Raw genomic sequence first — 128,200 nt, forward strand, 5'->3', positions numbered from 1 at the left:
AAAACGGTGGCTATTAGGCTTGGTTGATCAAAAAAATGGTTCAAAACTCATTTCGGATGTAGGGGGCGCTGGTGGTTCGATTCGGAATTGAATTCCAAATTTTTCCGAAAAAGGTTTCGGAACTTTCAGAAATGTCCAAATCGCTTCATTAATGGTGGATGCAATTGCTCAATAGTGTCTTTTTAGGCAACACAGAGCAAACAAAGAAAAAAAAAGCACCAGCCCTGAGAGCTTTTGGGGCCCTATAAGCTGATTTCGCAAGTTAGGTAAGGGGAGACTTGAAAGTATGGGCTTTGTAGTGTCTTTTTAGGCAACACAGAGCAATCAAAGGAAATATCAAACAGCCAGCCCTGAGAGTTTTAAGGGCCTTGTAAACTGACTTCACAAATTAGGGAAGTATAGGCTTGAAAGTATGGGGTTTTAGTGTCTTCTTAGCCAACTCACAGCAAACAAATGAAATAACAAACAGCCAGCCCAGCCCTGAGAGCTTTTGGGGCCTTCTAAGCCGATTTCAAAAGTTAGGAAAGTATGGGCTTGAAAGTATGGGATTTGTAGTGTCTTCTTAGGCAACTCACAACAAACAAAGAAAATAACAAACAGCCCTGCCCTTTTTGCCTTGGAAGCTGATTTCACTACTTTAAGAAGGAGAGTTTGTGTTCAAAGAGTGGCTTGAATTGATGGGAGATCTAGTTCTTTTGAGGCAATGTGCAACACAAACTAAAAAAACTGAGGCCAGAGAGACCAGCTACCACATTGGCTTTTTAAAATGTTGGAGTGTTTTGGTTCCTCCATGTTGCTCCTTCCACCCATGCCATTCACCCACACACTACTCTCGCAGTGCCCCCACCCATCCCAAACCCCAACAGAAACAACACACAAGCAGCAAGGCAGGCTGCCCAGCCAGCAAGCCAGGCAGACAGGCAGGCAGGCAGGCACGACAGGCAACAGCCCTTCTCCCAGCCCTTCTTCTCTGCTTGCTTACTTGCTTGCCAGCTGTCATCTTCTTCCAACCTCCCTTCAACACAACCTCCCTTCAACACAAACTCCCTTTCCTTTGTCTTTGTCTTTGTCTTTACCTTCTCAACTCCAAATGAGTCTCTGAGCCATGTGCTCACCTTTATATACAGCAATGGCTGCCGGTGCTGAAACCCCTCCCCTCCCCAAAACTTATCCCCTGATTGACTGGGAAGCACAGAGCCTCCCGGCTTCCCGGCAGGCTAGGGGGCTGTAAATATGCTGAATCATTTCCGACTCACTTCCTGAGTCGTAACAAAAATGGCGGAAAAAGCTTCGGAAGGGCAAAGGGACCTCTGGTTTTAAAAAATACTTCAAAATCACTTCAAAAACATAATTTTAATGAAATTATTATGAGCAATGAGTTATCCAACATGGCTCTATCCATGCCTAGTGACTATCCATGCAAACAAGATGGGTTTGCAATGTCAGAACCTGTCTTTAGAGTCTCTTCCAATAATGTCCTTTGTCACAGCATGAATATGGAAGCCAGGCATCGCTCTTCTGTTGAGGTAACAGAGCACTGACCCCTTGAAACAGTAAGTCAGGGATATTTACCTTCAGCACATGAAGGTTTCCTTTTGCTTCCCTGCTCTTTTGCCAGGATAGGCCAGTAGGCCAGTAATTTACGACTCACCAAATTACTGTCTCCTATGATGCAGCTCTCACATGGAATGTTGTGAGGCATGCCATATTAACCAGCCTGGTTAATTTGGCATGCAAGGCCCTTATCAGCAAGCTCCTGGACTTTATCTCACTTTAGTTAATTAGACCCCAGAATTCTGCCCTTTTATTCAAAGGAAACTTTAAGGTATTCTTATTCTGTTCCATATTTACAGGGTATTTACATAACACACTGGATACTCATGATCCTGATCAATAGTGAAATGTTACAGTTGAGAAAGAGAAGTGACGAGAGAGCTCTTCAGTTGCTATTCACCAGCGACCACAAGTCTGGAGTAAGCATTTTTTCCCATGCACATGTTTAACCCATCTCTAGCCAATACACATCAATTCCTTAAAAAAAATTCACTTGGTAGATAATATGTTGTTATTGACATAGATAATTATCATACATTACATCTTGCTGCAATTTTTTAAAAAATAGATGTTCTCCTTCAGGCATTATGTTCTATTTTTGTGTGCTTTCAAAACATTTTTATTGTTGTTTTGAAATAGAAATAACCATAGCTGTAGGTCAAAATGTGAAAATGATGCTATTTTTCTCCAAAAAAAAAAGGCACACTGACAGTGATGGAAAACAAACATTTTTGTTCATGTGAATATGTGCTTTCTGAATTTTAGTGTTTTGTGGACCAGGGCCATAATTATAGAGTGGCAAGTTGAAGACATTGAGTCCCAAAGAAGAATTCTTCACATCCATCTCAATTGCCATTCTTAAATATCTCAGGACAAGAGGGGGCCACGTCACACCAGCAGTGCTCAAGCTGTTTGAAGCCAAGTCATTAGCCCAACTCTTGTATGGTGCTCAGCTGGGCCCCTTCCCCAGTTTGGTCCCATTAGAGGTGGTTCAGTCCAAGTTTCTGAGATCGGCCTTGCAGGTATCTAAATGCGTTTCTAATGCCACCCTGCGAATAGAGACGGGTTTTATGAGAGTGGAGGCCAGGGTGTGGGTGGCCATACTTAACCTCTGGCTCAGACTGTCCCGTGCACCCCTTGGCCTTGCCCCACTAACCATGGAGGATGACTTCCAATCCACATGGAAGCAGGCGGTAGCATCCAAAATCTCCTCGTTGGGATTTTCTCCAGGTCTACTATTAGCTATGGATTACAATCAAGCCAAAGCACTTATTAAACAACGTATCACAGACACAGAGCGCCAACTAGATCTGGCCTCGGCTCCAACCTTCCTTATCAGTGAAGACAGCAGATACCTTGCCTCCCCTATGGCATATTTAACATACTTAGAGGTTCCTATTCATCAAAGGGCTTTCACCCTGGCCCGATGCCACGCTCTCCCATCAGCTGTACTCGAAGGTCGCTACCGGAAGATCCCTTTCCCAGAGAGACTCTGCCCCTGTGACTCGGGTCATGTAGAAACAATAGAACATGTGCTCCTTCAGTGCCTGTTCTACAGGGATATCCGTGCCAGGCTTATCTTACCTCTGATAGACAAGCACCCAGGCCATTCAGGACAATTTTATACCTCCCTGCTACTTGCAGATACTAATTCAGCTACAACCTACAGTGTTGCAAAGTTCTGTGCAGCAGCATACAAAATCCGCCAGGGAATGACTAGTTCCAAAAGTCAACTGTGTGTCCAGTAATCGTCTTCCCTGAATCTACAATCTGGTGATGGATCTGGGCATTGTATGTTTTTACCCTGTTTCCCCTTCTGCTCCCTCACCCATATTGTGTTTTTAGTAGTTATATTTATATTTTTAATGTACCAAACATGCCAGGTTTGTATGGAAATGTGACACTATTTCCTGTGCTGGTCAATGACCGAAATAAATGTTTTGATTTGATTTGATCTTCACATCCATAAAAAAACTTTTTTCAGTTTTCAAATGTTATCATAACAGTAACTTAAAACAATCACTTTAGCATTTAGAAATACTGAGAAAAGGAGCAGGAGAAAGTTACTAAAGTTAGACAAACACAATAAATAGGAGGTTTCGTGTAAGTTATTTTCAATGTTTCATTCTTTGCAATGGTAGAAATGTGAGGATCAAAGGAAACTTTCATTTAGTGAGTTAAAAATTCTTATTTTGTTAATCTCCTACGAATATCCTTGATATTGCACTTATAAAAACTCTCAACACACTGTAGACATGAGTGTCATGGCTTGTGCTGAGGACAAAGATGAAAGGGAAGAGTTTATTTGCCCAACAACTGACTCAGGGGCAAACAGAGATCAGCAGCACAAGCAGTCTGACACTGAGTAACCCACCTCTGCAGAGCGGCAGACCCAAAGAGATAGGGATGCAGAATCAGGGCAGGATCGGGGGCTTCAGGAAACAAACTAGGAACTAAGTATTCCAGCTATGAAGAAGTAATGCCATTGAAGTGAGGAGATCCAGCTGGTGGGCTGAGAGGAGGGCTAACAGGTGGAATCACTTGGGAAAGTGGTATAAGTAGCTAGAGATTGCATCATCTAGGTGCTGAAAGCAACATTGGTGAAATTGCTACAGCCTGAATCTCTGCTGGTGAACCTTGACTGGGCCTTAACTTTGGTGTGTGGTTTACATTTCGGTTTGCAGCCTCATTGTTGGTGTGATTACTTGGCTTTAACAACTTGGAAAGGACTTTGGACTACTCTTGTGTCTCACCCTTATTTTGGCTGACTGTTGTGGATGACCTCGGACTGCTTTAGACTATGATACAGTGTGCAGCTGTTTAACAGAAATTTGGTAGACAGGACCCTGACAATGAAGCATTTTTATACCCTTCGGTACAGAGAAATTCTTGTGCAGTCAGAAAATACTTTCAAAATTGCTCAGTACAAGTTTTTATCTGCTTGCATGAAGCAACACTAAGTTCCCACACCTCCTCATACCATCTAGGAGCATTCATGACACATTATTTTTATGATGGTCCTGCAAACTCTGAACAAAGAAAGATTAAATAATTTATAGAAGCACTAAGGAGTTACCTCATGAAATAAAGATGAGCTATTCTTTCTATCGCAAAGGGGAAAATACAGTTAGCATTCAGATCCTTTCACACTTGCCTATTGACTCTTGAAGATTGCAAGGGCTTTATTTCTCCTACTACAAAACACTCTCAATTGAGAACAACAAGCTGGCTTGATCAGTTGCAATCCACAGCAGGAATCTTTGAAGAGATATTTTAAAAATGCTATAGTGACATACTAAGAAATCAGATTCAACTGGTGGGAAATCCAGGTGGCTCTAAGACTTCTATCATATGGAGCTAATAGACACGAACAGAGGATCCTACAAGAAAATATTAAGGATGCATTATTTTCTTGTTTAAGTTGTTCAGACACACGAAGAACGTCCAGTGTAAGCGGAGTGTTTATCTCCTTTTTCCTTTAAAGGTGGATTACTTCTTAGTAGCATGAGCAGCAGAATTGTTAGAAAACCCATATGGTATATTTGTTTCACGAGTTGGATCTGGACATGTAAACTTTAGCCCAGTAGTTTCCAATCATTGGTCCTCCAGGTGTTTTAGATTTCAGCTCCCAGAATTCCTGACAATTGGACAAACTGGTTGGGGCTTCTGGATATTGAAATCCCAAAGACCTGGAGGACAAAAAGTTAGGAGGCACTGCTCTAGTTGCTCCTCAGACAGAAAAACCTTCTCTTCTGTCTCACAGAGTTATGGAGATGAAGCAGATAAGAATAAAGGCCAGACATACACCTCAAGCTCATTGGAGGAAAGGCAGAATGAAAACATGACTAATGGATAGTAAAATAAACAGTAGAATTGAAGAAAACAAGCCACTAAGATAGTCTAGGTTTTACTTACTCCTAATTTTTTGATGCTGATTCCAGGAGTACCTTCATATTCCCATGTAATCAGTTCCTGCAGAAAGGACAAAAATCTTAGACCTCATTGCAGGGAACCATGATGCAATCAGGGCTTTCAGCTAACCATGTCTGTTGCACATTGTCGTATGGTGACCCTAAGGCTAATATAGCATGGGGTTTGCTTGGCCAGATTTGTTCATAAAGAAATTGCTTTTCTGTCCTCTGATGATGAGAGTGTGTGACTAAGATCACCCAATGAGTTGATTAAGGTCAAGCCAATAGCTGAGTGGGGATTTGGAATCTGGTCTCCATAGCCATATTCCAATGTTCAAACCACTGCACCACACTGGCTTTTTTACCTCTTATGTACATGACCTACATGGATGTGTTTTAGGCATTACACTCTCTATGCACAAACATACACAAACAGAAAATACATATATTTTCCAGGCTTGAGAATTCTGGTTTGTTTTTTGTTTTTTTTCCCCCTATAATCATTTTAATGCCATCTTTAAGTGATGTAAATCTTTTTTTGATTATTGCTCTTTTACTGTGTATGTTCTTGTTTGGTAAATTGTCTGTTTGGTTTTTTAAAAATAAGGGTTGTAAATACTGTCTAAAAATGAATGAATGAACTGATTTGTTATTTACATTTCTGTCACATCTTCTGTCAGTAGATGAAAGGCAACATACAGAACAAGGTACGTCAAGCCAGGTAGCACAGGTGGCTTCCATCTCAGTGGCATTGTGAATCTGTTCTGCATTTTCCTCTTAACTTCAAAAGAGCTATTTGAGGTGCTGAATCTGTTTGAATAATAGAGTTCAGCATCATGGAAAGCTAACTTTAAAGCTTTTACCTGATCTTCTAGCTTTGTAAGCCACCATGAATCTCACACTGGAAGCATGGTGCCATAGGAAATGAATGAATAAACACTCCAGCACTCTAACCACTACACCACAGCGAGTTTCTGAAAAATACATTTGAATTCAGAAACAACTCTCACACTTTTTAACAGTGGGATATGTAGATGATTAGGTTGTCTAAACTATTTTAATTAAATAGGAACAAATATTCATGTGAGAGGCAGGAAAAGATATCATTACAAAATTTAATTGCATGGTGTTACACTATTATAATTATCACCCAATCCTGTGGATCTTCTGTGCTAATTGCACCTTAAGATTTCATTCTACAAGATTTTAGCTGTAACACTGGAATCTTATTTTTTTTAAAAAAAATTAGGTGATATTACATACCAACCATGTTCCTAGTTTTGGAAACAGCAGCATCCTTCCATTGATCTTACATTACAGCTTTCTGCCACATCCTGATAGAGAATCACTATTATACTCAACAGCAAATTAGTCCGGAAAAAAGATTTGAAAGTCTTCATCATTGAAAAGTTTAAATCTTCCTTCTTTTAAGAGAATGAATATAACTGTAGGCGGATGTCATGCATAACTGAATTAACAAAACACAAGGACTCAGCAGTACTCTTCTGATCCATTTCATCACCTGAGTTCATAACAAGCATTCAGTAAAGCTCTCCTGAAGAAGTTCCACACTTTTAAAAGTGTATTTGAAAATTTAAAAATGTGAGTGATGATTTTCTGATTTCAAGGACAATTCCTGCAAAGGATTTTTCCCACTCTCCATTTAAAATGTTGGGGGAAGATGGATAAGCTTTCCAACGACTATTCAAAGAAAAAGTCAATGGTTTGCTTTTCAGTTGTTCTGAAAATGTTAACTGCCTCAGTTTTGCTCACTCTTTTTTGGTTGCAACTTTTCCTTGGGCATAATCATAGTTAAGCACATTAAGAAATGAGCAAGAATTTCCAACATTGCTGTCAAAAGTACCTGTGAAATCCCACCCACAGAATCACATACTTAGAAAATAGAATGAGGTAAAACAGAACATTTGCAAGTATATCATATGCAAATTAGGAGCTGTGAATGATCTTTTGCAAGAGGACAGCAGGAAGACTAAGGTTGTCTTCTAGATCATATTTATGGATTCTTCCACTATACATTCACAATTAGTCATACCTGTTATAATGGAAAGCACTTTTTGTATCAGGTTGCAGATCCACATGACTGATTTTCAGGCTTTAGAAGCTGGTCTAGTGAACCCGCCACTACTGAATCTATAACAGTGTCATCCACAACACATACATAACATTATAAATGTCATTCTTGCAAGTTTGAAAAAAGTTACAATTTATTTCCTTTCTGTGAGAAAGTCCTTGAAGGCTGTGCAGGTTTCAAAAACTATTCACAGTGTGGAATTTATCACAGTACCCCCCCCCCCAAAAAAAGGATACAACTGTACTGTGGAGAAACTGGCAAAATTGCATTTTCTACATAGAGCAAAACATTTCTTCGCAGAAAACAGCATTTTCTCTGCAGAAATGTGACTTTCAGGGTCGGCAGCTATGAAAGATCAATGGAGGAGTGGGTGATAGATGGGGGACAGCCTTAACAGGAATGGAAAGCAATCATAGAATCATAGTAGGCATTCAAATAAAGAAGCGACGTGCAGACTCGGAGCTTGAGGAATCAATTATTTGGGGTTCTTTAGACCAGAGTGTGAGAGATGACTGGTAATGATTTTGATGCACAATTTGGACCTTCTATCAAGTAAGACTTGACAGCTCTAATTTTTGGTATCAGTAGTAATGGTTGGTGTCACAATATGCTCCTGGTTTTGTTTTTTACTTGTATTTGATTTCTATATTGGCTGTCAGGTTGGGTTACTTGAAGAATGTAGTTTGTAATTAACAAATCACTGACTGCAAAACTGAAACACTGACTCTCCTGCTCTGGGCTTATTTCTAAATCCTATTTTTTTAAAAGCATTTATATTCCGCCCTTCTCACCCCGAAGGGGACTCAGGGTAGAGCACAACATATAAATGGCAAATATTCAGTGCCAAAACATATTAGACCATACACATACAAAAGCATTATAATCACATATCTCAACATTAAAATCCACTAGTTAAAACTGTCTCAACAACCATATCCAATTTGGTTGGCATACTAAGGGTTCCTATTGCTGCCTCATTGCACAGTCCCAAAGGCTCGGTCCCATAGCCATGTTTTTATCATCCTTCTAAAGGACAAGAGGGAGGGGGCTAACCTAATCTCATTAGGAAGGGAGTTCCATGGCCAGGGGGCAATTACTAAGAAGGCCCTGTCTCTCATCCCCGCCAAACGCGCCTGTGATGGTGATGGGACTGAGAGCAGGGCCTCCCCAGAAGATCTTAATCTCCACAGTAGTTCATAGGGGGAGATGCATTTGGGCAGGTAAATTGGGCCGGGGCAGTTTAGGGCTTTATAGGCCAAAGCCAGCACTTTGAATTGTGCCTGGTAGCAAACTGTCAGCCAGTGGAGCTGGCGTAACATGGGAGTTGTGTGTTTCCTGTACGCCGCTCCAATTATTAATCTGGCTACCTCTCGCTGGACTATTTGAAGCTTCTGAGCAGTGTTCAAAAGCAACCCCATGTCGAGGGCGTTGCAGTAATCTAACCTAGATGTGACGAGAGCATGGACCACCGTGGCTAAGTCTGACTTCCCAAGGTACAGCCGCAACTGGCACACAAGTTTTAATTGTGCAAAAGCCCCCCTAACCACTGCTGCAACTTGAGATTCCAGGCTCAGCGATGAGTCCAGGAAGACTCCCAAGCTGTGAACCTGTGCCTTCAAGGGGGGTGTAACCCCATCCAAATTTCCAACAACCTGATTATGCTCTGTTTCCTACATATGAATTCCAATCACCTATGATTAAAAAATTATGTTTTGACATGTGTTCTATTTTCTGCTAGACTCCAGCATAGAATCTTTCAATTCCTTCTTCCTCTGCCTCTGTAGCTGGAGAATAAACTTTGATTATGTTTATAGTGTTGAGTTTTCCCTGAAGTCTTCTTAATGTTATTCAGTCAGACTTTAGAATACATTCTTTCATAACTTTTGCTACATTTATCCTCACTATTAATGTCACCCCTTTTCATCTTAGATGTTCATTCCTGGGTGAAATATTGTGTAATGATCTGACTGCAAATGTCCCTTTCCTTTCCACTTTTACTTGACTGCCCCAAGTATTTCAATCTTTATAGATTCCATTTCTTAGTTTACCTTAACTCATGCTTTTCACCTTCAATGTCCCTATAATATGTCTTGTGAGGCTTTGGACTTTCCTTTCACTATTGAGTATATCAACAGCTTAATGTTATTTTGGCTTGAGTCCAGTCTTGTCATTAACCACAACACTACCGTACCTCAGAAGCTTAATGAGTGCCATCCAAGTTTCATATTTTGGCATTATCTCTGGTTTTACTTTTGACTACCTCACCATAGGATTTTTTTATAAAAGACATTCAAAGGTGGTTTACTGTGCTTCCTTCCAAGCATTACTAACAAATGTTAACTATGGTACCACTGCCACTGACTCTGGGAGATCTTCTTCCAAAGTCATGTACACACACACTACTACTGTTGCCAACATTAGTGCTTAACACATTGTGCCTTGATCCTTTGAAAAAGCATGTTTGACACAGGAAATCTACCAGCAGCACTGCTGCCATATGCATAGCTTGTTGCCTCACAGGAACATAAAATCCCACCACTGCAGAAAGATTGTGCTGTACTGAATTTATTCTACAGTTAGTCATGTTTGGATCCAACTTATAAAGGCTACTATATCTTCTATAACTACATACTAGGTGGCAGACCCTTAGCCAGGATTTTGATTCGGGGGGGGGGGGGGTGAGTCTGAGTGAAAGAGGGTCTACTCTAGCAAACCTTTTGTATTGTTACCCCAATACCCCCATGCATATGAGATATATTGAGCATGGTGATCAGATCATGATATGAATAAACATAGCAGTTTAAATAATGTACCAGTAAGGCCTTTTCGCAGAGCACCATGAGAATTTTTTTTTGGGGGGGGGGGGGCTACATGCCTGCTAGGTGGCATCACAAGGTTTTTCACTGCATGAGGCAGAAGGAAATTTACAGCAGATTTACAGCTGCTCCAGCCACTTTCTTAACTACTTTCTCACTCTACTTCTCTACTTTGTGGTGACTGACTGTCCTTCCCTGAGAATGAGGCATTGTGGAAAGGATGCCCTTGGAGATCACCTTTTGCAGCTGTGCATAAAATCATGAAGACACCAAGAGGTGCATTTGGTCCAACCCCCTCCAGCACAGGAATATGCAATTAAAGCACCCCATGGGTAGATGGCTATCCACTCCAGCCTGTTTGTATAAACCTTGAAAGGAGATTCTGCCAGACTCCAAGGCAGCAGTTATCCTATTATTGAACAGTTCTTCCTTTACCTGTAATTCTTGGTTTTAATATCATGCCTCAGAACCAGGGATATGATATTTGGGATCTGGTTGGCTATGTAGAGGGTGACTTTCCGAAGCCTAACCAGAGTGAAAGTGACAAATTTCCTAGTACTCTACCTATCTGAGGTAGCCGCCCCACTGCATGAAATAGCAGCCCTGAAGATAACATTTTATTGGATACTGTTAAAGTTGTTCTGCTTGTCATCAAACTCAAGCATAGTTCAGCTCTGCATTTTCTTGTTACTTCATTATCCAAATCTTGAATTAAAATAATTTATAGTGGTGATGATAGGAAACAATCAATGAAATACTCAAACCTGTATTTTATAATGCTTTATTATTATTGTTCTTTATACCTGGGACACAAAAATCTTTTTGGATAGTGAGAAAGTATTGATCTATCAAAAACAGAGAATACATGAAAATGTATAACACCAGCTGCAGAGCAAGTAAGAATATTTTGTTTACCCTGAAAAACTGTTCCATCAAAATTTATGATCTTATTTATGAACATACATTTATGAATTGCTATGAAGAGTTATGAATACAAATGAAAGAGGAAGAGAGAAACATGCCATTAAAATTAGCAATCTGCTAATAGACCGAAGAAACAAAATCTACTTTATGGAAAGCAGAGATCTTGTCATTTTCATATTCATACAGTCTCCTCACCATTTATCATACCCAGCTTGTTTAAGCCACTTTTATTTTCTGTTACACTCATTGCAATAACTTCAGCTTATCTAAATGGGTTCTAAAAATCAATTTTAAAAGTTGCATATCTTGATTTATGGCACCGGTGTCCAAGAAATAAGAAAGAATGCAGCCTTAAAGTAGCTTTAAAGTATACTAAACAAAAAGCTGGAATACAAAAATCACTTTGTAAGAGGATTCAAAGGAAGGAAAGATAATCATTCTCTGATGAAGCAGATGCCTTGATCTTGCTAATTATTAAGAAGAGTGCTTAATTTTAAACCAGGAGTGGATATTTTTTGAGTTGATCTATTTGTTGAGGTCTACACCTTACTCATTATCATCAGTGATAACTCATGTAGGATGGCCTTCCAAGCATAGGGTCTTGGTGGTGGATCCATAGGTGACTGCGGAAACCTGTTTTTGACCCGCATGTTCTTCCACATTGAGGACATTGGTTTCCAGATAGAAGGCGGTCCCGGTCAGGATTGACTTGACACATCTTCCTCTTGACACATTTCTCTCTTTCACCTTCCATTTGTCCCTCTTCGGATTCCACATACAGTATGTATTAAAATGGGGGAGTATAAAGAATTAGAAAGAAAATCCATTTGGAAATGGGGTTCTATAACCCCAGCCCAATTATCAAATATGGGAATGGGAATATGCTCAACATGCTGGCATTGTGGAGAAAATAAAGAGTTGTATGCCCACATGTGGTAATAATGCCCAAAGATAATTCTCTGAGGAAAAATAGTAAATAAAATGGAGAAATTATTTAAAACATCAATTCAAGTAAATATGGACTTTATGTTAATGGGAATACTTGGGAACAATAAGATTCAGCCAAAAAAAAAAACCCAAATTTATTTAGAACAATGTTTTTAGCAGGCAATGCGGTAATAGCATGGGGATGAAAGGATCGAATATTGGAATAATTTGTTTAAAAATCAGACAGTATAACATGTCTAACTCAAGATGATGTGCAGGAGAACAAGAGAGAAGAAATTAAAGAGAAATGGTTGAACTACATGGATTGGATAAAAATGGTGAAATCCAATGAAAATCTTGTACAAAGATTAAGAAAATTGTGTTCATGGTTAAAGCTAAAGATGTAGAAAAAATGTGGTATGACTATGATTTGCGGAAGGGAGAGGAAAAAAGTGAAAAGAATAATAACATTCTAAACAGATAAATAGATAATAATGAAATTCTCCATTATGTAAACTATGTATATGCAATAGCTGTCTATTACCTGTTTGCAGATTGTGCTATTATGTAGTTAATAAAAATGACCTTGAAAAAAGAGAGAGAGAGAGAGGAGAGATGTATACATCTATTTTCAGAATTCATGGTAAATTCTAAAATCCATCTGGTGCATCTACAAATGTTTCTTTTTGGATAGGAATCACAGGTGAAAGCTCCATTTGAAACAATTTCATTTAAAGATGTTTTGAAAACTGAAGATGAGTGTACCAATGACTCAAAAAATAAAGATGTGGTCCAAATTTCATATTTCTGACTATAATTATCAGATAGCATACTGAGTAGAATTCCCAATTGTGCGTATGGGCCAAAACAGGAATAGAAAGGATCACATTTGATCTTGTTGTTTAAAAAATAAAAGCCCTATCAGGAAAAAAAAGTTGAGAACACTAACAAGGTATCAGTTATTGGATGACTTTACTCTTTCATTCTTTTACTCTTTTTAACTACAACTCTGAGAATCCTGTATCCAGCATGGCCGTTGGCTACTTTAGCTTTGGTTCTGGTTTTGCATAAGTTGTTTTCAGGCATTATGAAATGTAAAGTATAGATGGCAGACAATGATGTACTTGCCAAGCTTTTCACCTCTAACACCTCCTCCCCATGTTAACAGAGAAAGTCTACAGTAGCCTTGTAGCTGTTTTTAGCTGAACACAGTTACAGTGTTAAGTCAAATCAGGAACTCTGTGTGTCCCCTCTCCAATCCCACACTTTGTTTTATAATGCCTGAAGAATACTATATATAAAAGATGAATTTCTCACACATCCCTTGTGAAAGCATAAGTTGCAAAGGCCAGATTTAGTTGCAGCTTTTATATCACACTAGCAGTCAAAAGATACTTTGCAACTATTTCCTCTATTTCTCATTAATAGATTGCCTCCTGGAATGAGGAAAGCAAAGATTAAGGAAAACATGGGGAAACAAGGGAGGGTTATGAGTGGAGATTGGTAACATTTATTTATCATATCAGGAACGAACCAAGGGTACAGTTGTAATGTATTTAAACAACAAACAAAGAAACCCACAAAGTTTGAAAACTTGGCATTATATTAAATGTCCTTTGACCAGAAGCTGGCTACTTGGAGTGCCTCTGGTGTTGCCATCAGAAGGTCCTCCATTGTGCTTGTGGCACAGCTCAAACTGCATTGTAGTAGGTGGTCTGTAGTTTGCCCTTCTCCACACTCGCATGTCGTGGATTGGTGACATAGAATTCAGTCAATAATGCCAGATATTGGCGTAAAAACAATCCTCTCCAAAACTGTATACAATCCAACACAGAGTGGGCAGGCAACTGAAACCAGTGAACATCAACCCGATTAATTCAGTGTAAAATTGCAGCCAAGATGTATTTTGTGATATTTTGCAGCAGGAAGATTTGTGTGATTTCATATTACAGTGTCACCTACTACTAAAAGCTTAGCCAAGAAAACCAATCAATAGTGTGCATGCTGTTAAAACAATGACAGTGTTTCAATTATTAAACAGAAAATACATTTTCTCCACATTAAATACAATCTTTTTCCATTTGAGCCTAAAGATGGAAATTATCTGAGAAAGACTGATACCACGAGGGTAATTGGTCAAAGAACATCTGCTTCCCTGTAACTAATCTTAGAAAGAAAGATTGCAACACATTTTGATCTCCCTTCTGGAGCCAATAAAATATGGATACTTGGCTAGTGATCAAAATTGTTTACAATGGATTTGGGCCAAGATGATAACATGAGAGAATGTTATAAACAATGTCTCCAATGTTAGTTCTGCAGATCAGAGAACTGATAATCTCACTCTTTTTTTATGATAAGAAGTTAAACGCGGGTTCTTGAAAAACTAAATATTTCTGTGTTTTTGTTCAGTCTGTGTTCTTCTGACATCCCACTAAAAAGGAGATACAGCTGTTTATATAATAGAGATGAAATTCTTAGCTAATTTCATTCTTGCTAATAAGTAATTTTAGACTTTTCTACCTGCTGTTAGAAAATCTTCAAAAAGACAGTTAGGGACTCCGTCTATGCAAAATTAATGTGATTTCTTGCTGAGAAAACTACTTTTGATTGATTGAATGATTTCTGATACTGTTTACTGGATATTTTTATGAACTTTGAACTGCCTTTCAGAATTGGACACCCCTCCCCACTCTACTCACCCTCACCTATGGGGGGGGGGGTTCATGTCAGGAGTGAATTGAGAAACTGCAAGTCACTTCTGGTGTGAGGGAATTGGCTGTCTGCAAGGACATTGCCCAGGGGACACCCGGATGTTTTGATGTTTTACCATCCTTGTGGGAACCTTCTCTCATGTCCCTGCATTGGGAGCTGGAGCTAACAGAGGGAACTCAACCCGCTCTCCCCAGATTTGGACCTCTGACCTGTCGGTTATCAGTCCTGCTGGCACAAGGGCTCCAGTTTCACCTATGGTAATGGAAGGGGAAAAAGAGAGAGGGCCAGGGTGAAGTGGTGGTCACATGAGGAGTTGCAGCCAATCAAGACTGAACATAGAAGGAGGAGGAATAACCCAAAGAAATTCAGCCTATTTTAATATTGGCCCCTTATTATCACCAAGTTGTGCAAGTCTGGTATAGGAGATGCCAGGGAGAAGTGAAGGTCTTGAATCTGGTGGAAACTGAGTCTCCCTACTCGTTGGGCATACTGCTTGGGGTAGTAGCTAAACTGCTCTGAAATTGGTATATTTCCTTGTTTGCCTTGTAATTCTCAGTTTAAAACATGTGGAAGGAACAGAAAGATTTTTAAAAGAAAAACTCACCTGCATGCTTCCAGAAGAAATTCAGAATTAATGATTCCTTGATCACTGATTCTTCTTCTCTCTGCCCTACTAGAATTGTTGTGTGAGAAAATGTGAGACCAGTTTGAACTAATGCAACTCATAATTTTGAAGAGTGGATGAAAACATACAATATTGATGAACCAGAGATTCACTGCTGTTCAACAGTGGAACTCTCTGCCCCAGAGTGTGGTTGAGGCTCCTTCTTAGGAGGCTTTTCAACAGAGGCTGGATGGCCATCTGCCAGGGGTGCTTTGAATGTGATTTTCCTGCTTTTTGGAAGAGGGTTGGACTGGACGGACCACAAGGTCTCTTCCAACTCAAGGATTCTATGATTCTATGATTCTATATTCATAAGTAATTTGCATGTATGAAAAGTACTTTGGTAGTAAAAATTACATAGTGAAAACATATCCAAGGTTAGCTATGTTGGCCATATGGCAAAATACAATGACATCCAAGATTCACAAAAGAACGATGCCAACAAAAATATGCACAAAATGCTTCATGAAAGTTTTCACAATTTCTTCTTCTTGCAAAGGAATTAAAATCATATAGGGGAAGGGTAAAAATGATGATACTAGAGTCACAGTCCTACGTTTTATTGATATGTTTGGTTTTTGGTATTTGGTTTTTGGGAGGGGGGTGTCAATTAAGATGGTCTGGAGGAATGCCAATGCAAGCAGAGGTCACTTTCTTCTTTGGTCGTGTGGGCTCTGGGAGACTAAAAGAGATAAAATCCAGGTTAAAAAAAAAAACTCCATTAGCAACAGAAGTGAATTATGTTATTTATATGTTTTTTGTTTGTGTCCTTTTTTGTACTGTATTATAACTGTAGATTTAAACAAAAGGAACCATTAAATCCATTTATTAAAATAAACTCTGATACACAAACAAAACCCAGGAAGTCAGGAAAACCCATTGTCTATGTTAAGTACCAAGACTTGTCACTCTTGTCATATATTAGCAATAGCTGGGTTCATTCTTATGGAATTTACCATTAACAAGGACACAAAAAGGTGCTTTCTGGAAGCCTTTGAACCCATTTTACATATCACAGGTGTCAGATTGTGTATGAACCTTGTTAGGTTCAAGCTGAGCACACTCTGCGCTTGGCTCAGCAGTCAGAAACTGAGACTGTGACAAGCATTTCTAGCCCTGTGTGCAGAGTGAGAGTGTCAAAAGAGAGAGAAAAAGGAATCTTGGGAAAAGGCTAATTTATTCTTAAAACCAGCAAATAGAGAAGGACCACAGGATTTGTCTGGAAATGTTAGCCAAGAGTTTTGGCCTCGAGGTGTCAAGAAGATGAAGAGGCAAAGGAGAAGGTCAAGCTTCATGCTACACTTTTGGCATTCCAATGGGCTAATGCTTTCATTTTAGCTGCATATATCAAATAAGGTTATTCCTCGATTTTATAAAACATGTCATATGTACACATTGCATACTGGTCTTAATGTAGTCTAAACAGCACCACATATGCTCAAAATCATCAACTTTGCCAAATTGTTTTTAATTGTTAGAAGAGGGTTAGAAGAATAGCCCAATGAGGGCAACACATACTCGTGGAGGGTATATCTGCACTGTATAATTAATATAGTTTGATACAACTGTCATGTAGTTTGATGAAACACCAGCAATCTTTGGCATAGCATACTAAAAACGTTGTAAAATTACTGCTTCCATGGCATTGAGACATGGCAGTTAAAGTGGTGTCAAAGGCATGAATTCTACAGTGTAGATAACCCCGAGCCTCTCTTCAATTGGGAATTAACTGAAATAGTAGGTGTAGGAAAGCAATCAATTGGAGCGCTGCCGGGAATCCTAACTGGAAAAATGGTTGGCAAGTATTATTTACGGTATAACTTCAGTATCCACTTGGGATAGGTTCCTGAACTTACTGTGGAAACGGAAAACCATTAATAGTACCATACCCCACTGAAATCAATGACTTCCAGTGAAAGCATACCATATAATTGTTAGGAGAGGATGCACAAATTCCTGAAGAGGACATATTTTGTTATATGTGGGTAGGGGAAACTATGGTCCTGGTCCTGAGAGTACAAACATCACACTGCCTCATTATTATTATTATTATTATTATTATTATTATTATTATTATTACTATTATTACTATTATTATTATTATTTGATACACAACAAGATTAGTACACAGCAAACAAGATCACCATGATGGCTTTCACATTCAATCACACGTCAGACACTTCCGAAATGTCTAAGACTGTGTGATTTATCAGCGAATAATGCATACAGATCTGAGGAGGGTAGCCTTTCGCAGTTGACAGATGATAATTTTGTCAGTGCCATTTGCTTTTAAGTGTAAGCCAAGGTCCCATCACCACTGGGACCACCTTTGCTGGCTTTGCAGTTTGTATCGTGTAAGCTTTTCCAGTTGCTTCTCGTCAATTCTGTTGTCACTGGGATTCCAACATCTACGATCTATACTTTATTTTATTCCACAATTGTGAGGTCAGGTGTATTGTGCTCCAAAACTCTTGTCAGTTTAAATTCGGAAGTCCCACAGCAATTTGACATGTTAATTTCCTTTAATTTTTTCAAGCTTATGATCCCACCAGTTTTTTTGTCACAGGCAGATGGCATTTGTGGCACAAGTTCCAGTGGATCATCTGAGCAACAGTATTATGTCTCTGCTTGTAGTCCATCTGCGCAATCTTCTTGCAGCACCTGATTATATGGTCTATCATTTTGCCTGCTTTCTTGCAGAGTCTACATTTTGAATCTGTCGTCGACTTTTCAAATCTGGCTTTAATGGTATTTGTTCTAACTGCTTGTTCTTGGGCTGCAAGAATCAGGCCCTCGGTCTCCTTTTTCAAAGTTTCATTTGTGAGCCACATCCATGTTTTTTCATTGTCAATTTTACTCTCCGTTTTTTCCAGGAACTGGGAATTGTTGTTGTTGTTATTTTAATTATTTATACCCCTCTTTATCTCTCCTGTATTTATTGTTGTTAGTCACCTTTTGCTTCAGCAACAAAATGGAATCTAAATTCAGATAAAAATAATAATGAAGAAAACCCTTGTATCTGACCCTGTTAGTCAGGGGTCCACAAACTTTTTAAAGAGAGGGCCAGGTCACAGTCCCTCAAACTGTTGGCGGGCCAGATTATAACTAAAAAAAAAACATGAATGAATTCCTATGCACACTGCAAATATCTTATTAGTAGTGCAAAAAATATTTGAAAACAATGCAATAATTAAAATTATGAACAATTTTAACAAATATAAACTTATTAGTATTTCAATGGAAACTGTGGGCCTGCTTTTGGCTGATGAGATAGGATTGTTGTTGTTATTGTGGGCTTTCAAGTAATTTCATACTTAAGTTGACCCAGAGTGAGGGCCGGGTAAATGACCTTGGACCTTAGTTTGAGGACCCCTGCTGTTAGTGTTAAACCAGAAAGGAGCTTTCAAATTATTTAGCTTTCTATAGCTTAGATACATGCAAAGTAGATAGGAGGAGAACAAAGCCATCATTTTCTGTTTGAAGGAATTATATTATGCCTAGTCTGAATGTCATCATAGAACGTGGCTGAGTCTTGAAACAGATACTTAACAAGATTTAAAACAAACTTTAAGGCAAAGCTGAAAATTCCTCAAAGCCTTCCCCTTGCTGTCCTTAGTGGTTAAGGGATATCTGCTTCTCTAGCACTATTCAAAATTCCAAATTACTGGGAAATAATTCAAGCAATGGAATTGTAAACATTGCATTAGTTAGAACTGGAGATTAATTTTGAGCATGCACAAGGTACAGTCAATAGCAGAGAAAATGAATGACATTAATACCTATAGCCCCATAACTCTGGAACTCCCTCCCCAAGGACATCAGGCAGGCCCCAACGTTGGCAGTTTTGAGAAAATGCTTGAAGACGTGGATGTTCCAGTGTGCCTTCCCAGAATAAGGAGTCCCAAGCAATATGTCCCAAATGCACTTTATGAGAGAGTTAGTACTGTCTGCACGCCCACCTATCTTTAAAATATCCAACCTATTTCCCTGGACATGCCCAGCATTTTAAAATTTTAATTCTTACATTTGGCCCTGCCACAGGTTTTTAATTGTGTCGTGTCATTATTGTATTGTTTTGCTTTGTTATGAGTTATTTATTGATGTGTTGTTATGTTTTATGATGTATTTGGGCTCGGCCTCTTGTAAGGTGCATCGAGTCCTGCGGGAGATGGGTGCGGGGTATAAATAAAGGATTATTATTATTATTATTATTATTATTATTATTATTATAGCCTGCTTGAGTGGGGGGGGGGGGAGAGATGGCATCAGAAAGCAAGTAAGGGGTCTGTTGTTGCTCTCTCTTTTTAAAAAAGATTAAGGCACATATTATTGTTTTTGTTGTTGTGTGCCTTCAAGTTATTTCCAACTCACAGCAACCCTAAGGCACGGTTTTCTGGGGCTGAGAGTATGGGATTTCCTGCAATTCCCAGCATTTTTCTCCATCAACTATGGTTTAGGTAGGTGTTCAGTCCAACAACACTTTGAAGATCTGAACATTTCCCATCATTGGTACATTGCTTTCACTGGGGGGGGGGGGGGGGGGGACAACTGAAAATGGTACCAAGTCCTATAATGATGGGTTTAGTGAATACTACACATTACCTTAAAATAGGAGCCACCATCTTTATAGATGAGCCAGAGAACTACAGAGCCAGAGAGCCAGAGAAATTTTCCAAGTGAAGTTCATGTCTTCAAAAAGCTTTTCTTGAATTGTGTATTGTAACCATGCTTCAGCTACATGAAAGTGAACGGTCTAAATCTGATTAATCTAGATCAGGGCTTCTTAAACTTTTTTCCACTTACAACCTCTTTCTGCCAAAGAAAATTTTATGTGACCCCAGGTCTTTAGGTATATAAAATTAGGGGGGGATTATGACAATAAATCAGCATTTGCAAGGCTTGCTAAATAGGCTGCTTTCCTTTTTGTTCAGAACAGCTGAAGCCCTTTCTATAGTTCACTGTAAACACTGCACATTGTTGCTAAGAGATTTATGCAACTGGGTTCAGAAACCTTTTACTGTTGCCACGTTTTTCATGACCGATTTACATACAAATTCCACTTAAGAACAAACCTACACAACCTATCTTGTCCATAACTTGGGGACTGCCTGTAATGCAGTTTCCAACTGCATTATACAGCAATGTAGATGGGTCCTTAAAGTTCCTTTGCTCAATAACTTTAGTATAGCAACTGTGTCTGGAACAGAATGACCTGATCATAGTTATCTGTGTTTTAGTAATCTCTGTAGCTTTCTGAGCTTCCTTTCCTAAATTTTCAGAAACCTCCACTGAATTAGAAAGTGGCAACTGGTGTGTTGATAGAGATTTACAGTAACAAATATCTTGACCTTTGCTGAATTTCATAGAGTTTTCTTAGGGAAAGCACACTCAAAGGTAGTTCTCCCAGTACTTCCCTCTAAAACATATTCTACAACAACTGCCATTTGTTGATAGGTTCCCATCCAAGTAGATCCTGCTTAGCTTCCAAGATAAAACAAGATTTGGTACCTTTAGGGTATTAGACGTTTTACCCCCAGTCTTTTACTTGGCATACATTAATATTTCCTCTTGATCTACTATGCCCTCAACAACCTGTATTTGAAAGACCACTTTTACCAATCTGACCTTGCCTTTCACCTTATCCTCAGCTGCATATGTTGAACAGGTCCCTGGTTACTTAGGACAGGACCTTCTCTTGTGACGTCATCAGATAGGACAAATTCATCTGCGTACACCAGTTCCTCTTCACTTTTGCAACGGAGTATGCCGGCTTCCATCCCACAACATACATCTACTTCCAGCAGGGCTCCATGGAGAAAGTGAAGAGGAACTGGTATATGCTGCCATGGTGGCAACATGGGAGGTGTCCCATGTTGCTTTGGCAACAATGCAGGGAAGACAAGAAGTGGACACTTCCCCCATGGCATTGGATAAGGGGGAAGGCAGGTGATGTGGGATGTGGGGTGACGGATTTATTTTTTATTTATTTAGAGCATTTGTATCCCATCCTTCTCAACCTCTGAAGGGGGGCTCAGGGCGGCTTACAATTGGTAGTCATTAGATGCTGACAAAAAAACAGTTAGAGCACAAAATTAACAATTAACCTAAAACAGGTTCCCCATGCCCCACACCAAGTCCCAATGAATTCTCCACGATCTGTGGTGAATCTGGCAGATAATATAATAAAGTCCTTGTTAGGATTGTTCCATTCCCAGGACATTCTACCCAGTTTGATATCATAATGTGTTTATACTTTGGCCTAATATCAGTTAGTCCTTTTTGATTATGTGAGTGACATACACTAGCATAATTGAGAGCCAAACCGTTGGGCAGGTCAATCCTACAGAATGTTCTCAGACTTGAGTGGGAGTTTGTGCTATTCTGTTTTCCAGTACATTTAACCAAATAGTTAATATCCATTTACAGCCAACAAAATAATTTGATTGGATTTTTGTTTGTCTCCAAGGCTCTTCTTAAGAATTGCCAAACTGAGAGAAACAGAAGAACAACAAATGGATATAAGGTAATCAGTTAAAGGCTGTAAAAATGAAAAGTCATTAATCTTAGCATTCAGCAGTCAGTTTTAAAAAGTGAATAATTTTCTTGGGAGAAAATACATCCTTCATCTGTACCTATTCCAGAATTTAATTCTAAACTACATGCTGATACCTGTGACTTACTCCTCCCTCTAGTTCACTGAAGCAATGTTTTAATATTAATGCCAGTGTAACCAATCAGTTGGAAAGTGTATTAATCTTTCCCTCAGTTTATGTGCTTTCTTAGTGCTGATTCACCAGACTTAGATCTCATAGTACCCTTAAACTTTTGTTTTTGTGCTCATTGATGTCAAAATACTGGCCAGACTGGACATGATATTCTTTATATCTTTAGACCTGCCAATATATAAAAGCACTTAAAAAAAGTTAATAATATTGGTTCTGTATTTGCTTCTTCAGATTACTGTATTTGCTTATTTGCTTATTCAGATTACCCCTGCTACTGCTGTTCTTAACAGAGAGCTCGATAACACTAGGAAAAGGGCACATGCCTTGGGGGGGGGGGGGGGAGTGCAGGATATAAATAAAGCTTATTATTATTACATGCCTGGATTTGCTCACTCATCTACTCATGAAAGTAGGAGAGGGGAAATGGATGGGATGAGAGGAAGGAGGGCACACGTGTTTACTCACTTATGCACTTGCAGAGGTAGAAAGGAGATATGGATGGGATGGAAGTAGGACACAAAACACATGTTTGCTCTCTTGCTCATTCTCATGGGTGGAGAGAAAGATATGGGACAGGAAGACAGCATGTGCATCACATGTGTGGGAAGGGCAAATACAGAAGGAGGACATATGTGTTCACTTAGTCATTCACAGACATGGGGGCTGGGGCCGGGTGGAGCTGGGCAGGTCAGGGCAGGAAGAACCACACTCACACTCCATCCCATTTCTCTTCCTGCTCATGAAAGTGAGTGAGTGAAGGAAGGTACATGCAGACCAGAGACCAGCCACTCCGCAAGTTAAAATTCTTTTGTGAGTTTGTGTTAAATATGGTTTGTGGAGGGGGAAACAATTTCAGCAGTACTCTCATGGAGTCCCATTCTCCAAGTGTCCATAAAAGTGGAGGGCCAAATGTACTTGTGTGGGGGAATGCAGGCCAAATCAGAGCTCATGGCATAGCAGTGGAAGTTGATGGTTCTAGTTTCAGCGGGATAATGAATCTGTTCCAAGGTTTAGTTTAAACTTTAGCTATTCAAGGCATTGAACCCTATTCTCTCTTCCACAAAAGGTCAGCTCCTTGAATTATTTCTTTGAATTTCAACTTACAATCAGAATAGGTTCACTACCATCAATAATTTTATTTTTACTTCCTTTTCTCCAAAATACATGTAGCATTGAGCCATGGCAACATGGTGTCAAAAATAAATAATTCCACAGTGATGCTAAGGAGAACCTATCACAGTGTTTTCTTGATAAAATGTATTAATAGGAGATTGCCATTGCCTTCCTCTGAAGTTGAGAGAGAGTGATTTGCTTAAGGTCACCCAATGAGTTTCCAGAGCTGAGCAGAAAGTGAGGCTTTGGTCTCCAGAGACATAATCCAGCACTACCAAACCAGTACACTATGCTGGGACCAGCAGCTGAAATTAAACTGTAGCTGTCTTACCTTCATGCATACATATTTTATTCAATTCTATTATATTATTTTCATCTTTTTAATGATTTTGTTGTGTATGTATGCCTCTTACTGATGTCAACAGAGACAGACATGTCTTGGTCCCTGTCTCATGCAAGGACCCTCATGCCATTTTATTTTTAAAAGTTATGCCTGCTAGAAAATAAGATTTTTATCTTTCACACTTTTTCTTCCTATGTTTTCCAACTTTATATCATTGTTATGAAACTTGTCCTACATGCTCCCTTCTCTTCTCCCCTTCTTTATTCCTTGTTGAACTTCAATACGTGTTATGTCCTTCTTTTACAAAGGTGAGTTAACTTTTGTAGTACATTCTTCATTAGTGCCTTGAGAGGGGCATTATTTTAACTAAAATTGGAGGAATCGGCGGGGACTGGGCATTTTGCAAATTCCTATAGCTTTCTTTCTTATAATGTGATCATAACATCAGGGTTGCTGTCCTCTTCTTGTTCTTGCATGGCATGCAAATGTTTTGTAGGTGATCCCATTAATGCAATGGAATACTCAAGGAGTCCTCTAGATGTTGCTAGATTGCATTTCTCACCATTGGCTATGCTGGCTATTTATGCTGGGTTTTATGGCTCAATAGCACCTGGAATGTTCAATGAGTCCTATCCCAATATTAGAGTTCATACTCCCATTCTCCAAAATTATGGGTTGGGTTCAAAAGCTCTGCGTTATGAATGCCAGCAGATGAACTGGAACAGGCCCATTCACTGAATAGGATTCTTGTATCAGTTCCAGTATCTATGCAGTTGCTTTATAAGTGAGCATTATGCATTTAAGACATTTACAGAACTGATTTCCAGGGTGTGCTGCTTTCAGAAGGCAGCAAGAACTATCCACCCTCTATGTCAGTATTGTTCTCTCTCGACCACACAAGTTCAGATCACATGCAGTTATTTCTCAGGTGGGATCTGAGATAAAAATTTGAGGTGGTAATGCTTACCCCATTTTCATTTCTGGCTTCCATGTACTGCTCTCCATCTTAACACCTAACTACTGTTCCAAGTACAACTGTCCCAGAAAATGAAGAATGACAACTCTTTGTTACTTGGGGTGCCTTATCTATCTCACCAGATTATGAAACCGGGGAAGGAGTATCAAGCACAGCTTTAAAAAAAACCTAATGAACACATAACTCAGGAACCAACACCACTTCAATCTGAAACTGAACCTAAAGAAAATGGCTTTCTTTTTTTAAATTTCCCTTTTTAAATAGACATGGAAACTATGCAAAACAGAGAAATGTGCATGCTCCAGCTTTTTTTTTTTTGAAAAGTATTAGATTTATGGTGAATATTATTGTTTTAGATTGCAATCATTTCCAAGTATAGAAGTTCTGAAAACAGCTATGTGAGGTGCCAGTTCAAATTAAATTAAAATTTAATAGCTTTCCACCTGCGCCAGCTGTGCAACTGGAGATTTCCAGTCCCCTGTACATACAGCAGTTGGTCTAGTCAGTATTCATTTGCAGAATAGCTTCCATCATAACCAGTAATGCTATAAGGACCCATATAGAAAATATCTTGACAGCTTACACAGAATGAACCACACCTTCCAAACCAATTCAGAGAGATCTATGTGGATTCAAAGCCATGGATATCCAGATATGTAAAAACAGAAATATTGTTCATCTCCTGTTTTATATTCATCTCTCACTCTAAAGGTTTGAATGTTAATGAAGTGAATTATAAACTTGTAGTTTAAGACAATAGAACAAGATATAGCCCATTTAGTTATTTCACTATCCAAATGGAAATAAGCCAATGATTGTCTGTGTTATCTCTATGTTTTCTTGAGATTTTTTTTTTGTTATCCCCTTTAAATGATATTGTGTTGTATTTGTGTACATAAAACCCTGAATTATCATGTCAGGGTTCAGACTGCTTATACAACCTGAAAAATGGAAATGGAAACAGGAGGAAATAATTAGTTACAGTAAATATATTAAAGATATAATGAGTGAAATGTCTTATCAGATGCCCTTAAAGTACTCTTGCAAATTATTATGCATGTCATGTTAGGTTTCATGTAATGGATTCTGTTTTAAAAAGGCTTGGTGTGGGGAATATTTAAGTGATTATTTCCCAATTAAATTGAAGAAATTATTTTATTTATTTCAGAGAGAAAGAGAGCCAGAGAGTAAGGTTTTTGTAAATTAAAAACAAAGCAACACTGGAGAGTGATCAAGATAAGAAAAGTTATTAATTAGAAAGAACTTAGCTATCCGAATATGTCTCCCCTTATGAACCTTCCAGGAATTTCAGATCATCTGGGGAAGCCCCTCTCGATCCCGCCTGCCTCACAGGCGCACTTGGCGGGGACGAGAGACAGGGCCTTCTCAGTGGTGGCCCTTCGGCTGTGGGACTCCCTCCCTGGGGATATTAGATCGGCCCCCTCCCTCCTGACCTTCAGGAAAAGAGTTAAAACCTGGCTCTTCGAGCAAGCCTTTGGAACCTCATTGTAATCAGACAAACTCAGTACTGTGAACGAATTTGGAACAGCTTAACGATACAAATGGATATGAATTTAAACACAGATGTCATTGATTTTTATAGTTTTAAATTGTTTTTATATGAATTTTATTATGTGATTTGACCTGTTTTAAACAATGTATTTATGTGTGTTTGGCATCTAATTGTTGCCAGTCTGTACGCTGCCCTGAGTCTCCTTTGGGCTGAAAAGGGTGGGATAAAAGTGTGGTAAATAAATAATGTACAAGCAATGAAAGGCTGCAGCAGTTTACTTTTGCCTGAGCCTGCTGGGAAGGATAGGATTCCACAATTCTTCTATTCTTCCCCTTGCTGTGTTAGTGTGCAAACTAGATTTGCATTTTGAACTCTATTTATACCAACCAGATTAAACTGAAGATAAAGGGGCAATTGAAGGAGTAAAACAATGACAGTTTAAATCATTGTTCTCATTTCTCCCTTTTTTAATTACTGTGATAGTTTTAAAGCTGATTTTAACTCATGATGTGAGATTACTTTGCGTCCATATGCGTTGGAGTATGAAATCAGGAGCGTGGCAGCTCGCTGGAGCTGGCAGAAGTCTTGCTGCCTTAAAGAATGCTTTCTCTAAACCCCGTGCTACTCCTGGCAGGGCTTGTGCTATAAAATGATTAATATGTTGTGATGTTGGCTCTTCATTCCTATGTCTCTCTCTCTCTCTCTCTCTCATGATACAATTATAGCAGTGTGATACCACTTTCACTGCCATGACTGCATCGTATGGCATTCTGGCATATGGAGACAGGTCTCGAAAATGCTCTTATCTGAAAACCTACATTTTTCATATAGGAATCCCAGCTGAATCCAGGAAATTACTGGTGTTTTCTTAAGCTCTCTTCTGTGGAAAGTGATGAAACTCATTATTATAGACAAAAGTGTCAAGAATATGGAAGAGAAAGGCTTGCAAGGGGAAAAAAATCAATATTGCTTCTGCAGAGGTAAGTCAAACTATTAGAGTTCTTTGAAAGTGTCAATAGATATGTTGATAGAGGCAATCCAGCAAGCATTATTTACTTGTCACAAAGTCTTTTGATAAAGTCCATCACCAAAAGCTCTTGAGCAAACTTAGTAAACACAGGATGAGAAGAAAAGTCCTCTTATGGATCAAAAACTGCCCTGATGTCGTAGCCCAATTTCTCTTTAGTGAGGGCCTCTGTATTCCAGCTCAGCTAAGATAGGAATGGACCAGAGATGGGCATGCCTTTTTAAAAACATTTTCCCCCAGTTCCAACTCTGCCCTCTCAGAGGTAAGGTTACCTGGGCCTGGGGGCATAAAGGGAGAGGCTACCACCTGCCACCCACCAGAGCCTCACCCAGATATTCAAGCCTCAACTGCGAGAGGCATTCTGCTTTCAGCATCCTCTCAGTATAGCCAAATCAGCAGCACTGCCACCTCCTCCTCCTACTGTCCTCATGAGGTCTCCAACACACCAGATGGTGCAAGGAGGGAAATGGTCTATGGCCAGAAACACTCTCCCTCACAACTAAGTTCCTGCTGCATTTGAAATGCAGAGGATGCAGCCAGCACTTGGTAGAGTGGGTGGCGCCAGCACAGGGAGCATCCAGACCCCCCACACCACATAAAGTGGTGTGGCAGGCCAGATTCAGCCCACAAGCCTTGGTTTTGATACATCTGTTCTAAAGCAATATATCTGCCATGGAATAAGTTGGTTGCACAGTTGCGTTCTCTTGTGACATTTGAGGATGGTAAAGTTCTGACATGGACAGGAAATCAATATGGTGAACACTGTTCTATGGCAGGAGATTTAATTTTTAAATTATCTGGAAATTTTTCTTCTCATGTCATAAAGATCAAGTGGTACTATGAATGAATAAGATGGACTGAGAATCCCCAAGTTAATAGATAACACAGGGAGATTTTTTTTTTTTTGTGATTTTCAGCCTCAGTAGTGAAACCCAGCTCTACTACAAGATGTTAAATGTAGCAAGTCATCTGGTGAATTAGACAAGATTACAGGTTGAAGCTAAAGAGTTTTAAGGCAGGTATGTTCTAGATCTTGGAATACAGATAGGTGAAAGCACAATGCAAATATAAAAAGGCAATCATTCACCTTAAAAGATGGCAGAAGTTCATTCACCTTAACAAATGCCATAGGAAATCAGTCTTCATTACTATGCATCCTTCATCAGGCAGGGCTGGAAGAGTTCAAGGCTTATCTCATTTTCATTGCTTCCACAGGGAGAAACTCCCTCTGGCATTTAATAACTGTGTAAGATGTGTATCAGACTTCACTTTTACTCATTTGCTTCTATTACACTCCCCATTCATCTGTCTGCCCCAAGGAATAGAATTTTAACCAGAAAATAAAAAGAAAATCTGCTTCTGGCATGCAAAGAAGAATGACAGAGATGAATGACAGCCAGACAGACAGAGTGCCAAGCTTTTAGGATTTTCATCTGCTTATGTTCTGATTTCAGTTGAGTACACATTCAGACATGGCTGGCATCTGGTTAGTGGCATATGCACATGTAATTGAAAATTACATCTGATTGTGTACTTTTGTAGCTGTGGCCAATGCAGGACTTATGCACTTCTATCCACCACAATCCCCATCCCTATCCCTGATCGACTTACCTGTCTGGGACCCCATCCCCCAAACACACACACTCAGGTGCAAGGAAAGATGAGGGGTAATCAGGCAGCAGCTGACTTGTTGAAGGGGGGAAGAGGTATCATCAATGATTTCCTGAAGGTTCCCCAGGAATTATGGAGAATGGCATCATCTTCTTGCAGGTTAAACACAAATAATCCACTTATAAGGATAAGATAATGAATAAGTCCAACAAATAGGTAAATTGTGAAACTTAGACTGTTCAATTCACAGTAATCACAAAATTAAGCAGTATGAAATAAGTTCTGTACAGTCTTTTAGTGATATCGTTGTATGTTCATGAATCAGCCTCCCACGACCGGTTTCGGCCTTTGTTTCAAGCCTTCTTCGGGTGGTAAAGTTCAATCTTTTACAAATGTTCTCATAAGAGATACTTAAGTTTTTTGCAATGGGATAAGATACTCTGCTTCTGAGTTTGATTCTAATTGCAACATGCAACCAACCTACCATCCAAAGTCCTCAGGTAGATTGAACATTCAGAGAAGCTGAAGGACATGTGGTTGAGCTTTGTACTTCATCGCTGTAATGCAGTGTATCATCATTAAATAGTTGATCATACATTGCCTGTTTGAAACTAAGAGGAAAATGCTACAGGACTTAAAACAGTTAATCGTGTTTGTATACAAATATTTATTTATTTATTTCCAACATTTCTACCCCGTCCTTCTCAATCCCCAAAGCAATTTGATGCCGAAAACATACAACACATTACATACATTATACAAAAGATAAAACATTAGATTAAAATACATTTAAAACATTGTTATTATCATGTAGCTGAATCAAAGTCTGATTTCGCCACCGATGACCCAGTCCAAAAGCCTATCATAGTCAAGAACACTACTATGTAATTGACTCAGTAGTGTGGCATCTTGCTTTGAAGCACCTTGCTTTCCAACTTGTAGCAGTAAAGAGAAATGAGTTATCTTCCACCTTTCTTTGAACTGGAGGTCTTTCACCAGGATAAATTCTATTTAAGTGTCTGATTGAATAGCTATTTCACAACTTAGTAGCCAAAGGGAACTAAAAGAGTTATCATTTTAACTTTAGGATGCTTCATCACTTGATGAAATGACTATATGTCTCTGCTGTCAGATTCTGGATTATGTTTTTAGTGTATTTATTGAATGGAAAAATGACTGTTCTTTGTTCCCCACTGGACACGGATCTTGAGATCCAAATGTCCACATGCAATCTCATGAATTGACATCAAATATATGAAAGAGTATATGAACCACCAGTTTTGCCAGCAAGCAGGATATGTGCCTGTTCAAACTGCAAATATGAGGTCAGTTCAGGCTCATCCCAAGCACTGAAATTTCAGATGCAAAACATGTGAAGCAGGAGGGGGTGTCCTTGTAATATCAGAGGATCGTTTAGTGATGTTACTAAATTTAATATATTAAGCATCAGTCTCGGTTGTTCGCAATTCACAGTTGCTTTGAGAAACCAGCGAATGAGAAAATACTTTTATGATTAGTAATTAAGATTGGCATCTTGTTAGTCACATGTGGAGGTATAAGACTGACTTACTCCTGTGTAGTTTTTTTGTTGTTGTGGGGAGTGGCGATTGCAGAGATCAAAACTGTCTACCACCCTTGCTCAATGGCCAACCTTCTCCCTCACAATCTAGCCATTTAGTGTCCAGTGGAGAATATAGGATGAGTGAAATGCATTCAGTTATGTGACTACAGCCAGATGGACAATGATGGACATCCTCCTAGGAGAGCTACTGTGGGTAAGAACAGACAATACTGAGCTAGATCAATAATAAAGCAGCTTCCCTCTTATGACTACAAGAATGAGGGATTAAGATTACTTTTAGTGGTTTGTATTCAGTGATGGGTAACATGCTAAAACTAGTCTTGTTCCAGGACCCCATGGCCAAAGGAGCATATAGAATGGTGAAGGCAGCTAGTTTAAATATGCAAAGAGAAAAGGCATTTGGAATCTAGGATGCTTGTCAAGTTTTCCTTAATTCTTCTTCCAGCTATTTGTTCTAAACAGTAACTTCTTTTTCAAACTTTAAACTATATTAGTGAATCAAATTCTACCATATCTGAGTGAGATGAAAAGGCCTATACTTGAAGAAAAATCAAGGCAAACTATAAATGGAGTCATAGTTATAATCTTTTCCATTGGTTCACCAGGCTAAAGACTTCACTATGGAAAAATACTAGCTATAGCATGTTTCAAGTGCTTCCTAATGTTGTGAAAGACATAGATAATGTTATTTTAAGATTTTCTTCACTTCTACATCTAGCATTTAGCACATTTTGATGTATGATTGGTCTTTAAAAGGTAAAGCTGGGTTTAATGTTCAATTCTGATAATTGAGATGGATATTGTGAGAGGGTAATTACGTTAATTACAAGAAATATATATTTCATTTAATATCTGGAGTCGGCCTTAAGTAACTGACCTGTAAGCCCAAATCTAGATTAAAAATAAAGGTATTTTCTGAAAACCCATACAACACAGTAGGAATGTAGGCAAAATAGACAGGGCTTGCCATGCCTTGAGACAGGATAACCAGACAAGATGGCTGCGTCCTTCTTGAAGATGGAGCTGGTGTCTAGGGGAAACCTCTGGCGGTAGCACAAGACAAAGAACCATGAAGCTTCTTACACCTAAGAAGCTTTTTCTTAGGTGTAAGATTCCACTGTTTCAAACAAAATGGGATCCAGTCTGCTAGAACAGGATTCTCTGGGAAGAACAATTGATGAAGCTCATTGGCACAACCAAAGGTTCCGTAGTGAAATGATTAAATGGAGAAAAAGCCTTTAACCAGATATCTTCAGCATGGATGCCAACATAGCCAGGTCTCTCAATGAAAAGAATGTCTCAATTCATGGAAAATAAGAACTCCATTAATTTGTTTGAGTGTTTAGCAAACCTCTGTAAAAAATTAAAACAATTAAGTTATATTCAAAGCTACAGTAATCTCATGATTACTGTATTAAGATTCTAAAAGATAATCACATAATGCACATTATATCAGATACTGCATCATTAATGTTACATTGTTTCTGCTAATTGCTTACAGTGATATGATCAAATCACTGGTTCCGATTCTAACAGATAATGGAATTAGCAACTGGATCAGTGAAAGTACCAAAACAGATATAATTGCTGTAATTGCTTAATGCATAATACTCAAGCGCATTATTGCCTAATATCTCTAAAGGACATCTCCAGAGGACATCTCTAAGCAAGTCATTAAAACACTGAATAAGGGCTTCTGGTGAGATTTCCCACAATTTCCATGCCCCTTGAGGGCCTTCTAATCTATTCCATGATTAACATTAAATTTCAGTTTAAGTTAGCAACATTTTGCAAATGGTTGTTGTTGTTAATACTTATGATGATGTTTATTTATATCCTGCTTTATCTCTCCCAAAGGAGACTCAAAGCAGCTTACATTAAAAGTATGACCACATATGTAATTTAAAATATATAAATATGCAAACATTAAAACAGAATTAAACTTAACTATTAAAATTCACAGTTAAAATCAATTAAAACATATTCAAAGTAAAAATCACAGCACACCCTAACTTGAACTTTAAAACCTTCATCTTTGAAAGCCTATCTGAATAAAAAGATTTTAGCTTGCTGTTGGAGGGACAGCAGGGAGGAGGCCATTCTGGCTTCCCTGGGTAGGGAGTTCCAGAGTTGAGGGGTAACCGCTGAGAACATCCACTCTCCTGTTCTCACCAACTGAGCTTGAGATGGAGGTGGGACCAAAAGAAGGGCCTCACCTCAAGATCTCAGGATTCTCAAGATTTCCAGACAGGTTCATACAAGGGAATGAGGTTCGCCAAATAGCCTGGACCTGAATTGTCTAGGGCTTTAAAAGTCATAACCAGCACTTTGAATTGCACCCAGAAACAGACTGGCAGCCAGTGGAGCTGATGCAACGGGGGGGGGGGGGGTGTCTGCTCCCTGTAGCCAGTGCCGGTTAGCAACCTGGCTGCAGCTCTTTGGGACAGCTGAAGTTTCCGAACAATCTTCAGAGGCAGCTCCATGTAGAACATGTTACAGTACTCCAGATTGGATGTAACTAAGGCATGTACCACCATGGCCTGATCCGGCTTCTCAAGGAATGGGTGCAGTTGGCACACAAGTTTTAATTGTGCAAATTCCCTCCTGGCCACCACTTGGGCCTCCAGGTTCAGTGCCAAGTCCAGGAGGACCCCCAGACTGTGTACCTGTGTCTTCAAGGGGAGTTTAACCCCATCCAGCACAGGCTAGATCCCTATTTCCTAATCTGCCTTCCAACATAGTAACTCTGTCTTGTCTGGATTAAGTTTCAATTTATTTGCCCACATCCAGTACATTACCAATGCCAGGCAATGGTTTAAGGTCAGGACAGCTTCCTTGGCTTTAGGTGGAAAGGAGTATTAGAGTTGAGTGTCATCTGCATATAGACAAGTCGTTGAAATTTTGACAAAATTGTTAAATCAACACAAATCAAGTATAATGGGACAAAGCTCTAGGTCACAACCTATGCAAATTATTAGCCATCCTTTCTGGGGAATTGTGGCAACCCTTTGGTTGCTAAATGTGGCATCCCCACAGAGTTTAGCTCAGTAAATTGCATGCCAAACTTAAACCCAATGTGGTGAAGTAGATAGTTCTAGACGTTGATAAAAAGACCACCTTAATACTCAATGTAGGGAAGGAAGTTATATATCTCCAGATGTTTTGGACTGTAATTCTCATAAAACTTTACCATTGGTCATGATGTTTGAGATCTCTGGAATCTGAGGCCCATGGCATTTGGAGAAATAGTGATCGCTCATCCTGGGCCTGGGGAAGGAATGGCAACTGTGGGAGGGGGGACGTTACCATATCTTCCAAATCTTTCAAATTTGGCAGATACAATCCAGATCAATCCTCCATCATTCCACTTCTTCAGTTCCAACTAAAATATTGCCATTTTTTTTTCTATATTTCCCCTTCATCTTAGGCCTACTTCAATTTCTGCAAACTGACTTAAAAATGCAAGGGTAACTCAGACTGTGTTAACTCTACAGAGGAAAAAGGACAGGAGGGGTAGAATTTTTCCCTCAGGCCCAGGCAACTACCAGCAGCTGCAGCCTTTCCCAGTTCACATTCTTTGTCACACACTCAAGTTGGTAAGCCACATTCATCATAGTTTTCATATTTTTTCAACTCAAGCTCTGAGTTAAAAGAAAGATTTACAAGCAAATTAGTCTGAGCTCATATTCAACTTTGTTTTTCCCTGAATAACTTGTTCAGTGGCTGCTTATACATTTTCAAACAGGACACAAAAACAACAGCAATTTGCTTATCTTCTTATGTGCAGATGAAAATTTAGAAATAATTCTACAATCTATATAGAAATACAAAGCATTTCAATAGTGAGGAATTCTTGACCAAGTGACTTTCTCAGTCTGCTCTCTGTTGGGGTTTTGTTGGGGTTTTTGTTTCTTGTAAATCTAAGGAACTTCTCTGAATGAAAATTAACGTAAACTTCTGTATTTGGTTCCTCCCATAAAATCTAAATAAAATATAATGAACATGTTTTTTACTTTAAGACTGAAGTTGAGATTAAGTGTACACTTGGCCCTCCACATTCACAAGTTCAATTTTTGAGAATTTGGTTATTCACAGATTTAATTAAAATGTTATCTCTAGGAATCTCTAGGTTCTCTTGCATGATTCTAGGGTCAACTTCTGCCAGATGTTGACCACAGAGTTGGGCTGAAGGTCCTAGATTCCTAGAGCAATGTTTTCTTAGGTTGAAAAGGGTGTTTTTTTTTAAAAAAAAATCCAGACCCCCCAATCCCAGTGAATGCAGAGAGAGCTTACTATATTTACTGTAAAATCAAGTAATGCACCCCAATTTTACATCTCATTCTCATACCTATTTTGTGTAAATTTTAGAAGGGACCTGATGGGTCTTGAAAATGTTTAACCCCATTTGATTGACCAAATACAGTTATTACAACATGAAATTTGAAATTTGTCTTACAGCCAGCCTGGTTATCTCTGCATTTGGATGGTCCTTGCCATTCCTTGCTATGGTTCTTTATTTTGCAACAGGAGCTGAACAGGATAGTGCTTGAAATAGAGAAATTATTTCTGTGAAGAAGGACAATGTCCTTCTAGATTTTTAAACATTTGCTTTCTAGGACACCACTCTTTAAGTCTTAAGGTACCTCTTTTCTTTGATCCATGTAGCACCCAACCTTGGTTCTTTGAGAATTGTGTGGGCTACCATATGCATTTGATAACCAAAACCACAACTTTGTTTTGGCCTCTCTTCTCCTCTCATACTACAACCCCAGGCTATTCAGTTGCCAAGGGTACGTGAGAAATGTATGTGTCCTCATCTCTGATACTTACTCATTTCAACATCAAGACTACTGCTCTCAGATTCCTCAGCCAGCAAGGCTGCCAACCACACTGAATAGGGGATTCTGGGATGTATTGGGTTGTAATGTCATAATATACTAAGATACATCAGGAGATTCTATGATTCTATGATTCTATCTCAGTAAGATAAAACAAGCCTTATGTGTGTAGCCATGGAGATATAGCCAGAGGCTCCTTCGATCCACCTTCTTCTCTTCACCAGCTATTATACATCAGTGGAAGAGGGCTATCATAATCAAATGGTGAGTCCTGGTGGATGGATTTGGTCATTGCAGGGATGGAAGATATTATCAACCTCCACAACTACCAAAACAAGAGATTTGCAACCATGCATTTACATTTGTTTATGTCACCAACTGGCTGATACCAAAGGTTTACATTCATTTTAGATATAAACCGTTCAGACAGACAAATGATGGAAACTTCATAATCTCAAAATGGGGGAAAAATGTCTCCCTAGGTACTGTCAAAGTCCCTCAATCCTTACTTACCAGGAAGCAGATGTGTGAGTGACAGGAGTCTATGCCTCAGAAAGCAACTAATAGGTGTTTCTACCCACATCTGCAGTGTGGGGGAAATTGTGACAGGGACCCTATTTCTGCCTGTCATGACAGCTCATGGGAGTGGATAAGGGCATTAGTCAACTGCTTTCTGAGTAACAGGGGAATGGAACCCTGTAGATCACAGTGGCTGTTTCCCAGTAAATCAGTAAATGGACATAATGCGGAAGTGGGGCAGAAATCACTGTTTAACCATGTAATGGTGATTAAGCATTCATATCTCCTCAGTGGGGTTCCAGCATATATTCCCAGAAAGGAATATATGGTATCACAACAAATGAAAATCTCCCATAGAGCACTTCATTCTTGAATGACAAGAAATTGTACTTTGATGGATATATTTGATGATGACACTTGACAACAAGTGAACATTTCAAAAGTGAAAACAAAGAACATTTTTCCTGTTTAGTACTTTAATAAAAGACTGATTTTGCGGCAACACGGGAGGTCAAAATGACTATATCAAAACCCACAAAACAATGACATTTATTAAAGCAAAGAGTTGCCTTTTTAAAAAAAAATCCTTTGTAACAAAACTTTTCTAATAAAACTCTGCAGGAGCAGAGGTTTGTATGCATTCTTTAATGCCAAGGGTCTTAATGGACCAGAAAGACTATAATGTTACATAATGAAATCAGTAAAGCAAAAACATTCCTACATCTTTTGAAGGAGCATACTCCTAGTCAGAGCCTGGAATAGTTAGATTTTTGGACCATGACTCCCAGAATGTCCTAATCCATATGATTGGCAGCCTTGGTGGCTGGGAAATCTGAGAGTAGTAGTCTTGATGATGCTGAAAGGAGTAAAGATGTACCTGCATGCCCTGATCTCAGTTTCACATTAGTGTTAAAGTGAGAGATCTAAAAGAGTCTGTAATTTATCTTTCACTGAACACACTTTAACTTTTACATTTTTGTGTGCCAACAGTCAAGTCAACTTTATTTATACCACGTCCCATCTTCCTGTGGGGACTCGGGGTGGCTTACAACATAAATGGCAGCCATTCAATGCCAAACAGGTTTCACGAAAGCAATATTCTTCCATCAGATGCAGTAGCAGACACTGTGCAATTACCAATGTCGATGTAAGATTCAACTGCCATTCTAGCTGGAGTGGTAGCAGAGATGGGGTTCAGGGAGGGAAGCATGTCAGTTTGTCCAAGACCTCCTGCAATCTCAGAAGGTCCTGTAGCCTTCAAGGGCAGACCATTCTAATAGGTCCTCCACCCCTGCAGACATTAGTTGAACTGGAAGGTGAGATAGATATTAAACACCTTACTCTCCTTCCATGTAACCCTGCCATAGCCATGTCTCCCTTTACCCTATATGACTTGTATTGCCGCCCCAGGTTCTGAATATATTGAATTAAAAGCAAACAATATAGAGCCAAAGAGTCAACCAAAAACAAAAAATGAAACCACAAAAGACAAATTATATGGCATTAATATAACAACAGTTAACACACAGTCAATTAGTGTATTCCCAGTTGACCAGGCCAATTAGTTAGTCAAGCAGCACCCTACTCACACTAGGGAGCTGCCTTTTCGCTACTTAGTTGGTTCTGGGTAGGCCTCTCACTACTACCTAGGTCTTCAGCTGGCTTTCTCACTAACAGGTGGTATAACAGTCCCAGAGCGACCGGTATTCACCCAATTAGCAATTTTACCACAAACAATACACAACATAGATTAAAACAAAAGAAGTTATCCCAGACCTGGTGGACTCAACTTTATACTGCTCTCTCCTTGTAGATTGCTGAATCACACCCAGATGGAACAGGCCTGAGGCTGCAGTCTATTCACGAGAAGACCAGGCAGCAGAAGAGTTGGATGGAACCGCTCTAGTTTCTGGCCTCTTCCTCCACAGCAGACATAGCAGATAAGTGGATACTTAATCCATATAAGCTGTTTATATATCCCAACTCAAGGGTTTTACATGATCTCAACTCAAGGGTTTTCCATGATCTGGAGTATATAGGTATATAAAATAATTATAAAATCAAACATTTACTGATAATAAATCAGCATTTGCAAGATTTACTAAACAGGCTGATTTTCCTTTTGATGAAGCACACCTGAAGAATTTTTTGCAGAATCCACTGTAATCACTGAATTTTATTGCTAACAAATTCATGTAAGTGCCTAAAACAACCGCTAGGTGGCATTCAGAAATCCTTTACTTTTACTCTAGCTAAATTTTTCGTGATGCCAACTTTGAACTAAGCAAAATCCATTTGTGGTAGTGACCAAGAGTTTCAGAAGCACTGGGTTAGAGTAACAACCCAATCTTATTTCCCTGTTCCTAGATAAAACTTCTATGACAAAGATGATTTTCTTTTAATCTAAATAATCTTTCCTGCTTATTCATGTACCAGCCTCCCATGCATAATCAGCAAGGAAGACTTGCACAATCGATGGGGTTTTCTTCTGTTCTATGACAATACTCAGGTTGTGGGACGAAGCTAAATATTGTGGGAGAGTAGTGATGTACAAATCAAACGCAACTCATCTCATATGGCTTTTGGCAGATTCAGAACTCTCATCCACTGTGTCATCTATGGGATGCTCTTTCTGTTCCCTCCCCCCCCCCCCCCCCCCCCCCACCAATTCTAGCAGATTGGGGTAGGTGAAAAAAATGTAAATAATATGCATTTTTCTGCAAGGCATGCCAATAGAAAGACATTTATCCACATGTATATGCACTTATACAAAGTCTTCTCTTTCATTTGCATCTCTTTCATCCTCATCTGTCGCTTTTTAAAGTAACAGCATTTTCCCCAGGCACATACATAAATATATCTATACATTTTATGGGTAGGGGATCCTTCCCATCCGACCACAGATTCCTTTGAGGCATGGCACTCCTGCATTGCAACAAGGAAAATTCAGGCTTTCAGAGCCCTCCCTGTTGGAGAATCGTTTACCCCAAACAGAGACCCAAAGAGACCCAATTACTACCACATGTCTTAAAAAGTGCCTGCAACAAACAGATTAATGAACACCAGCTTTCTTTACAGATAAGCAGCCTCTCATCTTTTCTGAAAGGGCTGGAGAAATTGAATTTCAAGTTAACCAGTCACTTTTCTGTGGGTACCTATCCCTACATACTCCATTTCAAGTCTCTGGGTGCATCTACATTTCAAAAGTATACCCAAAGTTAATTCAGTTTTTAATTAATTCCTCTTACTTCATATAACAATGCTTGTTCGGCTAATTAGAATTTCAGACCTCATACCTATTTGCATATATATATATATATATATATATATATATATATATATATAATATTGTGATAAAAAGGAACAAAATAATAGGTGCAGCATCTCTGACTCAATTAAAAAGATACAATATTTCTGATGAACATAGTAGCCATTATTTATGGCACAAAATATATTAATTGCTGATAACATTCATGTTCCATTACCAGCTCAGAGGAACAGAACTGAAAACTAATTACCCTGAAGAATAATCTCTTATCATCTTCACACATTTTTTCAGTGTAATCCTCCACTGCCACAAACAATGAGGGTGGCCGGTGCCATCAGAAGTATGAATGAAGCAGCTCCTATTACAAATGCAAAACACAATGACAGATAAAACCACCATTTTTAATTTAAACCTTATTCGGTTTTAGGACTGATTATATATTTGATATCATACCACTCTAAATTTTTGCATAGCCATGCTGCCAGCTCAAGGTTGTAGAGGGGACCCTTGAACAAGATGCCTCCTCGATGAAGAATCTTCTCAGATTGGGCGCACACATGCCTTGCTATTGCTAATGGTAGAGCCTAGGAAATTGCTGTTTCACAGTTATCAATTATAGTCTGCAAAAGTCTTCTCTGTGTCCTATCTGTGAGGGCACTACAGTATGGAAACATATGGGGGAGAGCCTTCTATATCATTTCTCCCTAACTGTGGAATGCTCGTCCCTTGTAGGTCCATTTGGTGTTTATATTTGTTTCTTTTTCTGGCACCAAGTCAATGTATGTCTTGGGGTGCTTACTCCTATTTAAACACATTTAGTATTTTTCTCTGGAATAGTTACTGTTTTGTTTATGTATGACCTTGAAATTAGACAATGATAGCAGAATATAAATATTTTAATAAACACAAAATAGATGATAGGTAGATAAATATATAAAATCCTAGACTTGTACAAAGGGATATTTTCAGCTTTGTCAAAACTACAAGTGATGTCTACTTCCTTGTTAACTCTTGCATGGGATTGCAAACAGTAGGGTGAGAGAAAATATCAAGGCAAAGGTATTGGCAGGATCCTTGAGTCAAATCAATAGTTGTTTTAGGAGAGAACACCGAGTTGTTGTTGCTTTCGTGGACAAAAGGAACTAAGGCCTCAAGCCCCACTGCCTGGCTTTATTCCTGGAGTGGATGGGCAGGGCTGGAGTCCCTGATTTGACAAAAGCTTTCCAATAAGGATCCGAATTAGCTGTGTGGATGCAGGAAATACCACAGATGTGGATTTCACAGTGACCACGCTGAAGAATGTGTCTTCTGTGACCCTTTATTATCAACGATGCTGATGAGCAGTTATGGGGACTGTAGTTGGAAGTAACAATTACTCACCTCGGCTTTAATGAGTCAAAAATTCTTTGAGAATTGGACCTACCTGCCAGTTGACTAGATCATGTTGAATCCATTTGTTATCGCTGAAATTGGTCATTTTGGGAGCCAAAGAAAACCATTATGAACTAAGGGAAAGACACACACACAAACACAATATCTTTAAGACATGTGTCAAATATTATATTAAGTTGCCGGGGGGGGGGGGAGAGGGGAGAATGGAGACATGATAGGGACAGATGGACCAAAGTCTATGTGACATGCAATAGCTGTTTTATGTGTTTATTAACATTTTCCCCTTTCTTTTTTGTTGTTGTTTTATTCTTGTACTAGCTTGGTTACTCGGCATTGCCCGGGTTATTTTAAAAAGTCAGTTCTTTTAAATGCATCAGGTTGTGGATGAACTACAACTCACATCATGCCAGGTCAACCCTGAAAAACTCCATCAGTACTTAAAGTGTGTTATGTTGGGTAAGATTGCTTTAGATGCATCACCAAAGGGGTTCAGTGTGCTCTCTGGCTATAGGGTAAACTACAAATCCCACTATGGTGAGTCAGTCCCCTCACATTCCTCCAGTAGGATGAGTTAGTCATGGGGGTTCTGTGTGCCAGGTTTGGTCCAGATCCATCATTGGTAGAGGTCACAAGTTCTCTGATTGTAGGTGAACTACAACTCCCAGAAAGGAAGGTCAATTCCCCTCAAACCCTTCCAGTAATCAAATTTGGGCATATCAGGTATGCATGCCAAGTTTGGTCCAGATCCATCGGTGTTTGGGTTCACAATACTCTCTTGATGTAGGTGAAGTACAATTCCCCCAAATCAAGGTGAACCTCCCCCAAAAACCTTCAGTATTTTTCTGGTCATGGGGGTTCTGTGCTGCAAGCTTGGTCCAATTGCATCTTTGATGGAGTTCAGAGTGCTCATTGATTGCAGGTGAACTATAAATCCCAGTACCTACAACTAATAAATGTCAAGGCCAATTGCACCCCCAAACCCACCAGCATGCAAAGTTTGCCATATCGGGTATGCGTGCCAAATTCGGTGCAGATCCATCGTTGTTTGCATTCATAGTGCTCTCTGGATATAGGTAAACTAAAATTCATATAAATCAAGACGAATTTCCCCCAAAGCTCTCCTGCATTTTTTGTTGGCCATAAGGGTTCTGTGTGCCAAGTTAGGTCCAGGGCCATCTTTGGTGGGGTCCAGAATGCTCTTTGATTGCAGTTGAATTCTAAATCCCATTGCCTACAATGGCTATAAACCAAGGTGAATTTCCCCAAAACCCCTCCAGTATTTTTCTTTGGTCATAGGAGTTCCGTGTGCCAAATGTGGTCCAGGTCCATTGCAGGGTGAACTACAACTTCCATCATGTGGAGTCAATCCCCCAAATTTCTCCATTATGTGTAGTTGCTGATTAGTTCTGCTCTGTTTATTGTGCAGACAGAGTTGAAAAGAGTAGGAAAGGGTTATGGGAGAGGCAGTGAGTGGGCTTATGCAAAATCCACATCAATGGAGAGAGTCGGAAACACTGGGATGCCTCTGTGGTGGAAGAAACATGTAAAATCTATAAAGAAATTGTCTCCAAATGAAAGCATTCCTTGGGTAGTGGGCAGTATGGTGTTTGGGGAGGATATTGGCAGGGCTTGGGCTACTCACTATAACCTGAAATGTCATTGGAGGGAGGGCTTTTGGTGGTTCCTCAGCACTGTGGGTGAAAGCTATTTGTGGAAGGGGGATCCTGTCTGTGGAAGTGTGCATCCTAGCCACATACACACATACATATTTTTATTAGATACTAGCTTGGGGACCCGGCGTTGCCCGGGTTATTAGGGAAAGTGGGTAATGGCGGTTCTGTATGCCAAGTTTGGTCTTTATTGGTCTTTGGATAACGGCTGCATTATTTTCAGGAAGTGAGTGAAGGTACTTGAAGTCCCATCATCCATGGGCCATCCTCCTACAAACAGCAGCAGGATATAGAGTGGGCCATGGGGGCTCTGTGTGCCAAGTTTGGTCTTTATCAGTCATTAGATGAGGGTGGCAGTGGTGTCAGTAAGTGAGTGAAGGTACTGCAAGTCCCATCATCCAAAGTCCATCCCCTTTCAAACTGCAGCAGGATGTAGAGTGGATCATGGGGGCTCTGTGTGCCAAGTTTGGTCTTGATCGGTAATTAGAAGAGGGTTGCAGCAATGTTTTGAAGGGAGTGGAGGTACTTGAAGTCCCATCATCCATGGTCTGTCCTCCTCCAAACTGCAGCAGGATGTAGAGTGGGTTATTGGAGCTCCATGTGCCAAGTTTAGTCTTTATTAGTCATTGGCGAGGGTCTCAGTGGTCTCAGGAAGTGAGCAAAGGTACTGAAAGTCCCATCATCCATCTCCAAATTTTTCCAAACAACACCAGGACGTAACGTGGGTCATGAGAGGTCTATGTGCCAAGTTTGGTCTTGATCCGTCATTGGATGAGGTTTGCAGAGGTCTCAGAATGTGAGTGAAGGTACTGGAAGTTCCATCATCCATGGTCCACCCTTCTCCAAAACTGCAGCAGGATGTAGAGTGGGTCATGGGGGCTCTGTGTGCCAACTTTGGTCTTGATTGGTAATTAGATGAGTTTTGCAGCAGTCTTGAGTAGTGGAGGTACTTGAAGTCCCATCATCCATGGTCTGTCGTCCTCCAAACTGCTCCAGGGTGTACAGTAGGTCATTGAAACTCCATGTGCCAAATTTAGTCTTGATGAGTCATTGGCGAGGGTCTCAGTGGTCTCAGGAAGTGAGTGAAGTGACTGCAAGTCCCATCATCCATTGTCAAATTCTTCCAAACCGCAACAGGATGTAGAGTGAGTTATGCGCGCTCTCTGTGCAAATTGTGGTCCTGATCCATCATCGTTGGCAGTTGTAATGGTCTTAGGAAGGGAGTGCAGGTATTGCAAGTCCCATCGTCCATGGTGCATCCTCCTTCAAACTGCACCTGGATGTAGAGTGCGTCATGGAGACTCAGTGTGCCAAGTTTGGTTTGTATTGTTAATTGGATGAGGGTTGCAGTGGTCTGAAGAATGGAGCAATGGTACTGCAAGTCCCATAATCCATGGTCCATCCCTGGCCAAACCACACCAGGACGTAAAGTGGTTCATGAGAGGTCTCTGTGCGAAGTTTGGTCCTGATCAGTCATTGGATAAGGTTAACAGCGGTCTCAGAATGTGAGTGGTGGTACTGCAAGTCCCATCATCCATGGTTCATACTCCTCCAAACTGCAGTAGGATGTCGAGTGGGTGATGGGGGCTCTGTGTGCCTATTTTGGTCTGTATTGGGAGTGTTCTGACCCAGCCCCCGGCCTTTCCTTTCCTCTCTTTGTCATCTCGGAATGTTGGATTTGAGGCTGGCCAATCAGAGACCATATGCAAATTTCCTTCTGTCATGCCCTGTTTCTGCCATGAACCCTCTTCTCCAACAGGGGCTCTTATTGAGGTTGGCCAATCAGAGACCATATGCAAATTTCCTTTCTGCTCTCGGCCACTTGAGGATGTTGGAGTTTTCAGGATGGCCAATCAGAGACCATATGCAAATAGCGCCACAGTGGCAGCCAATCAAAAAGCTGCCACAAACTCCTACCTACGTCCTCCTTCCTCTGTCCTCCCTCGCACACAAACTTTGACTTTTATTATATATATAGATATAAAAGAATATAGATATAGACAGATAATAGATATAGGTATAGAATAGATAGAGATAGATAGAGATATAGATTAAAAGTCAGAGAGCAATAAAAGTCTCTGCATTAAGAAGAAACACTAAAAATGTAACAAATACATACCTTATTTCCCAGAAAGAAAAAGTATTTGCAGAAAGTAGTGTAAAATTGAAACGTGCAAAGTACAGGGCAATCTAACCTGGAAAAAATCTCCAGATGGAGTGAAAGTCAGTGAAAAGATGCGATGTCAAATGTAGAACTGAAGTGTTTTGATCTTGTAGAAAAGACCACCAAAGCAAGAGCAAAGCAAGGACAGAGCACAACTCCCAGATGAGCAACATTAAAAAGGGAAGCAATACTCTGCTCTTTCAAAATTTAATTATCTCAGGAATAGCAACTGACATGCACTGCAATCAAATTCCCTATGCCAGTCTGAAATTGGTTTGGTGTGTAGCACTATGGGCAAGTTCTCTTTAAAAGCATTCAAAAAATGCTAACAAGATTGGGGAAACCAAGTGTAAAATTAAAACACTGGTGTCCTTTTTGAAGGCTGGAGGAACCTGACAGAAAGGAGAGGAGAAAAGCATCCTAACTAAAGGCAAAAAAAAAAAAAAGAAGAATGATTCCTTGCCCAATAATTCTAAATACGAGCAAGTCCCATGGACATGTGTTTTCTGGGCAAGTGTTCGGTCTTGTTAAATTCAAGGAAGGTTTGAAAGAGAGGAGCGGTTTGTCTCCATATCTGGATTCGGCGATAAGACATAAACACAGGAGCCAGCAGTCTGAATTAGATGTGTGGAATTCCAACCTGTGTTTCCTAGAAGCGATGTAATGGGTACTTGCTTGTCTGTTCATTTTCTGTGTATAGTCTAATGCCTATTATAATAAAAGGCAGGAAGGAGGTGGGGAAGTAGAAGAGAAATAAACAAGTTTTAAGTTTTCTAATATAACAAGACTTGTTACTGTTATGTGCCTTCAAGTCAACTTTCTTGTGGTGATCCTAAGTCAGTTTCTTTTTCTTGGTAAGATTTCTTATTCAGAAGATTGTCATTGCCCCTCTATGAAACTGTGACTTCTCCAAGGTCACACAGTATTTTTCCATGACTGAGTGAGGATCCTAGTTTCTCAAAGTCCTAATGGAATATGTAAACCGATATTCCACCTTATTTATTGGAGGATAGCAAAGATATTTCTACACAAATTATTAATTATTATTACGTTTATGTTTATTTATACCCCACTTTTTCTCTCCACAAGGAGACCCGTTGCTTCAACACACTCGAGGATGAATCCGCTTTAAAACCGCTTTCTGCCTCCTGCAGAACTCTGAGGTTTGTAGTTTAGGGCGGAGCCTTTAACAGACTCACTAAACTGTTTGGGGAATTCTGCACTGATTTAAAGTGTATTCATTTTCTAGTATGATGAAGTAGCCAGTACTTTTTGTTTAGCTCATTGACTATATCAAAACAGGAGACTCAAAGCAGCTACACATGATATTGATCCAATATAAACTAGCTTCTACAAAGAATGTCTTGTTCTTCATAGATGACAATCAAAAAGATGGGAAATTAAATTGTGTTGACCTGTTGCTGTTGCTCATGTTTATATACTGGACATAATAATGATCATGTTGTTTAATTTTGTTTTCAACAAAGGATGCCTGCATGATCAGACTGTTGAATACTTGAGCTCACATCTCTTCTCATTACACTGGTAAATGGTCCTCTCCTGCATCCTTGTTTTCATAAAAGTGCTTATATATGGCTTAATCCAGTATTCATTAGGGACTTCTTAATCAATGCTTACATACATCACATTCATTATTTGCAACTAAGCATTGTGTTTAGTTCACTAATTATGGGTCCAGGAGCTCGACAAAGTGTTTTGCCCCTGAACTGGGTCTTAGTATCCAGAATTTAAACATTTAGCACTATTTCCAAATGTAGGTGAAATTCAGATGTGATTTGGACTTTTCATTCTTGGATGCTTCTAAACTAGATTTACCATTTATCTTCCTCTTCCCAGATGTGTATTCTTTTTCAGAACTCAATTTTCTGTCTAGCTTGCTTTTTAAAATGTCCACTGATGCTTTACCTCCTGCCCACCAACACTACTTTCTGATCATGATCTTGCTGGCTTCACCAAGAGCTCTGTTGAGAGAAGGACTAGAGAAGTGGTTCTCAACCTGTGGGTCCCCAGGTGTTTTGGTCTACAACTTCCATAAACCTCAGCCAGTGTACCAGCTGTTAGGATTTCGGAGAATTGAAAGCCAGAACCTCTGGGGACCCACAGGTTGAGAACCACTGGGCTGGAGACTAACATGCCAGAATCCTCGGGGGGGGGGGGGGGGGGATTGGGAAGAAGAGTCAGACAAAGAGAGGGAAGACAAGCTAGCCGAGTGATGTGGCTATGGGAACCTCTAGCCCAGTGGTTCTCAACCTTTTGTCCTTCAGGTGTTTTGGACTTCAGCTCCAACAACTCCTAACAGCTGGTAAACTGGCTGGGATTTCCGGGAGTTGTAGGCTAAAACAACTGGAGGACCAAAGGTTGGGAACAACTGCTCTAGCCACTCTGTAATGAAACAGGGCAGCTTGATGGAGCAAGTGAAGTGGCTGTTGGAAGAGATGGAGAGGATGGAAAGGCAAGGCAAAAGTGTTGTTAAATGCAAGGAAAATTATGAATATTTTTAATAATCACTACAGATTTTATAGTAGGGGCATTTAAAATGAAAATTGTCATAGCAGTTGGTAGTTTAAAGCAATACAAAGTAATCAGGCATTAAATTTGTCCTTTTTTTTGCTTTGCAAAATATGATTGCTAAACACAAGGGAAGTGAGAGAGAGTGTGGCAACTATAGCATGAAGTGGATGTTGTGGCTGGGAAGAGTGTCAATGTGGCCTCAGCTATCTTGCTGAGCTTGCCTAGCTTATTTCCTCTGTTGGTGGACTGGATGGTGTAGGCTGGTTGTATCTTCCCATTCACCACTTGGTTATTAGTCTGCTGCCTCAGAGGCAATGAAGGATTCTACTCCAATCATACATATGGAAGTAAGATTCAACTGACAGTACAGTCGGCTTTAGTAAGGGTTAGGCAACTAAGAGGCGAGGGTGCTGCATTAGTTTCCTAGACCAAGGAAGGACATCTCATCTCTGCAAAGAGAACATTGGGAAAAAATGCAGCCAAATGCTTGCAGAGCTGCATGTGAGCATTTTCAGCACTGTTTCACCCCCCCCCCCTTTTATTGAGAGTACAGGGAGTGTCTTTCCCTTTTGAGCAAAGGATTCTTCTGGGTCTAAATTATCCAAAGGGTCCCTTCAAAATTTCTCACACAATCTTGACCTCAGACTCATAGTATCAAAAGTGTGGGAATAGGTTCTTATCAACTTCTCACAGTTTGCCAGTGTAGTTTCTCTACTGCATGGGGCTGCTATGTGATAAAGCAGCCGGGAGACTTCTTCATCAGAGTAGCACCTGGGTGTAGAACGTGACACTTCTACTGACTGGGTCTACATTTCTATAATACATGAAAGCTTATAAGTGGCCCATCTTCTACTTGACGCCAGCTACTACTTCTCAAATGTGCAGAAACTATGAAGCTGGCATCCTTTTATTACCACATTCATTTTTCAAGTGATTCTTAAATAAGGAATGCACCTGCCAGCATCGAAGCAGAAATATCAGTAATTCTGGAGGACAGTGCTTAGGTGCAGTGAAATCCTCCGGAATAACTAAATTAGGAGCAATTCAAGTGGCTTGGAGGCATAACAGCCAACAGCACTGACAGAGCCAGGCTGAAAGCAAACGCATTACAGGCTTTGCCCCTATTTCATTTCTAGTCTTGCATGTTATTTAAAGGCCATTAAATGGGTCGCTTAAGAGGATGTTGAGCTGTAATACTTCAACTGATTTGCAGAAAACGGAAATGAACTGCAAAAGCCTTCAGGAGGCCATAATACAGGCAACAGCAGAAAGGCACTAGGCCCTTGCAGGAGACAGCAGTCGAAACTCAAGTTTCTCAAACTGGACAATGACTCAGGTTATTCAAAGATAGCTTTCTACATACTGTCCTAAATCAAGCCTTTCCTTTCTTCCCTGAATAAATTCCTGTGTTTATTTAATTGATGCTTCTGCCCACGCTGCATTTCTTAGCTTCCAAAACAGTGTAACTCATTTTCTATGTGAAATGTTAGCAAGGGGGGAAGAATTGCACTTGTATAAGGGAGTGGATCCTTCTCAACAACCATTGCGTATGGATCTCCTGCCAGGGCTTGCCACCAGTTTTTCTTGACAAGTGTGTCAGGAAAGTGTCAGTGCTACATGTTGAGGAAAACGAGGATGCAGTACTGCAGACCTAGAGCTGTGTTCCAGGGCAACAAGGTTTCAGCAATAACAAACAGCAGTGAGAAACTGACAATGAAGAGCCTAAAAGCACAATGCTGGGGGATATGGCACTGATCATTTCCCTGTCACTGTCAGATTTGAGGGGCCAAAATGGAATTCTAGCCACATCTCATTAAAAGGGGATGCAAATGGATAGATCAGATAGAAAATAAATGCAATGTTAATGACCAAACCAAAGGTTTGACAACGGAGGAAAAAACAAAACAAATACAAGCACTATTCCCTGCCAATAAAAACTTCCAGAATACATTGAACAGACACAAATGCACATCCTACAAGGATTTGTTTAAAATGGCAAAGAAAAACTTACAGTAATTTCAATGTAGAGTTATAAGTCTACTGGGACAGTTAATGTTGTTTGGCATATAATTTCCACTTTGTATCCTTCCTGCTATTTGGATTCAACATTAAATACCCCTTACAGTTGAAAGCAAGTCCTGTGAGAGAAGGCTGGGATAATTCTATATGTTTAGCCTCCATAAGGGAAGATTGAGAAGTAATATGAGAGCATTCTTTAAATATTTGAAAGGCTGTTGCATGAAAGATGAAGCAAACTTGTCTTCTGTTGCTTCAGAGGCTAGGACAGCGACAATAACATCAACATCATCATCATCATCATCATCAACAACAACTTCTTTTATTTTTTTAAACCAATAGATTCATATTACAAGTAAGGTTATTGTAAATAAACTTTAAAAACTCCTGAGAGCTGTTTCATACTGAAACGAACTGCCTCAATAGATAATAGTTTTTTCTTGATCAAGCTGTTGAATGGTTTTCTGTCTGAGATACTTTAGCTATGGATTCTTGCAGTAGCTCTTGGGATTCTTTCCAATTTTGTTATTTTTTTTCTACTATATTTTTCAACCTAGAGGTGTGAAATCTCAGACAGTGTCCAGAAAGAATAATAGTGACATATGCTTCACATTGTCACTATTGTCCTTTGAAATAGATAGGGCTAGCGTAAGGTTTCTTGGCATCCAACATTTGCTGTCTCAGGTATCCGTCTCTGGCCTTGGAAATGGGAAAACAAACTGTTTCAACTTCTAACCTATAATGGTTGCTGCATTCTAACATGATTTTCTACAGCTCGAAATAAGCATTAGAAAAATGTTTCCCCTCTAGGCCTAGCTCTGCCATCAGGTAGAGTGAGAAGGCTGTGCTAGGCAGCCAATTCTGATGTCTTTGGCTACATACAGCCCCAATTTAGAAGCCAATGTGCTGCTTTCTTGCCCCTGGCAGCAAAAGGTCTTGGTCTAGCCCTGATGAATTAGTGCTCAGTTTGTTCAGAGATGAGCCCTCTACATACATGCCACTTGGTTTCTTTCCTTCTTTCTTTCTTTCTTTCTTTCTTTCTTTCTTTCTTTCTTTCTTTCTACATACATGCCACTTGGTTTCTTTCTTTCTTTCTAGGGGGTTGGACTGGATGGCCCATGAGGTCTCTTCCAACTCTTTGATTCTATGATTCTCAAAGTTAATGCTTGTTTTCATTACCATTTAACTCAAAAGAGATCCAATTCTTTCTAAACTCTAAAACAAAGTCTGACCTACACCTCTACACTGAAAGCAATTTATGAATTCCCACAAAAGGTTACAGAAACACCACACAGTCAGGAAATGTGACTCATTAACTTCTTGTTCTAAAGATTACTGAATTGCATAAAAATGTTCTTTAAGAGTGATGAGAATAAAAAAAAACACATAAAATCTCACAACTCTGGTTTAGTTTCCTACAGGTTAGAATTGGGCAACTATGGGGTGGCAAGTTTGAAGGAACACTTAAGACATAAGTCTTTCCTTCATCACCTCATGCCTTTCTCATTTTAGGAAATGATACCTCCACGGTAATAAAAGTTTCAAAATAATCTTTTTTTGGTTAGAGTTCAAACCATTTTCCCCTTCCAAATGTGATGTGCCAAAGACTCTTCTACTATTGTGAACAGTGTACTGGTTTGATTATTTCAAAAATAATCCAGTTGTTGTTTTTTAGGTTCCATGCCATACATATAGGCCTTGAAGAAAATCCCAAGGGTTCAGCTGGCCTATCATGGATCAGTTATTGTGATCTCAGGCATGATATTATGAACTAGGTGTATAGCAACTTCACAAATTGTAAACATATGACCAAAAATACTCCAATCTCAAAAACAAGCTGTTTGATCACAGCAGCCCCTTGAGAACTAAGTTGTCTTCAACATCCTTGAGGAAATAACAGGTAATATTTGAATTCTTATTTCTTTTTTTGCTTCACTAACTCTCATATAGTCTCACTCATGTTTCTGGTCTCTCCCTTCAAAACAATGTATATCTGTTTTTCTCCTGCTGCGCAGCTAAACATGGTGTGAAGTCAAGAGAAAAACCTTTTTCATGTGCTGCAATATTTTAGGTCAGGGTTGGCCAATAGTAAACTATTTTGCCAGTTGAAGAACAAAACAGTTCAAATGCTAAATGTCCTCCATCTCTATTTTAAGGTATGGGCCTACAGAGCCAATTTTGTGATCATTGCCTTTATATACCATCTAGACGATAACAAACAAAAACACAGGATTGCTGGTCCCTTCAATGTTGTGATTTAAGGCAGATGCCGTGCCATCCACCAACACATAGAGAATTGCAAATTCACATTCTTTTTTCAAAATAACCAAACAAAAATACAATTTAGGGCACTGAGTCCAATAAGATGTTATCAAAGTATGTTTTATTTAATGAAGTGTTCATTTCATACAGAAATATATTACCTATATGCGTTTTAACTGGGAGAAGGTCTCAAGAACAAGTAAAAGGCTTCAAAACTTTCAACACAGAAGAAAGAAGAGAAAAGGAGGTCAATATCATGTTAACCCGCTGCATCTACACCAACTACCTGAATCGGCAAGAATCAAGGCAACTTGAATGTTAGCAATAAAGTCTAGAGTCAGATGTTATGTAATGGAAGATTTGCATAAGATTTCAGGATATTCTGAAAAAGAAATGTCTCCTTTCTTCTTCACAGGCCAGCTCAATCCAAGAGGGAATTCACAGCTTCGAATATTGTTGGAGTATCGTCCCCAGCTTCTGGCTCAGCATGATGTTTCCTTTAACTTTTAGCTTACCAGACATAAATGCCTACAGCAAGTAGAGGAGAGGAAAAAAACAATTAAATAGTCTACCTCTTCTCCCATAACTGTGCTTTTAAAAACAGCTACAAGAAAATGACAAAGCCTAACCAGAAAGTAAGTGGAATGAAAACATCTACTCTAAACAAAACAACTTGAGTCAAAGCTATCTGGCAAAATGGATTACTTCCACTCGATCATGTTCAACACATAACATGCTGAAGAACCTGATAAAGTCAAGATGGAAGAAATGCAGAGAGAAAGAGGGGGGGGGGGGTTCTTCCCTTTTTTCTGTCTTGCTGCTATTATGGAGTAACAATTAGGACAACAAACAGGAATCTAGATCCATGTACCATTGGAAGAACCTATCCCTGCAATCCCTTTTTCTTGAACTGGGAGGGGGATAAAGAGATGCCTGTCCACTTCCCCTGTATTTGTCATTCTGAATCGGATGGCAAGTAGCAGAAGGAAAATAATGATTTCTATTTCTATTAAATTCATAAAACATCAGGGAGGAAACTCAGCAACACGATATCATGGCAGTTGGAGGTAGGAGCTGTACCTAGAAGCCATGACAGGCTGCAGGTTTTGTTCCTCAAATCCAGCTTTAATTGTATAAATGAGGAAAGAACATGATGTTCAAAATATACAGGAGGCTCCTACAGGCCTGAGTTTTCTTAGGCATATCACTGGAGAGGACAGTTAACAACACATTTCCCCTTTGCATAGTCAAAGCTGCACATCTGCTGTTGAATAGAATCAGGGACACCTGTGTTAATGGCAAGTTTTATATGTGGTTATCCCTTCTTAGTTCTTAGGGTCCACTTTCTGTCTACCAATTACCTAATTAAACAGAGTTGGAATAAATGTGATTTTTTTGTCTCTTTGGAGAAGAGTTATTGCTTAACAAATTCAGAACTATGGCTATATGCTCCAAGGTGAGAAATATAGTTGCATCTGTCCTCAATATGGAAATATAAGGATCTCTGAGGTTTGTTCAGGTTTGTGGTTTAACAGTGGATTTGTTATTTTAACATTAATGATCCACTGGTGAGAGCATGCTCTAACATTGGTTCTGCATCCGTACCTTTTGTGGGTTTGTCTTGCCTAGTACCACATCCAAAAAGTCTTCATCCGACACGGTGAAAATGGTGTCTGCTTTTCCACGGGCCGGCCCTTGATACACCTCCCCAGAGCCATTCTTTAGGTCTATGGCTGGTGAAAAGAAAGATATTTCGATTAAATTAGAAAGCAAAGAAATAATACTTGTTACTTGTCTCTTGTATGTATTTTGCTGGCTGCATGGAGAAAAGAAGAAAATGCAGTAAAGAGAATAATGGGCAAGATTAAAAGTTGGCTGCTTCTCAGAAAGAAAGAAAAATGCATAGTTGCTGCTTTGTATCTATCTGTGTCCTTCACAAAATATTAAGAAATAAAATGGAAGAAAAAAACAATGGTTATTTATCAGCAATGTGCTTGTTTTCTGAAGTCAATTAGTCTGAATACATCTAACTTCACTACAATTGCAAAACATGGCTGCTTCCAAGTCATACTGGATCCCAGCAACATCCAAGTAGAAAAAATAATGAAAAACTCTCTCCTGCTACTTGGCCCAGTTTTCTAGACATACAAGCCTTTAAATTATTTTAATTTATTAATACCCACGTAATATCTACCTAATTACGTTCATCCTGTTCAATCATTCTAGTTACCTGCTGTGGTGCAGCTCTGTCAGAGTGTGGTTGGATTTATGAGACAAATGCAACTACCTGTCTGAGCTCTCAGCTCTTGTTTTCCCCAGACACCTGGGTCCTTTGATCTCATTTGCAGGATGACAGCCTGTTTAGATTTCCATAGAATCCTGCAACCTATTCTCAATTAAGCATCCGACTGAAGAGGCTGTGCATATGTCTTAGCAATTAATTACTTGAGGAAATTGTTTCTGTTGAAAAGCACTGGTGTGATCCATAGAGAAGTGTGCCACGATCTCTGCATGCACTTCTTAAGCAGTGTGGGTTGTGAGAGATTCAGGATGATGCTGTTCAGGAAAAAGTAAAATTCCCCTGTGCAGACTTATTCATTTGAAGCATTTTTATCTCACCTTCCCAGGCTTGAAGATAGCCAAGGACAGAAACCATAACTAAATCAAAAGTAATTTTCAAAGACAGGTTTGACAGCTCGTGCATATAAGAAAAAATAGTTATGTGGTCAATGAAAAAAATAAAAAGTTGGGTAAATACTATTGTTCTAGCCCCCAAAATGTCACAAAAGTGTGCAAGTTTCCAAATTCTCCAATCTAGATCAGGGATAAGAAAAGTTTAGGGCATTTTTTTTTTTAGGGAAAAGTTTCAGAGAACCAGAAATCTTGTACATCTTCATGATATGTACCTAAGTGCATCCTAAAAACTCAACAATGTCTTTGTTTCCAAATATCACACTAAACACAAGATCCATTGACTAGAATTGAAGAGGGAGTAGGAAAAATTCTTGTATATGTAATGGAGTTATATAAAATGATGTGTGCTGAACAGGAAGCCGATTCTAGACATACAGGAGTTAATGATACAGCATCCTCTTCAAAAGTTAGGCTCCTTGCCCTACCCTGATGAAGGGAAAAGTGAGGCCCTTTATACCAGAACTTGTATCATTCCTGGTTAAACTAGTTTGGGTTAGCAGGAGATGGGAGTACAATATGCTGTTGGGGACCATGCATTTTCAACCTTACCCTACTTCCAGTATCATTGTTATCCACCTCCAGGCAGAACGTTGGGATGCATGCAGAATTCTTTGCGTAATCAAAAGTCTTGATATACTTATCTATATTTATTAATTACTATTTTGTTTATTATGTTATCTGTATGCATTTAACTTCATCATTCACATCTTCACAAACCCATGACCATCCAGGAACACAATTGACAAGATCAACAGTAAAGCCATGCACATATCTCACATATCCTTTGAAGATCTGTATGGTACTTAACTTCTGAAAGGGGAAAACACATAATTAAATGATTAGCCTGAAATCTAATCATTCAGACTGTAGGGTTAAAACTTGGTAGGAAAAATGAGAATCTGCAATTAGTATTCTCAAATAGTCTAAATGATGGGGGAAGGATTGAAAAAAGAAGAAAGACAAATACTAAATTCCTGTTAATATGACATAAGTTGAGACAGAAAACATAAACTGCTTAATAGTGAACTCTTGTGTTTGAAAAAAGCAAGTCAATGCTTTGAAGATAACATCAAATATTTCTGTATCACCAAGTCCTATAGAAATATGATGGACTCTTTCCACCATGTTCAAATGTTATCAACAGAAAGATGAATCATCCACAAATTTATGAAGGCAGCACATTCACTATTATTTCCCTCCCCCCTAATAGTTATTGCAAAAATCAAAGGCAACATCCTTTTAATTTTTTTCAAGATGCATTTCAAGGTCAAGTATTACTGTTTGAAATAGACATCCTAGTATATTCTTCTGCACACTGCCTTTTCTTTGTACACATGTTAGAATATGACACAGGATTTTTTGTTTTGCAGTGTGGTTTTTTATGTTCAATTTCAAGAGTATCTTAAATCTCAGCCAAGTATCTCTCCCTTCTTTACAGAACACTAACAATTCCTCAAAGTGTCCGTTCTCCCAAAGTTCTATTTCCCACACAAAATGCACTGCCAAAATGATCTACTACAAGGCATATAAGCTGTCAGGCATCACAGTGCCTGCAATGGAGAATGTTATGACAAGATTTTGCTTTGCCAATTCATTTTCAAAATTTTGCAAATTTTCAGAGGCATGCATTCTCCCTTGCCTCTGCCGGAAAGTGTAAAAACAATACTATTGCCAAGTTAATGTTGCTGCAAGGATCTGACATCTTTAATTATGATATCATAGCAATTTCAGCATCAATAAGACAACAATCTAGAAACCCTTTCTTTCTTTCTTTCTTTCTTTCTTTCTTTCTTTCTTTCTTTCATATTTCCTGTCCTATGAACAAAGGTTCTGAAAAGAAACTTTAGGTTTTTAAAGATTTACTTCTGAAAGATTTGTAAATACAAAATACAATATTGGTTCAATTCAGAGCTAAGTGACTACAAATGGATTAATGGAAAAGGTTTTCCTACACCTGTCTTACAACAGCTGCCTTTTCAGTACTTTGAAAATGCTACATGGGGAGAAGCGGTGTGTGTGTGTGTAAAAGATCATACTAAGGGCATTTTCCATTAGGAATCTAACATAAGTAATCTGAAGGACTTCATTACAATTTTTTAATAAAAGGAACTTCTAAAACACACTTCCTTCATTCTATCATTACAAAAACATAAAACAAGCATTGAAAATACTTATCCATACAATGTATTTTGGAAATGGAAATGTGTTGAATTACCATAATTCCATTTGGCTTTTCTTTGACATAATAGTATAAATAGTATAAATGGTGTGGGGTGGGATCCCATGTAAGGAACATTGTTATCCATACTGATGGAAAAACAGAGTATGGCAGAGCATCAGATCCCATTTCGTCTTGGAAGCAAGATAGAGCCAGCTCCGATTAATGATTTTATGGGAGACTACCAAATAAAGGTTTAAATGCTGTAGTCTACATTTCAGCAGAAGGAACTGAAAAAAAAAAAAACCGTATCTGAGAATGTGTTGCCCTAAACCCCCCTAAGAATCACCAGATGATTTCAAAGCATACACAGACCCCTTTCCTTATTATAGGGAACAATGTGCTTGATGTAGCAGCCTTAAGCAGAAGTTCTTAACCTATGGACAGCAGAACCCAGGTTGTGATGTCCTCACAGGGGATATGCAAAGGTTTGAAGGCTGCTCAAACCACTTCCTCCCTGCAGTGCAGCAGCCACATGACAAGGGCCAGGGTAAAGCTGTCTGGACCTACATATTGTGTGTCACATGGCAGTTCTGTAATGGGAAGGAGGCAGGCTGAACTGAGCACCTCTGCCAAGTGTCTAGTGTGGCTGCTGGTGTGTGTGTGTGTGGGGGGGGGGGGAGGAATAACGCTGCTACCATCAGCCCAATCCAAGGCAAGGACAAGGAAGGTCATAAGAAGGGCAACTGGGGGAGGGTGGGTAGTGAACATCCCTTCCTTCTCCCTTCCTTATCTCTCCTCACAGCTGCACATTCTGTCCATGTGGTATGGGACATGGAGGAAGGATTCCATGCCAAGCATTGCCTGCCAGGAGAAGCTGTAAAGTCAGGTAAAGCTGCTGGGTCCCCATCCCTTGGTTTCCTTTGCTGCTACTATCTCCAGTTTCCATTGTCGCTTCTATCTCCAGTTTTCCTTGCTGCTGCTATCTCAAGAAGGATATCCATAGGAAGAAAGGAGGAAGGGTGGGTGGAGGGAGGGGAGATCTCTGCCTGTTCTCCATCTTTGACAGGGATCAGATTCCTTTCTCCAACCTCCAGAAACAAATGATTAAAGACAGATATATGTTCGATATTAGTAATGTAGAAGTGAATGTTTCATTAACAGCTTACACAAGAGCCATCTTCTCTTGTCTCCTGTCTTGTGACCATGATGGTCTTCCCATATATTATTATTAACATTTTATAAAATGCTTCCAATAAAAGTAGGAATATGTGTATTTACTTATTTCTCCCTTCTCTCCAAGACCCTTGATGGGTAACTTTATATAAATATCTGATGCCCTTTAAATCTCAAATCTTGTGAGTCTGTTGCAACAAAAAATATTGGTCTACAATATAATCAAAGGAACTACCTCTCTTCTCAGTTTGAATTTTGCAAATCATCGTATTTGGCCTTGGACAAATCACATTGACTTCTATCTTCTAGCACTGGCTGCCATTGTCTGAGGGCTATTGCATGATCAGTGCTGCAAACCTTATATATCCCTACCTAGATATATACTTACCCAGAATTGACATTTGAATAAACATGAAAAGAACTGGTATTTAGGGTTTGAACATATTTTGAACATCTGAAAGATGCTCCCTAAATGTAAATGCTATATAGCCTTGCTTTTATTGTGAAGGGGAAGCCTTTTCACAAACCCAGGAGCAAAATATATGTGTAATTTGAAGGCTGGGGGTTGGGCAAAGGGAGAGGATCGATGAATTGTCCTCATATGATTTCTAGTACATTCCATGCAGTGTGTGAAGGAAATCTTATTGTTATTAAAGAAATATGCTAAACGTATGCTGAAGAATTCCCACATCCCACTGCAAATATTAATTCTAGTTTATATATTCAAGCTGCTGAGGGATGGTACTGAACTGAAGAGGTTGGCATGATACGGAATGATACAAGAGAGGAGGTTATAGTCAATTGCACAAAGCAATAAAAGCTTTTTTGGCACTTGCGAATTGGGGGAGAATAAAATTACTGGCTGTGTCAACGAGAACTGCAAATCATTTCCTTAAGGGTTGCTTCTCATCATTTCTTCCCGTTCTGACATTCAGCCCAAGGACGTTAAAATGAAGATGCCAGAGTATCAGTCATCACCCACAGCAACACGAAGGGCTGCAGGGCCCCACAATGTGGATTGTGTTGTCAACAGAAGCAGGCTGCACAATGGCAGAAGGCCAGGCAACAAGCGACAAGTCAAAAGGAAAAGGGCCGAAGGAGGTCCAGCTGCAGGTCCATGCAAATGTAATGATGGGAAGGGGCCTAGGAGAAAGATAGGCCAGGAAAACAAGACGTGCTGTCAAGCCATGGCCTGCCGGACTGAAACTTAGCCACAAACTTTGGAAATGCAAGACTAGAGAGAAAAGTGGGCCAGAGGAGATCACAAGAGTCAGATGCCTACTGTCATCAGCATTAACAAAGGCTTATGACACTAAAACATTTATTGGCCTCCCTGGTGCAAAATTGCCCAGACACACCAATACCCAGCCAGATCACAGAAACCTTTCAAAGAATAAAGCAAAAATAGTATGGAGCAAGCTGCCCTTTCTCTCTCAAATCTCCAGTATACATTAACCTTTCAAAGAAGATATTTAAGGCTTCAAAGAAAGGAAAGTTAAACTGACAACCATTATGCTGTGATATTCAGTGTGAAAAAGGCTCAGTTCATGCATGTAACAATGGAACAGTTTATATCAAATCCCAATGTGACCAAAAGTGTGTGCCTGCTATGACGAAGCATTGAGTAACCACACTCTGAGTAGCAATTTTCTTCCTTTACTGTCCCACGAGAGCTGCTGACCTAGATGGCTTCAGTATATGAAGCTTTCGGTTTTAAAAAGGACAGAAACAGATCAGAAGCGGGGGTCTTTCTGGGAACATTTTTGCTTAGTTCTTAACATTATGGAAAGGGAATTCCCAACGCTCTATATTTTTGATAGTTTGCTGACACAAAAGAACAATTTCAAGAGTATGTGTTCTTCTTCTTCCTGAAAACTACTTTTGACATTTTAGAAAAAACCTTAATAGATTCCCATCTACACTGGCCCTTTAGGGATAACTTCCTCTATGGAAATGCAAGAGTGCTAGATGGATAAGATTTTCCTTGCTTCTAGGTCAACCAAAAATAAATTATTGCCCAGTGTTGCTATATTTCAAATTTTCATGCACTGATAGCAACTGGAATTTCAGGGTTGAAGTATTCTGTTTTCTTTTAATTGCCCGCCATTAAGTATCTGTGCTGGTTATCAATCAATGAAGTCCAACATATAATTTTAAAAAAATCTATATCAGTCTAGGAAATCGATACATCAAACAAATACCATTAAACAAAGATGATCTTCTGTCATCTAAACTCACTTGGTTTCTATCTTACTCACTAGGCATTAAAGAAAAACAGATTTTCAACACCAAATTTAGCATAATGTAAAAATGCAGATTAGATTATGATGGGCTATCCCTGAAAGTACAAAATGGTTTAGCAACTGAAACTAGAGCAAAATGTGGTCACATCCAGACTAGCCAACCACTCATTCTAAACATAGAATCTCAGTTGTTGTTTCTTTCAACTGACTGCCAATTTGTTTCTGAAGCAAATTCAAAGTGTTGGTTTTGACTACAAAGTCTAGCATGTACCACAGGATCCAAATGACTGCTTTACTTCATATAAACCTGTTCGATCTCTGAGTTCCCTAGATATCTACTCTTCATATCCTATGAGTTATCTCCACAACCCAATGAAATATTATTTGGTAGGAAACTCACCTGGTACCCCCTTTTAGATGTAATTTAATTGGCCCAGTTTGGGTAGATATATTGACTATTCACCTATGTTCACTGGTAGATCGTTTCTGTGTTTTAGCAGATGAGCTGGAAATCGTAATGACAATACTATTATGCATTGTATTCTATGCATTTTATTCTAGTGTTTCTGCTCTGAGACCCCTTTTAGTTGTGTGAAGTGACATATAAATGCCATAAATATAACAATGTGGAGGAAGAGCAGATATCAGATTTTCACTATAGACAACATACTAAATGTTCTGGCACAAAAGAGAACAATATGAAATAATAATAAAACTTTATTTGTACCCCACCGCCATCTACCCCAGGGACTCAGGGCTGCTAACAAAGTACTCAAGGTGCCACACATAAAATAGAATTACATATCATCAAAACAATACACAATGTGACTGAATACAAACAATGGACAACGTCAATCGATAAAATAAAAAAAATCTAAAATAGAGTCATATCTGTGGGTCATTGGATGTTCTCAAACATGAAATAAGGTGCCAAATAACAATGGTCAATGTCATCACATGACCATAGTACATTACTCCAGGTCAAAGGCCCGTATAAATACTTATATTTTTTAGGCTCAAACGGAAGGTTTGGAGATTTGGGGCTAATCTAATCTCTCTAGGGAGGGCATTACAGAGCTGGAGAGCCACCACCGAGAAGGCCGTCTCTCTCACCCCCATCAACTGCACCTGTGATGGTGGTGGGACTGAGAGAAGGGCCTCCCCAGCAGATCTCAATTCCCACACCGGTTCATAGAAGGAGATGTGGTCTTGAAGTATATAGGGCTTTATAGATAATAACTTATATAGGTAATAATGAAATATATGGGCATCAACATACATAGTCTTCAAAACAAATATTGTAGACCCTGCAATCTACTATCATTTTGGAAAAAGAGCCTTAACTGCAAGTAAAGTCAATAATTATTCTTCTGTTGTAGCTCACTGACATGGGAAGCTTGGCAGCAGCTGGCAATACAATGTATGCTCATTAAGCGATCAAGGCAATTCACATTTCAAGAGTCTCTATTGCCACTGATCCTGTGTGGAGCTACTTATCAATCAGGAGTATTTGCACAACCCTCCCACAGAACAGCTACAATATGAGGATTGTTATGTAATCCAATATAGCTGATTGCTTACCACATAAAGAAAGACTGAACTACCAATTACATGAAATCACTATTCTAAATCTAAAAGAACACAACACCATCTTTAATGCATTCATTTTTAAATGATAATAAAATATTAAAGTAGTGAACACTTCTTGAAAATCAAGTACAATAATTGAGAATCCACTACCATAGTGTTTGAAGAGAATGAACATAATCATTCTTTTGAGTGTCCAGGGCATTTCATGCAGGTATTATTATTACTGTAACTTTTCCAACAAGCCTGTGTGTGTTGCCTTTAAAGTGCCACACAAATGAAGGGATCGTAGCATAGACTCAAAATGCCTATTGATTAAATGACATTTAAACTAGAACTTCCTAACTTTTTACTTAGCCAGGAAAACAAGTTTACTACATATGCTTTCCTAACTAAGCATTACTTTTAATGTTCCGATCTTGCTGTAATAATATATACTTTCATTGTATTTTAAAAAAGCAAACACCGTATTGGTGCCATATCACTTTTAACTAGCCAGGCTTCTAACAAGTCTAACATCTTTCCAGTTCATTAGAGAATACACTAAGGCACTCCATAAATTAATTAAATCTATGACTTACTCCACTGCACTGCAGTCTTTTCGTCCTTAGTGATGTTCCATTGAAATACAGCATTTACTTTCTTGACCAGCTGATTTCCATCCTCTTTGATGCGACGACTAATTTCTTCAAACACAAGGTCACTCAGCAACCCTGCTCCCTAGTATATAAAGAAACAATGCTTGAGAGGGATTTCATGTGAAAAAACGCATTAGTGTATATATGGTTACACAGTATTCTAGCTTCTCTCTTTATATAATATTGTGTAACCTTCTGATGGGGTTTCACAGTCATGGAATAACAGAACAAAATAGATCAATAGACAGCAGCATTTTCTGTTCCAAAGGTGGAAGGAATTGGGCTAAGTAATTAGATTTCTAGTTGAAAGATGATGGGAAATTACAGGTAAAAGATTATGGAGCACTAGTGAACTTTATACTTCTAATACTACTGAAAAAGATACTCCAAATCTATCTATGACACAAGCTATTATTGTATTTAAATTGTGTGGGAAAACAGCAATTTAAAAGATGCAGTTGATCCAAATCACACCCAAATGATATCCTGAACAAAGCAGTGTAAAGCCCATGCCACCTTGTCTGGGACAAATGTGAGTGGATTAAATGTAAGGCTGAAAAGAGAGACTAAAGTTTTTTAAAACTTACTAGTATAACTGTTTAAATTATTTTTTTACTTCTTCTTAGGCTGCAAACACTCTTTGTCAGGACTCGGTTTCCTGGCCTTGGATGTTGGCGCAAAAAAACGGATTCCTGACATGGAGGACTGATAAGGATTTGCAGCTGGTGGCCTTGGGAGGGGCAGTTGGTGGTTTGGCGGGGAATATTGAGCGGGATCTTTGGTCGGCGGGAAGAGGGGATTCGAATGTGGGGGAGGGTATATAAGGGTTGACTTGCGTCTGTATGCCAATCCTGGCTTTTGTTGTGTATGCATTTCCAGTAGTAAAAGTTCCTGATTGATTACGGATTGGCGTCCTGTGTCTTTTCTGGGAGCGGCTGCTGTGAGCTTACACTCTTACTTGGGATTAAGTAAAATTATTTTCGTTTTGGAACTTGTTCTCTGGAAATATGGAAAGTTTTGGGAGTAGACGCAGAAACCTTTTATCTCTTCCCACACTATACTACAATTTCCCTTTCTCTCTGATCTCGCCAAATTCACTCTCTGACTGTTCAACACCTCAACCATATTTGCACTTACCTTCCTCCATTTATCCAAAAGCACAAGGACTAACACAGAGATTTACCTCCCAAGGCATGTAAATACAAACACAGCCACCTCTACAAACAGATGCATGTGATACTCCCCCCAAGACACGTTTTCCAAACTCCTCATCTCTTTTGATCTGCCATATTTTCGCAGGCCAACCAGCTTTTTTAAATGCCTCTTTTTATCCCTGTCCTATTATCCAGTATCTCAATAGTATTCTCTAATCTTTCCTGCATTTCTCTTCCTCCACCACTCTCTTCCAACCGCATGATGCAACAATTCCAATGCATATTATTCTAGCCATCCCAGGCCCCACTCCAAAAACCAAATGCAATTTGGGCTGCTGCAAAAGCAACTGTTCTCATTGTTATGGCAGTGCCTTATGCTGGCAGTCAAAGAAAAGACAACTGGTAGGAGAGTTGATTTGGCTCTAGGATTCCAGATGTTTTGCTAATAAAACCTGAGTTTTGATAGTATGTTGACACAGCTCAAACTGCAGGTTTTTTAAAAAACAAAAAAACAAAAGGGGGGTAATCTGTTAGATCTCCAACAATAGGTTAAATATTAGTATATCTTTATAAATATAAAATGCAGTTAAAGCTTTATTGTTCATTACTGTCACATCAACTTTGACTTATTGTGACCCTATGATAAGTGCCCTGCTCAGGTCTTGAAAACCCACAGCTTTTCATGATTGAGTCTACCCACCTGCAATGCCACCTTCATCTCTACCTGGTGTATTATACTTTACTAAGAATTGTCTTTTTCTAATTAATTATATTTGTTAGTAGCAGCTAGTGATACTAGGTGCTAAAAAACATTCGTAAAACTTTCAGACTTGCAGAAGTCATGTTTCCAATTCACATAGCAATAAAGTAGGTATCAAAATAAGGAGGACTGGTGTTTATTGAGATCTTTTAAGCAGAGGCTGGATGGTCATCTTTCGGGAGTGTTTTGTTTGCACTGGAATGACAAGGGGTTGGACTGGATGGGCCTTGTGGTATCTTCCAACTTTGTGATTCTGTTATCTGAGTTTCCTATTAGCAGGTGGCTGTGACATTGCTCAGCAACATTTCTAGTGGCCAGACAGACAGCAGTCTCAGCGATTCCCATCAATCCTACAGCACAAGAGACTCTTTGGCTGCCTAAAGTCAAGGGGAAGATTTCCCTCTCCCATTCCATCTACAAAGGGATCCTATGGTTATTAGATACTGATTTTAGAAAAGGAACAGTGTCTTCCTTCCATCTGAGAACCAACGTAAGTAAAGGCCGCAAGGCTCTATTAAACCACAACTACACTCCTCGGCACCTCACTGCTACCCACATGCCCCAGTATTTCCACCATCTGAGCCACTGTTTCATTTTGTCAAGTAGGATACTATCTGTTGACATGCAAAGACATATTTGTTTCAAAGCAAATACAAATGGGCCAGATTTATCTAAGTCATAGAAAACTAATATTTGTAGGGCATGATTTAATTTCCTAAATGAAAATGCATTATTTATTTTATGGACAGAATACACCAAAGTCTTGCCATCCAAAATACACAGGAGCTATTCACACTTCCTTTACCTTAGCTGAAGGCTGCTTAGCTGAAGGCTGGTCAGAGGTTGATGTCAAATCCACATATGCTCCTGCAATTGCAATGTTCCCAGTCTCTTTGACCTGTTAATAATAAATAACTGAATCATCATGCTGTTAGCAGATTTCCGCCACAGGAACACCAGAATTACAACCAACACAACAGCTAGGTGTCTGAAAAATCTTCTCTCCAGTTCCAGCATCAGTTAAGAAGAGAACAAAACAAGGGAAAGAAAGGACTGAAATAACTGGGAATCCTTCAGCAAAATGCCTAAAATGCAGAGCAGTTGTGTTTGCATCTTTTAATGAAGAACATTCAAGCATGATTTAATAAAAGAAAATCTATGAGTAATTAGTGACAATGTTTCACTGGGTAAAAACCCACAAGAGCAGAAAATAAAGGATCATTTGCAATCATTTCAAGATGAAATAAAGATTAATCAATAAAAAGACTGTATATTTTAACCAAATTCGATGGAAAAAATATCAAGGGAAGGCTGGTGGTATTTAACAGGCTACAGCCATTTAATTGTATGTTTTCTTTGTTTATATAAATGAAGAAAATTGCTGTTTTTAATCTTTGTTTATTTCTAAAACTCTTGGGCCATTGCCATTCTCAGCTTGCCTTTCTTTTGGTTGGCTTTTTCATGGAAATAAGGGAAAGAAAACTATTCCAGAAAGACATCGATGACAGAATCACAGAGGGGAGATGGCAAGGGACTGAAAGCCAGGGGCAGTACCCAAAAATTCTATTTGCATGCATTTTCAAAGATATCAGCAAAGTCAAACCTCATCTGAAGAAGAAGAAGGCAGAAGAGGGAACAAAAAGCTTCACACAAATGCAACATGGGCTTTTGAACAGCTATTCTAATTCTTCTTTCCAGATTCCCAAGCATTATGTTTAACAAGAATTTATGAGACAGGATAAACTCTCTGGGGCAAAGGAAATGGAAAAACAAAGTGTTTGAAACACTTTGAAGACAGAAGTGGACGGGGACAGAAAATACCGATTTCTCCTCAGGAACAGAACATACAAATTTGTATGCAGAATGTGCCAAGTTCAGTCCCTGCTATCTCCAGTTTAAGCAGGAAGCCACACAGGAAAAGGACCTACTTCTATGACTCTGAAGAACTGCTACCAAGCAGAGGAGCAACAAACTCAGCTAGATTGATAAATGTGCCTACCCTGGGGCCCTTTCACACATTGCATGACTCCATTTTCACTGCTCGGCCAACATTGTATGAAATCCTAGGGTTTGCAGTTTGGTGAAGCACTAGAGCTCTTTGGATGATCGTTTTAATGCTCTTCCCTAAACTACTAATCCCAGGACTCCACAGAATATTGCCATGCCAATTACAAGGGATTATGATAAAACAATTTGAGAAACTATCACATGGCTCCCCAGATGTTTTTCCACAGTGCTATTTTGTAGAACTTGGATACTTTTTTTACTTTGAACTCCAAGAATCCCCCATAGTCTCACAGACAATGATTATAGAAAAATTACTTTTCCAAACTATTGTTGCCACTCCACTTACATTGCCTTCTGAGTCCATAATTCAAAGACATGCTTGCATTAAGCAGAAGAGCATATAGTCCCTTCCTACTTTGTATTGCAGTCCCTGCGGAGAGCCATCTTCAAAGAGACGTTACAACAAGAATGTGCAACTTCAACAGGTTTGGGGGGGAGTTCTCTATCCTTGGGACCATTGGAGCTACATGGTCTGCCAAACCTGTGTTTTCTAAAGCGTAGAAATCCAAATTTTGCAAAATATGCATTGTTTCGATGTGAAGCAGTGCAGAGCCCTTCTGTTCAAAATATGAGCGGGCATGACTGGAGATTTCAAAAAGAGGAAATTAATATCTTTTTAGGTTCACAAGGGTATCCCAAAGCACCTGGAAACAACAAGGGCTTCAAAAACAGTATGGTGCTTTGCCAATCTCAGGCTAAAGGATGATTTCTTAAGATGACACAATTTTTTGAGATGTACAATTATATTTAGGAACAGTGTTTTACAGCTAAAATGATAGGAGAGATTTTATATCAAATATATTACAAGACAATAGATAACAGAGAGGTAATGAAATGTTGGGAAATCTGATCTAGGAAGACCCTGACACATAGTGAAAGCTGAAGTACACAGCATGCAAGAGGTATACGGAGGCAAGTTGAAACAGAACATTTAAGAAATGGTAAACTGCTTTGGAGAAATAGTGCAATGGTTTGAGTGCTAAACTGAGACACAAGGAGACCAGGCTTTGGATCCCTGCATTGGAGTTGGAAACCCCCTGGTTGACCTTGAGCAAGTTACACAGTCTCAGAGGAAGACAAAGTCAACCCCCTTCTAAACATATTCTACCAAGAAACACTCCCAATATGTTTGTTTCAAGGTCACCTTAAATAGCAAATGAGTTGAAAGCACACAACAATAACAACAGCAACTACAAACTGTTTTCAGTAATTGATTGCTAAACAGTAGGATGTAAATGGAAGTTATGAACACATAATGTGGCTAGAACCCATATGTAAGCACTCTTGACATTAACTGTAAGCACATTCCTCTTCCTTTTCTCAAGGTATTCTTTCAATAAACTGCTCCTTAAAGAAGTCATAAGCTCAATGACAAGTTTGGATACTCGACATGAGGGTTTTGCAAGTGGCTTCAGAAGGAAATTGCTGTACATCTGTTACTGGGGTAGAACTTAGGCATGCACAGCTATTCATTTAGCAATATTTCTTAACTTGATTCACATCCCAATTTTCTTCAAAGCAACTCAAGGTTTCATCAAAGCCTTTTCTCCAACTTATTTATTATCTTATTTTTATTTATTTTTATCCCACTTTTCTCCCACGGGTGGGACTCAAAGCGGGAAACAAATGGTTAAAAAACAGCAATTAGACATCATCCCCCCAACCCAAACAAGTAAACAATAAACAAAACACATTGCATAAACACATTACTTTAAATTCCAAACGATTGTCTGATGTAGCTCTGGCCAGAGAATTTCCCTGTGAGTTTCATGACTCAATGGGGACTAAAACTTATCTGCATGCTGAGACCTTTAACAGTATTAGCACAATGTTATTTTCAGACAGACAGAAACATTAACTTCACTATTCTCTCACCTTGGTCTGAATATGAATCCTGTTCCCTTCCTTCCACATCTCAGTTTGCAGGGTTTGTCCTGGAATAACTGGTTTTGCAAAACGCACCTATTTCAAGAATAAACAAAGAGGTTTCTTTCTCTGCTCCAATTAACACAATACACATGAAAAACTATTTTTTACACAGCCTATGGGTACTACTTCTACTGACATTGGTACAAGGAGAATACTATTAAGCTCAGCATGCTACAAGGATTCCAGTTGCAGTTGTCAGCAGCACATGGAAGCCCTAACCTTCTAAACCACACATTGCTTTCTACACAGGTCCTTGATTTCATCAAGGGGAAGGGTGCCTGTAGCATAATAAAACAGTGTCCCTTTTATAAAATGGTAAAATCAAGATTTGCTTTTTTTTTAAAAAAAAAAAACATTTCCAAGTCATGAACTGTGGAATCCATGGCTACAGAATCCCTGGATAGAGTCTGTTTCAATCATTAATGTTTTAATTATTGGTTTTTAATTATAATTTTTATTTGATATATGTGTATGGCATCAAATTGCTGCCTGTTGTAAGGCTGCCTTGAATCCCCTCCAGGGTTGAGAAAGGAGGGATATAAATATAGTAAATAAATAAATAAATAGAGAGCACCAATGGTATTATTTTACATGTTTAAGACATTAAACATGTAAAAGGAGCTTGTCCAACCCACAGGATGCCTATGAATGTGGCACAACACAAAATCATAAACGTACTAAAACATTATGAAATTTATTTTGTGATTTTAACTTGATTGTGCAGTCTTAGAGCACAGACTTTGTACATGACAATGGAACTGAACTGAATAATCATAATATGATATATCCACAAATATCTGAGTATTATCCATAATTTGCATTATAACTGCAACCGGTTGAGTCAGGAGGCCTGCCTGACGATTTTAAAAGACTCTCCAAATGTGATGGTGCATAATTAGGATTATTATGCTTATCTGTGGTGCGGAATATCATGAAAATTATGCATGGACCTGTTTTTTTGCTCATCAGCTATCATTAGTTTCTTGATTTAAGGCACTGACACACAGAAGACTGGACGAAGGTGCTGAACAGACTGAACTCTGGGTCCATGAGATACAGAGCTAACCTTAAGAAATGGGGCCACAAAGTGGAGTCCACAACATGTGAGTGTGAAGAAGAGCAAACCACAGACCACTAAATGCAATGCGGTCTGAGCCCTGCCACATGAACAATGGATGATCTTCTCAAAGCAACACCAGAGACAATCCTAATGGCCAGATTCTGGTCAAAGGAAATCTAGTATTATGCCATGTTTTTAACTTTGTCTGTATTTTTTAAATACATTATAACTGTATCTTCAAATCGCTTCTGCCATGATAAATGAATAAAGCTATCATTAGTGTTCGTGTATTTTATGTGTGATCCAAGACAATTCATTTTTTTCTTCCAATTTGGCCATGGATTCTGCTATTTTTAACAATATGTTAACTGCATAAGAACATATATGATGTAGATAAAGGGGACCAGGTAACATCAGAATCAAGTGTCATCATGGCACAGTGACTTATGTTTTAGATTTGCACCTGTCTGTGATACTTCAGGAACTGTGACTGAAAAGTTTTTAAACAGCAAATGAACACAAACACATCCCCATGAAAAGATACAAACCTTAATTGCCTTGAACTTGGTGACATCATTATTTGCAAAGTGTTTCAAAACATGTCTGGCAGCAAATCCAAAAGAACAAAGACCATGCAAGATGGGCTTCTGAAATCCTATCAACAAACATAAAAAAGAAACCCATCACATGTCCTATTGAATACATGCCTAAGTCTGGACTTACAGTATAAGAATAATCATGTTCATGTATTCACACATAAAAAAATATTTCAATAGAAATCAGTGAGTCAATGAAAGCAGAGATGGCCAGATTAAAATGCCATGATATTGTATTCTGTGCTTACTTCCAGATTGGGCTGTTGTACTATTATTATCCCATGACCTGTCTTTGCAGGCCACTGAGAAAAACCAACTGATTTTTCTCAGTGGCCTAGAACTAGGTTATAACCCAGATCAGAACATGTTTCTCTAGATTTGAATAATCTGAAACAGTTTACTAATTGACTTTGAATTTAATTCCCCCAAATGAACCTGCATGGTCCTTAAAAATCAAATTTTCTTTTCTGGATATTCCCATCTTCAGAGATTAGGTATATTTCAACTAGACAAAATGAGAAAGCGCTGGAGTATTGTGACTTAATTTTAATGGCATGTCCTTCCTTACAGCATTTCCGTAGCACCAAGCCCATCAACTTTTTGCCATTATTGTTGCATGCTCCCAAGTTATTTTCTACTTGAGGTGGCCCTAAGGCAAATCAATCACAGGGTTTTAGTGGTAAAATTTATCCAGAAATGATTGCCTTGTTTCATAACATTTTGGGTGAGCTCTAGGTCATTTTGGTTCAAAGAAGCACTTTTTCAAAAAAGGAAGTGATATGGACTTCCAAGATCTCTTTGGTGCCAATTCACCTAGCAACAATAGTTCATCCTAATTAAAAGACTGTATTTAATTTTTGGTGCAAGTTTGCACATTCCTGGTTTAGTTTTTACTAGGCAGGAGTCAATGTCAGTTTCATCAGTGGCAATAAATATAGTTTAAAATACTGAATAAATATAAGTATTAGATGGGCCACAGCATTTAGGCAAGTAAAATAGGAAATAGGAAAAGCAAAACAAATGTGGATAAAACAGAATTTCAGGGAACCAATATGGCATTCAGCCATAATAACAGTTAAAAAGTGGCAGGAATGGAATAGCTTTTTGTTATATGTGCTAATACTTAAGGAGAAGGCAAAGAACATAAACGTCTGCATATGTATTTATTTAGGATTGGTACCTATGAATTTGCAATATTATTTTATTCTTCTGCATGACAAGCATCATATTTTCAAACAGATTGGAAATACACTTCAATATAAAGATTAATATTATACTTTCTGCTCCAGGAAAGTAAAAGCACACAGGCTGCAATAACTCAATTGGTTTGCATTTCTGTTCTTCAAAATCACCTGAACTATAATGACACCTCTTTTTGTACCGGTCAGGAAGCAAATCTTTTTGCTGTATTGAATGATACGATAGAATCCAAAGATGTTTACAACTTTCAGTAAGTCCACAGGGACTTTCAAATACAACATATAATATCATTATTAAAACCACTGTTGCAACAGTTTCTCTTCCATTTTGCCCCTCCATTTTGTTGAAATCTCAGTGAAAAAATCCAATGTCTAAAAATAACCTTGCATCCTAACTTGTGCATCCAGCCTATAGAAGCAAGGTTCTAAATTAAATGCTTGTATGTGCATTAAAATAATCCAAAAACAATGTTTCCTCATTATCTTCTGCAAGAAGAGGAGTTATCTTCAAAGTGGAAAACCTTCTCTATGATAATATGCCAGTTTTGGGATGGAATCCCACTGGACATTTCACTAGCTCCATAGACAGTTTTGGGGCAATCATTTGTTCCTCTTTATGTTGAATTTCAACTTGGTTTATTGTTTTGTATTTCTAAATTTTTGCATACTCTGAAATGTAATTTATTAGCTTGGTAAATAAACAAATGCTACCTAGTATTCATATAAATAAATTACCATGTGAAATCTGAAATGATCTAGAGGTTTGATTCCTAATATTCTCAGCATATGAATAATCAACAGCCATATGAGTAATTAACTGTCAAAACAACCAGAAATTTAGAAAATACTGTTAAATAACAAGTGGCATTCACCATTCCTACCAATGAAATTAAGTCAGTTAAACTTTTGGTTTCCTTTTAACCTACCTCCAAGGGCAGCAAAACTCGGATCGATGTGTAAAGGATTTGAATCCCCACTCAGTCGATACAAAGCAGCCTACAGAACAAATCAAAGCCAAACTATCAGTTGCAATGTGATTTGTGGTCATAAGTGAAATTATTCACTAATATATGTACTACCAAGAAGATTTGCCAATATATCACTTGCTGTACTCATTAGAAATACTGAAAGTTGCTAACTTCAGAACACACCAGAAAATTAAATGGCCATACCTATAGACACACAGGTAGATGTCATGTGCAGACAGAAAAATCGACTATCTTTGAGCGTGGGGGTATGTGGTAATTTAGCTGATGAAGAAGGAATGGATACACTGAAACACACGAGCTTCATGAAAGAAATAATTAGAGCTTGTTTCATCCAGTTACAGACTTTTTGTTCTTTTTTCTATGCTGCTTTGGTGTCATTTTCTCCCTTACTGTGATATCCATAAACATCTTACACTACAAAGACTGCATAATATTTGATTAACATCATAAAAGAGAAGAACTCATTTTATTCCAATTTGAAGGCGTCAAGCTAGTGAAGCCATTGGAATGGGGATCAATGATTCATTCAAGACAACTTTGCAAACAGCCTTCCGAGTTTATTATGAATGGCAAAAATAAAATAAAAATGTAAAAACCAGCAGCATGTATTATCCAGAGCTTGGAATACTAGGTGCAAAAATAAATTTAATGATATTGATCATTGGAAATTATGAAATTAATTCATGAACAATAACAACTAAACGTTGAAATGGTTTAATTAGTTAAGTTATTGTTCATTTGTTCCTATGCTTGAAATGTTGGCTTTCATTGTACATCATAGAATTTACAGAGAAGGGTATGGAATTTGTCATCATAGATCTAGAATTTTTTTATTATTATTATCACCTTCAAAGGTGCCTTTCTTCAATCTGGATTTTTTTCCCTGGAGATGGGTGTTGCCTGCACGTAGTGGGACTTCAACAAGTCTACAAATTGTCAAATCCATAAAGGCATCTAAAGTAAGGTATCTCATCTTACCATTTTGTCAATGATGTATTTATCACCTATTTTTTTTCTATCTCTTCCCACCTTCATCAGCATTTGTACGTTGTTCATTTATTTGCCCTTCCAACAGCTTGTTTAAAGGTCAATAATGTATGATGCTAAATGAAACATGTTCATTTCAGCTGGAGGACACTGATCCGCTGCATGTCAAGCAGTAAGTGGCAAGCTACCAATTCAGCCAGTGAATCAAGGTTGGAGAATTCTTAATTAGAAATGTTTTGCATGCTTTCAGCACACAACTGAATCACTCCGTATTCCTTATTCAAGAAGCATGATCTGGATTTTTTGGTTCCAACCTCCAAACTTAACAAAACCCACAACGGTTATGAGTCACTGGAGGAGGAGGGTTGTTGCAATTGGCAGATTGGAAGAGGTCGATAGAATTGGGATATAGAGAAAAAAACCCACAGAAGGCAAAATGGGGTTTTAAAGCACTTTCCACTCATATATAAGTCAACTTCATTTACAAGTAAATTTGGAGTCAAAATTATGGATCTTGATATGACCCATGCATAATTCAAGGGTCATTCTATGGAAGTGATTCTCAACTTGAGGGGTCCCAGATGTTTTGGCCTTCAACTCCCAGAAATCCTAACAGCTGGTAAACTGGCTGGGATTTCTGGGAGTTGTGGGCTAAATCACCTGGAAACACACAGGCTGAGAACTACTGTTCTAGGGAGTGAGGAAAGTACCTTTGCCACCTCAGGAGGCTAGGTCATAGACTCTATTTCCCCACCAAAAAGAAAACCATGGCAAAGAGAATAGAGGGAATTGGTGCTTCTTTAAGGTTCTCCCAGAATAGATTAATCTGTTTCCTTTAACCATTTACATCAGAGAAGGGGAATTAGAGTAAGGTACAGTACTCCCATAGACCCATGGATACGTCGATCCAGTTTTTGGAAGTTGATTTTTTAACTAAAATTTCTATACATGAGTAGACTGTAATGACCTCTTTGCCTAGACCTGTGTGAGCAATAATAAATACTGTATACTAAACAATAAGAAACAGTTCCAGAGGAAAAGTGTTCCTGCCATACATCAAGGGAACCACTGACCGCATAGGGAAGCTAATGAGGAAACACAACATACAAACAATCTACAAACCCACCAAGAAAATCCAACAAATGCTACGTTCAGCAAAGGACAAGAGGGATCCTCTCACCTCTGCAGGAGTCTACCGTATACCATGCAGCTGTGGACAAGTCTACATAAGGACCACCAAACGCAGCATTGCCCAAACACGAATCAAGGAACATGAAAGGCACTGCAGACTACTTCAACCAGAGAAGTCAGCCATAGCAGAGCACCTGATGAACCAGCCTGGACACAGCATATTATTTGAGAACACAGAAATGCTGAACCACACCAACAACACCATGTCAGACTACACAGAGAAGCCATTGAAATCCACAAGCATGTGGACAATTTCAACAGAAAGGAAGAGACCATGAAAATGAACAAAATCTGGCTACCAGTATTTAAAAACTCTACAATTACAACAGCAAAACAGCAGAGAGGAAACAACCAGGCACATCTTAGCACCTCTCAACAAAAGATTTTCCCAGGCTCAGCCAGGCCTTCAAATGCTAATGAAGGTGGTCAGTTGAAACATTCACACCTAGTTCCAGCAGATAAGAGCTCTTTGCCCCACCCCAGCCATTCCACAGATATATAAACCCATTGTCCTAATTCCGACAGACCTCACTACCTCTGAGGATGCTTGCCATAGATGCAGGCGAAACGTCAGGAGAAATGCCTCTAGAACATGGCCCTATAGCCCGAAAAAACCCACAAGAACCTAGTTCCAATGGAATTTGTTCCTGAGATGACATGGAATCAACATGTATTTATGGGCTTAGAAGAAAAGAAGCCAAAAGGGGGAAAGTTGAGGTGGAGAGTGTAGCTGGCATTGAAGAAAAATTTCCATGTAATTATGCAAGGGTCTAGCAATGCACTAAAGAATTCACACAATACATTCAGATATTCAGAAAAATGTGCTAAACTTTAACAAGGCATATCTCAACTGGTCAGTTAAGTCTTATGTCACCAGTGTTACTTGTACTATAATACTCAATAGTAATTCAGTTTTTAAAGAATACTTTATATTTTTAAAGGGATTTTAAAGCTGAGCTAAATCCATAATAGAAGAATCATAAAATGCTGTAACTGCATGCCTGCAACAATGAAATTACTTCTACACATTTTCAACAGTACAGAAAAACGAACCCATCTCTAAAAGGTAAAGGTTTCCCCTTGACACTAAGTCTAGTTATGTCCGACTTTGGAGGGTGGTGCTCATCTCCATTTCTAAGCAGAAGAGGTCATGTGTCCAGCATGATTGCATAGAGTTACGTTATCTTCCCGCTGAAGCGGTACCTGTTGATCTCACATTTGCATGTTTTCAAACTGTTAGATTAGCAGAACCTCGGGCTAACAGCGGGAGCTCACCTCACTCTCTGGATTCGAACCACTGATCTTTTGGTCAGCAAGTTCAGCAGTTCAGCTGTTTAACCCCCTGCATCTAACCCATCTCTAGATCATGACAAAAGTCAATTGATCAGGAGCATTAGGCTAAAGTCACTTATAGTACAGTTAGCTTGTTCTCCAATTAATAATGCTGACTGTCAAGTTTTATTTCCTAACAATTTAGGAGTTACTACCAGAGCAAAAAAGGAAAAGCAATATCTAGCCTATCCACACTAATTTTTCAATATTTTCTGCTGCCAACAATAAAGGTCATTGGCAAAAGCAACATAAATTGAAGTCAATCACAAGGACATTATTTTAGGTATAAGAGCAAATATATGTTTCTCAGTAATTAATATGTGTTTTAATAAAATACATTCCCATGCCTAAAATAACTTTCCTCAAATAATCTCACTGGTGACAAATCATGGATACTTAGCTCATTATGATTAAACTGGAAGGGATGAGGGAAAGTCATTATTTAACTACTTGTCACTTGATTTTCTGACAAATAACAGCTGTTGGAAAAGGATCATGACTGTGGATCTGGGGGCAGAAGGTTAATCCCTTCTCTGTGACATTTTCTCAAATGAAGTGTCTCTGCCGTGGAGGACAAATATATGTATAGTGTACACATGACACTTCATATACTTACAAGTAAAAATGACTGCCCTTTTCCGAAGAATCATATAATTTGCTATCTTTACAACAACTAATTTTTACATGGAAACTAAAAAACGGCAAGCAAAAGCAGCTGCAGATGTCTGAAAGCCTATAGAAGACATGGAGTTATGTTCCGCCGCATTAAAAAAATTCTGAAGTTTCATCAGATGAGAGCATGCCCATTTTTAAATTTAACTTTAAAAAAAATAGTTAACAATTTGGATTGGTATTCTAACTACTGATATTTCTTACATTACCTAAAATGTGCACATTTAACTGACAGAACTGATTGTTGGAAGTTTTGATAAGTTACCATAATGTTTGTGAGCTTGTAAAAGAACTGCAGTCAGTAGTTTCACAAGAAATTGATATTTCGATAGGAATGTTTACATTAAAACCAGCTTCCAAGTAAGTAACTCTGGATTGAACGTGAACCTGCAAACAATTTTAGTAACCAGATGACTAACCCTCCATGTATGGGGAAAAAAAACCTGAGTGCCACAAGGGATGCTACAGAGTGTGCCAAAGATAGATTTAGTCCTGCCTTCTTTGAGATTAATTCCTCGCAAGATTATCTGATGGATTAACAGACAACAGTAGTGTGAATTAAGGCCAGTCCTCTTGTATAACACCAAAACCTCATGATAGGGCATTTGAGGTAGTAAAAGAAGAAAAAGAAAAGGGGTGGGGGGAAGCATTTCTAAGACATCAAATGCAGAAAAGGATACATAATAATCTCTCTCTCTTTTTAGGGAGAACATTTACCTGATCTATTGTAGTGACATCAGTGGCTACAGCATCCGGTGGTCTGCTGGGCAGATTCACTGTCCCCTGAAAAGCAAGGGAAGAAAATAATAACACACATACTTTTATTTAACTCAGTAAAATGCCAACAACCCATTTTACAACTGAATGTTCTGATTTTATTCTGCTGTACATAAGCATTGTGTGAAGAGGGAAATTCAGTGACTACTGACCTATCACTAGACAGAGGAGCTGTACAATTTGGCTTAAGCAATGCACAGTACAAGAAGCCAATGGGCAGCAGTAGTAAATTTGGAGAAGGCAGAGTACTTTGCTTTGTGGTCATAAACAGCATGGCATCAAGACTCTGAAGGGATATTCTGGGAATTGTCAGTTCACCAAATGAGTATACAGCAAGGAGGAAAAACCTGAGTAAAATGCAAGTAGGCATGCCCCCCATACTGATTTTGAATACTAGGTCCTGGAGAGTTGAGTGCCAAGATCTATTTACAAGTTTAATTCTTTTTTCCATTCTCCTTGATACTTTAATCCTCACATACTAGAATAAACAAACCTACAATTTAGTTTGTGGAGTATTTTATGACTTCAATAACAATTTAATACATTGTAGGCAGAGCATTAAAATGCCCTCATATTCAAAGGAATATGTGTTTGTGCAGAATTCCATCCAAAAAACCCAAAGGCAGAGAACACAAAATGTCCTTCCTTCTTCTCACTGTCCTTTGAACAGCAAGTGAAACATCTCTGTTGTGAGAGGCTTTTAGGAATTGACTGCAAGGGCTTTTAACAGTATGCTTTTTAAAAATCATTCATCTTTTCATGGCTATCCTTTAAAGGATTTTAAAGGAAACTGTATTTAGCAACGACTTTCATGTTTTTAAAATGTATTTATGAATATATTTTATTTTTTGGAGGTTAACTTGAGTATTGTATTGAGAAGAAGTCAGAATATAAAAGAATAAACAAGAACAACATAGAAGTAAAATAAAAATAAACAATTAAAAGTCTTCACTTCTTGCATTCTGAAGGCTTTTATGAAGTTGATGCATTTTAAATATATTTAACATTAAATGTTTTAATTTACAAATTGTTTAATTTTAATCATATATTATACAGATGCAGGCAGTCCTTGAATCACAAACATCCAACTTATGAACAGGGTGGAACAACAAGAAGGGAGAGAAATCTACCCCTTGGAAGTGAAATTCGTTCCTGGAAGAGTTATGGGGAAATGGTGTCTCCACTGAAGATTTGTCACCAATCCTTGTTTCTGCAACAACCCAAATTTTATCAAATCCAATCATCACAGGGACAGAAAGTGAGGCGAAATCCTCTGAACAGGGGCACAGACATCAAAACAAACACCACAGGGGTGTTAACCCTGTGCTATCCAAAGATAGACAGACAGATAGATTTGGATGGAGTTACACTTAAAATGTACCTCTTCCGACTTACATACAAATAGAGTTTAAGAACAAAAATACAGAACTTATCTTGTTCGTAACTTGGGAACTGCCTGTATTTGTACATAGTTAATCTGTCAATCAAAATAAATCAGTTTTCTCTAACTAGCTTACTTTGCCTTTCTCAGATGAGCGCTTTCCACCGAAACCACCAGCTCCAACAACAAACACAGCGAATTGATTGTAGCATACCAGATCCTTTCCAGAATATGTGTGGACTAAAAAGAAACACAAATGGAAAGAAGAACTGTTTTAATGTGTATTAATTTTAATCTTAATTTAAATGTTTATTTTAATTATATGTTGTTTTTAAAGCACTGAATAGTTGCCTATGTGTAAAGCTACCTTGAGTTCCCTTTGAGGTTGAAAAGGGCCAGGTATAAATATGGCAAATAAATAAATAAATAAATAAGAACATTCTGAGTTTATTTACACAAAACACTGTATGTCACTCAAACACACACACATAAATATTGTAAAATACAATAATAAACTAGATATTTGATATCAATTTCTTTGAATGGCTATTTAGGAGGCGTGAGAGGGGTGAGGGTCTCTGCCAATGGAGAGGTGCTTCTAGGACAGGAAGAGCATGACCCCCTTGGCAATCCTTCATATGTCCATAGAGAGCTTTGTGGATGTAGATCTGCCTGTATTTTTGCTGGTATTCCAAAGAAAGGCCCCTGGATCAGAAAATTGGTTATGTCACACTAGGGCTGCTAGACTTAATTTCCCTTCTAATTATATCAGTAAAGGATCAAGCCTCAGAAAAGAAACTTCATAGGGATCAAAAGTCTAGCAAGGTGAGTACAGATCTTAATCCCTTAGGAAGTGATGTCACAAGAAGTCATGAGTGGAAAAAATTAAGCAGCTTTGTTCTAAGCGATATATACTATAGGCTTTGTTTGATACTTCCTGCTAATTCTTTTGGTTTATCTCTGTGTTGCTCTTATTGATATTTATAGACTGAGTATGTTTTTTCCAAACTATTTGGAAACAAAAGTGTTTTGGAACTCAGACTTTATTTAGATTTTGCAATATTTTTATATACATAATGAAATATCTTGGAGATGGGACCCAAGTCTTAACTTCAAATTCATTTATGTTTCATTTATGCATTTATACACATAGCCTGAAAGTAATTTGAAACAAAATGTTTTTAATAATGTTACACATGAAGCAAAGCTGGTGTATACTGAACCATTGGAAAACAAAGGTGTCAATATCTCAGCCGCCCACATAGACCATTTTGGATTTTGGAGCATCTCAGATTTCAGAAACCTATATTTGCTAAACCTGTATTTAATAGATCTTTATCATTCTGATGTTACCTGTCCTAGAGAGTGTCAACTGAAAGGTAACATATAAATATTGAAAATAAATAAATCTGATTTGTGACTTCTATATGACACTGTTTCCCCTGGATGAAGAAATTACAAGAGGAACTAGGCTCCATATCTTAACTTTGAGACACAAAAATCTTAATACTAAACCCACAGGCATTCAAGCTAACAGAAGATGTACATGAAGAAAAACAGAAATGATCTTCAGGCTTATTACCCTTTTTTGGCAAAATATCAAGACCTGTTCATGCATTACATTTTTATGTGTATAGCAAGGTGATACTCAAGTTGCCCTTAAGACAAGAGAATAAATATTATACAAACTTCCCCAGAGAGGGCTTCAAGGCACAATTTGAAAGGAACATGCAGTTTTAGAGATTGTATTTTTCTGACCATTTATGCCCTTAACATTAAGCAAAATAGTTACCATCTATGAGTAAAACTGCTCCTGAGCCTTTATCGAGAATGTCAGCAACAGTGGCTTCTGAAATTAGTCTTCCTAAAATAAAATAAATAAAATTAAATGACCATCATGAATCAGCAAGAATTGCTTTCTTTTTTTAAACACACTTCCACAGAAAAAATCAATAGCTACCATTATAAAACAAGTACTTCCCAAAAATCAGAAATAGCATGGCATTATTAGAAACAAGTATCATATGCCACAAAATATTGAATACTAGGATCCAAGTGTTAAAGGCTTATCACAGCCTTAATGCATGTGCACATCAAATGGACCTGACTACAGCCTAAATGAATTGACATCAGATGGAGTTTTTAATTTATTGTTATTGTAATTTATTGTTGTCCCATCTAGGCATTTGTTTGCCCAACACTGATGAACAGAAAAAAAAAAAACTTCTTCCACTCTTTCCAAAGTGCTGCTGCCACACAGATTTTTTAAAATTAGATCTCCTTGATGTCTTCAAGCTGTTTAAGGGCTGTTGTTCTAGACCAGTGTTTCTCAATCTGGGGGTCAGGATTCTAGGGGGAGTCACAAGAGGGTTTCAGAGGGATCACCAAGACCATCAGAAAACACGTTGTTCTAATGGTCTTAGGAACCCCTTTGGCAGAGAAGGCTGAAGATCTCTCCGCCTGTCCTTCTCGTCCTTTTTGAAAACAGACAGCAAATCCTCCTATTGCTGTGATTGGCCAGCCTCTCAGCCAAGGGGAGGACTGTTTCTTGGACTCCAAGCAGGGAGGGGAGACCAGGCATGCTCAGCACATGGCAGCATGGTACGTATGTGCAGGTGGGGGAGAGCATGTGAGACTGAAGGTAGGCTCACAAGTCCCTTCAAGGCAAGAGGGAAAGCACCCATGTGAGGTGGGACTGAGAGTGGCCCAGAAGCATCAGGAAGAGGAGCAGCAGAAGCAACTTAGGTAATTTGTAACGCTATTTATTAGAAAAAAAGTCAGTCTTTCCTTTTGTTTTTTTATTAATGCTCCAATTAGAAAATTCATAAAGATGTGAGTGAACTACAACTCCCAAAATTGTGGGTCAATCCTTCCCAAACCCCACTAGTATTCAGAGTTGGCCACATTGAGTCTGTGTGTCAAGTTTGGTCCAGATCCATCATTGTTTGAGTCCACAGTGCTCTCTGGATATAGATGAAGTACGACTCCAAAACTCAAGGTCAAGGCCCTTGTTAATTCTATCATTGGTGGAGTTCAGAAGGCTCTTTGATTGTAGGTGAACTATAAATCCCAGCAACTACAATTCCCAAATGACAAAATTAATTTCCCCCCCCCCCCAAAAAAAAAAAACCCCTTAATATTCAAATTTGGGCGTATCGGGTATTTGTGCCAAATTTGTTCCAGTGAATGAAAATACATTCTACATAACAGATATTTACATTATAATTAATAATAGTAGAAAAATTACAGTTATGAAGTAGCAACAAAAGGGTTTTATGGTTGGGAATTGTTTTAATGGGTCATGGCTTTATGAAGGTTGAGAAACACTGTATTGTCGAAGGCTTTCATGGCTGGAATCACTGGGTTGCTGTAGGTTTTTTTGGACTATATGGTCATGGTCTAGAGGCATTCTCTCCTGACGTTTTGCCTGCACCTATGGCAAGCATCCTCAGAGGTAGTGAGATCTGTTGGAACTAGGAAAAAGGGTTTATATATCTGTGGAATGATTAGGGTGAGACAAAGGACTCTTGTCTGCTGGAGCTAGGTGTGAATGTTTCAACTGTTCTAGACTTTTAGGCTCCACTTCACTTTAAGCCTCGTAACAACGGCTAGGCATGTAAAATTATCAATTATCAATATAATTTTATTGACTGCAACCTGTGCTATACATTATTCAGACCCTTATTATCATCCAGCATTCTACACTTTATAGACGTAATTATCCTTCAACCTATGGAAACTCCAGGATCTTATTCGTGTATTCATCAGGAAGGTCCAACTGGACCGAAAGACAGCCATTTTCCTATTATACCTGTTGTGTATATATGTTCTGTGAAAATATCTATCATCTCTTTTCTAATTTTAGTCTTTCTTAGTCTCTCCAGAATCCAGACCCTCCCGGTTTTGGAGTATGTTTATTTGAGATAGCATTTCTCCATTGTAAGGCTAATAATTATTGGCTAACTATATGCTGTATCAACTTGCTGGTTGCATTTATGAAGCTCTAACATAATAGGTTGTTGTAGGTTTTTTCAGGTTATACGGCCATGTTCTAGTTCTAGAGACATTAACTCCTGACGTTTCTCCTGACAAGCATTCTCAGACATAGTGGATGCTTGAGGATGCCTGTCATAGATGCCACAGAAACGTCAGGAGAGAATGCCTCTAGAACATGGTCATAAACCTACAACAACCCAGTGATTTTGGCCATGAAAGCCTTTGACAATACTCTAACATAATATTATTTATAACTGTGTATATTTTTGTTCTTGTGTTTTGAATTCATTCTTGTTTTGAATTCCTGTTTTGAAACAATTCAGTGCAAGAAGTACTGAGACCAATTCCTCTAAAATGCTACAACTGAAGCCCCAAAATTGAAACAGGCCAAATATCAGAGCATGTAGGAGGGCATCCTTGAGAACAAGAATCCAAAATACCCCACAATATAAAAAAGTGAATATTTTAGCATAACGCAAAATATTTTTAGAGATTGATTAACTAGATGTGTCTTACCTGATGTAGGTATTGGCTTATATATTTCCAGATACTGCTCACCATGTAATACCTACAGTAAGACAGAAATAACATTCACAGAATTTATCATTAAAATGCTGCTACCACTTAAGCTTCAGAACATTTTAAAATTGTTAAGATTATTTTTACTTAATTGATACATGGCAAAGAAATCTAACACTATTTGTTTAAATAATTCTATTAAATATTTATATGAAGGAGCCCCCGGGGCAGCGGGGTAAACCGTTGAGCTGCTGAACTTGCTGATCAAAAGGTTGGCGATTCAAATCTGGGGAGTGGGGAGCACTCCCACTGTTAGCCCCAGCTTCTGTCCACCTAGAAGTTCGAAAATATGCAAATGTGAGTACATCAATAGGTACTGCTCTGGCAGGAAGGTAACAGCACTCCATGCAATCATGTCAGCCACATGACCTTGGAGGCATCTACGGACAATGCTGGCTCTTTGGCTTTGAAATGGAGATGAGCACCACCTTTACCTTTAACTTATTTCTATTAAAATAGTTACATTAAAGATTTTTAAACACACAATTGTGTTATAAATGGTTTGGCATATACTTCCTTGATTGGAATTACCATATGAATAAATTATGTGCTCAGATAAAATAATATTTTCAATGTAAATGCATATTGAAGAAAGTACAGATAAAATAGACTTTTTTCTTTTCAAAGTATCATTTTATGCTGAAAAAGAATAAAAATAAAAGCCATTATTATTGTTATCGACATTTTATGACTCTTCAGAGTCCGTTGCGTGTATATAGTATTAGGTTCGGACCCCCCAGGTTTTCCCAGACTTCTATTTACAGTGCTCTTCTTTGTTTAATTCAATCATCACTAAGAAATTTTATATTATATTATTTTAGAATAATTACAACTCATCATTATTCTTCACTTTTTGCCTGTCTTTTGAAAGGAAAAGGTGAATTTGTGGGGGCTTCCACAGGTCTAAAGAGGCAAACATGTACACAATATGTAAAGCACAATGTATTCCATTTCTTTATTTAACACCTGAATAAAATATATTGCGGCCGACATAAAATTATGTGAAATCAAAGAATTAATAAATTCAAATGTTGCTTCATAATTGGCACATTGATTCTACTGAATGGTTATCAGTACTAAAGATTCAATAGTTTCATCTTTCTCTAAATTATTAAATTGAAAGTATTACCATTACCATTACCTGAGGCCTTTCACACTACACCAGAGCTTTCAAGACATTTAATATTGGTGACAAACTGTTTAGACATGCATCATTTTGTGACACAGTGATTCAGTTTTACTAACAAACCTCTTATAAGAGATGTGGACACACACATAAATAGAAATAATGGAAAATATGGAGACACAACATATCTCATAGAAAGCTTTCATTACATTTTTTAAAATACATGACTTTTTTACACAGACTGAGAGGTTTCTTGTTACGTTCACAAGACACACCTACACACTGTATTCAACACACTAAAGTGTTGTGAAACACTATTTGGAAAGCTATGCACTGCATGATTACAATGCCTTGATTCCACTTTAACTGAAATCGCAGCATCCTATGGAATCCTGGGATTTGCAGTTTAGTGAATAGTTATTTAAAAGTCTGAGATAAATAACTATCCTGGAACACTAAATTGTAAATCCCAGGATTCTATTGGATGGAAGCCCTGCTGTTAAAGTGGAACAATAGCATTATAGTTATGTAATGTGAAAAGGCCCGAGAAAAGAGCAACTGAGGAGAAAAGCATGTGCTGCTTTATTTCAAAGCCAAGCTATGGACTCCCCATACAGAATTAAGAAATACATTTCAGATTTTAATATCTGAAAATCTTTTCTAATTGCCAAACTTATGACTGTCATGGCTATGTGCAATATTTACTAACAACTGATCCATGAACTCCATCCAATTGTTAAGGCAGATACTTGCCTTTGTAAAATCGATTGCAAGGCCTGGAATATCAGACATGCCAGCACTCATGGAGGCTTGAGCTGGTATGACTCCAAAGCTAGGAAGACAGCAAAATCCCTCACTTCCTTCAAAGAGGAACTTCAAGTGGTCTGGATCTTTTGTTGACATGCCCACACCAAGTGCATACAAGATGGGCTCCAAATGAGTGTATTCATAGGTGAGTGGAGGCATCTTCTGGCCAATAGCCTTTGTCTATGTAAAAGGAAGAGATGAGCACACTTTAATACTGTAACTTTTAAATGTTTAGCTATTTACATCCCAAACATTTAGAAGGTAATAAGATCATGAACAGTACATTACTACTCATCAGAACACCTCTAGACGTTTAGAATAGACCTGTGGTTCTCAAATTGTACTCCAGGGAGCCCTTGGGGCTCTGTGAAGCATACTGAGGGGTTCCACGATGGCCCTTCGGGTTTCTGCTATTATTATTATTATTATTATTATTATTATTATTATTATTATTACTATTATTACAAAGGCGGGATAGCCACCCATTTGGGGTGCTTTGATTGTGCATGGCAGAAGGGGGTTGGACTGGATGGCCTTTGTTTCTATTACTTATTATTATTATTATTATTATTATTATTACTACTACTACTATTGCTACAAAGGCTGAGTGTCCCTCTGTTGGGGGTGCTTTGATTGTCCTTTTCCTGCATGGCAAAAGGGGGTTGGACTGGATAGCCCCTGAGGTCTTCCACTGAAATACTGTTAAGTTTATGTTGGTCAAAAAGTTTGCCCATGCTTGATATATACACATGATATAATATATAATATATAATATATAAACAGTTATTGGGGTTCCATGAGAAACTTTTGCTTCAAAAAGGGCTCTGCAGCTGAAAACGTTTGGGAACTCCTAGAATAGACTGAATGAATGAAGAGGAAGAGAGATTACAGTCTCATTGCTCTCAGGACACAAACAATGAATGTAACTTGCCTTTGTAAAATCGATTGCAAGGCCTGCAGTTTTCTATTTGAAAACTGATATGGTTCTATATTTTTATGATCTAGTAAGCTTGACAAGGTGGAAAGTAAGGTAGAAATATAAGCACATTTTAAAAATGGGAAGTAAACACAGACTGAACTCTCAGCTAAACATACCAATGCATTAACTTCACTCTAGCTTCTAAAAAGCCAGGAAGGTCAAACCACCGATTGACATCCAAAATTGATGATACAGTCAATCCTCTATTTCCACCGATTTGCTATCCACAGATTCAAGCACACATGGCTTGAAAATATTCCAAACAAATTTCAAAAAAGCAAATCTGGATTTTGCCATTTCATATAAGGGATACTCTTTTACTGTTCCACTGAATATAATCAGACTTGAGAATCCATGGATTTTGATATCTGTGGAGATGGGATCTGAGACCAAAACCCAGAAAATATTAAGAACCCACTGTACCTGAAAACAGGTAATATTCAATTAATTCTTCTTGCTGAAAGGATGACATCCAATTGCTTAATCACAAAGAGAGTTTCCCCCTCTAATCCCCTTAATATTTTCAAAAACTGGAAGGCTGAGTGATGTAGAGCGAACGTGGGAAAGAGGGTTTGGAATATGTAAAGGCAAATTTCTACTGTCTTGCCAAATTTAGCATTATGCAATAGATCATACGCAGAGATAGTGAATCTGGATGGCAATGAAGAACAAACAAACCTCTTTTGGCTGCAAGAGCAATTCTCTTAGAACATGCAATTTAAATATTACAGTGCTGCTTTTCATCTGCTTTCCAACAGAACTAATGTATGCCTAAACTAATACTGTTTAGTCCCATCCCCCTTCCCAAATAAGGTCGCCTGCTGATATTACTAAGCTCTTCCCTTCATGATCATATTTTGCATGGAACAGCCTTTTACACACAAACAACCTCATGGTAAAAAAAAAAATTCTGCCTTTTCATATTAAAATAACAAGATTTGAGAATCTAACGCTCTAGAGAACTGAGACATCTTGGATCTGGAGAATGGAGATATATTTACATGTAAATAACCTAATTGTAGAGCATATTTCTACCTTTCTAATTAATTAGATTTGAATATTTTGAGAATATTTGGATGAAGGATTCATCCACAATGAAAAATTATACAAAGAACTTACACCTATCTAATGAAACCTAAGATTTAAGATGTCTTAATTCTGCAAAGCATTAGATTCCCGAGTCTAATACATCCTGTAATTCTCATCAACATTATTTGATGTAACAGAAAAGTGACTGTGGAAAAAGGGTGCTCCTATTCCCCTCTTCTCTGGCTCTCAATCTGAAAATGACCTTTTGGGACAACTGTTTCTTCTGAGTCATATGTCACAGCAATTTTTCCTGGCTTCAGGCAACATGATGTCTTCAAGCTGAGTACCTTGAAAACGCATTTTTACTTACAGGGTCAATGCCTGTGGAGAATGCTGATGTAGTGTGGCTTGTGGGATTTGGGGAGACATCTTGAGATTCTATTTGACTTAACACATCATTCAGCATGCTGACGGATTCTGGAAATAGAAAAAGGGAAAGGCTTTGAAACAATTTAAAAGAATGAAATGTAAAGAACCTTTCCAAGAATACTTACGGAGCCATCACAGCGACAAAATGCCAACAAGGCACTTCAACATTGTGTTTGAAGAAGTTCTATTTTTGTGCAAAAGATTTTATCACACTTTACTATGTGCACGTGTTTTATGAAGTACTTGCTAATGCAAACCTCTTAGCCATTTTTGTAAGTATAGGTGAAGGTCACTGTCAACATAAATCAAGTAAACCTATTATATTCTACATTTATTTTCTGGATATACAGAAGCAGCTTTTTGTGGAAGAGTATGAAAGACTTGGTATTAATTGTAATCATACTAAAAATTCTATAATTTTAATTAAAATTCAGCTCTGCACATTTTCAATAAAGAAAACAACAACCTAGATTTCATTTAATCTACCTCCCTAAGAACATATGCTGCAATATCTTGGAACCCCCAAATATGTATGAAGGTCCCATAGTAGAATACTCAAGCTTAGGCCATTCTACAGTCTCAGAAGCAAGAAGGGTGTTTTGGAAGAAAGAGACAAGCCTGAAAGAATTCTGGCTGAGGTCTAGTGACAAAAGTGTTGGGGGTCAAAGTAGGGAGACAGTAATAAATCTTCAACAAAAATTCCCATTTTCTTAAATAAGCTGATATCATCATAACCTGATTTCCAGATGTAATGAATGAGAAGCAACTGGAAAAACTTACATCATATTGAAGATTTAAAAGCTGAACTGAAAAGACTCTGACACAAGCTAGTAAAAGTGGTCCCAGTGGTGATCGGCACACTGAGTGAAGTGCCTAAAGATCTTGGTCTGCACTTAAAAACAATTAGCGCTGACAAAATCACCATCTGTCAGCTGCAAAAGGCCACCCTACTCAGATTTGTATGCATTACATAGTACTAGACACTTGGGAAGTGTCCGACATGTGATCCAATACAAAAGCCAGCATAGTGATCTTGTTTGCTGTGTATCAAATAATAATAATAATTTTACTTCTTACCCGCCTTTCTTCATGGCTTGAGGCAGGTTACAACATCACTAAAAGCACATAATCATATATAAAATACACATATGAAAATGTATTTCTAAAAAATACATATATTTAAAAAGACAGAGCAATGATTAGAATATAATGGATACAAGACGTGAGTTAAAAATTCACATCAGAGCTACATATCTGACCTTGTGCATGTATAACATATTTTCGGCATAAACGACTGTTTCTCAGGGGAAAATTACACATGACTTTAACCATTGCATTGTGGATTCAGGGTTGTTTTAATAAATAGCCAGCATAGCAAGAGGAATCTGGATCAGGAAAAACAACAAGCCTATGTTTCTTGTCAGTAGGTATGAATCTTCGGCTACATGACTATTTTCAGAAGAAGCCTGCCTAACTACTCTCTGATTTTGGAAACCAGGTAGGGTCAATCACTGCTATCACTTGGATGGAAGACTGTCAAGAAATGTCAAGTAGAGTGGGCTGTATTTAAGGGGAAGGGACTTGCAAAACTACCTTGGAGTAGTCCTTGACTAAGAAAGCTCTCTGAAATTCATGGAAACACACACACACATTTTTTAAAAAGTACTCATAAAATGAGTTCTACAGTAGTGTATGTTGACAACTGTGTGGCACAGGAAACTTCATTCCCACTCGCAGCATTAGATTTACAATATTTTAGCACTTCAGCAGGCTGAGTCATTCATGCTATGCAAGGTCACACATTCAGTATCTCCAGCCAACACACTAAGGAAATTCGATTACAGGAATTGTCTGAAATTTAAGTGCCTTGTGACAGTTATCAGCTTGGGCATTAACAGTTTGACAAGCAAGAATACCCAAACCCCCACACTATGAGAGAAACAGTGTGTTCTTCATATCTAAAGCATGTGTCACTATGTTAAGTAAAGTTATTCAAATAGGATCTACTCACACCTCTGAGGATGCCTGCCATAGATGCAGGTGAAACGTCAGGAGAGAATGTTCCTAGAGCATGGCCATACAGCCCAAAAAACCTACAACAACCCACTGATTCCAGCCATGAAAGCCTTCGACAATACACTGATCTACTCTAACCAGAAGGACAATAAACATATGAATTCAGGTTCAAATCCTAACACTCACTATGGTCACAGTACTTGACACACTTACCTGGGAGTAAGCCAGGGACCTCACTTGTAAATAAGAGCAATCAACGCACTATGGGGCCCTTGACCTCTTTCTTTCTTCAGGCCAAATTAGGTATTAAATATACTGGCATTGACAGCTACTCTCTTTAATAGTCTATTGGGATAAGACACTGTAATTCTATACAAAGAAAACCCAATGTTGTTATTTTCATTACGATGCCTTAAGTCCAATTAAAGTCCAATTAAGGCCAGAGAAAGAAATCGCTTTTGAAAATGATATAGCTCAAATTCTGTGATTGTTGATCTAGAGTAAATGAAAATCAGACCACACATTCTGGGCCTAAATATCCATGCAGCATTACAGTTCTAATTTTAGGTCATCCTTGCAAATGATAGGTAAATGCTAACACTAATTGGTATTTTTGTGTAATTATATATGATGGTTTAGTATATAATAGCTTTTCACAGCATTAAATTACTTACATTAATGCTGGTAATAGTTTGTAATGAAATCTTTTGGGACAGCTTGAACTCGCAGATAGAAAGTAACACAGCTTTCATTTTTAATACGAATACTCTAATTAGTTTTCCTTACTTAACAGTTCAGTGCTTTAAGGCATTAAGGAGAGGGGCTCTCTTACCGAGGGAAACTTTCTAATGTTATTACACGGAAAAATTAAATGAATTAGTGTGTCAGATATGTGAGGCATTTTCCCTGTCTCTTTTGCTAATTCTTTTAGATGAGAGATTCATCAAAGGCTTTCCTGTCCAAATCACAGGAAGCATACTGTTAAATTTTTGACCAAGCAGAAAATGTAAGGCACAGAGGACCCAATTACATGTTTATTAATATGTTAAATATAGTCTTAACAAGAAATATATACAAATGTATGTATACAAAATGTGTATGTCTGCATACATTCACACAATACACATGGATGGATGGATGGATGGATGGATGGATGGATGGATAGATAGAGAGATAGATAGATAGATAGGTAGATAATTAGCTATTCTGTGTATCAGAACTTGTGGGTAAAATTTATTATATCAGAATGCTAAAGGTGTACTTAGCATACATCCTATTATACACTCATCAAACACTTGAGAAGGCTGCTCAAATGGAGACTCCAAATAGATGTTTTATGTGTTTAGCAATAATTGAAAACAGCCATACAATGTGCCATTGAAGGCCAACCGTGGCAGTCAATTTATTTTACTAACAACACCGTGCTTGCTTTAGGATTGTGAGTCCCTTGTGAATGTGAAAAACCACAAATAAAGATTTTTTTACTTTTTTCACCTGAAAGAACACCTCTCTAGGAATGTCTAGGTCTTCTAGCATGCCACACTGAAGAACCTAGTGATTTCTAGAGAAAATCCATAAATAACCAAATCTGCAAAAGTCAAAACAGCAAATGTGGAGGGGTAACTGTAGAAACAATTAAGAGTTAGGTTCACAGAAGAAGTGATAACACATATCAGTACCAGCTAACAGTAGTAGCACAGCCCAACAAAACACTTTATTGATGTCTTGGTTTTTAGGCCTGTTCCTGGGGTTATTTGGGGCGTTGATTCAGCAAACCCGTGCCATTTTTGGAATCAGCAGGTCAAATATAAACAGAAATAGGTCTAACATTTAAGGTACCATTTGGGGGTGGCAAAAAAACAGAATCTCAGTTGGTCTCTTGTAGTTTTAAGAAATCAGTATGGGAAAGAACAAATGCTTTGGGAAGCAACTGTAGTATCAGCCAACGGAGGGATTGGGAAAGCCAAAAAGAGCAATAATTCAGCAACGTTTTGTTCCCATTTTGGTAAAACCACCCCTCTAGCAATTATTATGTATGTGTTAGTCTCATTTGTCAAGACTGCAAAGAGGAAATTAAGCTTGCTTATTTTGGGACAGGTTGTGTGGCCAGAATATCATTCAAAAGTAGCTATTAGCTGCACTGGATTGATCCTGATTCTAAACACAGTCCAGGGTTAGATATATAATAATGCCACAAGATGAATCCTTAAATTCTGCTGTCCTGAATATGCTCCATTAGAAGACTGCTTAAGGTCATTTTTAACCACATAGGCAAAAATGACTTGCTCTGGAAACATGTATCCTTTGATGACTACAATACTATGGATTTTGATAGAGATGGTGGCCCATCATGTTGTGCTCAAATTGGAACAAAAAGGGGAAAAATATATTTGAAAGAGTTGATGCACCTACTGCTAAGTCAAAATTATATTCTTTGGAAAACAACAGGGCATTTAATCAACTTAAAATTTTAAACTTGAACCTTTCCATTGATATGTCTTCAAATAGTTCGTTATATAGATTCAAGTGAGGTTCTAAGAGTCTAACTACCAAACTGCTCCTGTGCTTCAGAAAACAGAAAAATTGAGCTACTACTTTAAAAAATCTAGGACAGTCCAGAGGAAAAGAGTTACACATTCTTTCCTTGTATGCAGCATTCTAAGGCCTGACACTCCCAAGACTGCAACGTGATTCATGTTCCTTAACAATCTGGTTGATTACTTTTTAAGGAACAAAAAACAACAAGAACATTTTTCCTTCTTTGGAGAGAAGATTAGGAGAAGATTACAGAAAGTGTCATGAATGTAAAGTTGCCTGTACCTTGGATAGTCCGGGGGTGGTTCGCATTATCAAAGTCACAGATCTTTTCCCATTTATTTTGCACATCTTCCGGTGTCATTGGATGGTTCTTCTGTCTGACAATGGCTCCCAGGGATCGTTCCCAGCGTACTAAACAGGCAGCATTACGAAGAAATATTAATTGACAATTTTTAAAAGTGGCCACTAAGAAACATGATTCTTTCTGTTTACTATTGCTATTAAATATCTGATTATCTCAAAAAACTAGCTTCCAGATTATTTCTGTTGATTGATCTCTAGTATATAATGCACATTTTCATTAAAAATGTATTCCATCTTCGTACCGATCTATAATAAAACCAATCTAACAAATATAAAAATTGTGTCAATAATATTTTAAAAGTTTATAACATATTAATAATCTGAGAGCCCCACGTTGACCAGAACTCTGCTTCAGTGAGCAGAAACTATTCAACTTTTCTAACATTTATCCAGTAGTGTTTTGAAAACTAAGAGCTTACAATAGCTGAAAAGCAATGTACGTCTGTCTCAGTTTCAAATAAAATCCAATTAAAGTTCACAACCCTCTGTTGCAGAGATAAGCAACATGTGGCTCATAGGCACCATACAGGCCTGTCCACTTGTTTTTGTACGTTTCAACTCTAGCCAATAATCCCCACCAGGGCTTTAAAAAAAAAACAAATCCATAAGGAAGAACTGCTTCTGTGGAAATCCTCCAACCATTACAAGCATATTTTCAGTGGAGCTGCAGCCTGTGGTAGGTTTCAGGGGCAAAAACGAACCCCTACTCCTGAAATTTCTCAGCCCTACTGCATTGTCTAACAGACTGAAAGTGCAATGCCTTCTACAACAGAACACTCATCAAACACTTGAGAAGGCTGCTCAAATGGAGACTCCAAATAGATGTTTTATGTGTTTAGCAATAATTGAAAACAGCCATACAATGTGCCATTGAAGGCCAACCGTGGCAGTCAATTTATTTTACTAACAACACCGTGGCACTGTTGAGAGGATTCAAACAAAAAGAAACGAACTCATTTATTTTGTATAGATCAACAGAACTGTCAAGATATTTTTGAAAGGAAGTGGACAAAATATCCAACAATCCATTTACACATATCAAAATGGCACATTTTGGGACAAGCTATATAAAAGACTTACATTTTCCAATCCAGCCAGCTCCAACCTACAATATAAAATTTAAAAGTCAATGAAGTAAGTGATGATACAGCAAATTCTATCATAATTCAGCACAGGAGAATTCATTAATAGGGATGTTGCTTCTCATCAACAGGGATGACATCATGTTCAACGCTTATTACATCTCAAGCTTTGGCCTGGGTACACAGTCTTTGGTTGCTCCTTCCTTTCTTCATTGTGAGAATAATCAAATCAGGAAAAATCTACTTAACCAAACTTCATCCTTTTATGCGTAAGTGAAAATTTATTATTACTGTTATGGAAGAAATCAGGATGTTCTACCAGAGTCTGACACATAACCAGTTTGCTCCAAAGTCAGTAGCAGTCTTTTCCATTCCCTTTTCCATTCATTTTGCAGCTTTTGCTCTTCAAGGGAATCATCATCCTATGAGTAATTTATGTACTCAAATCTTACTGGCGATTTGGGAATTCTGCCTCAAGTTTATTTTCTAAGTCTCTTTTTCCTCCAGAATATACTTCCTCACATTCCCGGGTTACCAAGAAGTTATCTGCTATCTCTACCTGTGAATGGTTCTTGGCATTGTGGTTGCATAAATTACGCCACTCACCAAATTGTATCAAAATTAGAACAAAGGACAATGAAATGACACCAACAAGAGACTAAAGGTGATTTACATATCCAGAGCAGAAGTCTGTATGTCTATTAAAAACAATCCATTCCTAAGGGTGAACTGAGTTGAAAAATAGATAGTGATTTGTTTAAACCACTCTGGACTTCTGCTATCAGAAGTGAACTGTAGTGTGCTTACTGAAGCAGATTTGGGGAATTTTCTCAGAAAAAGATTAAAATGCAAATATCAGCTTCACCTGATCCAGAATGTAACTATTTTCATATAATGTTATATAGGCAGACCTCCACATTTACTCGAATACAGAACTCCAATGAAAGTGAAAAGACATTATTTTTTTTTACTTGAGAAAACATTTTTCTAGGAATTTCTAAGTCCTCTAACACAACTCTATGGTCAATGTCCCCTAGAAGCCGACCACATAATTGTATTATGAAACTGAAAGAGTCCTACAAAGGTATTATCTCTAGGAAACTCTAGGTCTTATGGCTTCCTGCTGCAGGAAATTGATGACAGAGTTGCACTGGAAGCCATAGATTCCTAGAATGAACACTTTGATCAAATATATGGATAATCAAATCCTCAAAAGTCAAACCTGCATCTGTTTAGGGCTGACTGTGGATCTAACTCCTTGCTTATCTTATCATTATGCAGGAATCAGTGGAAAATACAGCTGTTTCTGTCCACTTGTTTCAAGTTGACAAACCCCATTTTTTGTCAAAAGCAATGGAATTAAAATTTGCATTTCAAAATATGAAGACTAAGGAAAATGCTAACTTGAGTTCACCAATTGTGGAAGAGTTGTATTTATGGGAGATCTGAAAGTTCTTAAGTACAAATTTGTAAAAGGGGGAAAGTGTGATGAGATGAAATGTGGGTCAAAGCTAACAAATGATAATTACCTCAAACAATCCGCTATTCTCTTGACAACTTTCATGACAAAGCCAAAGGACCAGAGGAGCCACATAGTCTGGCTTAAACGCATCCAGCATATCTAGGTGAGATGGAATTTAACATATAGGATACTATGAATGCATATTTTGTCCACAACAGCAATTAAATAGAACTTTCTTCTTCAAAATTAGTCACCAAGGTAAAAAAAAAATAGATACTAGGACACATGGGGAAAATACACGTGATACACTGAAGTAAGGGTTTGGGATAAAACATCAGCCATGAAGGATGACTTCTGTAAGAACATAGGATAGGATTATCCCTGTAACAAGTGGAAGTCTAAGAATAAAAACTTATTCTGGCTAAGAATATTCATTTTAGCCATTTCTAGAAGTCTCAGGAATTATGTGATTTGAGATAGGAGAAGATGTAAATAATAACAATAAAAACTATGGGTGAGAAGATAATATCTGCACCCTCAATGGTACAATCTCAGATTGTGCAAGAAGACTTGCACCTACCACCCAGCTGCTAACGAATCCCTTCTGCTAGAACCTCAATTTAAAAGAATCCTGTGAAACAATTCAACTGATCCCACTATAATGAACATTATTTATATGGATAAAAACTGGATAGGAAACTTAGATCAGATTCTTAATTACTTAACACGCCTGCAGAGATCAAGAGGCTTCATGAGTTGCTTAAGGCTTTTCTCAAATGCCAAGAAACGTATTGTTAAAAAAAACAGCATATGCAAAAAAGAAAGCAAGACTATACAGAGAGCACCTCCTATTATTATCAAAATTAAAACCAATTCATTGGCCTGAGATTGCTCATACCATAATAAATTCTTCTTTCATATCTGTACTGATCCTTGAAGAAGATGGGAACTACTGAACCAGACTGCTTTGTGTTGATGTTTTTAATGTTTAAAACTGTTTTAAACAGCTTAATTGCTTTTTAACTACTGTATAGTATAAATTTTTAACTATGCTTATTTTAAGTGTTGCAAGCCTACACTGGGAAAAAGGCAGGATATATATAAATATATTCACAACTACAACACACATCTGATTGGTCTATTTTTTGTGGTTATTATCAGTCTTCAACCAAATTACAATCAAAATTAATGCTTAGTTAATGTTCACCTGAAAAGGAAAGCATGCCTCTTGTGTCAAAAACTGTGTTTGTCTGTCTGCCTGTCTGTCTATCTATTCATTCATCTATCCATCCACAAGGGGTCATTGAATGTATATACATTTATCATATGGTTATCTTTTTTATTTCCGCTTCAAACATTAGTTTAACTTCCTATTTGTGTTTATTGGTTATTACTACGTTTTTGATGAGGGTCCATTGTGTAGTGGCTTGTGTAATGGACCAGAACTTCTAGGGAACCAGAATTCAAACGTCCCTGTTGAGCCATGGAAACCCCCTAGGTGACTTGCCCAATAAGAGGAAGTCAATGGCAAATATCCTCTGAATAAATCCTGACAAAAAACCTCATGGTAGATTTGCTTTAGAGTTGCCGTATGTCAGAAACTGCCTGAAGATATACAACAAAAAGCTAAAAGTTATGTTGCTTTCTTTTGTTTTGTTGTGCCTACAAATCTGTCCCAGAGGACCATGGGACCTCCATGACAGGTATATTGGTAGGGATGTGAGTTATGTCTGTATGTAAAGAGGGACTATTTGAGGGAGGAGAGAAGGAAAAAGTCTTGTAGCGTGAATTGAAATCTTCTAATGTGACATTCATTTCTATCCACTGACTCAATCTTGCTACGGAACTTATGTAAAAAAAAAACCCCCATTAAAATAATGTTTATTGACTACCATGTGCATATGCAGGTATGGGAAAGAAACTGCAATTTTCAAAGTTGCCATGTCCAACAAAGGCTTACATTTCTCCCTAAGATTCAGAACAAAGGTCATGAACAGTAGAAAATCGATATCCAATTAAATGCACCACAACTGTAATCCCAAACAACTCAGGAGGGAACTCCCACACAATACATGCTGCAAGAGTATTTTCTACCATTTCCAAAGCAGTTAACTCTGCTTGTTTCACATCTGAAAAGCTTTTACTCTTGTCTTCTGAAGCACCATGTAGCTATTAAACTGACACAACTGATTCATAAAAAAGCCTAGGTTGCTGCATTTCAGCACACACCTTCAAGCAAAGAATGAAAATTTGAAGAAAAAAAACACCTGCAGAGTTCATATCATGAACTCACCAGAAGCATATCTGGATTTTTATGGTAACAATTTGGGTGACTTGTACATTGAAGAACTGCAAAATTATTTGTATCTTACATCAGGCTACATTTTCTATGTCATCCAAAACAGTAAAGTGTTCAAACATTATATGTAAAACCAATAACATCATCTAACTGTTTTGTATGCATCTCTGAAGCCATCTGAGAATGATTGTGAAGATGTTTATAGGACTGAGGAGTTTTAACACACAAGTGAGCCCATTCCAATGTCACTGATGTCAAACAACAAAGCAAAACTACATCCAAGGGAAAGTAATAGAATAGGAGATGCTTTACAAGTTAAATACTGGTCACAAAGTACTAATGGATTTGTATGGAAGTAGGCATTATATGATTCATACAAGAGAATTCAAACATTAAAAAGCAGAAAAGTTCTCACACTTCTTCCACTGAGTCAATGAAATCATAACATATACTATTCAAAAATAGTATTTGGTCGTTCTTCTTGTATTACAGCAACGTTTTCTCCCTAAACTTGAATGACTCGGTAATACGAAATAAGTTTCAGTTTCTAAATTTTATTCTCTTTGCAATTAAGACAGACGTGACCACTTGTTGGGAACCAAATCCTACCACCTCTAGTTAGTACATGTGATGGAAAGGAAGCAAACATCCAACAATACCTAGAAGGTTAAAAGTTACCTCCATACCCCCTAAATAGTAAGAACCAAATCCTATCACCTCTATTTATCCTATCACCTCTGATGTAGAGGGAGCAGAAGTGAAACAACATCTAGAAGGCCACAAGCTACGCCTTAAAATCTAGGAAGGCTCAAAGGTAGCTAAACTCTCAATCAAAATTTCACATAGCCTAGAGATTCATCTAGGAAGCATACTACTTCCACTGTGGAAAATCATCACTTTGTAAACAAGAATACACTGATGAGTGAGTTTATTAGATATTATAGCTAATAGCCATGGAAAGACCTATTCTCTACACACTATTCTATTTCTTTTCTTTTTTTTCTTTATATTAGCTGGAGACTAGAAAAAAGAAAACTTGTAATTGCCAATAGCAGCTAGTGCTGTGATAGATGGTACTACTAGCTTGAGCTATGAGGGAGAAAGGACAGCACTTTACTCCTTGCTCATAGAACGTTCTGCTCTCTCTTTCCAGTGATTTAATGACCAAACAAGGCTCTCTCTCTCAAAAAAAAGAAGACAATTCAGATGCAGAGAAGTAGAAGCAATTTCACTATACTAAATCTGCCATCTTACTAACAGCGCTTCAAATTGCTTACCTTGAGGCATAACGGTCTGGGTAAGCCTGGATCCTGCAGTGGGGGCAATGGTGTTACAATGGATGTTGTACTTCCTGCCTTCAATTGCAAGGGTGTTTGCGAGACCCAAAAGGCCAAGTTTGGCAGCACTGTAATTGGCCTGTCCAAAGTTTCCATATATTCCAGCACCCGAGGAAGTCATAATTATTCTTGGAAGGGAAAGAAAACCAATGAATCCATGTGTTAATAATAATATGATTGTAACCTGCATTTTGGAATGTTCCTTAAAACCAGTTTTTGGAATGTATTCATGCTTCTGCCTTTTATGTATACTGAAGAGACTTTTCTAGTTGTTACTTTGGAATGTATTTTTAAATGAGCTTTTTCTATATTACACTTCTTTTTTCAATAAACTTCAACTCAATTGACTGCTGCCTTGTTGGCCGAGCATTATTTTGGGTGCAGAGGTGTCAGACCATGGCTGGGTCCAATAATGGCAATGATTCAGGCATATACAGTACTTAAGAGGTTACCATTATCACCAACAGCAACTCCATGATAATCCTATTTCTGTGGATGGCTAATGTTTATGACTTTGTACAATCAATTTGTCTGTAAGATTATGGGCACTCACTGATGACAAAGGAACTTCCCCCTAAATAAAAATGTTTAAGAATGTAGAGATGCCAGCAAAAAATCCTCGGAGAAAATGTCTTGTGCTGAAACAATATGGAACTTGCAAATCTCTAAAGCAAAAGTAGTATACCATTGAAATCAATGGTCATCAAAATAACATGGAATCATCTGAAAATGAGCACTAGTAGCATGAACCTATGGCAAATATTTTAGCTCTTACATGTAAGGCAAATATTTTAATTCTTACATGATGTACATGTGTTTTTAAATACATTCCACATCAGAAAAATGGCTGGGTGTAAACAAGGACAGGAATGTGGCATAATGGAAAGAGACTTAAAAAAAAAACCATAAGGCACTCTCAGTCTATAATCAGAACTTGCAAGAGACATTGGAAAATAAAAATATAATACAGCCAAATCGGAAGATATTTTAAAATATATTTAGATATCATTTTAAATTGGGTGTTTTCATATCACATTCTAAGGTTTGTAGAAACTATTCAGAATGAAATATGAAGTTAGAGCCTCTACCATAAATCACAAATCACAGCCTCTACCATAAACTCAATAGTTAGCCTTGAGCACGTCACTCACTTGCAGTCTTAATTCCTTCCTATCATTAGTAATACTTAATGAAATACCTTATTACTTTAAAAATGTTATTGCTGTTTTTATTATATCTTATTAAATTTTCTGTCTTCTAACACTGCAATAGTACAAACCACTACAGGATTTTTGGAATTAAAGCAATATGGAAATGCATTAACAAATAAAATGGGACGATTATAACTCGCCAATGGACACCAAACTGAAATCTCCAGCGGAAGAGTCGGGACTTTCACAGTACAGTGATAAAGGGCTGCCCAGAGTGCAGAGTCACTTCAACTTATATTAGAAGTTGACACCAAACTGAAATCTCCAATCGAGTTTCTCTACTACTAGAAACCATCAAAAAGGTCACAGCCTCTTCAAACTCTTCCCACATTCTATCAAAATGGCAAATAGATATCTAATTATATCCCATTGTGATGTTTTTGATACTCCTATTTCTGAGCTCTATGTGGCCTATCATAGTTGGTTGCTCAGAGTGAAAATAAAATTCATGCAAGGATTACAACTAGATAAAGCATGCATAGCAAGATGTTGTTCCTGTTGTTTTGATTGGTAAGATTATTTATATTTTATTAGTTATAAATTATTATTGTTGCTTAAGAACAACCATTTCAGAATTGTGAGTGTTGTGAACCATCTTAAATTTTGTAGTTTTGTAAAAATAATAACAGTACATATTATCTTAAATAACATTAAATGAAAGCATTATGAGCTTTACAGAGAAACAAATATTGATACAGCGTAACTAAAAAGTACTTTTTCTCTTACCAAGCTTGACATAATCTTACATCAATCTACAACATATCCAGTGGCCAATAAAATGCATTTACCTTCCAAATTTCTGGTTTTTCATGTGGTTCCATGCAGCTCGGGTTACCAGGAAGGAGCCCCTCAGATGCACTTTGTGAATAATATCTAGAAATAATTTGAGAAGCTGGATACATGTATCATGAAGGATTACATATATGACATTTGCAAATGCAATTTAGTCGTAAAATGCTGGATTTTATTTTATCCACTCACCCCAGTCTTCGTCACTGATCCTAACGAATGAACGGTCCCTCAGTATCCTAAATGGAAGAAAAGGAAGCAAAATAATTATGAAGAGTAAATGGTCATAACATGATAAAATTATGGGTGGAAAGAAAAACTTTATCTTCACATTTACTTACCCAGCATTATTGATCAGAATATCTGCAAAATAAATGTTTAAAAAATTTCTTTATATGTACATAAATACACACACACTTGTTCTGGCATGAATGATCATGTTTATTATTTTATGTATGATTAATTTAGAATTAACAAAGCTGTCAGTGCTTAGAAGGCTGGTTTTTAGCACAATGATATGCTCAAGGTATAGCCCAACCAAAAAAAAAATCTTGGTGTCTTGGTTTTTAGGTCTGTTCCTTTGTTTACTTGAGGCACTCATTCAGAAAACTGCATTTGAAAGATCACATCAGCTCTAGTTTTTTACATATGTTATCATGATTTTCTATGGGCGAGAGGACAACTCGTATATGGCATATGTTCATATCTCAAAAACTAGAGCTAATAGGAGAAAACTGGTGCAGTTTTTGGAATCAGCAGGTCAAATATAACCAGAAACAGGGCTAACATTTGAGACACCAAAATGTGTGTCAGCCAGTGAATTAAAGGATAGCGTAGCGATCCTCTGAAACCTAAAGAATATTTCTATCACTGCTCAGTTACAGATGGTTTTTAAGTATTAGTTTATTATTCTTGTAAGCAACATCTCACAATATGTTTCTGAGATACTAGAACAAAACACACTTCAGGAATATAAAAAACACTTCTGTTTGTCAAAAACTTGAAGGGATTCTAGGTCTTGGGCCTCAACACAGAAAGACTGAACTTTTGGATTGCAGAAATGTGCAGGTAGATGGAAAGGAACATTTTTATTTGAAATGAATGTAATTGTTATGAGAATTTGGGAAAATACTGTGTGCATTTGTAACTCACTTTTCAGAACAGAAATGACTCAACAATTTGATTCAAATTCTGGTGCACTATCAAAGCTATGAAATAATAGCTCTAAATGAAAGCACAAAAGCATGCTGATGAATGCCATGCTAACCATTTGCTACCATATGGTATATATTTTATTATAACTGATTGTCATTGCCTGTATGTTCATAACTTTAACAGGAGAGCTGTATGACTCTAAGTGGTTTGCTGCTATCCCTCTGAACAAACTTCCTACACAAATGATAGCAGTGGAGGAGGAGCGATAGATAATGACTCTATGAGCCCTTCCACAAACCCATATAACCCAGAATCTCAAGACAGAATAACCCACAATATCTGCTTTGAACTGGAATATCTGAGTCCACACTGCCATATATCCCAGTTCCAAGCAGATAATGTGGGATTTTATTCAGCTGTGTGGAAGGAGCCCAAGAGGTTTGCTGCTATCCCTCTGGACAAACTTCCTACACAAATGATAGCAGAATCATACTTATATACTGGTGGGAAGTTTCACTATGTTCTCAGGATACATGATAGCAAACACGACATTATGATGTTGAGGCACTATTTGCTTTTGGACTGCAATCTTCATCGTGAAATGGTGGGGGCTGCAGTCCAAGAAAACATGAATAGCCAATTCCACAATCCCTAATCTATATCACTGGCTGCTAGTGTTAAAGAAAATTATGCCACATATAATAATGATACCACAAAAAATTGGCATATGTAGGCTATATTAGTAAGGATCCCATATAATTAAATTACAATTTTGACCTTGTTTAAAAGAAGGTAGAATACTATTATTACTATATGATGTTTCCATTCTCACCATAAATCATAAACTTTTAAGCTTCCCATAACTGTTAATTCACAAATGCTTGTGATGAATGTTAGTTAATCCAACATTTTAAAGAGCTAAGATGTAAGAAAAAAGCAGGCTAAATATGTAACTACACAATTACTTTTATATATGGTCATTTTGAACATAATGGTGTCCTTTATTGATAATTGTGTGCATCTTTTATTAATTTCACACAGCTGTGAGAATATTAGGTGTTAATACCATCTGACATTTAACAATTTCTAGTAAGATACATTTGCTACTGAAATAAAGAAGATAAAGAAAATCAATCAGAACAGACTGACTCTCCAAAACATTTTGATTCCTGTCATGTATCTTTCCTATCTGCTTCTATTCTCAATATATTTATTTCTTTACAAAATAATGTTGATGAATATGGACTGTAAAATATTTTTAATAGCCAACACACTGTGAAGAAGTGTGATTTGGCAAAACCAATTGCTCACTGCTAATCCACTGAGTGGAATTTTCTCCACAAAGGGATTTGTTCATTAAATGATTAAATAAATCCAATCCTTTTTGGTGGCAAAACCACTTTTAGACATGAATATGTATTTTAATGGAGTAATAGAATGCTAGTGAATGAATGAAGAAGATAAATGGTCTCCCACAACACCTAAGCCTCCTCCATATTATATTAGTCACCCTGCTCTACACTAAACCACAATTTTTGAAAGCATACCTATCCTTCCAAATGCATCCAGTGCTGTTTGAACAAGCTTCTCACCAGCTTCCACTGAATCTATAGAACAAAATGTGAAAATCAGGTTATATGAATGTCTCAGATTTAAGTTTAAGTGTGATACAAAACAGGAAAACAGCAATATGACTTTATTAATATTGAGAATGGTAAATATTGGGTGAATTAAACTTGATTTCATTATTTAATGGTGATAAGGTGGGATATTTCATCATGGCTCTCAATGGGAAAGGAAGAAAAGTAATGGCTGCCCACTCTTTCTTCCTTTCAACCAAAGGAAGTGAGACAGACCACAAAGGTAGTCCTTCCAACTTAGAGCTCTTATTTTTCAACTGCAAACCAGAATTTGGGAAAATGCATGTCTAGAATGTATCATGAGATTCAAGGTGGATCTACTCTGTAGAATTAATGCAATCTGACACCAATGTAATTGCCATGATTCGATGCTATGGAATCCAGGGGTTTGTAGTTTGGTGAGGAAACAACACTTTTTGACATAGAAAACGAAAGACTCTCCAAAATTATAATTCCCATGATTGTACAGCAAAACAGTTAAAGTGGCATCAAACTGCATTATTTTCTACTCCAGCTGAGAGAAAAAAATGGAGCGGGGGTGCATCACCAAGGTTTCCTCACAGGAGTACTCTGTGGTGAAGCATGCTAGGACTGTTGAGTGAGAAGACAGGATAATTATGCTCTATATGGTATAAATGGATGCATCATTCCATCAAGAACAGAGCCTTTTGTATGTGTTGTCTCACAGAGTTCCTCCATATTATTCTATATTTAATTAGAAGCACTGGTGAAAGTCATTGGTAGGTTTGGAGTGAAGGGTCAACAATAGGTTGGTGGTGCCAAGCTATTGTGGGCATCCACAACCTGTTGCTCTTTCCCACATAACACACTTCATACATTTGGACATTGCTAGGTTTAACAAAGTGCTGGATGAGGTAAACAAGATGGAATTGAAGCCTGTTGATACTTTCTGTTAATCAACACAAAATGTGGCTTAAGAATCAAACAATTCCAGAAGGGGTGGTACTTACAAATGAAGAATCGAAGTAATTAAACCATTATACACATCAACCATTTACTGCATTCTTCCAAATTAAATAAGGAAGTAAAATATACTTACACCACAGGAATAATACTGTATAAGGGCAAACTGGATTAATGCTCCAGTTCTGAGACCACAATGATTTCCCATCAAAGTCTCTTAACAGAAACTTTTAGCTACAGAGTACTCAGTTTAAATTAGTCTTGATTCCCATTTTCATAATGATTTTACATGATTTTTCCAAAGAACCACATTGATTTAATAACTCATGGTCAGATTTTGTATCACCCTTTAGCTGTGAGGAGAGGAAGTGAGAAACATACCATAATTAGCCACTGCTTTTCCACCTTTGGCCCTTATTTCCTCCACAACTTTGTCAGCAGCTGAAGAGTTTTTTCCAATACCTTTAATGTCAACCCCGAGATCATTCACTGTGTAGCAAATGGGAAAGATACATTAGGATCTGTATTTGAAAGTGCATACAATATCCTCTCTGTTTCTGAATGTCATTTTTTTCCTGTGGAAAAGATAATGGAAAAAATAGGAAGCACAAGGGTATGGCATTTCTCCCCCCTGACCATTTACTTCATTCTGTTTTAGAAGATTTAAATGTCTGTAGAAGTCATCACATTTCAAAATTAACATTTCCAGCCCATATGCCTTTTTGTTGCCAGGTGACTTTGCAAACTAACAATCATAAACACTTCAGAAAAAAAAGATATAAACCTAAATTTGGAATCATTGGAGTGATGACAAAAGCTTTGGGTCAAATGAAAGTATTTTGGGATATGCAGACTACACTTAGTAAGTGCCCTAAATATTCTGGATGTAAACACTTTTTCTGCAGCCTTCTCCCCAGTGTCACTTTATGTTCAGGCAGAAGTGATAATGTTATTTTCATCGTTACAATCCAGTGCTTTTGAAAGGTAAAAAACAAGGTTCATTTACATGTTTGCGGTTATACATCAAAAGCTATCTGCCATTCCAAAGCATGCAGACAATCCAGATGAAGATGATGCAAAACAACTCAGCTACAAGAGCAGCTCAAAAAGGAAAAACAAATTGCAGCTACAATTCTTCCTTGATAAAGCAGCACTGCCCTCATGCGGCGAAACTAGAGAGTGAGTTTAAATCTTTAGCTCTGCAACTCACTCATTCATCTATAATGATGAAATATGTATTTTTTTAAGTGTTCATAAAATTATTCTAAAAATACACCTAAATTGAGGAACAGCATAAAATCAATGTTCATGTTCAGGGAACTTGAGGATTAATTTCAAGGCATTTTTCTGTGTCAAAAGCAATGTGGACTAAATGATATGCTATGGAGTTGTGGGTTGAGATAACCAGAATGTGATATGATATATATGATATTAATATGATTCAAAAATAGGACATTAACAAATTGAAGCAAACTTTGATGGCATAGATGAGGGATGCTCTAAATGAGCATCTCTCACCTAGAGTTCCGAAATCCAAAATGCATGGGTGGATGAGATACTGAATTTTTTGCGTTCTATGTACACAAACTTTGCTTGACTAAGCTATTTAAAAACACATGTACAGGCCACATGTACAAGGTGTATATAAAACATTAAATTAATTTTGGTTTTGGACTTGGTTCCCATCTCCAGGATGATAAACCTATCTGAAATTATTATTATTATTATTATTATTATTATTATTATTATTATTATTACCATTAGAGCTTTAAAGGTCATAACCAGCACTTCGAATTGTGCCTAGAGATAGACTGGGGGGATATCTGCTCCCTGTCGCCAGCCCCGGTTAGCAACCTGGCCAAATCTGACTTCTTAAGGAACAGGAGCAGTTGTTATACAAGTTTTACTTGTGTAAAAACCCTTTTGGCCACCGTAGATATCTGGGCCTCAAGGTTCAGCGCTGAGGAACCCCCATACTGCAGACCTGTGTCTTCAGGGGGAGTGTGACCCCATCCAGCAGAGGCCAGATCCCTATTTCCTGGTTTGCCTTCCGACTAACCAAGAGTATCTCTGTCTTGTCTGGATTGAGTTTCAATTTGTTTGACACTATCCAGTCCATTACAGATGGCAGGTACTGGTTTACAGTCAGAACAACTTCCTTGGCTTTAGGTGGAAAGGACTAGTAGAGTTGGGTGTCATCCGCATATAGGTGGCACCATACTCCAAAACTCCAGATGACCTCTCTGAGCAGTTTCATGTATATGTTGAACAGCATGGGGGACAAAACAGAACCCTAAGGAACACTGCAGGATAATGGCCAGGGGTTCGAAAAGAAGGCCTCCAGCACCACTTCCCAGGAAGGACTGGAGCCACTGTAAAATAGTGCCTCCCAGTCCTATCCCAACAAGATGGCTCAGGAGGATACAATGGTCAATGATGGGAGAATTTGTGGTTTTTGGTTTTTATGAATATTATAGAGAAAACCAGAGGATAAATTAAATCGATCAGGCTGTCCCACTAACTTTCAGGTTTTCCTCCTGATAGTGTCTCTAGAATAACACAGCACAAATTAATGAACACGAATCAAAAGCATCTGTTCAAAAGTGCTGCTAATTGTTTTTTAAAATCCTTCTTGATAAAGTTTAAGATGGAGAGAGAAGTTAGCAGGATTAGAAAGTGGAAAATTGGCACCAATTCTAAGTGATGTATAACTTCATTTTCATTTGATAAATCAAAAGTTCTAGTCCAGCATTCACAACATGGTTTACAGGAAATACAGCAAGCAGAATCACATGCACTTGACAAGCTAACAAGAGTAGGTAGTATATACATTTCCGATCTCTACAGAAAATACCAGTTACAATTTTACAAAATGAAGAACTTCATTGCCCAGGATGCTGGCTGATTTTTAAGGTGGGTTTCAGAGTTTGGATGAAGAATGGAGCATAGCTATGATACTGCAGTTACGCGTTTGATCTCAGCTACTGCATTTTAGCATTGTTTGAAGACTAAACTAGAAAAAAATGTGCTTCGGCTTCCTTTAACTTTTTATAAAATAAAAATTAGCAGATCAAACATTAGAAAAAGCTATAAAAAGAACCCGCATGGACTCATTTTTTCAGGGTTGCTTTTCATGTGGGTGTTCTGTTTAAATAACCTGTCTTAGGGGCCACTGAAGCTGATACAGAGGACACTACAAAGAAAATTCTGACTGTAGCAGAAGCTTTAGAAGATGAAAAGGACACTTTTGGAGAGAAGACTAAATTTCCAAGTATAAAAGTATATGTGAGATTTTTGTATTCATGTTTTCCTTACATACTGACTGACTTCTGTTTGAAAGCCTCTAGTACAGTGTTTCTCAACTTGGGGGTCGGGACCCCTATGGGATCACAAGGGGGTGTCAGAAGGTTCGCCAAAGACCATCAGAAAACACAGTATTTTCTGTTGGTCATGGGCATTCTGCATGAGAAGTTTGGCCCAATTCTATCATTGGCGGGGTTCAGAATGCTCTTAGATCATAGGTGAACTATAAATCCCAGCAACTACAACACCCAAATGTCAAGTCTATTTTCACCAATCTCACCAATGTTCACATTTGGGCATATTGAGTATTTGTGCCAAGTTTGGTCCAGATTCATCATTGTTTGATGAATCTGGATATAGGTGAATTACAACTCCAGAACTCAAGGTCAATGCCCACCAAACCCTTCCAGTATTTTCTGTTGGTCATGGGAGTTCTGTGTGTCAAGTTTGGTCCAATTCCATTGTTGGTGAGTTCACAATGCTCTTTGATTGTAGGTGAACTATAAATCACAGAAACTACAATTCCCAAATGACAAAATCAATCCCCCACCCAACCCCACCAGTATTCAAATTTGGGCATATCGAGTATTTTGCCAAATTTCGTCCAGTGAATGAAAATATGCATATCAGATATTTACATTACGATTCATGACAGTAGCAAAATTACAGCTATGAAGTAGCAGCACTAATAGTTTTATGGTTGGGAGTCACCACAACATGAGGATCTGTATTAAGTGGTCATGGCATTAGGAAGGTTGAGAAACACTGCTCTAGTAAAACAATGGATTCTCAAACTTTCTGCATTGCAGGGAGTGGATTGCATGGCCCTTGTGGTCTCTTCCAATTCTATACTTTTATGATTCTGTCCTGTTTTGAGTCTAATTCACATCAACCATTGCCAGAAGTCTAATTGGTCAAAGTCATGTATGATGGGAGCTGTTGTCCAAAAAGATTTGAAAGGATACTAATTCTCTAATTACAATGGATAAAACTATGATGAATACAAAAATAGTTGATCTTGGTTAAATTTTTAGTGAAACTTACAACTCAGTTCTCAGCTATTTAAACATCTGAAAAACACATTCTCCATGGTCTCACATCTGTACACGCAACAATTTTGTTGACTGCATTTTTTCCCTTCCAACTCAGTTTCAGCTGAAGAAAACCCCACCTCTCATCTTTCAAAAAGATTCCAAAATCATGGTTTAAACTGAACCCAAGTAGGTTTCAATATTGGCAATACACAAAGGATTAAATTCAACTTTGTCTATTAGTGCAGAGTTTCTCAAACCGCAAAACAATTCCTAAGTGCTCTGCAAAAAGGTAAGGATTTTTTAAAGAGAAAGATTTGGGGAGGGAGGGGGGTCGTCTCAATATGGTGATTTTTTTTTTTGCAACCATGAGTACTGTGTAGAAAAGTAGGGTAGAGAATACATTTAGCACCTTTCATGTGAAACACAAACTATAAACTATAATTCGCCAGTCGGCTCCTGGGAACCAAAATATTGGAAGGATACACAATGCATATGGACAATATGTCCTGCTGCCAGACAGACACAGATACTAGAATATTTGTCTCTAATGAATCCCATTCTCGGTGAATGTCTCCACTTTTCCACAAACCAGAAACTATTAGAAGACTCAACATCTTTCAATAAGTATCTAGATTTGTCATGATCAAACTTAATGTCTTGCATGCATAAATTGTGGAACTACCTTACTTCGTTAATTTTATTATTTTATTTATCAAATACAGTATGTAGCTGCAAGATGAAATTGAATGCTTTGCCTTGACTTTCATATTTCAAAGGTGCTCCCATGACTGAAAAGGTTTGAGAACCTCTGCATTAGTGCAACAGAATCATCCCCTTTCCACACTAACATGCCTGGAAATTTACTTTGCAAAGTTTTCAGCTCTGAGGAAGTGTATTTTAAGAATGTACAGGGAAGGAGGAATTATTCCCTCTCCAACTATTAATCATAGAAGCAGTTCTTTGATATGGTAAAAACAAATTCTTAGACCACTCCATATACATTTCAAAGCTGCTTGGCATTAGTGAATTATTAAATGTAACAATTCATTTCCTGCTAAAACATATCTGGCATTATGTTGTGTCCTCTTTATTAATTTTCGTTAATATTGCAGTTCAAAATGCTTTCTGAACATAACTGAAGAAACAGATTGAAAGCCTTTGCAGAATTCCTAAAGTTACTATTTCATGTACCATTTCATTTCAAAATATTCATTTAAATGCATCAGATGAACCAGCTGCTGCCCATGGAGACTAGCTACCACCAAAAACAAATGTAGATATAAAGATTTCTGACTTTTTACACTGGTTTGTGTGTCTTATTCTAGGCTGTGTCATGACATCAAAATACATTTGTTTTCAGAAAACATTCAGCTTTTGAACAACTGCGCACCATTAAAATTAGCAGAGGTATCTTCATAAATAGGTGTACTTGTGGACATGATAGTGTCCCATTAAAACCTAAACTTTACTTCTGAATTTGGTATTAAAGTAGGTCGGAGACATTTCAGTGCAAAGCAAGCTCAAGGCTGGACTCTGGAAATGAAAGAACATAATAATTCTTTAAAAGTGCAAAGGTTAACAAGCTGCAGCAAATCAAGGCAAAACTACGAAGAAAATGTTTGCGAGCAGAAGATTAAAAGTTAACAACTCACCAACTACAGAGGCTCCTCTTTCTGCAAAAGCCAGTGCATATGCTCGACCAAGACCTAGCATGAATTGAAAACAAGAAAACCAGCTATAATGTCATCATTTTAAAAGCATTCAGGTTTAGGAATGGGAAAATACTTGTAGTTTGGAAAGGTTTTTTTTCTTCTGAACTGCAGTTCACAGAACAGTCACCCTACAAGACCATTGATCAGAAAATTGTAGTTGACAGAAGAAAATTTCCCAAGCTCTGGGATATATAGAACGGAAGTGAAAAATTCATTCCCAAGTTAATCAATACACAAAGTCATGAATATCCATACAATATGGAAACCGATGTGGAAAACCAGAAACAGATGCCCAAAGCCAAGATAATTGGCATCCCAGGCTTACGGGGTGGTCCAAGAAAAGCCTTCACTGCAGTCGCTAATTCCTTAAATCCTACCATTTGCACACAGATCTCTAATAAACTATGCAAGTGAACTATGCAATGGAGGAGACATATAATTTATTCTTGCATGATGAGCAAAGTAGAAAAAAACCTTTGATTAATCTACTACATTTCAAGTTAATATAATAGCCTGCAAGTTTAAGTTTAACATCAGTGAGAATATGCCTCTGTCATGAAGAATATGACACAGAGCAGTGGATAGTTAGAATGTACTTTTTGTTTCAAATACAAATTCCTCAGAAAGCAACAGAGTGTGGGTTTCAATTCAAGCCTCCACACTTTAGAAAGTATGTCAGCTTCAACCATTGAAGTAGAAATTTCAGATTGCTTCATTGACTGTTTATACACCCACATGCCATTCTGTACCGAAGGAAAACCTTTCAGTGCTGAGGACTGTCTTGACATGTTATAACATCCTCATAAAGCAATCCAGTCTTGATATCACACACTATCTCAAACCTTGACCCCCAAGGACAATTTAGCTACACAAGCAATTATGTGGGCAGAGATTTGACAATACTTGCTGCAAGCTTTTAAAACTTGTAAAAGGACAGAACTTGGTAGTTTTTTTCCCATACAAAAAACATGATTTCAAGCAAACTGAATTGAGAACTTGGTTAAGCAAAAGAAGCTTTATATAAATTCAAAATAGTGTTTCCACAACAATGGACAGTATTCTTTTGTGCTATTTCAAAAAATCTCTGTTGAAGTTCTGTTTTTTCTCCCATGGGAACAACTAGACATTTTCTGTGAAAAGAATTGATGCCCTATTTTACAATAAGCAATTACAATGTGATTTTGATGACTTTTACACAGATATGAATCTTTGGGTATTACGCAGCTTATGCTTATCTGCATTCCCATTACTTGTTAGCTTCCCTTCAAAATGTCTGAATACAGTACACAGATTTATTAAAAGTGACTAGAGCATATCCCAATGCCAAGGGTAAAGATAATCTATTTCTAGTACATGTTAATCATGATTCAGCCTTAACAGGAACAGTGCTAATGAATTTACTAACTTGCTTATTTAAATGTATTTGATCTAATGATGTCAAAATAGTACATAAAAATCATGAGACAAACAAATCCAAACAATATGCAACTTCATTGTTCTGAAGGATAAATTACATCAGGAAGGCTTGCAAAAGTAAGTACAGTCAGCCCCCCAAGTCTGCAGATTTCACTTTCGAGGATTTACTTATTCTTTTACTTACAGATTTGATTAATATGTTATCTCTAGGAAACTCTTGGTTCTCCAGAGCAACTCTATGTTCAACTCCAGCCGAAGCTGACTACAGAGTTGCACTGGAAGACCTAAATATTCTTAGGGATATGTTCCCTGAGGTTTCAAAAAAGTAGCTTTTTAAGTCACTGTTTTTCTACATTCAATGTTTTTCACCCTTAATCCCAGTAAATGTGGAGGGGTGACTGTATATCATCAACCTGAAAACAAGAATTGACAGAGTATGAGAGAAAAGGGAATTCCACATAATAGTTCGTAGCACACTAAATGTCCTGCACTAACTGCAGAAGCCAATATCACAAGTGTGTGGCAATACCAGGAAGGTCTCTCCGGATGACACACAAAGAACAACACAGGTTTGCCAGGGAAAAAGAAGCCCCAAGGGTACATTTTGTGCAATTTATAATGTGTAGTTATGTACAGTACAACCTACATATCCACAGAGGTTATATTCCCAATTTTGCATAGATGTGTGAAACTGCTGATAATAGTAACCATAATATTTTCAGTGGGTTGACCAACACAGGGATTGAGAAGAGACTGTAGGTTCCACAGAAGGCCCTAAGTGAAATTGTTGATAAGTAAAAGCATGTATTATCATTAGCAATGGGGGTCCTAATGTATTTGCAAACTCAAACAGATTTTTTTTGAAGTATTGTAATAGGTGACACACTAATGTACTGCATTAAAGAACTGTCAAGTGGAGTTTAAGTACATATGGTAGCACCTAGATGTCTTCTCTGTATCACTGCTTCTTAAATTGTGGGTCCTAATCCCAAAAGGAGTTTACAATTGAACCTGCAGAAAATGCTTCAGTTGCACTTCATAAAGAGGAAAATCAGCCTGTTTAGCATGTCTTGCAAATGCCAATTTATTCTCAGTAAATGTTTAATTTTTATACCTATTTTATAAACCTATATACCTGGGGATGTGGAAAAAAATTCTAAGTCGGGGCCTTTGAAAAAAATACTTGTATGCAAAGGGTTTGCAAGTGGAAAAAATGATGAAGTTCTTATATTCTTACCAACCACATGTTTTGGATTTCCAGCTCAAAGTTGGTCAGTGCTCAAGAATTATGGGAACTAAAGTTCAAGACATCTGAAGGACCAGGGTTTGAACATGACCTCAAAGACCAATTGGCTTTATAAAAGAGATGGACTGTCACCCCCCCCCCCCCCAATGGGTTATCAGCTTATTGTGGTGAGGGGTCTTGCGTGTTCCAATGAACCTGCAGGTGTAACCGTTGGAGTCATGTACTCCAGGGAGGGGCGACAAGGGAGGATCGAGACCAAGTACAATCTGAAGACCTCAATGGTGGAGCAGGCGGACAACAACATGGTATATGTTGCAACAGCTGTGAAGGCGGAAGAAGGCGGCAACAGATGAGAAGCCACTGTCATTGTGTTAACCATACCATTGGATGGGACCTTTATTCTGTGAAGACTGTGTGGTGATTGGCTGTGTACTGACCTCTACATATAAAAAAAAACTCACGCACAGACATCTTCCAAGAAAAATAAAACAGTACTAACGGAAATCCCATGGCGGTCAGTTGAGTGGCACATGGGCAGGACTGTGAAATCTGGAAGCCCCTAGTCACAGAATAGCACATGGGCAGTGGATATGGATTCGGTCTTGCTACCTCAAGATCCGAGGCAGTTAAGTAGTCCAGCAGCTGTATACATGACTGAGCAACCCTTTTTTGGATCCACTCTGCTCACCCCATATGGGGAGGGGGCTAGAAAAAATGCCCTAAATGTAGTCTGGCTCACGTATCCCTGACTGGACTATAGTATCCTTGCAGCCGAAAAAGAAAAGTGAATTTCAGAACATGGAATGTACAGACACTGTTGGACAACACAGACAGTGAACACCCTGAACACAGGACTGCTATTATTGCAAGGGAGCTGGGACGTTTTAACATCAACATAGCAGCACTTCAGGAGACCAGGAGAGCAGGAGAAGGACAGTTGAAGGAAGAAAAAGGAGGCTACACCATCTGGAAGGGACTGCCTGAAGAAGAATGAAGAGTACACCAAGTTGGCTTTGCTGTCAGAAATGACCTGGTGAAGCATCTGTCGTAAGCATCCATCGGTATTAAGGAATGACTCTTTCAACCCTTGCAAAACAAACCACACAGGAGTGTTAAATGCTATCCAACTTACATAAAAATTCAACTTAAGAACAAACCTACAGATTGTATCTTGTTTGCAATCTGGGGACTGCCTGTAATGTGAAAGGACTCAGGTAACAAATTGCTGATTTATAGCAGCTCTATCTATATTTACTCAAAAAGAAATCATGCTGTTTTCAGCATAACTTATGATAATGTAGGCAGGTATAGCATTTCCACCTTAGACTCTCCCCAATATGCACTGAATGATTATTTATTTTAAATATATCGTAAGTTCTTTGGGGTGGGGGGCTGTTTTACAGAGACAAACTCTTAGACATACAGATTCACATATGTATGTGTATTTCAAAATTCTTGTTAAAGGTTCAGAATCTCACTTGTGGAATCATTTTGAAAACACAAATACATACATTAGACACAAGTATGTACATGTGGGTCTCCATTGTTCTGGAACAATAGGGCCAATGGGTAGGGATTGTAGGAATGGAAATTTAAAACATCTGGAGTGTTATATATCACTCGCCCCAGTATATGCCCTGTAGTGACATGTTTGCACGTAATATGGACAACATGAAACAACTATCTCTTCCTTATCTTCCTTACAAAACAAAATAATATTTAGGACCTGCCTGAAAAGTGTTAGGAAAGTATATTACACCTTTTCCCACATTACAAAGTTCTCTTCCAGAATCCTGTTGTTGTTGTTCATTCGTTCAGTCGTCTCCGACTCTTCGTGACCTCATGGACCAGCCTACGCCAGAGCTCCCTGTCGGCCGTTACCACCCCCAGCTCCTTCAAGGTCAGTCCAGTCACTTCAAGGATGCCATCCATCCATCTTGCCCTTGGTCGGCCCCTCTTACAGAACCCATTATGGTGAAAGCAATTACACAATAATTATATATCAAAGTGATTATGTAATGTGGACCTTAGCACAGCCAGTTATTTCACAAGCAGACACACAACCCTTGCTCTCACCTTTGACTTGATGGGATGGGTAACTTATAAACTGTTGTGCTCAAAGTTGTGCAGCTTATTATACAGTAGTTTGCACAACTCCAGGTTCAGTGTAACTGAGCTGTCATTACATATGTCACGCTAAAAGTATATACTCAGCACTCGGTGTCCACAAGTTTTAAATCCACAGATGCAACCAGACATGGCTCAAAAATATTTAGGAAGAAGCCAATAAATAAGCCTTGATTTTGGTGTGTGCCAAACATATCAAATGTTGGGCTTGAAATGTCAGGTGTGAAGATCTCTGGTTGCAGAGTTGCAGTCATGACAGAGAATATTTCCATGAACTTAAAGACACATAAAGTAAAAACAAAGAGTGGAATTTGGAGTCCATCTACACTACAGAATTAATGCAGTTTGACATCGCTTTAAATGCCCAGGCTAAATACTATGGAATCATGAGAGTTGTAGTTTTACAAAACCTTTGCCCTTATCTGCTAAGTAGTACAGGTGCTTCACCAAATTACAGTTCCAAAGACTCCATTGCATTGAGCAATGGCAGTTGAAGTGATGTTGAACTGCATTAATTCAACAGTGTGTGGATGCACTCCTTGTGAAGGATGTGTGTAACATAAATACAAATGAGATCTTCCTAACAAAATCTACTAAAAGCATGTTAAGAATATCTATATATATAAATCTGTTAGGTTGGTTCAACGGGACAGCAAAACTCCACAACCCCCCAACGAAACTTAACCAAAATTCCCATGCCCATAACACAACCCACAAGGTACAAACATATCTACTCAAAATGAAAAACAACACAACAACACACTCACAAAACGGCAAAACAACAAAACTAAAAAAAAACCCAACGAAACTTAACCAAAATTCCCATGCCCATATCACAACCCACAAGGTACAAAATCTACTCAAAATGAAAAACAACACAACACACTCACAAAACGGCAAAACAACAAAACTAAAAAAAAACAATGAAACTTAACCAAAATTCCCATGCCCATAACACAACCCACAAGGTACAAACATATCTACTCAAAATGAAAAACAACACAACAACACACTCACAAAACGGCAAAACAACAAAACTCAAAAAACCCAACGAAACTTAACCAAAATTCCCATGCCCATAACACAACCCACAAGGTACAAACATATCTACTCAAAATGAAAAACAACACAACACACTCACAAAACTAAAAAAACCCAATGAAATTTAACCAAAATTCCCATGCCCATAACACAACCCACAAGGTACAAATATATCTACTCAAAATGAAAAACAACACAACAACACACTCACAAAACGGCAAAACAACTGAGCATGCGCATTGGCGCCCAGACGCAAGTTCCCTGGTGCGCGCACACAGCCTTCCGGCCAACGTTCCCTCGCGGAAGCCATGCCCACTCCAAGCCCTGCCGCGCTGCTTCCCACACACACCCACACCCTGCCGCACGCACACACACAACCCCACACTCCATCACTCCCCCCGCCGCTGCACACACATACGCAACCCCACGCTCCATCACTCCCCTTGCCGCCGCACACACACACGCAACCCCACGCTCCATCACTCCCCCTGCTGCCGCACACACACACACGCAACCCCACTCCCCCCGCCACCGCACACACACACACAACCCCATGCTCCATCACTCCCCCCGCTGCCGCACACACACACACAACCCCACTCCCCCTGCCGCCACACACACACACACACAACCCCACGCTCCATCACTCCCCTGCCCCAATCTTACCTGCTTTTACTTCACGCCACCTCCAAATACCACCCCACCCCTTCCCGCCCTGTCAAAATCCAGGCAAGACAGGAAGGAAAGTTAGAGAAAGAAGGAAGAAGAAAAGAAAAGGAAAGATGGAAGGAAAGAAAAGAGAGACAGCAGAATAGAAAGAAAAAGGGGGAAGGAAGGAAAGAGGTAGAGAAGGAAGAAATGAGAGACAGAGGGAGGGAAAGAAAAAGGGGGAAGGAAGGAAGGGGACAAGGAAAGAAAAAAGGGAATGAAGGAAGGAAAGAGGGAGTGAAGGAAGGGCGAAGATGTAGAGAAAGAGGGAGGGAAAGAAGGAAAGAGAGAAGGAAGAAAAGAGACCAGAAGAGAAAGAAAAAGAGGGAAGGAAGGAAGGAAGGAAGGAGAGAAGGAAAGAAAAAAGGGAATGAAGGAAGGAAAGAAGGAGTGAAGGAAGGGGGAAGATGTAGAGAAAGAGGGAGGGAAGGAAAGAAGGAAAGAGAGAAGGAAGAAAAGAGACCAGAAGAGAAAGAAAAAGGGGGAGGGAAGGAAGGAGATAAGGAAAGAAAAAAGTGAATGAAGGAAGGAAAGAGGGAGTGAAGGAAGGGGGAAGATGTAGAGAAAGAGGGAGGGAAGGAAAGAAGGAAAGAGAGAAGGAAGAAAAGAGACCAGAAGAGAAAGACAAAGGGGGAAGGAAGGAAAGAGATAGAGAAGGAAGAGGAGAAGGAAAGATGGGAGGGAGGGAGGGAGGGAGGGAGGGAGGGAGGGAGGGAAGGAAGGAAGGAAGGAAGGAAGGAAGGAAGGAAGGAAGGAAGGAAGGAGGGAAAGAAGGAGGGAAAGAAGGAGAGAAAGAAGGAGAGAAAGAGGGAAGGTTGGCCACAGCAACACGTGGCGGGTAAAGGTTGTTATTTCTATTATTATTATGCTATTATTCCTATTAGACCCTGGGGGAATGGGAGAGGTGCCAGGTCCCAGAGGCAATGCATTGCATTATTGTTATTGTTATGATGGTGGTGAAATAAAAGGAAATAAAAAGAGAAAGAAGGAAGCAAACAGGGAGGGAGGAAAGGCAAAGGAAGAAAGGGGGAGGGAATGAAGGAAAGGGAGAGAGAAGGATGAAACCAAGTAGTGAAAGAAGGAAAGAAAGAAAGCGGTAGAGAAGGAAGAAAGGAGAGAAAGGGGGAGGAAAAGGGGGTAGGAATAGGTAGGTACCTCTCTTTCATAATAGTCCAGATATCTACCTCAACTTTGATAAGTTTTACTATAGGCCACAGCCACGCGTGGCAGGGCACAGCTAGTAAGAAACTGTTAGAAAGTATTTACGTAATAGCTTTAAGTTAAATAAAGGTCTCAGTCTCAGAGCAAATTTTCTAGGGCTGAATTAGCATATTTGAACAAAGAATGTTGTTACAGCTGGCCAATTTTCAAAATGCTGTCACACAACTGGTGAGAACAGGACCTCAAAAGAAACACTTGCCAAAATGAGAAAGCAACAAACATGAAGAGAAGGTAGAACAACAAGAAGAGCCATCTTGTAAATAACAACATGGAATGACATCTGAACATCTAATATAGGAAGAGCAGAACAAATTCCAATTAATAAACATACGTATTAAGATGAAATTACTTTTCACTGAATCCAGTTCTATACACTAAAAACATGTGGCAAACTACTCTATTTCCATACTATTTTAATTTTTGAAGTATCAAAATAATTTCTACATAGTTCCCTAAGTATTTTATCATACAGTATTTATATTTAATGCAAATAGGAAAACTGCATTTATGAGTTAGTGGGATATATTTTTCTTGAGCAAATATATTTTTCTTGAGCAAATCTGTTGGCATTTTGTTTCTGTTTCTGCTCAAACTGTATGTTGATCCTTTTATAAATAAGAAGCAAAAATAAATATCCTAAGAAATCTCTTCCCCTAAATCAGAAAAGTCCCCTTCCTCCTAACTACTGTTTTGTGTTTATCAAACAACTTGTTCAAGAATCCTAGTATATACCTATATTTCCACATCATGTCAGCTTTCTATATATAAATGCACCTCCCGTGTATATTGGGGTCGCGGTGGAGCAGGATTTTAAACCGCTGTGTTGCGGAACTTGCTGACTGAAAGGTTAGAGGTTCGAATCAAGGGAGCAGGGTGAGCTCCCATCATTAGCCCTTGCTTCTGCAAGCTAGCAGTTCGAAAACATGCAAATGTGAGTAGACCAATAGGTACTGCTTAGGCAGGAAGGCATCCATGCTCCATGCAGTCATGCCAGCTACATGACCATCCTAGGAGGTGTCTACAGACAACACCAGCTCTTCAGCTTAGAAATGGAGATGAGCACGACCCCCAGAGTCAGACTCGGCTAGACTTAATGTCAAGGGGAAACCTTTACCTTTACCCCCCATGTAAACGAGTTTTGAAAAGGACATTTTATTATTGTGCTGTGCTATTCATATCCCACCTTGATGCAGCTTGAATTGGGTAACAGCCCCAACTTTGAATTTAATCTGATAGGAAATAACTTGTTAATTCTGAAATGTTGACAGTACTGTCTCTCCATTTTGCCCTGTTTACTTCATACTATATTTGTGGTTCAGATACCTGTCTCTCTGTTACCATGTATTAAAACTTAACTGAGAAAGCCTGATAGGAAGGGTGTATCTATTCTCAATGCAATGGGAATCTGGGATTTGTACTTTGGTGAGGCACCAGCCCTACAACTCTAAAGATCCCAATTGAGCCATCAGAGTTAAAGTGGTGTCAAACTGCATTCATTTTACAGTGTAAATGCACCCCAAGAAACTTAACCTAAAATCAATAAATCAGCATTCAGAATGCTTCAAGGCATAACTCATTAAGTTTAACCAGACCAACAAGTCAGTAGCATATATTATATTGCAAAATACAGGCTGGGTTTGCTATCTATGTTTACTATCTTCTTCAGTAGTTGCTTCATTTGGGAGTGAGCAGCCCTAGGGAAACAATCCTCTCAACCACAATATGGGAATCACAGGCAATAACCTAAACCTTTGTCCAGCCAAAGTCAAAAACATATGCTACATACTTAAGAGGGCTCAAAGTTCATCTACTACAGAATGAATGCAGTTTGACACTACTTTAACTGTCACGACTCAATGAGTTGGAACAATGAGAGTTGTACTTTTACATGGCCTTTAGCCTTCTCTGCAAAAAAAGTGCTGGAATGTCACCAAACTACAACTCCTGTGATTCCATAGCATTGTGACATGGCAGTTAAAGTAGTGTCAAAACTGCATTCATTCTAGTGTAGATGCACCCTTAGCCTTCAATGCCTATTTGCCAAGGTATAGTTTTCCTTTTGACAAAACAGTAGAGCAGGGAATCACAAGACTCTGCAGATTGCAACTCTCCATATCCTCCTCTTTGGCTCTGTTTGATAGGAACTGCAGTACAAACCCTATGGTGGTTTTTTTTTCCTTAAATAATGTCCGAAGTGACTTCTGATGTGAGAGAGACGTTGCCCAGGGAACGCCCGGATGTGTTACCATTCTGTGGGAGGCTTCTCTCATGTCCCCACATGGAAGCTGGAGCTGATAGGTGGGACCTCACCCCGTCTCACGGATTCGAACTGCTGACCTTCAGTTCAGCAGTTCAGCTGGCACAAGAGTTTAATCTATGCTGTGAAATAGTATAAAAGGGAAGGATCAGGAGGACCAGAATATCTTTAGCTTAATCAGACTGACAATAATAGCTTCAGAAGATATATGGTCCTCCATATCCACGGATTCTGCATCCACAGTTTGAATATATTTTAATGCAAAAAAATATATACTGATTTTGCATTTTATATAAGAAACACCAGTTTACTATATTATTATATCACTGTATGCAATGGGACTTGGGAATCCACAGATTTTTGGTGTCTATGACAGCTGTGGAACCAAACCCCAGGCCAACTTTATAGCTAATTTGTGAAATTCAGTATTATGGCTTAAAATAATGATGTTATTTAATTTATTATCATTCCACCAAAGGTCTCACGTTATATTTTTATTTTGAAACCCCTTCCAACAACCTTAGCAAGCAGGCCAAGGTCCTTCTTCTGAGACTTAGGGGCTGAGTGAGGATTCGAACACATGTACGCTGAGGTGCATCCACACTGCAGAATTAATGCCATAACTCAATGTGATGGGAGTTGAGGGAGTTGTAGTTTGGTGAGGACCCAGAAGAAGACTGGTCTCATAGCATTGAGCCGTGTCAAAATGCATTAATGATATAGTGCAGATGTATTCTAGGGTTATAGTGTCAGTCTGGAACAAAGGTGGCATACAAACTCAATAATACAACAGTGTCAGGCATGGGCAAACTTCGGCCCTTCAGGTGTTTTGGACTTCAACTCCCTACCGGCTGTTAGGAATTGTGGGAGTTGAAGTCCAAAACACCTGAAGGGCCGAAGTTTGCCAGGCATACAAATACAAATAGTAATATTAATGATTAATAATTATTATTATTACTATTAATAACTAATAATAATAATAATACACTCTAACCCAATGGTTCTCAACCTGTGGGTCCCCAGGTGTTTTGGACTACAACTCCCAGAAATCCCAGCCAGTTTACCAGCTGTTAGGATTTCTGGGAGTTGAAGGCCAAAACATCTGGGGACCCACAGGTTGAGAACCACTGCTGTAACCATTACAAGTGCACAGACTGGAAAAACGCCAAGATCCCACTAGGAACACTGGATTTGTGAGGATTTCATGGGAAGGGATGGCCCCAATAGGACACGAGACCATTCTCCCCCCAAAAGCAGTGCATTCACACGTTACTCTCAACGAAGAGAGCAATAAGGCAAAAAGGCTCCTCTCCCCGACCCACTTCTGGGGATCCAGCAGCCTCGGGGACCTTCAGGGTCTCATCCTGCTTACCTCCTCCCGCCCCGGTGACCAGGACCACTCTCCCGTCAAACCTCAGCGGAGACGACATCCTGCTGCCTCCTCAAGTCGCCAAGATTGACAGAGAACTGGGAAGAAGTTGGGCAAAGGGTAGGAAGGACTGCGCACGCGCAGGTTGCCTCTCTCCCTCGCTCGCAGCATTCTGGGAAGGGTAGTTTCCTCGCGAGGGCTCTCTCTATGCGCCAGGCCAGTCGACTCAGTGGTGTGGTGAGCGCGCGATGGCTTGCACAAGACTACAACCCCCATTTTTATTTCTTGTGTCAGGGCAGCCAGTCAATTATATTACATTTCTAACAGAACAAAGCAAACAAACAAAGAAAATACAAAATGTGTGAGTTTGGTAGTTGATTAAATGTCCTTTGACCAGTATCTGGCCACTTGGAGTGCTTCTGGTGTTGCTGCAAGAAGGTCCTCCATTGTGCATGTGGCAGGGCTCAGGTTGCATTGCAGCAGGTGGTCAGTGGTTTGCTCTTCTCTGCACTCGCATGTCGAGGATTCCACCCTGTAGCCCCATTTCTGAAGGTTGGCTCTGCATCTCATGGTGCCAGAGCGCAGTCTGTTCAGTGCCTTCCAAGTCGCCCAGTCCTCTGTGTGCCCAGGGGAGAGTCTCTCATTTGGTATCAGCCATTGGTTGAGGTGCTGGGTTTGAGCCTGCCACTTTTGGACTCTCGCTTGCTGAGGTGTTCCAGCTAGTACGATCTCGATATCAGTGTCTTTGTAGATCATAGAAAACTATGTCTGGATTTAAGTCGTTGACATGCTGGCTGATACCCAAACAGGGGGTGAGCTGGAGATGTCTCTGCCTTGGTCCTTTCACTATTGGCTGCCACGTCCCGGCGAATGACAGGTGGTGCGATACTGGCCACAATGCGGCATGTCTCATTAAGAGCCACATCCACTGTTTTAGTGTGGTGAGATGTGTTCCACACTGGGCATGCATACTCAGCAGCAGAGTAGCACAGCGCAAGAGGAAATGTCTTCACTGTATCTGGTTGTGATCCCCAGGTTGTGCCAGTCAGATTTCGTATGATATTGTTTCTAACACTTTTTGCTTGATGTTCAGGCAATGCTTCTTGTAGGTAAAAGCATGGTCCATGAATATCAACCCCCATGATCTCATCCTATCAAACCATGGATATTAAAGCAGTGTCCAAGACCCATCTAGGCTGTCAGTTTCCAACAGTGGGGCATTCATTCTAGGTGCAGCCTTCAAAAAGCAGTTGTGCCTCTATAGCATTTGTAGCAATCTTACTTACTTAGGTGATTCCTCGTAGGACTGTCTTCCAAGACTGGTGTCCTGGCTGTGGGTCCGTAGGTGACTGTGGAGCCCTATTCTTGATCTGCATCTTCTCCCGCAGTGAGGGCATCGGTTTCCAGGTGGAAGGCGGTCTCAGTCGGGGTTGGCTTGACGCGCCTTCCTCTTGGCACGTTTCTCTCTTTCGCCCTCCAGTCATGCCTCTGCAAATTCTGCAGCACTGCTAGTCACAGCTGACCTCCAGCTGGAGCGCTCGAGGGCCAGGGCTTCCCAGTTCTCAGTGTCTATGCCAGAGTTTTTAAGGTTGGCTTTGAGCACATCTTTAAATCTCTTTTCCTGTCCTCCAACATTCCGTTTTCCGTTCTTGAATTCGGAATAGTGCAACTGTTTTGGGAGACGGTGGTCAGGCATCCAGACAACATGGCCAATCCAGCGGAATTGATGGTGGAGGACTTTGCTTCTTCCAGCACGCTGACATTTGTCTGCTTGTCTTCCCAAGAGATTTGCGGGTGGCCACGGCCGACAGGGAGCTCTGGCATGGGCTGGTCCATGAGGTCATGAAGAGTCGGAAGCGAATGAACTGTACAAAAACAATTGTTCTTTAGGAAAAAACACCACTTTAGAAAAAAAAAATCAAGAGTTTCTTTCTCCAATCTGTAGAATGATAGGCATTAAAGGCTGATTGATTTCACAGTTTTGAAAGTGGTTTTTTTAATTCAAAATTTTTCCGTAACAAATGCTTTTCAAAAGTAACCAAAAACACCGCATTTTACCGTTATACATTCCAGCAGCAACAGAATTATAATGCCAAAAATATTCCTTGCTTCCTTCCGTCTCTCTTTGGCACCTTGGTCCAGAAAAAAAGAGGACTGAGACTGAGCTTGAATGATTATGGTGTTTCTCCACTGAATCTCATAAATATGCAGTAACTTCAAAGCTACATACAGTAAGTTATGACCGTACTACGGTAAGTTATGATCGTACTACGATACTTTTTCACTTTTCTAGAAAGATGGGAGTTAATTATAAGTTCTCATTGTGAGTAATGAGCTTTCCTCAAGACAGGCAATGAGTTGTAACATTACTTGTACAAAACCTGTTTTTCAATAACTAGGAACTGATTCAATAACAGAACATGGATCCTTTGCTTACACTTCAGTTTTTCAAGTTTGTGGAAATACCGAATCCATAGAGCAGTGTCTTTCTAATGGAAGCAATGGCCTAGGAAAGAGACTCGTGTGAGACTTTTTGCAACAAAAATGACTGAAATCCTGTGGCATCTCAAAGGTTAACAGGTTTTACTTTGTCCAAGCTTTTGTGGAGCTGACTTTAATGAAGGAGTTTAAGTCCATGAAAACGTATACCAGATAAAATTTGTTTGTCTTTAAAGCAGTGGTTCGCAACTTGTAGGCCCCCAGGTATTTTGGTCTACAACTCCCAGAAATCCCAGCCAGTTTACCAGCTGTTGGGATTTCTGGAAGTTGAAGGCCAAAACATCTGGGAACCCACAGGTTGAGAACCACTGCTAGGGTATCTGCTATGGTATGAGGCTTTACAGTTGTAGGCAAGGTTGTAAAAGGGAATCGTTCCCTGGCCTTTGGAAGAGGGTCATCTGTTGCCTTTTGTAACACAGATCTGCTGGTGAAGTTTGGAGGGAATTGACCTTGAATTTTGGGATTTATAGTCACTCTCATCCAAAGAGTGCTGTGAACCCAACTGACAATGAATCTGGACCAACCTAGGTATATATACACAACATGGTCAACTTTGAATACTTGCAGCGTTTGGGGGAATTGACCCAAGATGGTGGGTGTTGCCGTTCACCCACATTGTTATACATTTTTGGTACTGTTCCAGTATCTGAGTGGACTCCAAAAGGGGGCCTAGACAGAGAAGGATAGTCCATTTTGCGGGGGGGGGGGGGGGAGTTGAAGGAGGAAAACCATTTCTTCCATTTTTGTTGGTTATTCCACCCCCACCGCCTCCACTTCCCATTCATAAGCGAGGGTTGTTTCCATGACAATGACATGGGTGGGGGGAATAACAGGAAAACTAGGAAAATAGTTTTACTCTTTCAACCCCCCCCCCCCTTGCCCCTCCCCACACACAAAATGGATTATCCTTCTCTGTCTAGGCCCCCTTTTGGCATCCATCCAGACAATGGAACAGTACCACATTTTCTAACGGAACCATTCATAAAATCCAAAAACTAACAAATACTAATATTTATCATTACAAAAGACCTAATCCAGGCGTTGCCGGGTACCTTAAGTACTGTAGTAGTAGTAGTAGTAGTAGTAGTAGCAGTAATAATAACAATAATAATAATATACTTTATTTATATTCCACTTTATCTCTCTTCCTATCAGCTTGTTTCACTGTCCAGCTTTCACAACCATACACAGAATTTGGAAATCCAATGGCATGGATAATACTAACTTTGGTATTCAATTACATATCTTTACCCTTCAGGATCTTGTTTGGTTCCTTCATAGCTGCCTTTCCAAGTCCTAGTCTTCTTCTGATTTCTGGACTGTGGTCTCCATTCAGATTCATGATTGAGCCAAGTTATAGAAAATGTTGAATTTTTTGAAGTTTACATCACTTGCTTTAAAGTTAAGATTTTTTTTTTCGTGTCAGGAGCAACTTGAGAAACTGCAAGTCATTTCTGGTGTGAGAGAATTGGCCATCTGCAAGGATGTTGCCCAGAGGACACCTGGATGTTTTAGTGTTTTACTTTCATGTATCATGTTCTGCAGTTGATGGTGGTTAGTGATGGTAGGCCTAGCAGTTGGTGATAGAAGGGTTAATGTAAGTCTAAGTTCTAAAGGGCTGAGTAATCTGTAAGTAAGAATTAATGGGTGAAAACAATTAAGGGTGGAGGCATGCAAGAGATAGGTTGCAGCTGGGTGTTTCTGGATATAATGGGCTAGCCTTGGGACTGATCTTTGGGAGAAAGGTATTTGTATTATCTTGGTGGTAGATGCTGCTAGTTTTCCCCCAAGTTTGTGGATTTTCAGTGTCCTGACCTGTCTCCTGAACCTTTGGAATCCTGGAACCTTGAATCTTTGGACTGGCTTTTGACTATGATATAGATGCTTGATCCCTGGACTTTGCTTATTGAAATCTTGACGTTTGACCAGTGGACTGGACCTTTTGACTACAGAGTTATCTTGAACCTGCAACAGTGTTTGCTGTTTTTGTTTTATATCCTGTGGCTGAGTGAAATCTTTATGTTTTACATTTTGGACTATTAAAACAGCCAGAAAGTAAGTGCTGTTTTAATTAAACTGCTTGATACAAACTGAGTATTTGTTTGGTTCATATCTACCTGAATAAGGCAGAGCCCTGGGATCGTGACATTTACCATCCTTGTGGGAGTCTTCTCTCATGTCCTTACATGGGGAGCGGGAGCTGACAGAGGGAGCTCATCCGCGCTCTCCCCAGATTCGAACCTTTGACCTGTCAATCTTCAGTCCTGCCAGCACAAAGATTTAACCCATTGCACCACCGGGGGCTCCAAGTTAAGCAATAATCTGTTTTCATTATTTTTGTTTTCTTAATGTTCAACTGTATACATGTCTTTGCACTTTCTGCCTTGACTTTCTTCAGTAACCATTCCAAGTGTTTGCTATTTTCTGCTAGTAAGATGGTGTCTGCATATTTCCAGTTGGTGGTGTTTCTTTATACCTCCTTTCTCAGAGTCTAACCTTACTTAATATGTTGTGTGATATGTCCAGTCCACACACTAAACCAAAAGGGAGATAAAATGTAATTCGTCTGTATTCTGTCCTGACAGTAGCCTCTTGTTTTGAGTACGGGTACATCAGGACAATCAAATCTTATGGCAATCCCCTTTATTAAATGTGATCCATAGGGTTTTCCATTACCTTTACAATCAAAGGCTTTGTTATAATCTATAAATCATAGGCTGAAGTTCTTTGGTGTGCTCAACACGTTTGAGCCTGTCCTGCAGCTCTTATTGTACTGGATCACTGCTGAAATCCAGTAGCTCCTTCAGAGCTTTCTGACTTGGGAATATAATTTTCTGACACTATCTCTTGCTTCATTTTGGATTGTCTCATCGTGGGATTTTCATGGTAAAATACATTCAAAGGGGGCTTATTCAGCTTGCAGTGTGAATAAGTGTTAGCCATAGTGCCATTGCTATTGTCTCTGAGAGATCCTTTGCCAGCGTCATTCTCCACTTTAAGTCACTACTGTTTAGTACATTTATAAGCCTGTCTGACATGGTAGACCCTGCCAGCAGCAGCTAACTCTTGTCTCACAGGAGCACACAATCCCACTATCACTAGAAAGTAGCACAACTGTAATTTCAAAATACAGAGATTCCTGTATTAAAGCCAGCCAATGTTTTCCACTAGGGGGAGTATTGTATTGCCAAAAAGGAAATTATTTTTCCCTTATAACTTTTTAAAAACTCAAGTTTGTATCAGTGAAAGACACTCTTCTTCGTTTTAGAAGTGCGATTTTTAATGGATTTTAAGCCTAACATATTACAAATATTCATGTAATTCTCAGTAGGTAGTCTATTCCTATAGTGAATCCATGTTGGACATTTTTCATAAGAATTTAAAAAATGTTTGATTATTCAGAGTTTGAAAACATATCAACAGTTCATCCTACAGTGATGATACAGAACTGATAAGCGATACAATGCTAATTGGAAGACTAAGGCAAAGCAGAAACAAAGCGCTGAAGGTTAGGTATGGGAGTTATGATGTTGAAAGGGTTCACTTCAGCCAAGGACTTCATCACATGGTGGGTCATAGCAGAGGATTCACCATGCAGTGTGGCAAAACTAGCGGGCAGCAGGGGGAAACCGTCGCCCCCATGCCCCGTATTGCCTGCATTGCCCCTTAACCATCCCACGGGGGAAATGTCGCCGCCTGCCTTCCCCCTGTTCTTCTCCATGAGGACTCTTGCAGGATGCTGGAAGCATAGAGCCCTGCCAGAAGTAGCACTATGTCATCTGATGGGTTCCAGGAGGCTCCATTCTTTCAGCGTTCTGCAAGCACCCTAGGATGCTAAAAATTATCAATTTGATGAGGTCTCAAGTCTCTGTGGGACTTGTGAGACTTGAAGAGCACTGTACCCTGGAAAAAGTAAGCTGTAGTGTTGTATACTTTAGGGCTCTTGAGTCTATTGCTAAACATTTGGCTCTATTGGAATGCATCACCCTGGTCTCAAAGGACCGCCAGTGGAACTGACTTTGTCCCATTTACATCAGTCTCAGGTTACCCTGCCATAAACAGAAATCCACCTGTACATGCACATGATACGTCTATACTTTTCCAGGGTAGGAGAACAGTTTGAACATTAAAATATTACTTCAGTACTAATAAACTTGAAAGTTTTTCATAATGTACTCCTGCTGCTGGGCACACTTTAGACCTTGCTGATGATCTGAGAATGGATGACCATTCTATTGTTCTGTTATCCTGGATGCAGACCACTTATTAGATCCACACTTGCTGAGATCAGAGTCACTAAAGGAATGGGGGACCTATTACGATTGTCCACCCCAGATGGATTCCTAATGGTTTTTGGAGAGTTCCCTGCTGCTTCAGCAAGTGGTTCTGTCAAAGTTCTGGTTGACTTCTATAATGAGGAAATGATTAGGGCAGTGGACACACCACTCTTAAGTATCCCTTCTTAGAGAGTGGAACTAAACAAAGCCCCTGGTTTTATAAGAAGCTGGCCGCAGTTTAAAAAAAAAAAAACCAAGATAGGGACTGGAGTGATAGTGACAGAAATCATAGAGCAAGGCTAAAATTTATCTGACGGCCTATGATGGGGCAATAATGATAGTTTCCCCCCCCCTCCCCCGGATAACATTATTACATCCATATAGAAGTATTCAACTGAGCTTTTTAAAGTGGTCAGAAATCTGTAACCATCTGTCCCACAATAATGTAAGCCACTCAACACCCTGCTGTGAAGACATGGTCCACC

At 38.7% G+C, this 128,200-nt stretch overlaps 1 protein-coding gene across 1 annotated transcript; it reads right to left on the reverse strand.

Moving 5' to 3' along the window:
* Nucleotides 1-51,258: 51,258 nt before the first annotated feature.
* On the reverse strand, nt 51,259-121,067 carry HSD17B4 (hydroxysteroid 17-beta dehydrogenase 4). The gene is made up of 24 exons (XM_060761948.2): nt 120,943-121,067; nt 109,495-109,548; nt 103,887-103,994; nt 102,489-102,548; nt 100,128-100,149; nt 99,979-100,025; nt 99,786-99,870; nt 97,727-97,914; nt 94,218-94,309; nt 92,687-92,711; nt 91,526-91,654; nt 86,631-86,737; nt 84,199-84,432; nt 82,257-82,308; nt 79,537-79,608; nt 77,881-77,984; nt 76,304-76,369; nt 71,342-71,411; nt 69,169-69,275; nt 67,507-67,593; nt 64,370-64,462; nt 61,594-61,732; nt 52,760-52,887; nt 51,259-51,682 (listed from the first exon to the last, which is right to left on the reverse strand). Exons 1-24 carry the CDS (start codon nt 120,998-121,000, stop codon nt 51,593-51,595), a joined length of 2,217 nt encoding a protein of 738 aa, XP_060617931.2. The 5' UTR covers nt 121,001-121,067; the 3' UTR covers nt 51,259-51,592.
* Between the last annotated feature and the right edge of the window lie 7,133 nt (nt 121,068-128,200).

The sequence above is a fragment of the Anolis sagrei genome, chromosome 2 (genome assembly GCF_037176765.1).
Source record: "Anolis sagrei isolate rAnoSag1 chromosome 2, rAnoSag1.mat, whole genome shotgun sequence".
Classification (NCBI taxonomy): domain Eukaryota; kingdom Metazoa; phylum Chordata; class Lepidosauria; order Squamata; family Dactyloidae; genus Anolis; species Anolis sagrei.

Excerpts from the sequence above, each read along its gene's own strand:
- HSD17B4 (XM_060761948.2), bottom strand. The coding sequence starts at position 121,000 with ATGTCGTCTCCGCTGAGGTTTGACGGGAGAGTGGTCCTGGTCACCGGG. Across the intron at positions 84,433-86,630 it reads TCTCCACAGGCATTGACCCT|ACAAAGGCTATTGGCCAGAA; the intron begins GTAAGTAAAAAT and ends CCTTTTACATAG. Across the intron at positions 51,683-52,759 it reads GCAAGACAAACCCACAAAAG|GCATTTATGTCTGGTAAGCT; the intron begins GTACGGATGCAG and ends TACTTGCTGTAG.